At 51.7% G+C, this 118,747-nt stretch overlaps 4 protein-coding genes across 9 annotated transcripts in view; 2 read left to right on the top strand and 2 right to left on the bottom strand.

The window, feature by feature from the left end:
• Nucleotides 1-2,218: 2,218 nt before the first annotated feature.
• Nucleotides 2,219-7,554, top strand: ABHD12B (abhydrolase domain containing 12B). Its single transcript, XM_088166423.1, has 13 exons — nt 2,219-2,414; nt 3,921-4,048; nt 4,449-4,551; nt 4,639-4,758; nt 5,040-5,070; nt 5,227-5,272; nt 5,363-5,492; nt 5,674-5,714; nt 5,909-5,988; nt 6,181-6,263; nt 6,747-6,825; nt 6,944-7,068; nt 7,419-7,554. Exons 1-13 carry the CDS (start codon nt 2,299-2,301, stop codon nt 7,438-7,440), a joined length of 1,104 nt encoding a protein of 367 aa, XP_088022549.1. The 5' UTR covers nt 2,219-2,298; the 3' UTR covers nt 7,441-7,554.
• PYGL (glycogen phosphorylase L) lies at nt 7,380-21,019 on the bottom strand. Its single transcript, XM_014885896.2, has 21 exons — nt 20,845-21,019; nt 19,364-19,616; nt 17,822-17,923; nt 16,468-16,546; nt 16,130-16,233; nt 15,442-15,573; nt 14,673-14,784; nt 14,504-14,586; nt 13,454-13,597; nt 13,237-13,329; nt 12,886-13,032; nt 12,176-12,339; nt 11,966-12,080; nt 11,207-11,308; nt 10,976-11,123; nt 10,829-10,887; nt 10,053-10,194; nt 9,741-9,948; nt 9,530-9,664; nt 8,348-8,414; nt 7,380-8,229 (listed from the first exon to the last, which is right to left on the bottom strand). The coding sequence occupies exons 2-21, from the start codon at nt 19,604-19,606 to the stop codon at nt 8,041-8,043; spliced, it is 2,568 nt and encodes an 855-aa protein (XP_014741382.1). The 5' UTR covers nt 19,607-19,616; nt 20,845-21,019; the 3' UTR covers nt 7,380-8,040.
• Nucleotides 21,020-22,455: 1,436 nt separating this feature from the next.
• Nucleotides 22,456-84,009, bottom strand: TRIM9 (tripartite motif containing 9). Of its 5 annotated transcripts, none has more exons than XM_088166417.1 (13): nt 83,148-83,999; nt 52,735-52,830; nt 52,194-52,316; nt 43,999-44,109; nt 42,796-42,949; nt 40,305-40,462; nt 38,743-38,881; nt 34,303-34,491; nt 31,578-31,619; nt 30,521-30,544; nt 28,633-28,936; nt 27,098-27,260; nt 22,456-24,040 (listed from the first exon to the last, which is right to left on the bottom strand). In XM_088166417.1, the coding sequence occupies exons 1-13, from the start codon at nt 83,961-83,963 to the stop codon at nt 23,978-23,980; spliced, it is 2,382 nt and encodes a 793-aa protein (XP_088022543.1). In that variant the 5' UTR covers nt 83,964-83,999; the 3' UTR covers nt 22,456-23,977. The 5 variants fall into 5 exon arrangements, with proteins under 5 accessions (XP_088022543.1, XP_088022545.1, XP_088022546.1 ...); XM_088166419.1 differs by having other exon boundaries at nt 40,305-40,450; XM_088166420.1 differs by lacking the exon at nt 34,303-34,491 and having other exon boundaries at nt 83,148-84,007.
• Nucleotides 84,010-115,765: 31,756 nt separating this feature from the next.
• TMX1 (thioredoxin related transmembrane protein 1) overlaps nt 115,766-118,747 on the top strand; it is a 5,228-nt gene continuing 2,246 nt past the window's right edge. For both annotated transcript variants that reach the window (XR_015804292.1, XM_014885908.2), the window contains exons 1-4: nt 115,766-116,068; nt 116,172-116,287; nt 117,233-117,278; nt 117,812-117,940. Coding sequence is in view for 1 of the 2 variants with exons in the window: in XM_014885908.2 (XP_014741394.2) it covers nt 115,887-116,068; nt 116,172-116,287; nt 117,233-117,278; nt 117,812-117,940 (473 nt within the window). In the remaining variant the exon portion in view is untranslated. The remainder of the gene's footprint in view (nt 116,069-116,171; nt 116,288-117,232; nt 117,279-117,811; nt 117,941-118,747) is intronic.

Here is a 118,747-nt window from a genome sequence, read left to right as displayed (position 1 = left end):
GTCAGCGGCTGCGCAGGCAGTGGGTGACCCCTGTGCGAGGCCGTGGGTGCAGAAACACCCTCCCGGCTTGGCTCTGGCTGCTCCGTCACGCTTTCCTTCCCATTTTTCCCTGAACAATGGGGTGCTTTGTTCTGGGGCGAGGAAAAGTCCGGCTGCCGCACGGGGAGCTGGGTGGGGGGGAGCTGAGAGCTGCTCCTGCATTCCTGGGCTCTTTCCAGCTGTGCCGTGCTGGGCACAGGAACCTCTCACCCCGGCCAGGACAGGGGGAAAAGGGCCATAAAACAGCCAGAAAAAAAAAAAAAATCAGAAAAAAAAAGGCCATGAAATCATCAGCAAACCATAAAGGGAAAAAGGAAAAGACGCTGTAGGGAAAAAAAAAAACCAAAAAAAACAGCTGGAGGGAGCCTCCCCATCTCCCGGCTGGTGCCGGGAGAAGTTTGGAATGACATAAGCCCAAACTTCGCTATTTTTTGCACGGAACAAAGGCGAGCCCTGCTAACCGCAGTGGTGTCGCTGCTCCTCGGCCACGGCTCGCTGCTGCCATCCCACGTCCAGCTCCCATCCCACAATCCCGGTCCCAGCACCGCCTCCCGGGCCTGATTCCCTTGTAGGATTTTCCTTTCAGCCCCGGAAACCTTTGTGTTTGCTGCGTTTGCTGCGCTGGCTCCTTATGGCAAGAAATATTTGGGGTGGTTGCTCCATCCCGGTGAGCTCTCTGCGCTTCCCGAGCTCCGTGCCAGCCCCTTCCAGCCCTCAGGAGCTCCAGAGCCCTTTGGCACCTCGCCCATCCCTGTGGGCATCAAACTGGAGTGGCTGGGGATCGCCTCTCCCATCATCTCCGTGAGAATCCAGTGCCAAGCTGCAGCCCCAGCACTCACTGGGGATGGGGAAACGCTGGGAGTGGAAGGGGAAAAATCTCTTTCCTGTGAAACCAGCTGGGTGTGTTGGTCACTTCCCCCGTTCTCCTGCCCCTGTGGCAAGGGAAGAGCAGCTCGGGGCTGGCTTGTGCCACCTTATTGCAACAGCTGCTGGTGGGGAACACGCAGACACGGGCTCACAGCCCCGGTTTGACTGGACCTGTTTGTCTTTGCATTTGCATTTTGCTGGTGAGGTAGGGTTAGATTAGATATTGGGAAAGAGTTGTTCCCTAGGAGGGTGGGGAGGCCCTGGCACAGGGTGCCCAGAGAAGCTGTGGCTGCCCCTGGATCCCTGGAAGTGCCCAAGGCCAGGTTGGACATTGGGGCTTGGAGCAGTAATAGGGGAAGGCATCGCTGTCCATGGCAGGGATTGGAATGGGATGGGCTTCAAGGCCCTTTTAACCCAAACCATTCTGGGATTCCATGATTCCAACTCAGGAAAAGCAGCACAGGTCTTACTTTGGAGAGCAGATGGATAAAAGCAGCTCTGAATACCAGCCTGGGTGGCTGCTCCTCTGGGAAAAGGTTTGTCCCCAGCCATCCCACAGCTGATTTATGGGGGCCCTGCTGTGGGTGATGCAAGGGATGGCCCAGCTGTGGGTGCCTTCCAGCAGCACACCCTCGTGCACCTGGCAGGCTTACACAGGCAATTCCACTGAACCAGGGATATTCCTTTCCCAGTGGGAAGTTTCATCCTGAAAAGGCTGAGCTGACTCATCCTGACAGAGCTGCAGGTGGGAGGCTCAGCTGAGGGGGGAGGTTTCCACCCTTTGACTGAATCCTAGGGGCACCAGGCTTAGTGTTAAACCATTTAAAAAATTATTTTTTTAACCTGGAAGCTTTCCCTCTGTGCTCCTTGCCCGTGGCAAGGCTGTTTTCCCTATGTGTCACCTTATTGCTGGCCCTGGCCTCTTTTGGGGGACACAGCACGGCAGATTCTTTAGGGTCCCCTCTAAACCCACCCAGCCTTGGGTGACAGGGGGCTGCAGATCTGGGGTCCCTGGGGGACAGGGGGCTGCAGATTTTTTGGGGACAGAGGGTTACAGCTCCCCTGGGGGGACAGGGGACTGCCACCCTGGAGGCGTCCCTCTAGACACGGCCAGCCCTGGGGGACAAGGGGGTGCAGCCGTGCCAGAGACCCCGGGGACCCCCCAGCTCTGGGGGACAGGGGCTGCGGGTGGCCCTGTCCCTGTCCCTGTCTCCGTCCCTGTCCCCGATGCGCGGGTGGGCGTGTCAGGGGCGTGGCCCATGGGCGTGGCTTGGTGGCAAGCGACACACGGGCCATACCTGGGCGTGGCCTGGTGACATGGGCGTGTCCCCGTGACGTGGGCGTGTCCCCGTGACGTGGGCGTGGCCTGTCGGCGCTGTCGGGCGCGCAGCGATGCGGCGTCGCGGCGGGGACGACGACAGCGGCGACAGAAACGGCGACAGAAGCGGCGACAGAAGCGGCGACATTGGCCAGGGGAAGGGCAGGTCCGGCGTGGCTCGGCAGGGACGGTGAGTACTCGCCACCGTGGGGACACCGCCGTGTCCCCGACCCCGGCCGTGTCCCCTGTCGCGTCCCATGCGCTGTCCCCCGTGCCGTGGCCGTGCTGTCCTGCCGGGGTTGTCACCCCGTGCTCCCGTGTCCCCGCGCCGTGGCCTTGTCACCGTGCTGGGGCCGTGACCCCGTGTCTGTCCCCGCTGCCGTGGCCGTGTCACCCTGTCGCTGGCGCGAGCCCATCCTGTGGCCATGTCCCCGGATCATCTCGCCATAACGGTGACCCCATGGCAGTGGCCATGTCCCCATGTCACCCTGCCACTGCCGAGACCCCATGCAGTGACCATGTCCCCATGTCACCCTGCCACACGATCCTACCCTGTGGCCGTGTCCCACCCCACCGCGGTGCCGTGCTGTGGCTTGTCACCCTGCTGTCCCGTTTGGCCACCGTGCCAGCTGTCGGAGGTGCCTTGGGTGCGCCTGTCCCCCCCGGTGGGTGCTCACCTGTACCAGGTGTTGTGCAAGGCCAGGCTGAGCTGCACTTGAGCAGACCGAGAGCAGCACCTGACAATTCCCTGCAGCCTCTCCAGGGCATTCCTGGCCCGTTCCATCGCTGCTCAGACCCATGGCCTAGGGGACAACTGCGATTTGAGGAGCTGCCCGTGCCTCCAGCACAGCTCCTGCCATCCTCCACCATCCCAGGAAGGGTGTCTGTTCCCTGGGGACCGGTGCCACCATGCCCTGGCACCCTTGTGCAATGCTTCTTTAGGGTCTTGCAGCATTCCCAGGGCAGGGAATGGACCGGGTGCTTTCTGCAGGGGAGATGCTGATCCTGCTCATGTGCTGGCAGAGACTGAGCTGTCCTGACTCCCATCACAAACCTCTGCCCTAAATCCTCCATGCCCAGACTGATTTCCCCATCACCATTAGCCCACGAGGGAGGTTGATGCTGGGAAAGCTGCAGCTCTTGGCTTTCCTTTCCCACCTGGGGGCTGGGGCTGTGTCTTGGTGCTGCAGAGAGCAGCTGGATGTGGCCCCCAGCCCTTCGGAGCAGGGCACTGGGGGACATCACCCCAAAACCCCTTTCCCATCTTCCTCCTTGTCCCTGGAGCTTTGCAGAAGCTTTAATGCCAGGCTCGGGGCCACATCTGTGGCTGTGCCTCTCCAGCCGGGACTCGGGGTGTTGTCACAGAGTATCGGTTGCTCCTTATTGCAGGTTTGACTTGCAGCTCCCAGCCCTGGCACATTCCCTGCCCTTCCTGCCTCCCGGCACCCGTGGGAGGGCGTGGGAGACTGAATCAAGGCTTCTGTCACCTTGTGTCACCGCGGGGCTGCTCCCCAAAAGCCAAACACAACACCGGTGTGGGCACCCACTTCCCACTCCCAGAGGGATTGGGATCATCCTGTAGGAAAAAGCGCTGTATCCAGCCCTCATGGCTGGGGTTGGCAATGGGGAGGCTGCTGTGCTGCACCCCAAATCCCTTGGGATGGAGGGGATGTGCTATCCCGTGCCTCCCTTGCAGGGCCCAGCGCTCCTGGCTCCCGGGGCTGCGTGCCCTGCTCCTGGCCCCGCTCCTCACCTACGCCTCCGTGCCCTTCCTCGTCCGCCTCTTCCCCAGCCTGCTCACCAAATTTGTCTACCTGAACTTCCGTGAGTATCCCAACCAAGAAAACCCAGCTGGCTGCTGCAGGCCCCCCCAAAAAACACGGGTGGGACCATGCCGGGATGGCACCAGGACAGCTGTTATCCAACTCCTGCTGTGCCGTGGGCTGGCAGAGGAGGCACAAAGGGATCTTTGCCCGTGTTTTGCAAGCTCTAATAGCGTGGTGCTGCCGACCCTGTTTGCTGCCTGCAGTCACAACACGCCCGGGCAGGCTCAGCATCAGCGGGGCTGGAAATTCGGGTGGGAGGAGGTGGCAGAGGGCTGAGCTCGCCTGCCTCAGCATGGCCCTTGATAATTTAAAACAAATAACACGCTGATTTAGAAAGAATTGTATCAAATGCAACTGGGTAGGAGGATTCTCGATGACGGCTGTGATTTCTCCATCAGTGGCCTTTCCCTTCTTCGTGGATTTTCGGCGGCCGGAGCTGCTGGTGAACAACACCATCAGTCTGTACCTCACCACTGAGCCAGGAGTCACCGTTGGCATCTGGTGAGCAGGATGTCCTTCCTCAGCATTCCCTAGGGGACAGCAGTGTCCTGCTGGAGCCCCCCCAGGGTAACTCCAGTGTCCCCCCAGGCACACAGTGCCAGGCAGCAGAGGGGCCGAGGCGCAGGGCAAAGACCAGCGCTGGTACGAGGAGGCTCTTGGTGATGCTCACCCTGTGATCATCTACCTGCACGGCAATGGGGGCACCAGGTGAGTTCCTGAGCTGCTGCTGCAGGGCCACGACCAGGGCAGGATGGCTGCTCTGAGGTGAGAAGCAGGAAACTCGCAGCAAGGCTGGGGCTGCTGCCGTGGTCTCTGACCTCAGCAGTCAAGGAAAATCCCTATAAAATAAAGGGGAAAGTCAAAATGCACCCACCCCACAGCATCCAGCTCTTCCCTCCTGGGATAAGGTCACGCTGGTTCCTCACCTGGTGCTGGAGGGGAGGGTCCCTTGGGGTCTCCCTGAGTTCTAACCCTGTTTTCCCCATCAGGGCTGCAAGTCACCGTGTCCAGTTCTTGAAGGTAAGTGGTGGCCTCTGGGGACACTGGCACCTGCTGGGAGTGAGGCTCCTGCTGGCTCTGGGGACCCCAGAGAGAGCCTGTGCAGAGTGAATGGGCCATGCTGGGGGTCCTGGGGTGAATCCCCCACCAGGGCATAACTCAGTGCTGCTCTGACAGACCATGGGGGCTGCTGACTTCCACGTCCTGGCTCTCGACTACAGAGGTAAAGTTGTCCCCCTGCCTTTTGCTGGGTGATCCCCCTCTTGAGGCCTGTCCTCACCAGGGTTGTGACACTGAGCTGTGTCCCCTACAGGCTATGGGGACTCCACTGGACACCCCTCGGAGAGTGGCTTCACCACAGATGTCCTGGCACTCTATGACTGGGTGAAAGCACGGAGTGGCAACAGCAGCATCCTCTTCTGGGGACACTCCTTGGGGACAGGGTAGGTGCAGGGTGCAGGATGGGGGCACACCCTGTGCCCTGTGACACTGGTGCCACCTGGGAATGGACCAAGGGCTTGGTAGAGGCCCCTGCAAAGCCAAACACAGCCAAGAAGGGGAATCTGAGGGTGTTGAGCATTCCCTCTTTGCTGCTCCTCCTCATTGTCACCTCTCCTGTCACAGGGTTGCCACCAATGCAGCGAGGAAACTGCAGGAGGAGCGAGGTAAGGGCTCGGGTTGTCCCCATGCAGGGTCACCCTGAGGCTCTTCACTGCCCTGCCTGATTTTGGGTGATGAGGAGCCCTCTCTATCCTCCCTGCTGGGATGGGGCCTCACTGCTGCCTGGGAGGGGAGTGTGGCAGCAGCCTGGCAGGGGGGACAGCCCCTCAAAGCCATGCCCACCTCACGCTGCTCTCAGGGGTCCAGGTTGATGCCGTGGTCCTGGAGTCTCCCTACACCAACATCCGAGAGGCGGCTGCCAACATCCCCATCACCAAGGTGAGTCTGGGGGCTCTGTTTTTGGGGTCCCCCAGCAGTGACAGGAGAGGATTTGACCTCTGGAATCCCCACATGGTGACAGGCTCTGCCTCTGGGGTCCCCCAGCAGTGTCAGCCCCAGCTTCCTGGGACTCCCTCCCCTCACAGTTGAATCCAAACCGTGGCTTAGATTCCCAAACTCTCTCCTTGCCAGGTCTACAGGCAGTTCCCAGGTTTTGAGTCCCTCATCCTGGACTCCATGGCTCGGGCAGGAATGTTCTTCAGCAGCGATGAGAAGTGAGTTCCTGCTGGGAAGGGGCACAGCAGAGCTCAGGGGCTGTGGGAATGATGCCAGAACCACCTGGCTCAGGAGAGGTGTGAGTGAGTGACCCCATTGAAATTCCTGCACTCCTGTGTTTACCCAGCTTACTCATACTGCAAAAGTGACTTTATTTACATAATGTCAGGCATCAGTTTGATAATTGGGCAAAGTCCACAAGCCACTATCCCATTTTTGGTGCTCCTGTTCCTTGTAGCACACAGAGCCTGCCCAAATTCCGTTTGATTTATGGGTGCTTTTGAAACCTGCTGACCCTGTAATTAAAGTGAGTAGGGTGCTGCCATGCTGGAGCAAGCAGCACAGGCATCACCCAGGTGGGCATGAGGATGGTTCTGAGGGGGGGTCAGGGTGCTGTGGCAATTTTAACAGGGATTGGGGAGGCTCCTGGAGGGGGTCTGTTGGCTCTGGGGAGTCCTCAGGGCTGTGCTTGCTGCCTGCAGTGTGAAGGTGCTGGGCTGCCCCCTCCTCATCCTGCACGCAGAAGATGATGGAGTCCTGCCTCCAGAGCTGGGACGCAAGGTGGGCACCTGCCACCCAGCCTTTGAGGGCTGAAGTGGCCAGAGAGGGGATGGCCACACAGCAGGAGGGGTTTGGGGTCCCTTGCTCGTGCAGTAACTGCGCTCCCACCCTGTGGCAGCTCTACGAGACAGCACACAAAGCCTACAGGGACAAATCCAAGGTGAAGTTCATTACCTTTCCTGAAAAGCTGGGCTTGGGCCACGACTACATCTCCTTCAACCCAGAGCTGCCTGCCCTGGTGAAGTAAGTGCTGCTCCACAGCAATGGGGGGCATAGGATGAGCCTTGGCCTCCCTTCCACTGGTGCCTCCTCTCCTGCTGCAAGCTCAGAGCTGCCTGCCCCCTGCTCCTTCCCCTCCCCACGGTGTTTGCTGGCATCACTTTCTAAACTTCAGTCGCTCCCCACTTCCCTGAGCCTGTCCTCAGCTTGGGTGGCTTGGGGAGGTGGCTCTGGGGACACCAGCTCCTCTTTGCCCCGGGTGCAGAGATGCTCCAAGCCCAGCTCAGCCCCGCATGCAGGGATCACAAATCAGGCTCTGACGCAGCACAGGAGAGTCAGTGACACAGTGTAAGATTTATTACATCTTGTTGCAGAGACTTCTTAAACCAGAAGTGATGCCAGTTGCTGCCTGCAGTGATCCCACACTCCCTCAAATCCACTCCAGGACCCCCCCATGGCACTGAACTTACTCCTGTAAGTAATAAAAACTACTGAGAAACTTTTTAGTCACCCTCTGCCTCCAGGATGCTACAGAGATGGAGACACTGATGTGGTCAGGGCCACCAGAGCCACGACTGGCAGCATCCCACGGGACACTGGTGGGGCTACATGGACCTGGCACCCCCCCTATCCTGCTTCAGCAGCACCCATGAGGGCCCAGACAGCTGTGTCCAGCTGCATCCAGCTGTGCTGCCCACCCCACCCCTGGCCAGCCCTCTTCCTGCGTGAGCATTGGCAGAAGCAAGCCCAGCCCTAATTTTAGGCTCCAGCAAACAGCCCGCTGGGGACTCCAATGGCACTTTTTTTTATTTTTAGCACCTAATGCAAGCAGCGGGGCGACGTGGTTTCGCTTTCCACACGGACACTTAGGTTATAAAAACCCCTCCCCCTCTGCCCACCCCTAGGGAAAGCCAGCAGCAGCAGCAGCAGCAGCAGCAACACAGAGACTCAGACAGCAGAGAATTGTACAGCACACACATCCCCTGGCTCCGGCCCCTACGCTGCAGTGCCATTGGGGGTCTTGTCCTGCCCTGCATCCCGGGGCTCGTTGGGAGGGGGGATTTTTAGGTCTGAAGGCTCCACGTGCCAGATGTCCCGGGCGTACTCCTTGATGGTGCGGTCGCTGGAAAACTTCCCGGCCGCCGCGATGTTCCTGATCACCATCTTGGTCCAAGCCTTGGAGTTCTGCAAGGAGAAGGGTTGGCATTGGCTCCAAGGCAGCGCAGGACCCCAGCTCTGAGCACATCCCTTCCTCCAGGGATGGGATTTTGTGTCCCTGCCCTGTCCCCGGGCTGGCACTCACCAGGTACAGCTCGCTGACCTTCTCCTGGCACTTGACGTAATCCTCGTAGTCCGCAAAGACTTTAAACCTGCGGCAGCGAAGAAAGGAGGAGTCAAGAGCAGGAGAAATAGGAGTGCAGGCTGCCTGGTACACCTTAAATCCAGGGGTTAAACTAAAGGTTCCTTTACTCTGTTTTGGTACAAAGGAGAAATCCCCACCAGATATTCACACAGAAGTTTACTGGCAAAAATAGAGCAAATTAAGGAACTTACTAAGGAGTAAATACAACACTGAATTCAATGTAAAACTACTTATCATAGCATTACTTAGCATTAATTTAGTATTAAGCATTTACTTAGAATTTATTTAGCATTTGCTTAGCCCGTTTAACAGGGAAACCTTTAACCTTTAAAACCTTAAGATGTTATGTTACCCGTAAAGCTCCATGAAGGGATTAAGAGAAGAAGAGAGAGAGAAAGATGGAAAAGGTACAGAAAAAACACACAGCTCCCAACTCCTGGGCTCCAGCGTGAGTGAGGCAGAAACTCCGAGGAAAACGCCAAGGCAGAACAGCAGCCATAATGCCCTCAGCCCCTTTTATATCCGCAGCCCTTCATGGCCCCGCCCCTGGGCGAGACTTCTGCTCGCTCGGCCAATCGAAGGCTCGTTATACAGGCCCCCGTGTGATTGATTGGCAGATCGGCCAATCAGAGCTCGGTTAGCTATGATTGACAGCTCTGCCCAGCTAAGGGGTCTGGGCACTGCCTCAGCCAGGCCCGACCCCAACCCCACACACACAGAGGCGTGCCCCAAAACGAACCCCAAAAACGGCTCGAGACACCGATCTAATCCTGTCCCTGACAGTGTCCTCCAACACAAAGCCTTCAGTCAAATTTCCCCTGCCCAAACTTTGTTGGTAAAGAACCCTGGATGCCCTGGGAGGGCACGTAGGGAAAGTGTTTCTCAGATGCCAATGCCCATGGCTGACCAGTGCTCTGGCCAGGAAAGCCCTTGAGATGCCTCAGATCATCAGGAAGGGCTGCAGAAGGCAGCCTGAATTAATGCCTGAAGGCATTAATGTGACAATGGCCATCCATGGACAGTCCATGCCTGAGGAGCCACATCCATGTGCAACGTGGTCCCAGCCCCTCTCCCCACAGGAGAGACCCAGCCCAGGGGATGGATGGAGCCCTGGTACCTCACCTGTCATGGTGGAAGAGCATGTTGACCACGTCGTTGAAGAGGTTGGGCTCTTTTGGGGAGAAGAAGCCGCTTTTAATCTGGTCAACAGCCTGTTTCAGCTCGGGGAGCCGGTCGTAGTAGAGCTGGGCGTTGTACCTGGAGGGAAGGAGGCTGTGAAATGGCGCTGCCCCAGGTACCTGAGGCGGCACCCTGTGGCATTCCCAGCCCTCACCCTTTCTTGTCCAGCTCCGTGACATCCTCCACCCTCATGCCGAAGATGAACAGGTTTTCCTCTCCAGCCTCCTCGGCCATCTCCACGTTGGCTCCATCCATGGTGCCAATGGTCAGAGCCCCGTTCAGCATGAACTTCATGTTGCCCGTCCCCGAGGCCTCGGTGCCCGCTGTGGAGATCTGCTCCGACAGGTCGGTCGCAGGGATCACTGCCAACAAAACACACGGACACGAGGGGCTCGTGGTGACCAGCTTTGGGTTTGTTTCCTGCTGAAGGACCCTGGGATTGAGGGACACCCTCTCCCCAAGGTACCTTTCTCTGCCAGGGACACCCTGTAGTTTTCCAGGAAGATGACCTTCAGCTTGCTGCCCACCACGGGGTCGTTGTTTACCACCTGAGCCACGGCGTTAATGAGCTTGATGATCATTTTAGCCATGTGGTATCCTGGGGCAGCCTGGGAGGAAAGCCACAGGTGAGCCAGGAAGGCTGGTTCAGGGAACAACCTGTTCATCTCTGCTCCCATCACCATCACCTAATCCAACACGTTACACCACAACATTTTTGGGGGCTTCCATGACCACAGAGAGCAGATGGTTGTCCAAACCCCACCCAAACTTGCTTGGGTTGAAGCACTCCAGTGCTTCTTGGACAGCTCCATGGACATAAAACCATGGAATCATGGAATTGTTTAAGTCAGAAAAGCCCTCTAAGATCATCAAATCCAACTGTTCCCCCTACACTGCCAAGATCACCACTGACCCACGTCCCCAAGTGCCACACCCACACAGCTTCTAAGTTCCTCCAGGGATGAGGACTCCACCACTGCCCTGAGCAGCTGTTCCAATGCCTGACCACCCTTTTGATGAAGAAATTTTTCTTAATATCCCATCTAAACCCCCCCTGGCACAGCTTGAGGCCGTTTCCTCTGTCATGTCTCATTCTCTGGGAGAAGAGACCGACCCCTGCCAGCTGCACCCTCCTGTCAGGGAGTTGTAGAGATGTGGCCCCATGAGACATCTGCACCCACATCCCCCAGGACACTTCCAAGGACTTCCTCTAAAATCTCTAAAACTCCTGACCCAACTTACCTTGCCTCCAATGATCACCGTCCTCGGCACAAAGAGCTTTGAAGGATCCCTCCTGATTCCTGGAGAAAACAGCAGTGTTACTGTGGGACAGGGGGGCACAGGGTGCAGCCCTGGGGCAGCCTGTCCCCTCGGGGTGTGGTGGCTTACGGTTGTACATGGTGATGATGTGCAGGCAGTTCATCAGCTGCCGCTTGTACTCGTGGATCCTCTTCACGTGCACGTCGAACATGGAGGAAGGGTTGATCTTCACCTTGTACTCCTTCTCCAGGTACAGGGCAAACTTCACCTTGTTCTCCTGGGCCAGGGCAGGGATCACGTCAGCCCCCCAGGCAACATCAGCCCCAGCTCTCTGCTCCCCCTGCCCTCATCCCCCCTCACCTGCTTCACTTTGGCCACCTCCCGGATGAAGAGGTCGTCGTCCACAAACTGGTGCAGCTTGGTCAGCTGGCTCAGGTCCCGCACGTAGTCCTCCCCGATTTTCTGCAATAGGAGCAAGGGCACTGCTGATGGTGGGATGGTTTGGGATGGAAGAGATCTTGAATATCATCCAGGGACATCTTCCACTATCCCAGGTTGTTCCAAGCCTCGTCCAACCTGGCCTTGGACACTTCCAGGGATCCAGGGGCAGCCACAGCTTCTCTGGGCACCCTGTGCCAGAGCCTCACCACCGTCACAGGGAAGGATTTCTTCCCAATATCCCATCTAACCCTGTCCTCTGTCAGTTTACATCCATTCCTCCTTCTCCTGTCCCTCCATCCCTTGTCCCCAGTCCCTCTCCAGCTCTCCTGGAGCCCCTTTAGGCACTGGAGGGGGCTCTGAGCTCTCTCTGGAGCCTTCTCCAGGCTGGACAGTCCCAGCTTGACTCCAGAGAAGAAGGACTCCAGCCCTTGGAGCATCTCCATGGTCTCCTCTGGACTCTCTCCAGCAGCTCCACATCCTTCTGATGTTGGAGACTCCCAGGGCTGAAGGCAGCTCTGCAGGTGAGGTCTCACCTAAGCAGAGCAGAGGGGAAGATTCCCCTCCCTTGACCCTCAGCTCCTCAACCACCCAGAAGATGTAAATGGTTGAGGTTCTCCTGGCCCCCCGGGCTCAGCAGGGAGGGTCAGTGGCCATGGCAGGCTCCCCCCACGCCGGTACCTCTGCGATGAGCTCGGCCAGCCCCGGGTTGCAGAGCAGGAGCCAGCGCCGTGGGGTGATCCCGTTGGTCTTGTTCTGGAACTTCTCCGGCTCCAGCTCCGCAAAATCCTCGAATCTGTGAGGTTGAGGATGGCACAGCTCCAGCCTTGCCCAGCTGGCACCACCACCCCTTCCTTCCCAGCCCACCACCACCTCCCTGGCCTCACTCACACTTGAGTCTTGACGATCTCGGAGTGGATCTTGGCCACGCCGTTGACGGCGTGCGAGCCCACGATGCAGAGATGGGCCATGTTGATCCTCTTGGTGTCCCCCTCCTCGATCAGGGACATCCTCCGCAGCCGGTCCACGTCGTTGGGGAACAGGGATGCAATGTGCTGCCCGTGGAGCCAAAGAGCTGCTCAGAGGTGGTGGCACTGAGGGAAGTCCCCCCTCATGGCTTGTGATTCATGTCCCCAGTGCATTTGACACCAGCCAAGGTGGTGGCTTTTACTCTGTTGTGGTGGTGCAAACTCCCTCCAATGGGTGCCCTTTCCCTCTGGATAGAAGGAACCCCCCAGGCTGCCACACAGAGGGGTTTGGGGACACACACTTGGCCAGTGAGGCCATTTTGGCAAAAGCCTCGTGCTGCCAGATCAGGAGGTTAAATCTCCTCTGCACTCCCAACATCATCTTTCCCAGGATGAATTCAGCATTTAGGAAGCAAAGAAATGCCAGCTCTCAAGTCCTTGAAGCAACAGGTGAAGCCTCTCAACAGTCACTAACTGCAGGATGGCAATGTGCTGGTGAGAAAGGGCTTCCCTCCACATCAACTCCCCAAAATGGCAGCTGCAATCCCCCAGCCACACACCCAACATCATCAGTTTGTGCATCCCCTTGTCCTGACAGTACATCCCTGTCCCCTCTCCGGAGCAGGCACTCACATCCAGGTGTCTCTGGTTGATCTCATAGATGATCTGCAGGTGCCTGGGGAGCAGCTTCTCCACCAGGTCCACGGGCCAGCGCTCCAGGGCCTCGGGGAGCACCGTGTGGTTGGTGTAGGCAAAGGTTCTTCTGGTGATGTCCCAGGCCTGGCAGGGCAGAGCCAGTGCTCAGTCACACCTCAAGTGCCAGAACTCACCCTTGGTCCTCCCACCATCCCCAGCAGCACCTCCCAGTCCACACCAGTTAAACCCAGCCTGACTGCTCCGCATCATTCCCAGCAGCCACCAAATTGGGTGCTGCACCATGGGCAAGTGGTTGCAAGTGGAGGAGACCAGGTGGGGTGTCCCTACCTTATCCCAGGGCAGCTTCTCGATGTCCACGAAAATCCTCATCAGTTCAGGGATGGCCATGGCGGGGTGTGTGTCGTTCAGCTGGATGGCAACCTGGGAGAGCAGGGTGGCACGTGGGGACACAGTGGGGACACGGGGAGCCCCACAAACATCTGCATCATCTGGGAGGTGTTGAAACAAGCTGCAAGGCAGAGGTCAGAGCAGCCCTGGCTCGTACCTGGTCCGGGAAGGAATCGAACACGGTCCGGACGCTGTCCGTGCTCCCGAATTTGGATGCTTTGAAGCGACGGATGATGTCCTGGAGGGTGGCAGCCACGACAAAGTACTCCTGCTTCAGCCTCAGCTCCTTTCCTTCAAAGAACTGTGGGCAGAGGAGCAGGGAACTGCAGGATTCCCACAGGATTCACTGAACTTCCTGGGGGAAGGTTTTCCCAGGGTGTGAACCCTCTGCGCTTCCCCCAGCATCAGCTGCAGTCCCAAGCTTTTCTTGCTTCCCAGATTCCAGCACAAGGGTTTGGGATGTGCTGGTACAAACAGCTTAAATCCCAGCTGAGCGTTGTCAAAACCTGCTCTCTGTGGTTTGAATTTTTGGCTGCAAGGAAAGGTACCAGGACAATGGAAGGGAAGCTATGGGAGCTATTTCCAAGACAAAGATTTAACCACCGTTCATGCAGCACAAAACATTAACCTGCTGGTCTGCAAAGGAAAAGCTGCAGGAGACAACCCCATCACTGGAGCTGCAGTGCCCCCAGCTCTCCTCACCAGCTAGGATGGCTGGAGGAGGATTAAATGGGAAGAATACCATCAGGACCTGCCCTAAACAGGCTGCAGAGCAAGGAGAGCTTAATTTTTTTCTTTTTCCACAGCTTGGTTTGTGGTTAGGGAAGGGTTGTGCATCCCATCACACCTCTGTGCCAGCTTGGCAAGAACTCCCAAAGCAAGAGGGCTGGAGTTCAAAGAGCAATTTGAGGCACAACCTCTGATCCCAGGGTTGCAAAGGGCTACCAGGGTAACACCACCAGCGTTCAGAAGTTTGTCTTCATGTTTTATTCTGAGACTCAAGGAATGTGTCTGCAGCAGGGCCTGCTCATCCCCCCTTGCTCCAGGCAAAGCTCGGGGCAACAGACAGCAACCCTCATCCAAGCACTGCAGGCAGCTTGAAACACAACTAAAAACATCCTGGAGCGAGGGGCTGCTTCTCTTCCCCCTCCATCTGGGCCCTTTATCCACCCCTAAAACGGGGACTCCCTAAAATACCACGACTCACGTTGTCATTGGGGTAGAGCACTCGGGAGATGTTCTCTGCCAGGTTCCTGTCCAGCACGGCCTGGATGTAATCCCCAACATTGACTGAGGAGGAACAAGGACAAGGACAGAAGGATGAGGTGGGTGTGGGACCCCCTCAGCTCTCCCCAGCCCGCCCAGCTCTCACTTACAGTCGCGCAGGTTGAAGTCGTTGGGAGCGCGGGCTGACCACAGGCGCATGGTGTTGACGGTGTTGTTCATGTACCCGGGCACGGGGGTGTCGTAGGGCAGTGCCAGCACCACCTGTGACATCCCCAGGGCAGCTGGAATTGAGCTGGGATCCCCCCCATGCTCCCCCTGGTGCCCTCCCATCCCACAGAGCCTCCTGCTCAGGGCTGAGCTCAGCGTGGTGTCCCTGCACACGGGTGGGGATGTCCTGGGTACTCCTACATGGGGACACCCCTGTGGATCTTGCCTGCTGGCTGGTGCTTGCCACAAGTGCTCAGAGCATGAAGAGGGGCTTGTAAATGTCAGGTGCAGCTTAATTTAGGTTTAATTTAGAGCTGCACATAGCAAACAGACCTGCTGGAGCTGCTTTTGGTATTTAGTAGAAGCCCAGAATGGTTTGAGTTGGGAGGGACCTTAAAGTCCATCTTGTTCCAACCCTTTGCCATGGGCAGAGACACTTCCCACTAGATCAGATTCCTCCAAGCTCCATCCAGCCTTCCAGGGACACTTCCAGGGATGGAGAGCTTGGCTGCAGATGTGGAGCAGCCAAATCTGTCCTCACCCCGTGTCCATCTCCTCCCCAATTTACTCCACCACTGCCTTCTCCATCCCAGCCCAAGCTTCCCGGCAGAGATTCTGCAGGACTCATCCCTGGGGTGCAGCCAGCCAGGGAGAGCCCCCCCAAATGATGGGACAAACCATGCAAGGGACATTCCTGTCCCCAGCCCTTACCTGGGTGTCGATCCACTTGGCACCCGAGGCAGAGTGCTCCACGCGGCCGTAGAAGTGCACGGGCAGCATGTACTCAGGACGGGCCTTCTCCCAGGGATTGCCATGCCTGAGCCAGTCATCAGCTTCTTCCACCTGTCACAGGGACCCAGAGCAGTGACAGGGACACCCAGCCCTGGGGCTCTCCCCACCTGCAGGATGGCTGGGGCAGGATGGCTGGGAAAGGCTTTGCTCATGGCAAAGGGGAGGATGCTCTGAGTCTGTCCTAAATCTGGATTTTGGCACAGTAGGGTGAGCCTGGAGGCACCACCCTGAACTCTGGGGTGTCTGTGCCTTCCATGGGGATGGGGATAAACCCAAGGTTTCTCTTAGTGCACCAACCTCATCCACCCGTGCTCCAGGAGGAGCAGGGACACAACTGCTCCATCCTCACCTGCTCCAGGCAGCCATGGAGCAGCTCTTGAACAAGGCATGCTGAGGATGGGGACAAAGGATGGATGCTGTGAGCTTGCATTGGTTTAAGAAGTTAAATTTTTTCATGAAAATATCTGCTAAATTTTAAGTATCACAGCAGCAGCAGCCTCTGAGCTGAGGGGAAGTGTCTGTACACCCCAGTCTGAGGGGGAGGAGGTGAATGTGGGGTTCCAGCTGGACAGGGGGGACAGCAAAGGCCACACATGTCCATCCATACCTGCCACCCATCCCGGATTTTCTGGTTGAAGATGCCGTACTCGTAGCGGATGCCGTAGCCGTAGGCTGCCAGCCCCAGCGTGGCCATGGAGTCCAGGAAGCAGGCTGCCCAGGAGAGAGGACAGCAGTGAGCTGAGCCCTCCTTGGAGCCCTGAGAGATGGATCCTTCTCCCTGGGACAGCCACAAGCCCCACAGGGACAGGAGCCAAGGCCAGCAGCCACCCAGCACCTTGCTCCGTGCTGGGAAGGGTGGGGCAATAATCCCCCAGGATTAGGTACTCCCCATAGTGGATGTAAAGCCCTCGGGGGTGTGCCCACCACCTGGGGAGGCTCACTCACCTGCCAGCCTGCCCAGACCCCCATTGCCCAGCCCAGCATCCTCCTCGATCTCCTCCAGCTCTTCCATGTCCAGCCCGAGCTACAGATGAGAAAAAGAAGGGCTGGAGACTCTCAGGGTGCCCAGCCCCACAGAGGGGAGGCATTGTTGGCACACACTCCCTTGCAGGTGGGCTCCAGGAGAGCTGGAAAGGCACCCAATTCCACAAGACCCATCTCTGCAGGTGGGACACTGTGATTTGAACCCAAAGCAGCTGCTCTGCCCCTCAGCTGTGTCTCTGTGCCATGGCAGGGGCCACCTCCCATATTTAAAGTCACTCTACCAGGCTTTACAAAGGACATTCACATCCTTGACTTCACCATGGGCAAGATTTGGGGGTGGTGGGCACCAAACTGTAACCAGGGTGCTGCCCTTGGGGTTCCAAACACTTCCAAGGGCTCTGAGAGCTTATTCCCAGGCTCCCTCTCTCTGTGGCTGCAATCCTGCAGGGGCAGACACCAGGTTCCTGTTCCCCCAGCACTCCCTATCCCTTGAGACAGCCACCCAGCTGGAATATTCCTGCACTCCCAGCACCCCTATTCCCTGAGGGAAGGCACCTGGGTGCCATCTTCCTGCTCCTGCAGCATCCCAGTCTCTTGGGGACAGGATCCAAGTGTTGTGTTCCTGCTCCCTCAGCACCTCCATCGTCTGCAACAGGCAGCCAGGTGCAGGCAAGGTGAAAAGCATCTACACCCATTTTCCAGGGAAATTTAAATTTTCCAGCCCAGGATGCTGTAGGAGGAAGTGGCTTTGCTTATGCAAAACTCCTCAGGGAGCTCAGGTGGAGACCTTTGGACCATTGCCCTGCCCTGATGTCCCCTGGTCAAGCAAGTGGGGATAAAAAAATTAACCCCCCTAAAAATAAGTTCCTCTCCTTTGCAGTGTTTGCACAAAAGCTGTTCCTGCTCTTGTGCAACCACCCTGGCCATATCTGATGACACTGAACACAAGAGGTGACAGGGTGGGGACAAAAGGAGCACCCAAAACCCTTTGATAACCCCAGTGCCACCTGGTGCCAGCACCCAGCTGGGCTTAATTCAAAGTTTTATTCCTCCCTGCCACTGATCATGGATATGAACAGCCTCATCCACAGAACCACCAGTTTCCTTCCAGGGATCCTGCTGCATTCCCCAGAACACAGCCTGGGCAGCTCCAGGTTTTTCAAGGGCAGGCTCTGGAGCAGCCTTTATTCCCTAAATCATCCCCTGTGGCTCAGGGAGCAGTTTAGAGCCAATGTAGCAAAACATCGACATTCCCAGGAGCTGGAACACATGGATCCCTCCCAGTCCTGATCCTCACCCCTCGTGGGATGCTCACCTGGTACACAGCCTCGTCACAGGCATTCTGCAGCCCCAGGTTAATCATGGTGTTCTGCAGCGTCCTGCCCATGTAGAATTCCAGGGAGAGGTAATAAATCCTCTGGAAGAGAAAACCACCCCGTGGTTACCTTTCCCAGGGCTGGAGGACGCTCCCCTGGACTCCAGAATTTGCTATTGGGTGATATCTCAAAAACTAACAGGGAAAAAACCCAGCTCTCAACAGGGCAGGGTGGTTTGCACCAGGACTTGCAGGGTTGTGGCTCCTGGGTGTCCCTGCAGCCCCTGCTCTCCTGCTCTTTCCCAAACCGGGAAGAGGCTGTTTTATTTGGACAAGCCCCGTAGCCCTGTCGCAGGTTGGGGACAGCTCCAGGATGGTCACCCCACGCACGCCGGTGGCAGCACCAAATTAACTTTAAAGAGGAGCCGTTCCCTCTAAAGTCACTCCGGGCTGCAAAGCCACCGGAAAACCGAGCGAGCTGCCGGGGCCAGGCGCTGGCTGTGGGGACATGGAGCTTCCTCTGCTGTCCCCTTGCAGCAGGGGACACCCTCCCGCTGACACCGCGACCGGTCCGGCCTTGTGTAAGCCGAGCCCCGGCGTCAGCACCGGCAGGTTTTAAGGAAGGATTTAGGCTGGGGGAAGTCGCTGACTCGACAGCTTTCCCCAGGACCTGAGCGGGGTCGGGCGGGGAATGGAGGTGGGATAGAATCCTGGAGTCCTAAAATGGTTTGGGTTGGGAAGAGACCACAAAGATTGTCTCGTTCCAACGCTCCTGTCACAGGCAGGATGTGCTGGGCAGGATCGGCTGGGATTTACTGGTTTGACTCCAGGCAGGCAGCGCCCAGCTCGCCTGGGCTGGACGGGGGAGTCCCAACTCCAAACCCTGCAAGAGGCTCCTTTTTCTCACCCCTACACAACACGGGGGAGTGCTGAGCTATCGCGGCTGGCACGGTCCCAGCGAGGTGTTGGCAGGGAGGAAATTGATGCCGACAGGGACATCCAGGTGTCAGGAGGGGGATTAGGGCTTAATCCCCCCGCGGCAGAGCCCGGAGCAAGCCAGCGGGACGAGCAGCAACTCCTGCACAAACCGGATCTCTCACGCTTGGCATCACTTGTGTTCAACAAGACTTGTTTGCGGTTGGCTTCGGGTGCCTTTAAGCCTTTCCAATAATTCCCCCGGGAAGGCTTTGGAGTTGGTTTTGGTAGACAGCACCCACGCCGGCGCCGCGGGACAACAAACGGCGTTCCCATGCCCTGCACCCCGCTGCCGGCCAAGCCGCGCTCTGTTTGTTTTGCAGAGCAAAGGACAGTGGCCTCGCTTGGTAAAGTCCAGTCCCTCCTCTCGGAAAAGTTACCCGAACAGCCCTAAATCCATGAAAAACCGAGCCCCGCCAATCCCCCTATTCCAGCGCGGAGGGAGCGCTCACATCCACGGGGTTCCCATGGTTCCCACCCCAGCCACAACCCAGGACCCACCCTGGGGGGCTCCGAGCACCCCGCCCTGCACGGAGGGGCTCCCCCCTTTAATCCCACCGCTCCCACCTTGGGATCCTTCTCGTAGTAGTACTGCTGGGTGCGGATCCAGCGCCCCACCAGGTGATCCCGCACGGTGTGGGCCAAGGCGAAGTAGTAATCGCGTGGGGTGGCCACATTGCGGTCCTTGACCAGGGTGAAGTGCAGGTGCCGGTTGAAGCCGCGCTTGAGCTCGGCCACGCTCTCTGCGCCCACGATGCCGCGGATGCTGATCTGCTTCCTCCGCTCCTGGTCCGACAGCGGCCGCGACATCGCGGCGGAGCTGCGGGGACACGGCCAAGTGGGACACGGACACACGGGCTGGGCTCCGGAGCCGCGTTCCGCCTCCGCCCCGCGCTGGCACCGCCCCGGGAGGGGACGGGGATGGGGACGGGCCCCGCAAAGGGCCGCCCACGCGTGGGGCGGGAGCGGCGGGCACTACCGGGTGGGGGACAAAGGGGGGACCCCGAGGATGGACAGAGTGGGGACAAAGGGGGAGCCCGAGGATGGACAGAGTGGGGACAAAGGGGGAGCCCGAGGATGGACAGAGTGGGGACAAAAGGGGAGCCCGAGGATGGATGGAGTGGGTGCAAAGGGGGACCCCGAGGATGGATGGAGTGGGTGCAAAGGGGGAATCCCGGGGATGGACGGAGGGGGGGGGATCCTGGGGATGGACAGTGGGGGTGCAAAAGGGGGACTCTGAGGATGGACAGAAGGAAGTGCAAAGGGGAGACCCCGGGGATGGACAAAGGGGAGTGCAAAGCTGGAATCCCGGGGATGGACAGAGGGGGGTGCAAAGAGGGGAATCCTGGGGGTGCACGGAGGGAGGTGCAAAGAGGGAACCCCGGGGATAGATGGAGGGAAATACAAAGGGGGAATCCCGGGGATAGATGAAGTGCAAAGGGGGGCACTCCAGGAACGTGTCCGGGGGACCGCCCCTTGGCTGGGGCTCTCAGAGGGGAGTGCAAAGGGGGGACCCCGACGGTCACAGAGGAACGTGCGAAGGGAGGGGGATCCCGGGTATGGACAGAAGGGTGCGCAAAAGACAGGAAGAATCCGCAGGGACACAGAGGGGTCTGCAAAGCGGGGGGATCCTGGGTGGTCTCAGAGGGATGCGCAATATGGGGACGGTGGGGGGCACGGAGGGATGCGCAAAGGGGGTGTCCCGGGCAGGTGTAGAGGAGGGGGCGAGGGGCTGGGGCAGAGCCGAGGAGTCCGGGCGCGGTCACCGCCACCCGGCGCTGACCCCCGCAGCGACCGCCCCCGGCAGGGACCGCCCCACGCCCGGCCCCACCCGCGGGACAGCCTCTCCTGGAGCACGTACGAGGACGGTGCTTCTCTCTGGGCCCGCAGGGAAAACCGTGAAAGTGTCGTGATGTGTTTGCCCCCCGCCCCGTGTCACGATGCATCCTCGTGTCACCGTCAATCCCTGTGTCACGGTCCTCTCCCAGTGTTCCGACTGCCCCCCGCAGCATTTCCCGGCCTCCTCCCTTTTCCCCCCGTCTCCTCACTGTTCTCTTCCTGCCCGCGATCCCTCTGGAAATGGCGTGGGATCTCTTTCCCTGGGCTCCGGGCTGCTCCCGCACCGTGGCTGCCCGCAGTGCCCTGCCCTGCCCGCAGGACCTTGCCCTGCCTCCGCTTCCTCCCAAGGGCAAAAATATCCGATATGAGCTTCCAACGCAACACTTTCTCCTCCCCCGCCTCCTCCTTCTCCTCCTCCTCCTCCTCCTCCTCCTCCTCCTCCTCCTGCAGCCACGGCCCTGCAGACTTTCCAGGCTGTGTGTTTTCCCTGTCCCGGGCTCATCCCCTGCAGAGTGGACAGCAAAGCAGGGAAATGGGATTCTGCCCCTCTGTCCCGCTCAGGTGAGACCTTACCTGCAGTCCTGCATCGAGCCCAACATCAGAAGGATGTGGAGCTGCTGGAGCGAGTCCTGAGGAGGCCACAGAGATGCTCCAAGGGCTGGAGCCCCTCTGCTCTGCAGCCAAGGCTGGGAATGTTCACCTGGCAGAGAAAAGGCTCCAGAGAGAGCTTATAGCCCCTTCCAAGGTCTAAAGGTGTTCCAGGAGAGCTGAAGAGGGACAAAGATCTGGAGTGACAGGATGGGGAAATAAATGGCTTCCCAGTGCCAGAGGGCAGGGTTAGGTTAGATTAGATTAGATCCACGCACAGATCCATACCCGGAGAGTAACAGAATCACACGATCATGGCATGGCTTGGGTTGCAAAGGAGCTTAAAGATATCCAGTTTCACCCTCTGCCAAGGGCAGGGACGCCTTCCACTAGCCCAGGTTGCTCCAAGCCCTGTTCAGCCTGGCCTTAGACCCTTCCAGAAATGGGGCAGCTACAGGACACCCTGTGCCAGGGCTTCACCTCCCTCACAGGGAGGAATTTCTTCCCAACAGCTCATCTCAATCTCCCCTCTGTCAGTGTAAAACCATTCCCCTTTGTCCCATTGCCACAGATGCTCTGGCCCTGGGCTGTTCCCTGTGCTGTACATGGCTTACAGGCTGGTTTTACATGCTGCAGGGAAGATGCAGTTTCCTGTATCTCCGGTGTTCTGGGCACATTCCCACTCTGGAAGGAACAAGCATCCTTCTGAGATGCACTTCATGCATTAGCATTTTCTTCTTTAGGCCTGGACTCAAGCCCGTGATGAGCTCAGAGGCTGCACATTGAAAACCTCTCCTGAGTCACTCTGGGAAAACAGAGCAGGCACTGATATCCCAGCAGTGAGTCCTTCTCAGGGCCCTGGGAGATCTGTCCATGCTGTTCCCTTGGAAATGGCTCCCCCTCCACTGATCCCTGAGAGTTTTGCCTCTATTTCATCTCCCTGGGGAGATGGTGCTCTGTATCCAGCCTTGGTCATCCCTCCCTCCTTCCAGGGATGGAGCAGCTACATCTTCTCTGGGCAACCTGTGCCAGGGCCTCCCCACCCTTCCAGCCAAGAACTCCTTCCTCAAGTGGCTTCCACGGCCCCCCTCCCTCCCTTTGAGTGAGTTCTGTCCATTCTCTGCTGCTGTCTCTGGACAAGGGCAGTGAGGGGATGAGGGGAAGTGAACCAGGGGTACCAGAGAGGGGTGAGACGGGAAGTGAAGCACAGAGATGCTCCGGGAGCTCTGCCCTTCTCTCATAAAAGTCCTTTATTAGAACGGCAAACGTGACACTCGTGGTCAGTACAGCGGCTGTGTGCAGCTACCATCGCGCAACGGGGGAGGGGGGGACGACGTCTTACAATCACTGGGACTCTAAGAAGCACCATGAACACCCTAAAGAACGGGGGATGACAGCTGAGAGAGAGGAGCCCCGGGTGAGCCGGCCACAGGAGCTCCTCAGGAATCCACCAAGGAGCTGCCCGGCGTTGTCCCGCAACACGGCAGCTGGGAGGAACTCCTTGGTGGGAGTCAACGAGATAGCACCCATCCAATAAATTAGGAAAACTTAAATGCTAGAGCAACAAGGGGATGAAGGGGACTGTCCTAGAGGAGGGCTCGCTGGGAGGGAATGGGATATTTATATTTACACTTGTCTTTCTGCTGGGCCGGCGCTGCTGTCGCATCCCACCTGGAGCTGGGAGTGATCCCACTGCCCGTCCCAGCTCAAGTGGGGGGACATGCAGGAGCTCTGGGCTCGGCCACAGGGCTGGCACCGTTCCTCTCCTGCCTCTGAATTACCAGAAAGTCAAGCAGGGGATGGAGGCTGACGGGAACTGCTGCCGGCAGCAGGCGAGTATTCCTGAGTGCGTGGCAGGGCTGTGGCCAGCTCTCCTTCCTCCCCCATCCCATCCCCACCCCCGGGCTCTCTGTCAGACCCTCACTGCAGAATGAATTCTCCGCTGATTGGAAGGACACTATCAGTTGAATTTAAGGCTAGGCTTTATATGGCAACTATAAAAAAATAAACACTAATCTCCGAAGAGCCAGGTGAAGGCTCTCTGGTCTATGGCTGTGGCGCATGTGCTGGCACCGAGGTGTGGGGGGCACCTGGAGAGCCCCCCGTGGGCATTCAGCACCCGACCAAGGGTCTGCCAGCACCCGGAGCACCTGGGGACAGGATGGCCACCCCCTGCCCCACAGACACGCCCCAGGGGGACACGGGACAGAGTGGGGAGTTTTGGTCAGGACATGGAGACTGACTGGTAATCCAGGACCCACCTCTACACATGACCGAGGGTGCTCTGCAAGAAAGGCCACAGGGGAAAGAAATAATCCTGCAAAGTAACCAGGCTGGAAGCGTTCCCGTGGTGGGGTCCCTCCGGCTGGCCCCACGGGAGGGGAAAGCGAGACGGAACTGCCCCCCCATCCCCAAAAAACCCCAACTCAAATCAGGAAAACCAAACCTAAAAGCAGACACAGGAGAACAGCTCAGGCTACCTAGGTACTTGATCAGCCAAAGAGAGCTAAAGAGCGAAGCGCACACACACAGGACAGCGCGGAGGCCGGAGAGCGCAACGGCCGAAAGCCAGGATCTTCCTTCCCGATTTGCTTCCCCATCTCCAGCCAGAGGCTGAGCAGGGACCTGGCAGCCCAGCAGGGACCTGGCAGCTGGGCAGGGAGCCGGCAGCTGGGCAGGCTGGCCTTGTCCTGCAGGAGGGAACGGGCTGGCTCCTCTCCTCCCGAGAAGAGGCAGCCGGCTCCGGGAGCATCCTCAGGGCATGGCCGAGCGCGAAGCGTAGAACTCGGGCACCGGCAGCCCGGTGTGCAGTGTCACCTGCAAGGAGAGACACGGGGCTCAGCTGGGTCCCAGTGGGCCTGCTGGGACAGCTCGTGGCATGGCAGCTGGCACACTGTCCCCAGAGAGGGCAGGAGCAGCACTGGGGACAGGCGGGATGTGACTGGAGATGGGGGTGTCCCCAGAACTGTGGCAGTTCTGGCTCGTTCTTCACTTTTGTGCTGCTGGAGTGAACTGGGACTGCTGGTGCCAAGCCCCAGATATTCCCAGCTGGCTGTGTACAAATCCCACAGCTGGCTGCCAGAGAGGTGGGACATGGCAGGAGATGGGTCTTTGTGCAGAGGGCATGGGGGAGCCTGAAGGACAGTGAAGACATTACAGGAGATCCCCTGAGCTGAAAGGGATGGCGACAGAGAGGGGACAGGGACAGTGGTGGGAGGAAGGAGCTTTGTGGTGGGTTAGCTGAGCAGCATTGGGATGTTGGGACAGGGCCATGCTCACACAGTCACTGGTGAAATTCAGTTCCTTCCACAAATGCTTTCATTTGGGAGGAGAACACAATTCCTCCTTTTATTGCAGCAGCAGCATTTTCCCCTTCAGATACAGATTTAAAGAAAAATGTCTAAAATACAGTGATTTCCCTCCTAATTAGAGTTGTTTTCAATTAGACATATACCTCTGAAGAAGCATAATAAATGGCTTGGCTTAATTAGCAGCCTTTTATCAGCATCCCATGGGATTTCTGTGTTGTCAGGGGATTTAGGCTCTGCCTTGCCCAGGGAACTCACAAAGCCAAGGGGCTCCAGAAATGCCTTGTCCCTTATGGCTGTGTAGAGGACTGAGGTAGGAATTAAACACAGCAGGATGTTTTTACCACACCAAATTAATACAGCACTTCTAAACTCAGCATAGACGACATGGGCTTCATTAGTGTTTCTTAATTAAACATTTCCCAGCCCTTCTCCATGCCAGGCAGACTCCCCTGCCAATGAGACTCTTTGGGTGGGACACTTTGGCAAGGATGCATCCAAAGTCTGGGATGGTCCCAACACACCTTTGTCCCAGTGCTGCTGGGAAATTGTCACTGCCTTGGTGACAGCACAGTAAGCCCTGGATCCTGATGGACACAGCAAAGCATGTCCTAATTAATGCATCCCTAATTCAGAGAGGCCACTTGGTGCCTCTGCCCTTGCTCAGAGGTGATCAAAAAATCCTAGAATGGTTTGGGTTGGAAGTGACCTCAAAGCCCATCTCATTCCACCCCCTGCCATGGGCAGGGACACCTTCCACTATCCCAGGCTGCTCCAAGCCCCATCCAGCCTGGCCTGGGACACTGCCAGGGATTCAGGGGCAGCCACAGCTTCTCTGGGCACCCTGTCCTCACCCTCACAGGGAAGAATTCCTTCCCAATATCCCAGCTACCCCTGCCCTCTGGCAATGGGAAGCCATTCCCCCTTATCCTGTCACTCCAGGCTCTGTTTCAAAGTCCCTCTCCAGCTTTGACACCCACTGTAGAAGACCCTGCCAAAATGCTCAACACCCTGGGATGATCCATTATGTGCAAGGTGTCCTTGGATGTGCCTGGGCAGGCTTGGAGGTGCAGGCAGTGGCAGGGGGGATGTGCCAGGGTGTGGAGGATTCCCTGGGACAGAGGAGAGCAGGGATGTGATCAGTGAGAAGAGAAATGAAAGATGGAAATACCAGATTGGCTCAAGGTGTCACAGCCTGGGGATGTTCAGGACAGCTGAGAGCTTGGGAGAGAGGGAGAGAAGAGGGCTTTGAAATGTCCCAGAGGAAAACAGGCTTTGAAAGGTGCCCTTCTGCCTGGTGATGCTCCCACCCAGGATTTGGGAGAGCTGTAGGAGCTGGTGAGGCTCTTGTGAGGGAGCACCACAAAACAAAAATCACAAAAAGTTACCAAACCCCATCCCAAGGAGGGCTGGAGAACCCTGGTGCTTCAGCAGCCCTGAGGGGGGAAGCTGGAGCGAGGAGTGAGGCTACAGGGGAGCCTCTCCTGATTCTGGACACTCACAGCTGCTTCAAGGGGCAAGTTCAGCTCCTTCCAAGCCACCCTTGCTGCACAAGAACCCTCCTGCTCCTGAGCAGCAACTACTGCAGTGACAGAGCACGAGGGGGACAGCAAAGTCACCTCTTCCCGCTGCTGGGAATGTCACACCAAGCCCACACCTGTTGGAACCCCGGGAGTTTTGAATGTGCTTTGATGTGAGATACAAAGTATTTGTTTTTTTCTGTGTTGTGAAATTTGTTGCATACATGCAAGATAACAATAGAGATCATCATTATCACCCTTCTTTAAAAGTGACCCTTCTATTTTTTTGGCTACATTGGCTACCTAAGTTGAATCTGTAATTAAATTGAGGGGTTCCTGACACAACTGAAATGCTCTGACCACTGCTGCCAATTCCATAATTTGAGGAGAACCTTCTACTGTTTGAATGTCTGATTCCCATGTCTTTGTTTTTGGGTTCTGCCATGTTATTACTGATTTATGTGTTTTTCCTGAACTGTCAGTGAACAATGTTATTGCATCCAATGGAACTTAATTTGGGTTTTTCTTTAAAACTTAATTTTGCTTGCAACAGCCTGTGGCTTGGAAAGTGAATTGAACAGACACCTGAATAATCTAACAATACAATTTGCAATTCTTCCCATTTTTGCAATGCCTCATCAAAATATCCTTTTTCAATGGCAGATAAGTTATTTTAAAATCTTTGCCTACCACTGCTAACAATCTTGCTCTGGCCCTAGTTATGATTTGAGCTGTCATTTTTAATGTTGTAAAAATTGTTTTTGGAGATCTGTAAGATAAGAAAATTAATTTGATTATTAGCAAAGGATCTTTTATTTGAGGTGTCCCATTGAAATATGAATTGCAGTCTTTCTCCTAACACTGCAAGAAATGGCTGTGACATGGCTGTGCTTGTCTTTGCTGGAGGGCTTCAGCAACTTTATCAAGTTTTTTGAGCTTCAGGTGTGAGGGTTCTGGGAGATTTGATGTTGCAGCCTCCTCTCAATAAATCAAAAAGTGGTGCAAGGTCATGGCTGGTGATGCCCAGAATTGGTCTGACCACATACCTGCACGTTCCTGTTGAGGCTGACAGCAGGGAAGAAGAGCCCCTCCAGGTTCTCAAAGGCCACGGGCCCTTGCTGGTCCTCGTTGATGGAGAATGTCAGAGTCCTCCTGGTCAGATCCAGCAGCACTCCCACCGTGGCTCCCTTGGTGATCCCACCCTCGGTTCTGTGGGAGGAGAAAGGTGATTTACTCAAATCACATCAACTGTGATGGGTAAAAGGCTCTCTAAAAGTTCAGGGTTAGAAAGTGAATGTTTAATTCAGCTGCAGGAGGTAATCCCCAAAAATGCACTGCCAAATCCCAAGTGATTTCAGAGTCTATTTATTTACAAAAGTTTTGAATGTTTCCATATTCATAACACCAACATCTCCCATTCCCCTCTTCCTATGGTAATTAACTATTAAGCATGCATGGTTTGCTCTCTTAATTGGGTCTGTGGTCTTTTTCTGGGGAGGGATTGTGAAAAGAGGAAGTAAGGAGAGTCTTCCTCACCCTGAACTTCCAACCCCTCCCACAGATGACAACACAGATGAGCTCTGGGGGAGCTCCAGTTCCCTCCCTTCATGACTTTTGAATTGGTTTTGAGATGTAAAAGATTTACAATTGACTGTGTTCCTTTAGATCTCTTTATCACTTTCTCCTTTTCTCATTGCAAACCCAGCTGAGCAAACATAAAAATGACAAGCAATGAGTTATTTACATCTGAGATAACCACCTCAAATCTGGCTTCTTTTAACTACTAACTCTTAATTACTTCTAGCAAGGCCTATCTATCTATCTGCTTCAATTAATTCCAGCAAACCTAGCTTTTAACTATCTTTAACAATCTTTTAGCTACCTATAAAAATCTTAACTTTTCTAAAATTAGTGTCTCAAGGGCAGTGGATCAGTGTCCCCTCTGCTCCTGGCTCAGGCCATGGAGCTCAAGGGTTGATGATGGTGAACACCACAGCTCACCCAGGAGCCAGGTCATGACCTGCTCCAATCCCAGCCAAACTCATCATTCCCTGGGAATCTCCTCCTCTACCCTGCCATGGAGCTGCTGTCCTCTTGCCACCATGTCCCCAAGGGAAAAGCCACCCTGAGAGCAGCCCCAGCCACACAACCACGGGGGAAAACACCTGGAACTGTGGAGCAAAGCCACAGCACCCACACCAAAACCTGCTGGTCCATCGGGGAACAGTGCTCAGGGCTGCAGCAAGGTGACCACAGGCTCTCCCCAGGCAAAGTCCCCAGTCCCACTGGGACAGGAGCAGCAGCTGTGGCACAGGGATTATGTCACACGTTGTAGGAGTTGCAAGGATTTGGCTGTTACTGGGAAGGGGATGCCAACAGCAAGAGTCAGCATGGAAAAAACGATGGCAGGCAGGGGAGGAATAGTGGAACGAGGCAACACCTCATTCCCCACTCGGGGAAGGGCTCATCCTCCAACAGAGCTGACCAGGACTGATGTCCCCCTCCCCGTGGACAATACAGGAGCCACTGTCAAAGCCACGGGCTCTTCCCGGGAGGAAACCCCCGTGGCAATGCCACCTACCTGTTGGTGTGGGAGTTGTTGTGCATGAACCAGCTGCGGTTGTTGTCCACGTACATGGCCCAGGCTTTGTCGTCCTTGCCCAGCATGGCATCCTTGAGGACGTCGATGCGAGCCACGCCGAAGGCGGGGTCGGGGTGGTTGTCGTAGCGGTCGATGGACAGCTCCCAGTAGTGCAGCCCTTTGGAAAAGCCCGTCTTGCCCAGCACCACCCTGTCATCGTAGCTGTTGCAGGTGACAGTCAGGTTGTCGTTGGAAAAGATGATGTCAGCGTGGGCAGAGGAGGGGTCGAAAGAAAACCAAGCGACTGGAACACACAAACGGGGCGGGGTTAGCGCGGAGGGGACGCGCCGGAGCCGCCGGTGACACGGACAGGGCATGCTGCATGCAGGACACGGAACTGCCACCACCGAGGGACAACTGCCACCACCGAGGGACAACTGCCACCACCGAGGGACTACTGCCACCACCGAGGGACAACTGCCACTGTGGAGGGACAACTGCCACTGTGGAGGGACAACTGCCACCACCGAGGGGACAACTGCCACTGTGGAGGGACAACTGCCACTGTGGAGGGACAACTGCTACCACCACAGGACAACTGCCACCACTGAAGGACAACTGCCCCCACTGTGGGACAACTGCCACCACTGATGGAAACTGCCACTGTGAAGGGACAGCTTCAACCATGGAGGGACAATGCCACCACCGAGGGGACAACTGCCACTGTGGAGGGACAACTGCTACCACCACGGGACAACTGCCACCAGTGAGGGACAACTGCCACCACCGAGGGGACAACTGCCACTGTGGAGGGACAACTGCCACCACTGAGGGACAACTTCAACCACGGAGGGACAACTTCAACCATGGAGGGACAACTTCCAACACCAAGGGACAACTTCCACCGTGGAGGGACAGCTTCCACTATGAAGGGACAAATTCCTCCACTGAGGGACAACTTCAACCATGGAGAGACAGCTTCCACTATGGAGGGACAACTGCCACCATGGAGGGACAACTTTCACCACGGAGGGATGCTCTGAGCTCCTGTGGCTGCAGCTGCCATCGTGCCTGAGGTTTTATGGCCGGGATTTGGAGGAGTTTCTCTCTTGCTGCTCCATGGCTCCCAATGGATTGGCTCGTGAGCCTGCAGGATCCTCAAGGCCTCCTAAAATTTGGGCCTCGCAGGAGATGTGATCCTCACCAGGTCTGCAAGCTCTAACAGAATTATGGAATCATGGAGTGGTTTGGGTTGGAAGGGATCTTAAAGCTCATCTTGTTCCAACCCCTGCCATGGGCAGGGACACCTTCCACTATCCCAGGTTGCTCCAAGCCCAGTCCAGCCTGGCCTGGAATGTAACTTAGTCTCAGGACCAAGTGTTACATAGTTTGCAGAGTCAGGTTAGTGTGGGAATGGGACTGAGGATCAGCAGATGAACTCTGTGTGTGTATTTAAGGGCTGTTTTTGGGAACAAAAAGCACACACAAAAGTCTTCATTTACTGAGGTGCCCCATCACACCACGAAACCTCCCTGCCAGGCAACGAGCCACACCTAAGACAAGAACTCATGGGAAGGCTGGAAAATGCCCCAAAACCTCCAGGATTCCGTAGGGCTGCTGGTTTAAATGCACAGGACTTGGTTAGTGCAAATCTGACAGACACAGCGTCACGTCCTCGACAAGACAGAGGGACAGGGATTCATTCACAAGCCACCAGCCCGGTTCCCCAGGTGGTTTCCTCCAGCTGAAAAACGTGAACTGACACATCCACAAAACACTCTTGACGGCTTGAAAAATAAAAACACTCGGGTGAGACGGATTGAGTGGTTTATTGGAAGGTTTCACAGGACAGCTGCCATGCACGCGCCGCGCACGGGGGGTGCCGTACCTGCCACCATTTTTTTAATGTCAACTGTGGTCATCCCCAGGGAAAGGCATGAGGGAGAGAAAACAGCACGTCAGGTTGGGCAAGGGAAAAAAAAAAAAAAAAAAAAAAAAAAAAAAGGAGAAACCATTCCTGCTTGTCCAGCCAGAGCATGGATCTGTCGGCGTTTTGGATCACGGTGGGAAGATGGGCTGGGGCTGCGAGAGGGTGCAGGGTGAGCAGGGAATCCCACAGGGCTGCAGGGGGATTCCTTCTCCCAGGGGAATGAGCAGGATTGGCCCTGCACACAGTCTGAAGAGGACAGGCAAGCAGCAGCCACCTTGCTTTAATTAGCTGCAGAGAGGCTAATTGCATCCACGGCATCTGGCCCACGTTCAAGTGCCTTAATGAGCAGGGATATGGACTGAGAATCATGGAATGGTTTGGGTTGGAAGGGACCTTAAAGATCATCCTGTTCCACTCCCTGCCATGGGCAGGGACACCTCTCACTATCCCAGGTTGCTCCAAGCTGGCTTGGAACACTTCCAGGGATCCAGGGGCAGCCACAGCAAATCTGGGCACCCTGTGCCAGGGCTTCCCCACCCTCCCAGCCAAAATTCCTTCCTAATATCCAACCTAACCCTGCCCTCTTTCCATTTAAAAGAGGAGGAGAGCAGAAGGATCAGTTCTAAATTATAGGGCCTCCTCCAGAGCACTGACCTCAGGCTTCTCTTTAAAACCATGAGGAAGGAAACCAAAATGCCTTTACACCATCAAGCAATCACAACTTCTCCAAATTTCCCTTCTGCCCAGGAGGTGGAGTCCCCATCCCTGGAGGGATTTAAGCCTTGTGGATGTGGCACTTGGGGACATGGGGCAGTGCTGGGGAATAACTGGACCTGATGGTCTTAGAGGGCTTTTCCAACCTCAACAATTCCATGATTCTGTCACATCCAGGAGTGCTCTGCAAGCAGTCTACGAGCAAGAAACGCTGCTCAGTCGCCAAAGAAAAGATAAAAAAAGCAAAAAAGAATGAAGCAACACGCAGTAGGTGCCAGTTAACTGTAATTAAGATACTTGCCTAATTGGGAGTAAGGCGATCCTTGTGTGTCAAAATTGCATCCTATAAAGAGATACTACATTTCACACATCACAGCTAAGGAACAACAACCTCCTGACAAACACTCTGAGCATTTCATTGTTAATTAAACATCCAGCAGCCACGGGAGGCCTGATTCATTAAAAGCCAGAGGGCACAGAGAGGGGTGGCAAACACAGCCTGGGAGTTTGAGTGTGGACTGTAGAAAGTCTGACTGCTCAGGATGCCAAATTATTTTGCTTTTTTCCACAAGAGGCAGGAAACTTTAGCCTTGGTGGAGTATCTTGGCTGCTTGGTAAAGGTTCTCTAAACTGACTGAAAAACCACTTCTTGAAGGGCAGGGATTGAGGAAAAGGCAGCTCCTGATGGCTGTGAGGTCTGGGTGGGAGTGGAGCTGGGAAGGGGATGCCTCAGACCACCGCTAGCACCAAAGGGCTGTGGCTCCATCAGCTGCATGGGCAGGATGTGTCAGGGTGCCCTTCATGCTCCTGTGCCTGACTGCTGGCTGCCAGCACCTCATGGGAGCCAGGGACTGATCCAGGAACTTGTCCTGACCTAGAAGCTTGTCCTGTCCCAGGAGTTCTTCCTGACCTAGGGACTTAGGAGCTTGTCCTAATTCAGGAGCTTGTCCTGTTCCAGGAGCTTGTCCTGACCTAAAATCTTGCCCTGGTCCAGGAGCTTGTTCTGACCTAGGAGCTTGTCCTGGTCCAGGATTTTTTCCTGACCTAGGGGCTTGTCCCGTTCCAGGAGCTTGTTCTGACCTAGGAGATTGTCCTGGTCTGGGCATTTTTCCTGACCTAGAAGCCTGTCCTGATCCAGGAGTTTTTCCTGACCTAGAAGCTTGTCCTGACTCAGAGGCTTGTCCTGTTCCAGGATTTTTTCCTGACCTAGGGGCTTGTCCCGTTCCAGGAGCTTGTCCTGATCCAGGAGTTTTTCCTGACCTGGGGGCTTGTCCTGATCCAGCAGCTTGTCCTCACCAGGAGGAGACTCTGACACAAAGCCCTGTGTTGGCGCTGCATGTGACAACACTCACGATGGGTGCTGATTTTAGGGTCACCCCTGTCCAGCTCAGTGCCTGGCTCTCCCCCCTGCTGCCCTGGGTGTTGGTGGGAAAGCTCCAGGCTGTGATTGTGCTCCGTGCTGTGCCAAGAGGCTCCTCCTGAGGCTGCTTTAATGAATCCTGCCCCGTGTCCCGACTCCAACTCCTCCTCTCCAGCTCTCTGCGCCTCGCTGCGCTCCAAGCTCTCCCGAGGCACACGCACAGACCCTGCTTTGGTGCTCAGGACCCCGTTTTTCCCTGTCCCCCCCACCCCAGAGTGGGGCTGCAGAAGGTCCATGGTGCACACACGGGTATGGCTCACGGCCAGCACGGACACAAAGGAAGGAACGTCCGTAACGAAACAGCGTTGGAAGCCATCAGCTCACAGCAGCACGATGAGAAATCAAACATAAAAAAAGCACAAAGAAAAGGAAATTTGCAGGGTCCCTCCCCACCCAGGTTATTCTGGCAAGGGTCATGCTGCAGCATTCCTCATTCCGTGTTATGGGATGGAAGTCAAACAATCAGGGGCCCCCATTCTTCCAGGGCTTATACCGGAGAATTAACGCCTTCGGAGGGGTGTAAATCCAGAGTGCTGGAAGAATCAGGGCCCAGGATCTTTAGCAACAGAAGATGTGCAAAGACTGGTTAGAAAACAGCTCTGAGAGATCCCTGTGGCTCCTTGCTGGCTGCCCAATCCATCCCTCACTCTGCCTGACCTGCCTGCATCCCACCACAGCAATTCCAGGCACACGGATCTGAACCAAGCCCTCCTGTGGGGCTGCCAGGACAGTGAGGCATCACACGAGTGCTGTCCTCTGCTCTGCAGGGAACCAGGCTGTGGGATGATCATATCTGGGTTTGGAAAAAGCCCAGCCCAGTGCTCAAAGCTGAGTGGAAGAGACCCCACATCTCCAGGCCCTAAGTTGGGCTGTGAGCTGGAATCACAGAATCCCAAACTGGTTTGGGTTGGAAGGGACACAAATCACCTCATTCCACACCCCTGCTGTGGGCAGGGACACCTTCCACCATCCCAGGCTGCTCCAAGCCCTGTCCACCCTGGCCTGGGATATTTCCAGGGATGGGGAGCCCACAGCCTCTCTGGGCAACAAGCCAGACCTTGCCTGCATCCAGACTCGCTTCTTTCTTAACAGGGGTCGAGATTTAATCAACCAAACTCATTTCACAGAACAAATCTCCCAGCAGAGGCTGCGTTTCCTGGTTGTGTTAGGAAAGGAGAGCATGGGGATACCCTGACAGGTTTCACCCAGGGAATGTCTTTTCTGATTATCCCTTGACACAAGCTCAACACAAACTAGAAATGAGGAAATCTAGAGGAAAGTGTCCCTGCCCATACCAGGAGGTCGGAAGTGAATGAACTTTAAGTCTCTTCCATCCCAAACCATTCAGGGGTTTATGATCACCAAAGGGTTCAGCCTTGCCAAGAGCAGCACCCAGCTAAGGAATCACTGTGCTGCTCCATCACCCCACACCTCAAACTGGCACAGCTGGAACGCCCCAGGAGAACCCCTTGGCGCTGACAAACAGAAAGAATTCCCGCTGCCATCCGCATGTCATGGGAAAAACAAACACAACAGAACAGAACAAACAGTTTGGAGATGCCCAGAAGCACAGACCAAGAGGCAAGGCCAGAGGTGCTCAGCTCACCGGCTGAATTGAGGGACTGTAAGGAGGAATGCAAGCTCAGCTGGTGGGCCGAAGATCTTAGCTCAAAGTAGGATCTCCCCGAGAAGCTGGGTTGCAGATTAAGGGTGGAGGAGAAAGGACTCATTCTACGAAGCTGCGATCTTTCCAAAGGCACTGGAAAAGGGAGGGTCTGTTCTTCTGACTGTGTGTCTAAATGTAAGATCAATGCAAACTACAGATCAGAACTGGGGTCTCTGCTGGGCAGCATCGCTCCTGAGCCCGAGCTGGACCTCGGAGCTGAGCATGGACCCTGCTCTGCTGGCAGGGCAGGAATGTTTGGTGCTGGGCAGCCCAGAGAGACCCTTCAGGGCAGCCTGACAGCAAAGGAAAACATGTTCATCTTCCCAAGGAAAAATGTCCATCTTCCCCAGTGCCCCCGTGTCAGTGTGACAAATTTGACTGGCTTGTCTGTAAAGAGGGGGTCCTGCACCTCTTCACAGTTAGGCACCTAAAAAAATTCACAGGTTACCATGCACACGTCCCATCGTGCTTTAACACATCCCAAACCTTCTTGTGCACAATAATCAGGGGTGGAAAACCCAGCTGGTGACATTTTGCAGGGCTGTGCTGAGCTCTATCACCCTAAGAACCACCAAGCACCCACCTTACTCAAGGGTTGTTCAGGAGGTTGTGTTCTTGGTATCCCTTTGTACCTGTCAAAACACATCTGAGCCTTACAGCAAGAATTTAACTCGTGGGATTCACAGCAAAAATGTCAGAGCAGAGGGAACCTCTTGGGTCATTGGTTTCTGTTCCCTGCTACCACCAACAGTCACCTCCAGCAGTTTCTTCCCTAACCTTTTCCAGGAATATGTTAACATGGAAATGCAGAATCCACCATCCACACACTCACACCGTGTCCCCAGCCTTCCCAGCTCTGCTGTGAGGATGGATTGAGCTGGGAATTGTGTTACAACAGATAAAAAGGGAACATTTCTTTGCATGCTGGCTTGTAACTTCTGCAACTTGCTGCTGCTGCTGCTGAGGCTGTGGAAGCAAAGGGCGTCAGTGGGATCAGAGGAGATAAATTATTGCACAACACCAATAAACAGAGCTCAGAGTTAGGGAGGAACAGCTCCTAACCCTACCAAGGGTGAGAGGAACTACCACCAGGAGTAGCTGTGCTCAGGACTCTCCTTAATCACCCCCTCATGTCCCTGCAGCTCCTTGCAGGCTGTTCCCCCCTGGGTTGTTCACCTTTTCCAAAAGGCTCAGGGTCACTCCATGGATGGTCAGGAATTTAAAGTTGGGCTCCAGATGAGGAGCTTGGCTTGAAAGAAAAGGTTCTGGTGCTTGTCTTGGCTGGGGAAGGGAGGTGGAAGCTCTGTGCCTGGAGAGAAGCCTGGGAGGCACCACTGAGCTCCATTTCCCCATCTCCACCTGGAGTGAGTTGTCCTTCATCCTGACATCCAGCTTGCTGCATAGAGCGTGGAAAGAGGCCAGCAGGAGACTGGCCAGAGGCTGGGAAATCTGCTGGATGAGGGCAAACCAGGAGAGCAGGGGCTGCCCAGCTCAGGGAGGAGGAGAAGGAGGAGGCTGGGAGAGACCCCAGGTCTCCCAGGGCTGCCACCAGCCGAGCTTTGGGACACGTCTGTGCCCTGGGTCACCTTGAAACTTTCTTCCAGACTCCCCAGCCCACAGCTGAGCTTCATTTGGGTGCTGGAGAAACAGAGGTTCAGGCAGAGCCTTGAGCTGAGACGTGACAGAGCAAGAGACACTTCCAGGGATTGTGTGGAGCAGCCCAAAATCAGCTCAGGAGGGGACACAGTTCAAGGGAAGGATGTCACCTTCCACCCTTGGTGCCCCTTGGCTGTGCTGGTGACAGGATCCTCATCAGCCCCAGCAGATGGGAATGGCTCTGCAGCACAGCCAGGAACCACCTTGTCCTGCTGGTGGCACCAAGAACCAGCTCTGAAGAGTGACCTGCAGGAGTTTCCTCTGGGATGAGCAGGAGGTGCCTCTCAGCACGGGCTGGGAAGGTGTTCCTGCTGTGTGAAAATTCCCATGGGATTTTCCAGCAGTGCTGCCTGGCTCCCCGTGGCTGTTTAGGACCTGCAGAGCCCCACACAAATCTCCTTCTTATCCTTCTTCTCTTCAGGACCTTTTGCTCCCCACTACCCCCTGCTCACAGAAAGCAGAAGAAAGGTTTCAGTTCCTTTCCACAGGCTGCAGATGAAGATCTCACAGGCCTGAACTACAAACCAGCTCTTAAATACCACAACTCCTTACAGCAGGACAGCCACACTCAGAGAGATGTTCTCTTCACATCCAGCCCATCCCTTCTTTTGTCCTCTCTTCCCACGCAACCACTTTGCAGGAAGCTGCAGAGCTGGGCTGAAGGGAAAAGCTAAGCCTACTTCAGACAAAATAACTCTTAAAAAGGCTTGATGCTGCTGCAAAAGCCAGGAATAAAAGCCCAACCAAGGGCTGTGATGTGAGAGGCAGCTCTATTCAACAAGTCACTCGGATATCCGGGAGCTGCACACACAGATGTGATTTATTCCTCTTGGAATCCAAAAGAGCTCAGGCAGCCTCTAAGAGCACAAAATGCTCCAGGCTTGTTTGACTTTTTTTTTTCCCCCCTGTTTCTTTCGGTGCTGGAATACACAAATGCAAAAGCTCATTCAAGTGAAAAGGCTGAATGAATGCAGCCAAGGAGAGAGGAACTTCTCCTCGGTGGTACAGAGCAAGCACCAGCCCCAAGCACAGCCCTGCTGGGACCACAAGCTGCTATTTTCTGCCAGATTCCCTCATAATTTTGGAGCTGGGCTTGAGCTTGGCTCAAGGTGAGAACACCTCTGAGAGCTGGGAAGATCATAATGAACTCCTGGCTGGGACAACTTAAAGCCCAACTGGTTTTGATGAGGGAATTGTGTCTCAAATGTACCAAGTGAGGCATGAATGAGATGAGAAGTCAAAGCTCTGCTGTCTCCTGTTAAAGCTGGAGTGGGAGCTGTTGATCTTCATGCTTTGGGAGCAGTCCTGGCCAACCTGGATCCAGTTTGTCCCATCCCTGGATCTCCAGAGGAACTTCTGCAGCCTCTCTGCTGCTGGTGCTGTTTGCAAGCAGGCACTGATGTGTGTCTGACAGAAGTGCCAAGGCCTCTGTGCTGTGCTGTGACCTCCCTGCCTCTCCTGTGACAAGTTAGTCAAGAGTTTTGCTGTCTGCTCTTCTGAATGAATTTCACTCTTTGCTGACCTGCCCAGGCTCCCAAACTGGAATTGTGATCTGCAGGCAGCAAGAGAAACACTCTGCATAGCCTTGCTCTGCTTTCGTCCTCTGTTTTTTCAGCAAAAATCCCATTTTCCTCCTTGCCCAAAGCCCCCAGGGCTGCTCTGTGGTAGGAAAACTCTCACCTTCCTTCCACCCCCCAGCAGCCCCACGAGCTGTGTGTGTTCCCTTCTGATCCCAGCTGCCAGCCAGCTGGATGCTGCTGTGAAAAAAATCCTCACACGGCTTGGAAAACAGAGACTTTCATCTGAGAGCAAGGAAAAGGGATTCCAGCAAGCGTGGAAAGCTCCCAAAGGAGGGTTTTGTGCCTGGCTGTGGGGCAGCAGGATGTGCTGCTGGGGGCTGACCCTTCCCTCCACAGCTCCTGACTCCACCTTGGAGCCAGCCTTGCCACTCTCCACCTGCGTGTCAGGAATAAACCGATTTTCCACAATGGATTAAGTGCCTGGTGTGACAAATGTACTTAAATCCAGGCAGGGAGATTCCCCTTGCAGCCTGCAAGGGAGTGTTTGATATTCTGAGTGCCTGTGGGGTTTGCAGACAATGCCAGGGGGCTGCTGTGCATCCCTGGCTCTGCAAGGACACCCACACTGCTCCATGGTCCCTCTGCTCTCTGTCCTGCACTGCCAGCCCTCAATCCTGTGCTTATGGAACAAGCACAGCCCCCAGGAGCAATGCTGGCAGTGCTTTGCTTTAAATTAGACCAGTGAGAGCTTCCCTTTTGTGTCACCAAATTTACAAAAAACATTTGTAACCCCAAATTCAAACACCTCTCCCTTCCCTGTTCCTCTCCAAATAACATCTCCTGCAAAGGAAAAGGGTGAGAGGGAAATTCTGGGATTTTTGGGGGCTGCTGACACAATTTCCCCCTCTGCTCAGTGCTGGTTCCTGCAGTTATGGTACAAGCACAGCTCTCAGGAGCAATGCTGGCAGTGTTTTCTTTTAAGAAGGACCAGTGAAAACATCTGAGCTTCCTTTTGTGTCACCAAATTCACAAATTTTGTAACCCCAAATCCAAACACCTCTCCCTGTTCCTCCCCAAAGAGCATCCCCTGCAAAGGAAAAGGGTGAGAGGGAAATTCTGGCATTTTTGGGGGCTGCTGACACAATTTCCCCCTCTGGCCCGTGCTGGTTCCTGCAGGGGTGGAGCTGCTGCTGCAATTCCTTACCCTCGGAGGTCTGCAGGACCAGGGTCTTGCTGTAGGGGCTGACTCCTGACTTGTTGAAAGCCTTGACCCGGGCGCTGTAGGTGCTGTTGAAGTGCAGCCCATCCACCGTGCACATGGTCTCCTTGCCCACGTACACCTCCTGCAAGGCAACACCTCCAGTCACAGCCACCCCTGGGAATGCCAGGGCTGGGAAACAGCCCCAGGGGCTCGGGATGGACGGGATCCCACCCTGCTCTGCTCCCTGGGAGTGCTGGGTAGGGCTGAGGCCGAGAAAAATGGGATTTGTTGTTGCTTGGGCAGCAGCAGCAGCAGCAGGAGGTGAGGGGGGTCCTGCTCTGCTGAGATCCCACCTGGAATTCTTCCCCAGCTCCAACATCAGGAGGATGTGGAGCTGCTGGAGAGATTCCAGAGGAAACCCTGGAGCCCCTCTGCTCTGGAGCCAGGCTGGGAGAGCTGGGAATGTTCACCTGGAGAGGAGAAGGATCCAGGGAGAGCTGAGGGCACCTAAAGAGGCTCCAGGAGAGCTGGAGAGGGACTGGGGACAAGGGATGGAGGGACAGGACACAGGGAATGGCTCCCACTGCCAGAGGGCAGGGATGGATGGGATATTGGGAAGGAATTGCAGGGCTGGATGGGGTATTGGGAATTGGGAATTTCAGGCATGGATGGGATATTGGGAAGGATGGATGGGGTATTGAGAAGGAATTGCAGGCATGGATGGGATATTGGAAATTGGGAATTGCAGGGCTGGATGGGATATTGGGAATTGGGAATTGTAGGCATGGATGGGGTATTGGGAAGGATGGATGGGATATTGGAAGGAATATTATCAGCAGCAAGCACTGACCTTGCTCTCCCCACACCCAGCCTCCTCTCCAGGTCCCACCCACGTCACCTCTCCTTTGCCTGCCTGAGCTCCTTGTGGATAAATTCAGATTGCAATGGGCTGGGCCTGTGCCTGCTCTCAGTGGATGTGAACACGCCAGGATAATTATTGCCGTGTCAGATCGCAGAAAAATCATATTTTAATTGTGTAATTACAGCAATTTAAAAGCCCTCAGGCCTTAAAACACCTCTGCTTGCTGGCAGCTGGCAAACCATGAGGCTTTCATGACAATTAGGACACCCTGCATGAAATATTCAGCAACCTAAAAATATGGACCTTCATGGAATCATGGAATGGTTTGGGTTGGAAGGGACCCTAAAGATCATCTTATTCCACCCCCTGCTGTGTGCAGGAACACATTCCAGTATCCCAGGCTGCTCCAACTCCATCCAACCTGGCCTTGGACACTTCCAGGGATCCAGGGGCAGCCACAGCTTCTCTGGGTAACAAAAGCTTCAAACTTTCTTTGAGTTTTCAGGTCAATTTGGCCACTGGAAAAGCATTTACACCCTCCCAAATTACCCCAAAACCCCACAGCTTGTCTGCACCATCTGCTTCCCTGGGCAGCAGGGAAGAGGGGACTTGAAAAAGAACAGGAAGAGGGACAAATTCTCATTGGCAGGGGATCACTGGAGGCAGAACATCCCTTCCCACAGGGCTGGCTCCAAGCACCTACCCTGAACTGGCCACCATTGCCATCATCCAGCTCCAGGATGTATCCTTCCACCTGCACCGTGGACAGAGGGGGCTGCTTCCAGGACAGGGTGGCACTGTTGTTGTGGGTGCAGCACTCCTCCAGCTGCAGGATGGGTGGGGCCGGCACTGGGGAGGAGACTAATCACCAATTAGTGCAATTAGTGCAATTACTGCAACCCTGGGGGTGCAGGGTGCATGTACTGCCTCGCTGGGAGGGCAGCTCAAGGTGCAGGGGAGGAAGCAGAAAGGATTGATCTCCCACCAAGCTCCACCAAATTCCTCTCCCCCACGACCCTGGTGAAGCTTTTCTGCTTTATTCCCATTTTCTAATTAATTTTGGAGAACTTGTACCTGTTTTGAGCTGCCTGGATTTTTCATGGATGTTCTCCCACAGGTTCTGGACTTTTTTACAGCCCTGCTTTTCCATTCAATAAATTCACTGCAACAAAACTGTGGGGCTGAGCACCCCCTTTGGCTCCCATCAGGGGACAGAGGGCACTGCCAGGGTTTTTTCTGCTGTGTTTGGGCAGCTCCACAAGTGTCCCACAGGCCACTCCTGCTCTGAAGAGCAGGGCAAGAGTGACAGCCTGACAGGGACATGTCCCCTGACACATCTCTCAACGGAGCTGCTTGTCCTCCATGCTCATCCTCGCTGCCCAAAGTGAGAAAAGCCGGTGGAAATAGAGATGGAGAAGGCAGACAAGATGGGGAGGATGCCTGGGAAAAAGCTGGAGCTGCAGCCAGCATTCACCCTCTGCCACTCCTCCACCTCCTGGGCTGGATCCTCCAGGCTGGCAGTGGGGGTGGGATGCCTGGTACCTACTGCTCACTGCTTTTTATTGAGGTTTTAGGTGTTGTCCTCCCTCCCCTGGCGTTGTGACACAGATTTGGGATCCAAACCCAACCTTCTGCAGGTCTCCAAAACCAACAACTCATTTCCACAGCGAGGGTGAGCTGGGGGAGGAGGAAGAGGGATTTGATAAGAGGAGGGTGGGTGGCTAAACCAGCAGCAGATTTGCTCTTATTAATTAAAAATAACCCTCTGGGCTAAATTGCAGAAGGGAGGGCAGGAACACAGGAACATGGAACAGCAATCCAGCCCTCCCTGGGTTTGCTATCCAAAAATATTCCTGACATTTCCAATTAACAGCCTGGCTAATGAAGAGCAAGCAGCTCCTGACTGCCACCAGCACCAGCAGAGCCATCAGCTCCTTGTGGGGACAGAGGAAGAGTGTGGCCAAAATCCTTCCTGTCCCTGGCCACTGAGACACCCTGGATGCTCCTGGGCCAGCAATTCCAGCTGTGCTGGGAATGAAGGGCAGTGCCAGACCTGCAGCTGGTGGCTTTTCCCCCTGGCAGCTGAAGGTCCAGCCCATGATCAGTGTCCCCCTGAGCCCCCTTGGGTCACAGCCCCCCTGCATCTTTGTCAGCTTCCCTGGGCTTCAGAATCCCAAATTCCTCATGGCTGCAGCAGCCCTTGGTAAGAAGGAGAAGGAGCACAGAGGGAATGGGGATCAGCGAGGAAATCAAAGCCAAAATGATGATTGAAACCAGCCCTGAGGTGAGGAGAGGGAGGGCAGAGCCAAGCTAAGTGACCTGGCTCTGCCTGGAGGGACATCTGGCCTGTGACAGATGCTGTCACCACTGAATGAGCACAGGGATGTGAGGAGAGGTTTGGGAAAAATCTTGTGCTGCTCTCAAAAGAGAGGTCCCGACCTGCAGAGCACTTTTCAGTGCACTAATAACTTTATCAAAGCATTTTTCAATGCACTAATAACTTTATCAGAGCACTTTTTAATGCACTAGTAACTTTATCAAAGCATTTTTCAATGCACTGATAACTTTATCAGAGTACTTTCTAATGCACTAATAACTTTTTAATGCAGTAGGAGTGCTTTTCCAGGCAAAGCCAAACTCCTGGCACCCTGCTCTGGCATCCAGTTACCCAGGGATCCAGGACAGGGAAGCACAGGGATGCACAACCCACACAGCTCTGGGTCTGGGGTGCCAAATCTCCTTTTCTGATCTTTCCCTGGGATGAGCTGTGTGGAAACTTGTGGGACACATCTTGAGAAAGTAAGAAAATTACAGCCTGAAAAATATTCCAGGCTTGAGCTTTTCAGCTCTGTTCCCAGGCCATGGCTAGGGAGAATTTCTCCCAGGGTGATAATTTGGTCAAAATAAAAAGGAATTAATAACAAAGATAGAACAGCTGTTGTGGTGTGTGCCCAGGCCCTGGCAATGGGGTGTCTTCTCTCTGAACCAATCTCCTTTTCTCTACTCTTGGAATTAAAAGTCATGCTATAAAACCAAGTGTGTTTCTGAATAAACTTGGCCCTTTCTTCCTGTCATAAAAAATGACCACGGAGCTGTGCATCTTATTTCTGCTTCACTTAAAGGGTCAAAACCCCTTTCCAGGGCTACAGAAACTCGCAGCAGGAGTTTTGGGAAGGCACTGGAAAGATGCTTACCTTTCATCTGGACAAAGTCCAGCTGGTGGATGGACTGCAGCAGAGGGGCATTGTCCAGGTTCAGGTCGAAATCCGTGGTCATGCGAGGGGTGAGGGTCCCCTTCCCCCACTGATCCTCGGTCAGGTGCACCCTCCTGATGAGAGCATCCGAGATCTGCAGGGCAGGAGCAGCCCCAGCTGCCGTGGGATGTGTCCCAGGCCTTGTCCCCACCCTGCTGTCCCTCCCCCTCCCCAAAGGCTGGGATGTCACAAAAGCCAAAAGAAAGGATGTGGGATTTCAGGTGGCTCTTTGAGATGCTGTTTGTTGTATCCAGAGGATACAGCAATTTATTTATTATCTAAAATGCTGTTTATTGTATCCAGAGGATTCAGCAATTCACGGGTCCTGGGTGACAGAGCCCAGCCCACACCTGTCACCTCAGCTGTGGGTTTGTCTGAAGCCACTCTAGTTCTGGTGAAAATGCATTATTTACTTTTAATAAATAACAACCAATCAATACCTTTACTATTACCTATAGCCTGTCATAACTACTAACATTTCCATATCCATGTTACTATTTTTCCAATCACAAAAAGTTAGTGTGTTACAGTTTAAGCTGGAAGTTGTTTTTCAGTTTTCTTCCAGTGGAAAATTTTGAGATCTTTCTTACTACTTGCAACATTGGCTTTTTTATTTGCCTGTGAAAATCTTATTGCTTGGTAAAAATATTTTTTGTTTGAGGTGGATTTATCTTTTGCTCTGAGTTATAAAAGCCCCTTCCAATTTATTTTACCTTTTGGCTTCTTAGTTATCCAGTCAGACTGGCTCAGCAATTCTTTTCTTCTATATCAAAACTTCCTATTATTTTTTTTTTCCAGATTTTACATTCAGAGATTTTTCTGTATATTTACATATTTGTGAGACTTTCCTGTCAAATCCTTCTCTTTTCCAACAGAGTTTCCTGGAAGAGGGAACCCTGCAGTGCTGGGTGCTGTTTAATGGCAGGGTTTAGTGCCAAAGGGAGCCCAAAAATGCAGCTCCCAAGGGCTGCCTGTTGGTTTTTTTTTTGGTTTGATCCCCTGCTCCAGGGATGCACCATCCACTCCCTGCTGCAACCCTCTCCTCCAGAAACGCCCCTGCCCTGCTGTGAATGCAGGTGAGCAGGGGAGGCAGATCCTTGGTTTTTTTGGGGTCATCCTCCCCACCCCAGGCTCCACACTGACCTGCAGGAAGCCACTGGGGTCGTTCTCCTTGATGACCTCCAGGCAATATTCCATCAGCCCCGTGGTCTGGCGCAGCTTCACCGTGCAGTGTGAGATCTGGTCCCTCACCACCTGCAGGGGACAGGGACAGCAGGGTCACAGGGACTCCAGGGAACAGGCACTGTGGCTATAGGCCCAGAAAAACCTCTCCAGAATTTTTCCAGTCCAGCTTTTCAGGGTTTTTTTCCCCAAAGCTAGCTGCCTTCCTCTAATGTAAACATAAGAAAAGAATTAATAACAAAAATAAACATGAAAAAAAAGTGTCACTTTCTCTGAACCAAACAACTATATTCTGTCTTTAGAGTTACAAGAAACTCTGCTTAAACAATGTATTTTAAAATAAACTCCTCTTTTTCCTATCTTGAGAGAAACCATGGAGCTGTGTCTTATTTCCCCCTCATGCAAAGGGTTAAATCCTTAACCTGACAGCTACGAGGCACAACTGGCCAAGACTCAAAACCTGCTGAACAACAACACAGAATCCCAGAAAGTTTTTAAGGTCCCTTCCAACCCAAACGAATTTTTTTCCATTCTTATTCCACTCCTTCCACTCAGCTTGCTCCAATCCCCATCCAGCCTGGCCTTGGACACTTCCAGGGATGAGGAGTTCACAATCTCTCTGTTCTAACGAGCTTTGTTCAGCCCCAAAATCATTAGCACACGTAATTATTCAAAGCGAGAGGGCAGCTCAGTGCCCTGCCTTTAATTAGGCCAGCTCCCACATGGCAGCTGGTGAGCTCCAGATGCCAACTTGCCCAGCTCCAGAGCTGCCCTGCCCACCCCTGCAATGCAGCCAGGCTGTGGCACTGGCTCTGGGGCAGCCTGGGTGAGCAGTGACCCCGGCAGCTGCTCTTTCCAAGAGGAATGAACACATCCAGCCTCATCCCCCGGGATCTCTTTGAGATGCTCATCAGCTGAATGGACCACGCTGCAGAATTCCCTGCTTTTCTCCACTGCCTGGGGATGAGCTCTGAGGGAGGGGAAATCCAGGGAGAAGAGATAAAGGAATAAAATCCAAGCTCCACATCAAGGCACCTCCTGCACTCACAGCTCAGGTCCCCAAGGGATCACATCCCAGTATCCCAGCAGAGGAGCACAAGTGTGGAGTTTACTGAGGGCTCTGCTGACCTTCCCTGAAGCACAGCAAGGAGCAGAGGCTTCAGGCTGGATGCCACAAAGATTTATTTGAAAGCTGGCTGCTCCTTCACACTGAATCCTGCAGGTCCAGGATTTCTGCTGTGGGAAAGCAGAAATGGCAGAGCAGCTTGGGAAGAGAGATTTTATTCTTAGATGAATGTGCTCAAACACCCATGGAAAATTTTTTATTTTCTGCTCCTGGAAGAGCTTAAAAAAGCTGAGTAAAGTTCTCCAGTAGCACAGAACAAAGCTTTGCAGCTCTGTGGAGTGTTACAGTGAGGATGAGCTGTGCAGCTGCAGAGAGATGGGAAAAGCTGCAATAAACACGGATGAACTGTAGGAGTCTTTGCTTTGGGACGGTCGGGACAAACTCAGGCGCTCCTTTTATTCTGGTTTTCAAGTTTTGCAGTTTATTTCGTAGGGCGTGGGTTTATATAAGGCCCTGCTGGGAACTGCAGCCACAGCTCAGAGCAGGGTGGACAGAGAGTGAGAGTAAGAGAAAAGAACTTAAGAAAGTAAGAACGAAGAAAGTAAAAGCATAAGAAAGTAAAAATACATTAAATCTTAAATTAATTCTATGTTGAATATTCTCATTTCCACTAACCAATCTAATACAAGATACAAATTCTCTAACATTTGCATGCCACCTATAGGAATCACTATATTGCCATGTTTTACTGCTTTTCTTATCTCTAAATTTTATCTGGGACCCTTCCTGCCATGCCTAGGGAGGATGTCTGTTTGTTTTTTGGTATTTGCAGCATTTAACATTATCTAAACCAAGGGGCCTTCAGGCATTCAGTTGCTTTCAGCCACACAGTCGAAAATTGCTCTCATTTCTATTTCGCTTCTATTTTCCATATTCTCAAAGTCTTTTGCTAAGCACTCGTATTTATAAGGTTTCCCTAATTCATCCTTCCCAACAATGAACGTTCCTGGGAGCTCAGCAGTGCTGGGATGCCTCCTCAGAGCTGGAGAGCATCTCCCCCTGCCAGCATCCCTGCAGCATTCCCGTCTGAGGAATGGCCAGGGAAAAGCAAGCACTCAGGCTGCCATGGTGAAGGAACCCGGGTTCTGAGGGGGGTGACTCCTGCAGGGCAATCAATGCCATCACGTGCTGGTTAATTAAAATTTAATCACCTCTGCTTAATCACCTAGCAGGAAGAAAAGAATTAGCAGCCTTGCAGTTTAGGAGCACGGATTGATTCAGGTTGGAAAAGCTCTCTGAGACCACCCAGGCCAAATGTTCCCCCAGCACTGCCAAAGCCACCCCTGCCCCATGTCCCCAGGTGCCACATCCACATGGATTTTAAATCCCTCCAGGCATGGAGACTCCTGAGCAGCCTGAGTGCCACGGCTGGACACTCTTTCCATGCAGAAATTTTCCCTGATATCCAATCTGAGCCTTCCCTGGTGTATCCTGAAGGTTTTTCCTTTCATCTCATCCCTTGTTCCCTGGGAGACTTGGGACAACATCACTGCTCGTGTGAAATGCCATTAAACATTCTTCAAAACAGCTCCAGATTTTTAGGGAGCAGCCATTCCCTGCTGCTTTTAGCAATCCCAGCCTGGTGTTTCCAGGCTGTGGCAGAGGGAGGCTGGGGAGGGGGTGCAGGGTGGACAAGGCAGCAGAGGGAGCTCCCATATTGCTCCTCTGGACCAGGACATTGTCCAGGGGCTTGGGGAGATGCTGGGTGGCTCTGAGATGGAGCTTTGGTGCAGCAGGACCTGCACATGGTGGCTCTGGCCTCCAACACTGTTGTTAGAGAGGAGAGTTCATTGAATTCCACTTCCTAAAACTTGAGTGCACTGGAACAGCTCTGCTGGGGTCAATCACAGAATTCCAGGATGCTTTGGGTTGGAAGGAATCTTTAAAACCCATCCAGCCCCAGGACAGGGACACCTTCCACTGTCCCAGGCTGCTCCAAGCCCTGTCCAACCTGGCCTTGGACACTGCCAGGGATCCAGGGGCAGCCACAGCAAATCCAGGAATTCCCAATCCCCAATATCCCATCCATCCCTGCTCTCTGGCAGTGGGAGCCATTCCCTGTGTCCTGTCCCTCCATCCCTTGTCCCCAGTCCCTCTCCAGCTCTCCTGGAGCCCCTTCAGGTCCTGGAAGGATAAAGCAGAGCCCAGAGCTGCTCCTGGAGATCCCACTCCTACTCTGACCTTCCTGAACGAGGGCAAGCCCTGGATTTCCCTTCTCAGCAGGGATGCTCAGTCCTTCAGGGCACGACCCAGCAGGGGCAGAGGGGGCTGCAAAGCATCCAGGGATTTTGCCTGTGTGGATGTTGGCTCTCCCAGCTGCAGACCACGAGATAAAACCCATCTGTGGGGCACAACCCTGCTGGCAAAGCACATCCAGAGGCAGGTTCTGCATTCCCTGCCTGCTGGGCTGCAGATTGGCAAGTGGGGAATCCCACCTGGAATGCTGGAAAAGCCACATCCCTTCACTGATGTGAGATCCCTCCGAGGGGAAATGCCACAGGAAGGCAGCAAGGATGGGATTGCTAAAACAAATCTTCTTATCTTCTTTGCAGCTTCAATCTCTGTCTGGTTTGCCCAGGATAATGAATTTGTGAAGCTCTCCCTGCTGGAGCTGATGCTTTCCAAGTATTTCCAGCAGAATTGCCATCTGCTCCCTCCAGCCAGGGAACAGCATTTGCTGGGTGAAGACATAATAAAAGCTTTTTTTTTTTCTCTAAAGGTGGTCAAAGATCATAAAAAAGAGGCTGTGGAGTGTCCAGCATTAGAGAGACTCCAAACTCAGCCCAGGGCAGCCTGTTCCAGGTGAATCCAAAGCTGCAGCTCTGTCCCAGCCCTTCTCCAACCCTGCTTCCCCTCAGGGATCCAGCATCATCCATCTGGAGAACCAGGCCATAAAACTGCATTTTAATAACTTTTTAATTCCAGCATCTCTACAGCACAAAAGCCACCACCAGAAATCCACATTCACCAGCACCAAACTGCTTCTAAGGCAAAAATTGGGATTTTTGGGTGGGATCAAGTGGGGCTTTGTGGCTTTAAAGGAGAAATGGAGAACAGGACACAAATATTCCATCAACCACTTCGATTAGCAAAATTAAAGGCTTTAGAAATTAGACATAAACATCTCTCACAATTTGAAGGCCTGGTCTAAACCCAGTGGGGTCAATAAAGCCAAAATATTTTCCGTGTGGCTTTAAGCCACTTGAATCCTGTGATTCTTAAGCCACAGAATCCTGGGATCCTCCTCAAGCACGAGGGATTTCTGCTCCCTGTCACCCCAGTAATTCAGAGTTTGTTGATGGGGAGAGCTGGGAGGGAAATTTGGGAGCTCCTCAAGCCTTGGACTGGTGCAGGAGCCTGTGCTGGGCTCAGGGAGGCCATGAAGGATTCCCAGGAAAACCTGGCACATCCACGTGGGTTATTATCACATCCAGGGATGATGATCCCACTGCTGGCCTGGACAATCCTTTCCATGAAGAAATTTTCCTAAATATCCAATCTAAATCTCCCCTGAAGTAATTTGAGGCTGTTTCCCTTTTTCTGTCACCTCAGAGATGAGACAGAGCCCAGCCTGGCTCCTCCATGGCTCAGATTTTGAGGGGATTTGGGAAGCTCCACACATTTTATTTGTGATCATTTTTACCAAACATCATTTCCCCTCCCCTTTAAGTGCTAAATAAGGCAACAGCCAGCACCTGGCTGCTAATTCCAGCCTATAAAAAGGGGTTTTTGTGCACTCACAGCAGTTCACCACGACCTTAAAATAGGACAGCTCTTTCAAGAGCTTTTCTTCCCTGAGATGACATTAACTATAATTTACATTTTAATTTTAAAACAGCTCCTAGAAAGCAATAACATCTCCACTCGGCTCCACTTAACTGCCTTCCTCCTTTTTTTCGTGCTTGGGTGGAGAACAGATCTCAAGGCACTCAACCTCCCCAGTGCCTGGGGTGAGTCCTGCTGGGAATGTCACATGGGGGACACGGATCCTCCTCACCCTGGGTGCCCTCTGCTTCCCCACGGAGCTGCACACCCAGCTGGAAAAATCCCAGCTGGAAAAATGGCCAGGACAGACCCTGGCAAGGTTTGAATGTGCTGGGTCCCACAACCAGAGCTTTTTTTTTTTTTTTTTTTTTTTTTGGGGAGAGGAGGCTCAGGCTGGAGGCAGGAAAAGCAGAGTTTTGTGTTAGCACCACCAGGAACCTGATCCAACAGGGAACACCGAGTTCCACTGGAAAATCCTGACTGCAGCCTTGAAGAAGGAGCAGGATTTCACCTCTGGAGATGCAGTGCCCTGGATAGAAACCCTTGGTGGGTGTTTCCTGTGTGATCTCCTCTCCTGGGAAACGTGGCAAATGCTGCCTGAACAGCCTGGAGAAATCATGGAGCATCCCATGGCCTGAAGGCTGGAAAAAGACTGGAACGGTCCATAAAGCTGCTGAGAGCTCCAGGAGGTGCACCCAGAGCTCAGAATGTGTTTGTGATGGGCTGAGGAGAGATTTCTTCCTGGGACAACACTCCAGCACAAACCTGGAGGAGAGAATCCCTGGGGAAAGACCCCACTGCTCCTCTGAAAATCAATGAGGACACACAAGGAGCTCTGTCCTGCAGGTGACCTGGCCCCAGTGCTCCTCCAGGTGTTGCTTTTTTAAAGGCCAGGTTCTCAGTTTTGAATCTGGCTGCAGTGGGAGGCTGGAGCAAGGCAGGGATGTCCCTTGGTGTCCTCACAAGCTCTGCAGTAATTAGTGCTGGCCCAGAGTCAGGCCTGGATTTGTGCCTGCCCCCATGGGATGTGTGTCAGGACAAAGCAGGGCAGCCCCAAAGCCAAGCTGACCCCAAATCCAGGCCAGAGATGGGAACTTGGGCTGGGAACTTGGGCTGGGAACTTGGGCTGTGTCCTGAGGGTGCCTGTGCCCCTGTGCCAGGGCTTGGCTCTGTCCCCTGAGCCTCTCCTCCCTGCCACGGTGCCAGGGTGGCCAGCATCCCACTGGGCAGGAGCAGAGCCCATGGGCTCCAGGACAGGAGCCAGGACACTGCAGCTGCTGGAGGCACCAGCTTGGATCTGAAAGGGCTCCCTGGCACTGGGAGCACTCCTCTCCGGGGCTGAGATGCTCTCCAGGTCACGGCAGTGACAAAGTGGCCACACACAGGACAGGCTGCTGTGGGCAAGGGCGAAGTTCCCAGCACAAGTGGCAAAGCCAAACGTGTCCTGTGCTGGTGGGGACACCACCCAGGACAAAGCCCAGAGCCCTGCAGGACTCACCCTGGCCACAATTCCACAAAAAGCACGGGCCAGGAGGTGACCTCAGCTCATCTGCAGATGGAAATGGGCCCAGGGACGTCTCAGGGTGGGTGTAAATCACTGCAGCTTCACCCACTCCAGGGGGAAGTTTAGGTGACCTACAGGGAAGGAATTCCTGGCTGTGAGGATGGGGAGGCCCTGGAATAGAATTCCCAGAGGAGCTGTGGCTGCCCCTGGATCCCTGGAATTGTCCAAGGCCAGGCTGGACAGGGTTGGAGCAGCCTGGGACAGTGGGAGGTGTCCCTGCCATGGCAGGGGTGGCACTGGCTGGGATTTAATGTCCCTCCCAAGCCAAACCATTCCATGATTCCATGATTCTCACTGGAGGAGGCTCAGGTGCCACCTCTGCCAGGGCACCACAGAGCCCTTCCTGCCCTTCCCTGGGCACCTGGAGCTGCAGGAGCTTCAGGAAGGGAGGATCCAGAGTCCAGTCACAAACCCAGGGGCTCTTTGGGGTTTTTAAGGACAAAGCCCAGCTGATAACGAGGGTGGATGGGGGTGGGATGGAGACCACAGGACAGGAACAAGCAGAGGGATCCAGATCCATGGATTCCATGGATAGGATGGGAACAAGGAGAGGAATGCAGATCCATGGATAGGACAGGAGGAAGCAGAGGGATCCAGATCCATGGATTCCATAGACAGGAACAAGCAGAGGGATGCAGATCCATGGATTCCATGGACAGGACAGGAATAAGCAGTGGGATGTGGATCCATGGACAGGACAGGAACAAGCAGAGGGATGTGGATCCACTCCTCCAGCCAAAGGCCTCTGTGGGTTGTGCTGAGCAGGGAAATTGCTTTGCTTTGTGCTGCCTGGCTTTGTGAGAGTTTAATTAACCGTGCCCTGAAGGGGATGAGGGAGAGGGAGCCCACCAGGCACTGGGGGTCCCCTCTGTGCTGTGTTTGGGGCTGTGCTTTGCTGCTGGCAGTGAGCACTGAGGGTGGGCTCAGTCCCACAAAGCTCCATTGTCCCTCTCCCTGTGGAAATGTCCTGCCCATGGTCTGCATGCAGGGAGGACTGGTGGCCTTCCCCTTGTTTTAGGAATCCCTCTGGCAGCCTCCTGCGTGGCCCAAAGCAAGGCCAAGAGTGAAGTTTCCAGGCAGAACACTGCAATGACCTCGGGAGAGACACCCTGCAATCCTAAACGTGGGTGTGACAGCATCCCTCCATCACTGATGGCCCCTGCCCAACAATTCTGCTCCTGTTCCACTGCTCCCAGGTGAGATCTGGTCCTTGGCTTCCCTTCCCAGCCCCACATCAGCTGGAAAGACGTGCTGAGGTGACAGTGGGAATGACACAAACCCACAGCTCCCACGGAGCTGCACCTCTGCTCCCAACACCAAAAATCTCAGGGCCACCACCACCCTGAGGCCATGAAAGCAGAGTCAATCCTGCTCCTGGTGACAACTAATGACACCAAATGGCTCAGGAGTTCAGCAGAAGCACCCAGCATCCTGCAGGATCATTCCAGAAGCTTGGGAGCAACGTGAGACACGAACAAAGTCCTTTTCCATGCTGTACAATATAGTTCTGCTGACCTAAAGACTAGAAATGAACCCAACAATTCCTTGGGAACCACCTGGAGGATGCAGCACTTTGTCAGGGACATGCTGTGGGTGCAGCAAGATGGAATTCACGTGGAAAAGGAGTGGCCTCCCCCCCAAAAAAACAGCATCCCAGTCAGTGCCAACCCTGCAGGGAGCTCTGTGACCACCCAGGCTCACCTTCAGCTTGTGCTCATGCTCCTTGTTGACCCGGGACAGCAGCTGGGCTTTCCTTCTGTTGAGGGCATCGATGAGGGCATCACACTGAGCCACCAGGCAGGCTTCAAACTCCACACTGTTCTCCTGTGGGGCACAGAGGGAGTCACAGCCCAGGGAACAGCCCCAGTCCAGCTGGAAAACTGGATTTTCCTTTTTTAATGGATCATTTTTGCACGTGCAGCTGCACCACTGCCACCCACGAATCCACAGCATTGGGTGTGGGATCCTGAGGGCCTTGGATGGTGGAAAATGTGGTGGTGGCAGGTGAGGAACAGGTTTGGATCCACCCATGGCAGAGAAGGGAAGGGCTCAGGACTCTGCAGTTCCCTCCCTGATGCTGGGAGCAGCAGTTTTGGGGAGGGTTCAGGGGGGTGACGTGGAAATTGAGGTGGAAATTGAGGTGTGGGTTCCTTTGGGAGAGCCAAACCCACCCAACCAAGCTTGGGAAGAGGGACAGGGGATGGCCCATCCAGGTGGGGAGGGTTTCTCACTTTCTCAGTACCTGGATTTGCTGCACCATGTTACGGAGCTGGACCAGGAATTCCTTTGCCTCCTTGGCTCTGTCTGACAAACCATTCAGGGCCTGGGAAAGCTGGCTCTGCAGGGGAAGCAAAGAGAAAAAGGTCATTTCCATGCCCAGGAGTCAGGCATCCCCCTGGATTGTGGGGGATTTTGGGCTGGGGATGGGCTGCAGCTCCAGCATCCCACCAAGGTGTGCCTGAGTGCAAGGAGAGAAAAGCAGATTTAACCATCAGCTCGGGTATCCTGGCTTTGGGAGGCAGATTTTCAGTGTCCACCTCCTCCAGAGGCTTCCCTGGGTGATCAGGGACAAGCCACAATCCACCCTGGCTCTCACAGGGAGCCATTTGCTCCCTCCCCTGCATCTGTGCCCTCCAAAATCACCAAAATTTCTGTAGGATCTGACCCACGTGTGCTGGGAACACAGGTCAGGCTGAAAAATCACCCAAACCCTCTTGAAAGTGAAGGTTAAAGCAGGGACTTCCTGCAAAATCCTGACTGCTCCTTGTCCCTCTGGAGTGGGAACACTCCCACAGCCCTGGCCCTGCTGGGCTGAGCAGCAGAACAGAATAATAACAATCATTATGTTCATCAAAAGCTTTTTCATTTCCATGGCACTTGCACTCAGGGATCTTCCCAATCTCCCCCTTCTGCCCTGATTCCAGCAGCGTGTGGATTATCTCAAGAGCCAAATCACTCTCAGCAATTCTCCTCTGGGAGAGATTTTTGCCTCTTTTGTGGGCTGCAAATTGGCTGCAAACACCCCCGTGGGTTTTGAGGGTTTTTAGGGGGTTCTTTCAGACACAGAAAGGAGATGGGAAAGTGGTTGATGGCCCCCAGATCTCCAAAAATCTCCTGTGTCCATCCTTCCAGGATGTGGGCACCGGGCTGGCTGCCCTTCCCAGGGGTGCTGCTGTGCCCCCCTGGATGCCAGGGAGGGGAGCAGGGCTCTGCTGGGCAGAAATCAGAGCAAAACCCAGCAGAGAGCTGTGGCAACCCTTTAATGGCCCAGAAAAATAATTGCCCAGAAAATGACCTCGCTGCTGCTTCCCAGGGAGACTTTAATTCACCCAAGTGCTTCCTGCATTTCCTTGGTAATTTATGGTGCCCCAGTTGTTGGGATGTGGAGCTAATCAGGGAATGCATCTCTTAATAAAAATGGGATTGCTAAATCAGCTCAGCAGGTCATCCCATCCCATCCCATCCCATCCCATCCCATCCCATCCCATCCCATCCCATCCCATCCCATCCCATCCCATCCCATCCCATCCCATCCCATCCCATCCCATTGTCCCATCCCATCCCATCCCATCCCATCCCATCCCATTATCCCATCCCATCCCTCCTCCCTCCCCAGCCAAGGTCAGAGCCCAGCCCAGCCTTTTCCAAAGCCCCCATCACCCTGCTCAGCCCTCCTGGATTTGGGAAGGTGCCCCAAGCCCAGCAAGGTGTTTTGCTGAGAGCTGTGATGATGACACAGGCAATTAATGGAAAAAAAACCAGCAGGGGTTGGTTGTGTTTACAAGCTCCTCATTAAAATTGCAGCATGTTGGGTTGGTTGGTTGGTTTTTTTTTTTCCTTTAAAGTCTTTAGAAGGCTTTTTTTTTATTATTTCCCCCATTAACATGCATTTCATAAAGGGCATCTTTAGATCAACATAATTCTTTGAGGCTTTTCCTGATGGGAAAGCTTTTGAAAAGTGGGCTTAATATTTCCTGAGAGCCCTGTGGTGCCTGTGTGTGCTGTCCACTGAAATTCCTTCACCCCCAGGCACCCCAAGGCTCACAGCACAAAGGCTCCCATGGGGCAGCAACCTCGGATTCTCCACAAAAAAAATGGTCCAAGAGCTCAGAGCATCCCTGCCTGTGGCCTCACTGCATCCCTTTCTCAGCTCAGCCCTTCCCTCTGCTCCAGCTACTCTTGATGCCTCCAGGGCAAGAGAGTGAGGGGCATTATCGAGTCTGGAAAGTGTATATTTTCATTATATAAGTGTATAGTTTAGTTCTATAAATCTATATTTTAATTTTATAAGTGTGTATTTTAATTCTGTAAGTGCATATTTTAATTTTATAATTATATTCTAAATATACAACATATATAATATATAATATTATATATAATTACATTCTATATTATATAAAGTATATATTTATAATACAGTTATATTATAAATATATTTATATAATTGTATATAATGTGTACTATACATTATATATTATATATACACTATATTATATATTATATATTATATATTATATATTATATAGTATATAGTATACAGTATATAGTATCGAATATATATTACATATCATAGTAATATTATTATATATAATATACAATAATTTTATAATTATATTTGAAATTTATAATTTTAAGGCCAGTTCCCACATATGGGTGGGCACAGGTTGTTCACTGGGCACAGCAGCTCCAAGGTTTAATTTTTCACCAGCAGGAGCTTTGTTCCCATCTCCAGGATGGGTCCCTCTCATGCTGAGGCTTTCCCATGAAATTTTCCCATTCCCCATTGTCCTGTCACCCCATCCCTTGTGCAAATCCCTCTTGGAGCTCCTTTAGGCACTGGAAAACAATTATTAAAATAGAGTTAAAATATTAACAATAATTAATTGTTAAAAATATTAACAAGAGCTGTTAATATTTCTGACACACGCTGGAAGGATTTCTCCTCCCTGCAACAACCTGGGATGTGACAAAAAAAATAAAAAAAAAAATCCTTGTGGCTTTTTAGGGTCGGGAATTCTGCATGGGGACATCATCCATGGGGTCATCCATGAGCCTGGCAGCTCCCTGTGCTGAACCCTCAACCAGCACAGGCAGGGAAATTAATGAGTGTGAAATGAAGAAAATCTCATTTACCGGTGCTTTAAAATCAAGGGGATTTTTTTTTTCTCTGCGGAAATCTGGTTTTTTGTTTTTTTTTTTTTCGGTGCTCTTGCTCCAAGGCAGCAAGAAGAGACCTCTGTGATTCACATCAGCATTAATGGGAGCTGAGCATTTAAATCTCTCTGTCCCCAGAGCACTTAGGAGAGAATCTGTCCTGTCTTTGTGCTCACTAATAGCTCCATCACCCTCCTCCTTCCAAGGCTGACAAAGGCATTTCTGTCACTCTCATTCTCCCTTGTCCCAGCACAGGGATGAGAGCAGAAGGCTGGAGGCTCAGGAGAGCTGAGCAGGCTCCAAAACCAGAGAATTTAACTCAGCATCATCAGAACTGCTCTGGTTTTCCTCCTGCAGCACCCAGCTGCCAGTGATGGAGCCCCATCCTCGCTGCCTTTAGGTGAGGAGGGAGCTGGGTTTGTTATTTTTGGGGGGCACTGGGGGCTGGATGGGGGGTGTTGGGCACCAGCAGGGGTGAGGAAATTGGTCTCATTTCAAACCCCAGCTTGTTTGCAGGCTCTGGCACTGGGCAGGATCAGAAAATCACAGAATTCAAGTTGGAAAAGCCCTCTGAGATCATGGAGTCTAAATATTCCCCCAGCACTGCCAAGGCCACCACTGCCCCATGTCCCCAAGTGCCACATCCACAGGGCTTTTAAATCCCTGCAGGGATGGTGAGTCCAGCACTGCCCTGGACAGCTGTGCCAGGGCTGGACAAACCTTTCCAGGAAGGAATTTTTCCCTGATATCCAATTTAAACCTGCCCTGGCCCAGCCTGAGGCCGTTCCCTCTCCTCCTGTCCCTGTTCCCTGGGAGCAGATCCCAAATCCCCCCGGCTGTCCCCTCCTGTCAGGGAGTTGTGCAGAGCCACAAGGGCCCCCCTGAGCCTCCTTTTCTCCAGGCTGAGCCCCTTCCCAGCTCCCTCAGGAATTCTCCATTCCCTTCCCAGCTCCCTCAGGAATTCTCCATTCCCTTCCCAGCTCCATTCCCTTCCCTGGACACTCTCCAGCCCCTCAGTGTCCTTTCCACGAGGGGCTCAGGATTGTCCCCAGTGCCAGCACAGGGGACAGTCCCTGCCCTGGTACCAGCCCTTGGTGCCTTTGTCCTTCTTTGCCCACCTGGGCACACCTGGCCTCACGTTCAGCTGCTGTCAACCAACACCAAACTCACCAAAACTCACCCCAAAAGAGCTCCTGGCATCACATCAGTACCTGCTGTGACCCCCCAAACATTGCAACCATCCCCTGCCTCTTCTCTCCTGCCACCCAGGTCACCTCTTCCACCAGAGGATCCCCATGGAATAAAAGAGGAGAGGAATGGCCGGGAAAGGAGCTGCTCCCAGCTGTTCTGCTCCTGCCCTCCAAAGGAGCAGGAGCTGTCACAGATGCTGGAATTGAATTCATGCAAGTTTTCTTTTAATTAAAGTTCAGGACCTGCAGCCTTTGAATCTTGAGGCCAGCCCTCCGTACGTGATGCCTGACTAATTAAAATGGGATGTTTAATTAAAACTTGCATTCAGTCAGGAAGTTGATGAAGCTAAACTGCTGCTAATTGGCTTTTGGCTCCAGTCATGAGTGCCTGACTTTTGGATTCAAGGCTGCCTCTGGAAAGAAACCTGGAGCTGCCAGGTTCCCATTTCAAACCCTAAACCCAAAGCGCTGCCTGCACTTCAGGATTTTGTTAAAGCCACTCATTTCTTTGATAGTGTTGATAACACAACAGCAAAGAGCAGAAACCACTTCCAATCCCTCAGAGCTTGGAGGCTTCATCAGCTCAGCCCAGGTGATTTTCTGTTGGATCCCAGAATCCTGGGGATTTTTGAGCTTTCTGTGCTGTCAGGCACTGCCCCCCTGCAGAACACTGCTTTGGAGCTGAGCCCTTGGAGAAGGCTCCAAATTTGGGGGATGGAGTTAAAATCACGGGTGTGCAGTGAAATAGAAGTGTGTGATTGCACACGGGGAAGGGTTTGGGATTTGGGGTTTTATAATATAGGAATGGGTGTGGGACAAGATGGAGGATTTGGGGTGGTGTCTCTTTCTGGGCTCATCTTCCTTCTTCTCCATGGTTTCAGGCAGCAGTTTCTGGTTGGTCACTCTGTCACACTGAGGGTCATGGGAATTTAGTTATTGGGTTAAAAGGATCAATAATATCGGTGTTAATTCTCTATTGGACTGTTCAGCTTTAAGAGACCTTGCAGCAGCTGCACCTTCCTCCATTTTCCTCACTTCTAGCAGGTAGCTGGAAGTGCTGCTGAACTTTCTGTACTTTAGATATGATTTAATAAACAACCAAGCCCCAAAAGTGAGAAAATTCATTTCCTTTGTGTATTTTTTAATCCTGGCTCTGAGTGAGAGCAGAAGAGACTGAGACAAACCACTCATTAAGTGATGCAAAACTCCCACCACTATTAGAGTTTTTATTTAATCCCACCAGAGTTACTGCTTATTGGGGTGAAATCCCACACGTGGACATCACTGCAAATGTCCTGCAGTGAGGAGCTGGGGGTGCTTGGTTGGATTTGGGGACATGCCCAGAAACAGCCCCTGGGATGTCCCTGAGAAGTGGAGAGAAACTCTGGACCACAGGAGCCTGGGTGGCACCAGGATGCTCAGCCAACATGTGGCTAAACCCTTTCTGGGCTCCAGAAATGTGGGATTTTTTTCTTCTTTAGGATGCCCCACGCTCCCTGTGAGGTGCTGCTGGCAAGAGCCAGGCAGAGCTGAAGCCCCCCAGCCCCCAAGTGCTGTCCCTGGGGTGCACAGATGGCCCCAGCCTGGCTTTGTTCAGGCACACACAAGGGCACTGTATTCCCTCAGCAGGCAGAACTGATTCAAAAGCTCCAGCCTGGAAATAAAACAAGGATAGATTCTTTTCGAGCATGACCTTACTAAAAGCCTTTCAGTGCTTCCCATGTGGGATTCCCCAGCCCCTGGGCAGGCACAGGGCTCTGCCTGCTCCCAGCCTTGCTGGATTCCTGCTGGATTTAGGGTTTTGTTCAGCCTGGTCACGGTGACAATCCTGCAGCAGTGGCAGTGTCTGTCATCCATCTCCACTTGCCCAGCTGGCTGCACAGAGCCCCTCACCCAACACCCTGACCAAGCCCCAGGTTTGGGGGTCCTCCCTGAAAGGAGATTGATAATGTTTTAAAAATTATTTGGGGATGCTGCTGGAAGCAGGAGATTTAGGGTAAAACCCAGCAATTCTTCTCTTGGCATGGATTCTAAGGCACATAATAGTTATGTCAGAGCTGTGAAGGAACAAGTCTGGCTTCCAGACCTCCTGTTGGGAGCCATGTGGAAGAAAGCCTGGCTGGAATGCCTGGGATGCTGCAGGGACAGGTCACACACTGAAATGGAACAGCAAAGTGTTTTGTTCCTGCTGGGAATCCTTGTGCTCACCTGAACCTGCCATTCCCTGGCAGCCTGCATGGATTCCTCAGCAAGATTTGGGAGAACCACCCCACCCCTCCCAAAATTCCAGCATCCCATTGCTCTTTGAACCCATTTCTTCGAGGGGGCAAACCAGGCATGCAGAACTTCCCCAGCAGAAAACACAAACCCAAGTGGCCTGAGAGATCAGAGCCTTCCAAAATCATGGAGACACCAGGTGGAGTTAGCAGATGCCACCAGAGCTGCAGTGACCCTCCACACCTCAGTGGGATCACCTCAGTGGGCTGCTCCAGGATGATTCCTTGCAACCTGATGAATCCCAGAATAATTAAAGAGACTCCAGGATCATCAAACCCAACCTTCCAGGCTGGCTGAAGCTGACCAAGGCCAGTTTTACCCCATGTGGATCATTGATGTGATTTTTCTTGGCTGTCTCTGATACTTGGACTGAACAAATCCCAGAGTTATGGGATGTCCTGGGCTGCTCCTGACTGTGAGGATGCATTAAAGATTCTCTGTCCTTGCTTTGATATAGGATCTAGTCTTTGCTTTGATTTTTTAGGGAGAAGAAATGTAAGCACCTCGCAACAACCCTTTGATTTTGTCCAATTAACTCCTGGTTTGCTTCATTAAGGATGAACAGAAAATGATCTTAGCTTTTCCCTGCCAGCACCTGACATGGCTCCCTTTGAAAGCACACACAGAGCTGCAGGATCTATTACAGGGATGCTGAGAAAAACTCAGCCAGGAGCTGCTGCTCTCCCACAGCTACAGAGAGGGGCAAACGAGGTAAGGACAGAAATTAAAAACTCCAAATATCCATTTGTGGAGTGAGTTGGTGATGAAGTTCACTCTCTGTTGGTTGTGTCCCTGAGAGGAAGTGCTGCAGTCCTGCACACGGACATCAGGGTGGAAAATCAGGACAGGAGAAATCCAAATCCATGCTGAGTCCGACTTTTTTGGGGATCCGAGTCCTGGCAAGAAGAACCCCAACTTTGCTAGGGGCTGGTTCTTGGGTCCTGGGACCCTGCAGGGCTGAGAGGAATTAAATATCAGAGAGTCATGGAATGGTTGGGATTGGAAGGGACCTTAAAACTCATCCAGTGCCACCCCTGCCATGGCAGGGACACCTTCCACTGTCCCAGGCTGCTCCAAGCCCTGTCCAACCTGGCCTTGGGAACTGCCAGGGATCCAGGGGCAGCCACAGCTTCTCTGGGCACCCTGTGCCAGGGCCTCTCCACCCTCCCAAGGAACAATTCTTTCCCAATATCCCAATATCCATCCCTGCCCTCTGGCAGTGGGAGCCATTCCATGTGTCCTGTCCCTCCATCCCTTGTTCCCAGTCCCTCTCCAGCTCTCCTGAGCCCCTTTAGGCTCTGCAAGGGGCTCTGAGCTCTCCCTGGATCCTTCTCCTCTCCAGGGGAACATTCCCAGCTCTCCCAGCCTGGCTCCAGAGGGGTCCCAGCCCTGGGAGCAGCTCCAGGGGCTCCTCTGGAATCTCTGATCCTCCTGATCCAGTTTTCTTGTTCAGCCTCCTCCACTGCCCCATATTTAATTCCAAACCTCCTGCAGAGGCAGCTCCTTCTCTGCTGTGCCCTGGGATGTCCCTGGAGATGACAGACTGGGATTTTTTTGTGTGAGCCACTCCACTGGCCCAGTGGCCACCTGAGCCAGATGTGCTGCACCACTGGACTTGGACTCTCTAGAGGGAGAGATGTGAGCTCTGCACCTCAGAAACCAAGGGAAGGCTTGGAGCTGACCCCGGAGCTCAGGACACCAGCTGAAGGCTTTAATACCTATTAAATTCCATTTAATACCTACTCCCTTATGTCTGCTGCACCGTGGTGAGGGGAATCCAGAGCTCTGAGGCTTAGGAGGGAAGGGAAAATGCCACAAGGAGCAGGGATCAGCTGTGGGGGGGATTAGCTGCTAAGCAGCCTGCTCAGGAAATGCAGCTCTGGCTCCATTAATGGCCTTTCTCTCTAATTAAGGCTCTGCAATCAATTTGTTGCTTCTTAAGAACAATAGGAATGTTCTTTCCGTGGCTGCCTGAGATGGGGGAGATCTTTCTTGATGAGCCAGTTCCTTCTGAGCTCCTCCAGAAACTGAACTCTGCTTCCTGAGGCTGCTTATAACTGGATCCATTGCCTTGATTACCTGGCACTAATGAGCAATATTATTCTCGATGTTTGTTGTGCACTGACTTCCTCAGCAGCGGTGCAGCAGCCCAGTGGGGAGCTCCATGGGAATATTCCACCTCCCTGGATCTCTCCTGGATGTTTGTTCACGTTGGCAAGGGGAGCAAAAGGAACAGAAGCTCTGGTAAGGTGCATCTCACTTTCCAGAAGCCGAATTTCTGCAGGTTCCCTTCAGCACAGATTTTTTCTTCTGGGTATTTTATCCTGGATGTTTGTCTGCAATGTGTCCTGCCCTTCATCGTTCCCAGGGAAAGGAAATCTGCCAGGATGTGTCTGAATGCAGCAGCCCCAGAGATGTCAGAATCCCAGAATGGTTTGGGTTGGAAGGGACCTCAAAGCTCACCCAGGGACACCTTCCAGTGTCCCAGGCTGCTCCAAACCCAATGTCCAGCCTGGCCTTGGGCACTGCCAGGGATCCAGGGGCAGCCACAGCAAATCTGGGAATTCTATTTCAGGGCCTCACCACCCTCCCAGCCAGGAATTCCTTCCCAATATCCCATCTCACCCTGCCCTCTGTGTCAATCAATTCCTCCATCCTATCACTCCATATTAAAAAAAAAATTAAGTATATACTGCATATTATATTATGTGTAATAATATATAATAATATATAGATATATAGATATCACTCCATATTAAAAAAAATCCCCTCTCCATATTTCTTGTAGCTCCCTTCAGGAGCTGACAGCTGCTTTTCCCCTCATTCCTGACCACCAAAGACCTTTCCCAGCCAGGTTTCACCCCAACATTTTCTCACCTCCAGCAGGAAGCCTGAGTGCAGCTCTGGTGCCATTCCAGAACTCCCCATCCTCAAGGATGGGATCCAGGAGGATTCAAAGGATGGGATCCAGGAGGATTAATAATTGATAAAGACTAATTAGTAGTCGATTTTTAATATTGATACATTGTTATTCTAATGATAAAGTTTATGTGATTAATCACTGTAAGATCAAGGCCACAAGAAAATTGTTTCTTGTGGAGAAATCTCCATAGACTAAAGAAAAAAGTTTCCTCTCCCAAATGAATTAGTAAAAAACTGGTTTGAACATGGTAAATTGAAAAAACCACTGCTCCACTCGACCTCCTTCTGCTTCAGGCCTGAGGGATGCCAGAGGGTTTGAGCTCATCCAGAGGAAAATGAGCTCCTCAGGGATTGCTGTGAAATGCTCCAGTTTATACAGAACAAATGAGCTCGGGGGGAATGACTGCCAGAAAAGGTCAAGGAGCTTTAAACAACTCCCAACCTAAACCATTCCCAGCCTAAACCACTCCCAACTTAAACCATTCCCAACCTAAAACCACTCCCAACCTAAACCATTCCCAACCTAAACCATTTCCAACCTAAACCACTCCCAACCTAAACCATTTCCACTCTAAACAACTCCCAACCTAAACCATTCCCAACCTAAACCACTCCCAACCTAAACCACTCCCAACCGAAACCACTCCCAATCTAAATAATTTCCAACCTAAATCACTTTGAATCTAAACCCCTTCCAATCCAAATCACTTCCAGTCTAAACCATTTCCAACCTAAACCATTCCCAACTTAAACCATCTCCAACCTAAATCATTTCCAACCTAAACCACTTCCAGTCCAAACCCCTTCCAATCTAAACCATTTCCAACCCAAAACCCTTCCACTCAGGAAAGGGGAAATGTTTGGGTCCTGCTGCATTTGAAGAACACAAATCACTGCTGCATCTTTTTAACTAAAAAAAAAAAAAATCTGGAGGATGTTCCTGTAAGTGGTGAGGGAAGTCCCAGCAGGCAAACACTGTCTCCTTTTCACAGTTTTTCTCCATGGTGGGTGAAAAAAATCATGGAAGAAAAGACACTTAGGCTATGATCTCATGGTCAAGACCTGTGTCCTGTTCAGAATTTTGGAACGCTGGAAACTGGGAGTTTTAAACTTTAAAAAAAAAAAATCTTTGGGGGCCCTGGCACTGTTCCCCAAAAGAGCTCTGCTTTTGATCTGAGGCCGTGGAGAAGGCTTCCAAAACTGAATGACAGAATTGAGATTGTGGGTGTGCAGTTTGATTAGAAGTGTGTAATTTCACGTGGTGAAAAATTTAGAATTTAAGGTTTTAAAATACAGTAATAAGTATAAAGCAAAATGGAGGTTTTAAGGTGGAAGTTTTCTTTCTTTTTCACCTTCTTCTTCTTGGGTGTAGGTATTACTTTTTAATTAGATAGAAAATGCTGCACTGTGGGTCACAGGTGTTTGGTCGTTGGGTCAAAAGTAAAAATAATTTAGGTGTTAGTTCTTAATTGGACAATTAAGCCTTAAAAAACCTTGTAATGAGAGAAATTAATCCCCATTTCTCCATTTTTAGCTTGTTAGCTAGAAGTGCTGTAGCACTCACTGTAACATAGATAAAAATTAATAAACATCTGAGTCCAAACATGAAATTCCATCTCTCGTGCATTCAATTTGGCAGAAGAGAAAAGGAAGATAAAAAGCAACACAGAATAAAGGTGCTGTGGACAAAACAAGGCCATGAAGCTGCCAGGAGATGGGCACACCCAATTTTTGGGGTAGAATTAGCACAGGAATACACAGATGTGGCCACCACTGCATGTGAGCATCTTCTCCTGCATCTCCATCCAGGCAGGGTTTGTGGCCCAGTGTGGACACACACATTCACAGAGCTGGGGAATTCCAGCTTGGAAATTCTGGATTTCTCCTGACTCTCAGCTCCATTCCCAGGCTGACAAGCTGAATGCAGCTTCAGTTAGGGTGGAAGTGGAATTCATAATAAAGATTAACACCTGGTGTCTTTCCCGTGGGACACATCCTGAGGTGCTGTCCCAAGGATGTTTTTCCCAATTGTCCCATGAGCTCCTGTCCTGTCCTGGCTGCACTAACACACTTTAAATCCGGGCTGTCTGTACAATAAATTGGCCTTTTTTCCCCAAAGAGCTCCGTGTGTGTTGCTGTCCTTTCTCTCTCTTTTCAGCACAGTGACCACAGTCCAGGCAGTGCCCAACACCAGGAATGTGCACACTGCACACCCTGCTGCTTTCTGCCTTAAAATTTCAGCTCCATCTGCCTCCAATCCCATTAGTGCCTCCCCACTCACACTTCAGCTCTCCCATCCCATTAGTGCATTAAGTCTTTCAATCTGATTACATTGTTTGGAGTTAAATTTAAACCTGATTAACTGCATAAACAATGATTTTTTTTTTTTTTTCCCCAGTCTTGGCCTTAACCCAGGGCTGAGAGCCCTGTGGGGTAATTCCTCTTCCTGCAGGGAGTGTATTGACCATCCCTTTGTCTTGTCCTACAACCTTTAATTATCATCTGGGTGCTGGAGTCAGGCTCAGGCACAAACAGCCTTGACAGCTCGCCAGCATCTTGACTTTGCTTTGACATTTAATTGCCTAGAAATGCAAATTGTATTGGATTCTGCAGTTCTGAGCAGTCACTGAGGCAATAAGGGAGAGGAGCACATCCCATGGCTGTGAGGTGACCATGAAGGCTGGGAGAGCTGGGGCATCCACATGGAGAAGCTCCTGGGAGAGCTCAGAGCCCCTTGCAGTGCCAAAGGGGCTCCAGGAGAGCTGGAGAGGGACTGGGGACAAGGGATGGAGGGACAGGACAAAGGAGAATGGATTTAAGCTGAAAGAGGAGAGATTTAGGTTTGATATATGGAAGAAATTCTTCCCTGTGAAGGTGGTGAAACCCTGGAATAGAATTCCCAGAGAAGCTGTGGCTGCCCCTGGATCCCTGAAGTGTCCAAGGCCAGGTTGGACAGGGCTTGGAGCAGCCTGGGACAGTGGAAGGTGTCCCTGCCATGGCAGGGGGGTAGAATGGGATGAGCTTTAAGGTTCCTTCCAACCCAAACCACTCTGAGATTCCATGATCCTATGAAATCCCACCACAGAGGGCAGCTCAGTGATGCCCCTTCCTCCTGAACCTGTCCCTGATGTGGCACCCAGGAGGTCTGGAATGCCACGGGTGACCCGTGTGCCAGCTCTGGGGCAGTGGGGCAGGCACTTGGGTTCCCACAAGGACACAATTCCACCTTGCAGGCAGCAGGAGAGGGTGCCTGATGTCCTGGCTGTCACCTGGCAGGTGCCACCCCTGTGACCAGGACATCCCTGGCCACCCAAACCATGGCTCTCCACCAGCCCTGAGCAGCAGCTCCTCATTTCACAGCCCTCTGCCTCTTTGGCTGCTGCCCAAAACTGGGATTTCCCACAATTTACTCATGGATTTAGCTCCAGGGAGGTTTGCAAAGGCACAGATGGGAGATGGCATCTCATTCCCTTTGTGGACACACAGAACTCCCCCTGGACAGGAGGAAGCACAAATATCCTCCAGCATCCCCACCAAGAGGGTTTTGCACCCATCTCCTGGAATTTCCTGGTAAATCCTCAGTGCTGCAGCCTCCAGGGATGAGCTGCTGTACCCAAAAACTTGCCTGCCTTTCCCAAGGGGAGCAGCCAAACAAAAAGTCTCTCCTGTCCCACTCAAATCTTACCTTGGACTCATCCAAAATCCTACAGAAATACAAAATGTGGATTTCTGTGTGTGTTCCTTTGGGCTGTTTCTCATCAGCATGGAAGGGGTTGGGAGTTTTAAGGTCACTTCCAACCCAGACCATTCCATGATTTTATGCCTGGAGCCTGCATTTGGACATTTCCATCCTCGGCTCAAATCTAAACCAGCCTCAGGCCATCTCTGCCATTCCTGATGGGATCCTGGCTAATCCCTGCTGAAGGAAATGGTATTTGGGGTCATTAGCACTCATTCAAGCCACTTCCCAGAGCCAAAATTCCCAATCCCAAGTGGGAAAAGGGTGAATTTAACCACGTTTCCACTGCTAGGATGGAATTGCCAAACTTCTTGCTGCACCCATGGAAACACAAAGCCTCCACCAGCCTGCTTGAGGCTTGAAAACCATCCCAGACCCTCCTCACCCTCATCCCTGGGTGCCCCACACTCCACCCAGCTGAGGCTGGGCTGGCAGGAATTTTCCCAACATTCAGGACAGCTCCCAGCACCTTTTTGGAGTTGTTTCTTTGCTCTCCTTCGAGCCCTTCCATCGATTTGACCAAATAAATCCCTGCACATCAGCATCACCTCTTCAGGAAAATCCATCACAGGCACACCTGGCCAGGCACACAGCAAGCCCCTCCCTCTGCTTTTCTGACGCGTTTTTAGGAGGATTTGGGTTCTCTTAAAACATTCTCTTTGGTGTTTCACTCAGCATTTGCTCCTGGCCAGTGTTTTAAAGCTCGTGTTCCACGGTGAGTGCCTGACAAGCACAAAAGTGACACGTGAAACCCTCTGAGATGCTCCGTGTAACCAGGATGCTCAGAGCCATCAGCAAAACACATTCCAGGGACCTGAGTGCTCCCAGCAGCTTCCCTGAGCTGTCCCTCACATGTCCAGGAAACAGCAGCTCTGCCCATCTGACTGACCCACCTGCTCAGCCACTGCAATATCTCTGCATCAGCTAATTATCGTTAATTTTACGCTTTCTGCTTTTAGGAAGATTGCTGGATTCGCACAGCAGCAGGAAGGAGGAGGAAAAAAAAAATAAATTATGGATCACCTGGTCTTTCTGCTTCATTTCTTCCCCCTCCAACAGGATGGGAAATGCTCCCTGGAGAGCATCACTTTGGATTTGTGCTTTCAGCCAGGAGCCTCTGGAACATTCCAGGCAGCCTGAAAGATGTGGAGCTCTCAGCAGCAGAGCTGACAGGACACAGGGAATGGCTTCCCTCTGCCAGAGGGCAGGGATGGATGGGATATTGGGAAGGAATTCCTGTCTGGGATGGAATTCCCAGAGAAGCTGTGGCTGCCCCTGGATCCCTGGAAGTGTCCAAGACCAGGCTGGAGCAGCCTGGGACAGTGGGAGGTGTCCCTGCCCATGGCAAAGGTGGCACTGGATGGGATTTGAGTCCCTTCCAACCCAAATCACTCTGGAAAAAACTCTCCTTCAGTTACTGCTGTTGCTTCCAGAAGGCTGGACTTGATTTCTCAGAAGTCCCTCCTAATCTGAAGTTTTTTATGACCAAAGATGTGTTACTTAAAAAAAAGAAAAAAGAAAAAAAGAAAAAAAAAAAGATGTTTTGCCTGCCAGGAACATTTTTGCCTGCTCCCACCTTGTCACCCACTGTGGTTTCATCGAGGGGACAAAGCAGAGCAGGGACATTGCAGGGACACTGCCAGACCCCCTGGGCTCCCCACAGTCCTTGGGAATTCTCTGCAAGAGACAAAAGGGAAGGTCCGAGGACCAGGATTTCACATTCCCTTCAAAGCAGGAGGATTCAGAAATCTTCCCATCACCATGGATACTGGAGCACTGGGAATGCAGCACTCACCACAGCCAGACTGGGGGGATGCTGCCAGGAAAACACACCTGGGATGCTCAGATCTCACCTCAAATCACAGGAAAAACACAGGAAAAACACAGCAATTCAGGTTTCCTTCTAGGTTAACTCCTTCTTCCAGGCACTGGGCTCTGAGCTCCTACAGGCTGGAATCCAGATTTGGGATTAATCCCAAAATGTGATAGCAACCAGGTGCTGCAGATATCCAAAAAGCCAGCCTGGATTACAGAGAGCTGGATTTACAGAGGTGGGGAAGCATCTCCTCCCCAGACTGAGAATAAACAGAAATCCCACCTGAGACACAGCACAGGAGGAATTTCACAGGCTCCTCTTCCTTCTCTGGCTGGGGGCTGGAAGTGGCCACAGAAAAAACAAAAAAAACCCAAACTCTCTTTGGAAATCCCATTCCCTCAAGCTCAGATGATGTTTGGAAGTGACCTCTTGGGAACTCAAACTGAGATTCCCAAAGAAAATAAACCCCAGAGAGAGGCACTGAGTGATAAAAACATTGAAGGAAGAGGCTGGGAATGGTGTAGGGAAAGGAGGATGAGAAGAAGGGAAACCACTGGATGGATGATGAGAAGGTTGTAGTTCCATTAATAAAAAAGAAAAAAAAAAAAAGAATAAATCAATAATCCTTGGAAGAGCTGAGATAATGACTGCCTTTAAAAAAAATTAATCTTTAATAAGAAGGGATGTCAGGCTAATTAGGAAGAAGTGAAGAACTTGTCAGTGTTTCTACAGAGAAGGAGTGAGGGGGCTCTGTCCCCACAACTGGAGGGGATCTGAGCCACTGGAGCACAGCAATAAATCCATCCTGGTGTCACCAGGGATGGATTCATTGAACCATTCATGATTATTTATGGAGAAGTGAAGAATCCAGGAAATACCAGGGGATGGGAGCAGGGGGATAATTCACATTTACTTCAGTAATAGGTTTGGGGTTTTTTTTTAGGGAAAAGTGCTTCCCAAGACAAAAAAAAAAAAAAAAAAGAAAATAAAAGAAAAGAAAAACCAAACTAAGGAGGAAAGGAGCCACAGATACAGGTGTAAAACAACATAGTGCTGAGGATGCCACTGTCCCATGTCCCCAAGTGCCACATCCACACCACTTTTAAATCCCTCCAGGGATGCTGAGTCCAGCACTGCCCTGGGCAGCTGTGCTGTGACTGAACAACCCTTTTTGGGAAAAAAACTTCTCCTAATCTCCAGCCTAAACCTCTCCTGGTGTAACTTGAAGCTGTTCCCTCTTGTCCCATGGATGGGATGTCCCCCAGAGCTGGATGCAGACCTGGCCCAGTAGGATTAGCCCAGTGAGCTTGAGCTCATTAACCCTGATTTTTTAATTAGCTCCCAAGGGGTCAGCCCGAGTGTCCCTGCCACTGGATTGACAATCCAGAGGCACAGGACCAGCCTGGGTTTGTCCCATGGATGTCCTTGGTCCTGTCTGTCCCACCCAGCCCTTGGTGCCTTCCCTGGCACTGCCAGGAGCTCTGCTGGCTCCTCATGATGGAATCAAAAACAAAGATTCTGTCACAGAGAACCAGGAGTTTTAATATAACCCTAAAATGTGAAGTTTGGGCTTTCTCCAGTGGCTTTTTTTCCTTTTTTTCCTTGGCTTTTCCAAGGCTGAGTCACAGAAGAGCCAGGACCTGCTCCTTTCCCTTGAAAGCTTTGCTTCATTTAAATCTGTTTCCATTTAAACTTGAGTTTTGAATAGGGAAAGGAAAAGCAAAGCTTGCCCAGGCCTGTCCTTCCCATCTTTCTCTCAAGCCCAGGGAAGGGGATCCCAGCAAAACAACAAAAACATTCCCTGGACATGGAGCAGCACCAGGAGCCAACAGCCACTGTGGAAAAGCCACCAAGGAGGGACCTGTGTGCCCTAAAAGTGGCCTTGGACACTTCCAGGGATCCAGGGGGAGCAACAGCAAATCTGGGAATTCCATTCCAGGGCCTCCCCACCCTCCCAGCCAGGAATTCCTAATTCCCAGTATCCCATCTAAATCCATTCTTTTCCAGCTTAAAGCCATTCCCTGTGTTCTGTCCCTCCATCCCTTGTCCCCAGTCCCTCTCCAGCTCTCCTGGAGCCCCTTTAGGCCCTGCAAGGGGCTCTGAGCTCTCCCTGGATCCTTCTCCTCTCCAGGTGAACATTCCCAGAGCAGAGGGGCTCCAGCCTTGGATTATCTCCATATCCCCTCTAGAGCCAGGGACGTCTCATGTATTTAATTACAGACCATAATATGAACACAGGCAGCAAAAATAATCATCTCTACATCACCCCAGCCTCAGAATAAACACCTATTTTTTGCTGCAGAGCTGCTCAGCCACCAAGACCACCTGCCTTGAGAATATTCTCCCTCGGGAAGAGCTTGGTTGATGTATTTATGCACAGGCAAAGTGGGGAAGGCAGCAAGTTGTTACATAAAGTGTTATATAAAATTATCTCCAAACTGCACAGAAATGCTCAAACTCCACCAACCTCATGCTGAAGGAATCAATCACTTCAAGTCAGCACAGATATTCCTGACATCCAGGAGAAATGAAGGAGGCAGAATCAGGCCTTAAATCCCACACTGGACACACATTTGTGACATTTTTGTACTCGGGGATCTCCTGTAGCTGTAAATCAACCTAGAGACCCCCAAACCATGTAAGCTGTTTAAATCAAATGGCTGCAATAAAATAATTATTGATTTCATAAATGTTCTGCCAAGGTTAAAAGCTTTTCCCAGGGATGGAGATTAGGCACAAAGCTCTGCTCTGGATCCCTGTGAAGAACATTTAGGAACAGATCATGTTTTATGGTGGAGTTTGAATCAGGCTAAATCAGCACAGCCCCCCTGAACTCCACATGCAGCACCTGCTCTCACCAGGTGATGGTGTTGGCCCCATAAACTTTGTTATATTTAATTTAAATCAGTTTAAATCCGCAAGGAAAGTGGATTTTTCCTGGGTTAAGAAGCTCTGCTGGGATGTGATCTCTCCAGGAAAGGCTGCATAAATACAAACCCCACTGGTGGGTTTTGTTTTAAGTTACACTTATTTTCTTGTTTGTAACACATTCACTGGAGGGAACCGAGCCTGATGTTAAGTCTGAATAAATTCCAGAATGGTTTGGGTTGGAATGAACCTTTAAAATTCATCCTATGCCAGCCCTGCCATGGCAGGGACACCTTCCACTATCCCAGATTGCTCCAAGCCCCATCCAGCCTGGCCTGGAACATTTCCAGGGATGGGGCAGCCACAGCTCCAGTGCCTCAGCACCCTCACAATAAATAATTTCTTCCTTAAATCTAGATTGAATCAATCCTCTTGTAGTATAAAGCCATCACAATGGTTTTATGCTTTCACATAACATGTCCCTCCCTCCCTCCCAGGGTCACTGTGAGGTTTGTGAGACCCAAACCCCCGGGCCCTGATTGTGATTCACGAGTGACAATTCCCAGCTTTGCTGAAGCCAAATCCGTGGCATATGGCAGGAAGGGCTTTTATCCCACCCCACACTGCCTGCTGCAATCCTGACATAAATTATCCCTTGACTTTCCTTTGGATGCATCACAAGATGAACCAAAGTGCCAAATGCTGAGTGAACAAGGTCCCTCCAAGACAATCTGTGCTAATTGCCACTAATGACCTTGTGCAGCGTCACCCTCCTGTCACTGCCTCTGCCAAGCTGCAGACATCCCAGGAACTGCATCCCATAAAAAGCATCCTGGGCTGGGAAACATCCCACAACCACAGGAGGTGTTTCCCCAGCCCACAGCTCATGTTTGAGGCCACCTTCCACTAGACCAGGTTGCTCCAACCCGGTTTGGAACAAAGTGAACAAAATATCTTTGGTGCTGGAGCCCTGTGAGTTTGGGATGGAGAATGCTGAGAGTGGGCAGGATCCCACTTCCTTCCTTTCCCCTTTCCTTCTCCCACCTTTCCACCCTGCAGAACATTCCTTCAGGTTTCCCAACACCATGAGACATCCCTGAGGTTGGAAAAGATCTCCCAGGCCATGGAGTCCCAGCCGTGCCCAATGCCCTCCCTGTCCCCAGCCCAGTGAGTGTCACATCCAAGAATTCCTTGGGCACCTCCAGGGATGGGAAATCCAAACCTCCCTGGGCACTTCCAAGCCCTGACCATCCTTTCCATGAGGAAATTCCTGCTGGTGTCCAACCTAAACCTCCCCTAATACAACTTGAGCTCGTTCCCTCTCCTCCTGTCCCTGTTCCCTGGGAGCAGAGCCCGACCCTCTCAGTTGTCTCCCTGAGTTGTGCAGAGCCACAAGGTCCCCCCTGAGCCTCCTCTTCTCCTCTGGCACCTTCCTTCCACTCCCAGCTCATCCAGGAATCCCATCCCAGCTCATCCAGCCACAATGGAATAGCACAGCATAACCTGCTGCACCAGGCAGGGGTCAGCTGGCAACCTGGCAGTGAACCTGGGCAAGGCACCTGCCAGCCAGGAATGGAGCAAAGATCCTCCCTGGAGCTGCCTGGGGCCTGTCCTTCCCCATGTGACAGCCTGGCACCACGGCAGGAAATCAATGGAGAGCCCAGGGCACAGATGGATGAGTGCTGGCTCATCTGGCCACAGCTCCAGGAGCACAGCAAGGCTCCAGCCCCAGCAAATGACCTCCCTGCCCCTCCATCTGTCACCTGTCCTTAGCAGGGCAGGGGGAAGGTGCAGCATCCACTGCCAGAGGGCAACGTTTAAAGTGGAAAAAAAAAAATTAAATAAAAATCTTATATTCACATGTTTTAACTGCTGTGCTCCGGGGGAGGTGAGAAATCATTTCAGAGGTGAGAAACTTCGCCTAAGCTCTCGCTCTGATTCACCAAGGTGTGGGCAGCACAGATCTCAGCAAAATGCCCCCTGAGCTCCTCATTTCCTGGGGAACAAAATGTCAGGATGGAAGAGGAGCTGGTGCAGGATGGATCCAGCACAGAGCCAGCCACGCCTGGGCTGTGTGGGTTTGGTGTGACAGCCTGACATGAGCCACCACTGCTGCTCCCGGGGGGAACAAAGAGCTGCCCGGGGAGCAGGAACGGCACAAGGAACACCGAGCTCAACTACAAAAGGCTCAACTACAAAGGAGCATCAGGATAATCACAGGAGTTGTGACTGCTCCTTCAGACAGCAGGGCTTTGCCATGGAAGTTGAAGCTTGTTTTACACTTCTGCCCTGTGCCCTGCCCAAAAATGAGCGCTGAGTTGGCAGGGAATGGTGGCATCTGTCACAGAGCCAAGGGACACCGGTCCTCACCCAGCACCTCGTTCATCCAGGCTGTGTGCACATCTCTCCCCAGGTCAGCATCTCAGATGTCCCCATGTGAGAGAGCATTTGAGCCATGCCCTCGAATCTCTTCACTCTGAGTCTGAGCAAGGATGGAAGTTGCTTTCCCAGGGAAGGAGGCATCACATCCCATGGTGTCCTTGATGGGATTTCACCCAGCTCCTCCACATCGTTTTTTTGGAAATTCCCAGCTCATCTCCACGTGTTCCAATTACGAATTCCCATCCTAATTGTTACTGGGCTGGAGGAAGGGCACTGGTGCTAAACACACATTTCCTGGGAGAGGACAGACGGGGGGGGGTTTGTGCAATTATTTACCCAAGAGGACAAAGCAAATCCTTGTCGGGGAGAACTGATCTCCAGCCCACCCCTTCCCTTTGCAGCATCCTCAGGGAAACGCTGCCAAAATTTGCCAAAATTCCCTCCCCTGCTGAAGAATAAACAGGCAGGGCTGCACCTGCCAGCATCTTCCCACTGCTCCAGCCTGGATCCCTGGGTGAGACAGCCCTGCCAGGAAGGGCACACAGGCTCTGCCCCCAGAGCAGAGCGTGTCTCCAAATCAATAAATGTGCCTTGTTAGGAATAATCCATTTCAAAGCTTGACACAACCCCCCCCCCTCTCCCAGCTTTCCATCCTCTGGAGCAGAGAGACCATGGCACAGGATCAGGGAAAGCTGCTCTGAGGAGGGGAATCAAAATCAGAGCTCTGAGTTTGTCTCTGCAGACAGAAAAGTCCTTCCCAAGCTGGAATCCCACAGGCACAGCAAAGCCCCCAGGTCAGAGACCCTGGCAATCCCAGAATCTCAGGATTGTCTGGCTTGGAAGGGACCTTAAATCCCATCTTGCTGGATCCCAGAAACCTGAGAGTTTTGAGCTTTCTGTGCTGTCAGGCACTGCCCCCCTGCAGAACACTGCTTTGGAGCTGAGCCCTTGGAGGAGGCTCCAAATTTGGGTGATGGAGTTAAAATCACGGGTGTGCAGTGAAATAGAAGTGTGTGATTGCACATGGGGAAGGGTTTGGGATTTGGGGTTTTTATAATATAGGAATGGGGGTGGGACCAGATGGAGGATTTGGGGTGGTGTCTTATTTTATCTTCTTCCTTCTCCATGATTTCAGGTATTTTTGACTGGACAGTCAGTGCTGCACTGCAGGTCACAGGAGTTTGGTTATTGGGTCAAAAGTATAAATAATATAGGTGTTAGCTCTCTATTGGACTGTTTAGCTTTAAAAAACCTTGTAACCAGCTGGATCCATCTCCATTTTGCTCACTTTTAGCTGGAATCTATGAGTGTTACAGAACTCTCTGTACTTTAGATAAGATTTAATAAACAACCAAGCCCGAACACGAGAAATTTGTCTCCTTTGTGTTTTTAAATCCTGGCTCTGAGTGAGGACAGAAGGAAATGAAGACAAGGCACTGATGATGTGGTGCAGTTACCACATTTACACCCTGCCATGGGCAAGGACACCTTCCCCTGCACCAGGCTGCTCCAAACCCCATCCAACCTGGCCTGGAAAACTTCCAGGGAAAGGAAACAGGGAGAAAAAAACCAGTGAAGTTAACAGCACCAGTGAATTAATACTTCTTGACTCAAGGGTTATCTGGGAAAACAGAGGGATTTCACCAGAGCTGCAGGTGGAAAGCAGCTCCACAGCACAGGCAGTCAGGAATGAGGCTGTGGATGCTCTGTGCACCCTGGAGCTGAAGGCAAGGCCATAACCCATCATTAATTCACACACACATCCCAATCCTGCCACAGGCAACAGCAACCAGAACAGAACTGACCATGCAAACCCAGACAGCAGCAAGGGAAAAAAAAAAAGGACAGAATTTAATGCAAGGTTCTAAAGCCCAGAAAGAAAAGAATCACTGGTTGAAAGATGCTCCAGGGTTGGTGATTAAATTAAAAATAATTTAATTGATATTTCCCAGGTATTTTAGCTTTACACCAAGCAGGAAGCAGCAGCTCCAGTGTGGGGCAGCCAGGCTGGGATGTCCACAGGAGATTTCCTGGGATTTCCTGGAGGCATTGGAAGTCACAAACGTGATCTTCCACTCCAGTGGCTCCATGCTGCTGCATCTGCTCCCATGGAGCTGAGCTCCCTTCAAATCCAACAATGGCAACTGTGGCTCCAGCACTCCAGGCAACATCCAAGCAATGCCTTATTAACATCCAATTCCCAGCTTTTTTTTTTTTTTTTTTTTTTTTTTTTTTTTTTTTTTTTAACCCATCAACTCCTATAAGGTTAGTAAAGGGGAAAGGGTAATTAACACTGATGGGAAATCCCTCATCTGCCAGATCCCTCCCAGGGCAATTTCTGCTGCTACAGAATTGAGCAGGGCTCCTATTAACACCCCTCTATTTCTGTGACAAGGGGGATTTAATGGCTAATTAAATACAAAAACGTGGCCCAAACCCCAGTCCATGCTGTGCCTTGGGTGTTTGAGGTTGGCATCACCCTCACAGTCACCCCTGTGCCCTCCCCTGCTGCTCAAGAAAATTTCAAACTGAGCCTGGGTTTTGTATTTTCTACCCAGAAATTCTGCACTGATCAGAGCCTCCGCTGAGCTTTTCCAGCCACCTCCAGGTCGGGCGTCCCCAAAGCTGCATCTAATTCTGAAGGCAAAATATGAGCTGGTTCAGACTGCAAACAGAATTTTCCTTTCAGTAGGAAAGGTGAATTCTCTGACCTGCTGTTCCCAGCTCTGCTCTCCTTCCTGCATCCATCAGGGAGGTGCCACTGGGTGAGAGCTGGGCTTCATCTCTATTTATTTCTGTTTCCCTGATGAAGTTTAGTCCATTTCCTATTTATGACCACTTGATCTGGTCCTTATTTAAGATCCTGACCCACCCCTCAGTGGTGGTCCCGGACCCCAAACCATCCTCCTCTTTCCATGGATGGTCCATGGGGATTTGAGAAACTCACCCTGAGTGAGTTTTATTCCTCACAATAATTCCACACCAGGCTCTGCCTCTCCTTCCAGGACATCACCTGAGCCAGGGTCACCAGAGATTTATACCCCCAGCTCTCTCTGCCTTATGTGCTTGCTCTAAATAGAAATTTATCCAATTCATCCCAGCAGGACAAAGCTGAATGAACACAGGGAATGAGCTGGCTTATTTGTAAGCCAATTTAACAGGTAAAATGCCTCGTCCCAAGAACCAACAAAACAAGGAACAAGGCTGACAGAAGAGCAGCTTTGGGAATTGTTATGTTTCAGCCAAGTTTTTCCTTAATTATTCTTTCATACAGCTGGGAAGAGCAATGCAATTTGAAGGCACTCTGAATTAAATGAATATGTGTGAGTAACACGAGTTAATTAAAGGCTGCTGAAAGCTCCTCCCAAGTTCAGGAAAGGGAAGGGGAATATCTCCCAGTGGTTATGTGCTGGATTGCTAGACTGCACAGCAGGACTCCAAAAAGGAATTTGTGGTCATATGGGAAGGGGTTGTGGCAAGAGGAGAAAACAGGAAAGACTTCGATGGGATATTGGGAAGGAATTCCTGGCTGTGAGGGTGGGGAGGTCCTGGAATTCCCAGAGAATGGAATGGAATGGAATGGAATGGAATGGAATGGAATGGAATGGAATGGAATGGAATGGAATGGAATAGAATAGAATGGAATAGAATGGAATAGAATAGAATAGAATGGAATAGAATGGAATAGAATAGAATAGAATAGAATGGAATAGAATGGAATAGAATAGAATAGAATAGAATAGAATAGAATAGAATAGAATAGAATAGAATAGAATAGAATAGAATAGAATAGAATTCCCAGAGCAGCTGTGGCTGCCCCTGGATCCCTGGCAGTGTCCAAGGCCAGGTTGAACACTGGGGCTTGGAGCACCTGGGACAATGGGAGGTGTCCCTGCCCATGGAATGGGATGGGATGGGATGGGATGATCCTGAAGATCTCTTCCACCCCAAACCACTCTGGGATTCTGTGACACCAAACAAAGTTTTCCCTTTAAAAGCTGTCTTGGTGTAGGACAGAAGAAAACCTGGGAGAAAACCTTTGAATGTGGTTCTTTTAGGAAACAGATTTAAGCAGTTTTTTCCTTAACTGGTTTGAGGAAATTATTTTTCACCATAAAGTCACCCCAAGACAAAAGCCTAAACTTTGAGGTGCTGGATTATTTAGAAGAGCAGGAATGAGCAATGCAGAGTAGCCCCAAAACCTCCTGAGAGGTTTTCCATTTTCCCACTAAAAATCCACCCTGCAGCAATGCCAGCTCTTCGAAAGCATCCTGTGAAACCTGCTCAATAAACAGCAAAGCCTTTCCTCACTCTCAAGTAATTTATTTAACACCAGGCACAGTGTTTGCTCTGCTTCCTAATTCCCCTGTTCCTCCAGGCTAGGGATGTGGTGACAGGGGAATCTCTGGGTGTGGATGCTGCTGAAATTTCCTTGAGAGAGAAACAAGAATCAGTCCCTGGGTTAATTTCCCCCCATCTCAGCTGGGTGTCCCTGACTTGCAGGATCCAGCCAGGGGGTTCTTTCGTTCATCAAGTGGCCAAGAGAAGAAAAAAAAAAAAAAAAAAGATGTGAGAGAATGGGAAAGAAGATTGACCCCACCAGAGCTCAATCTGTTTGTGGAGGGCCTGAGCCAGATGGTGCCACACAGCACAGCTCTGTCAGATTCTGTATTTTTGTATATCCACGTGTATTTTTGTATATCCACACAAATCATGGACTGGTTTGGGCTCAAAGGAACCTCAAAGACCATCTCATCCCACTCCCTGCCATGGCAGGGACATCTTCCACTATCCCAGTTTGCTCCAACCCCATCCAGCCTGGCCTTGGACACTTCCAGCTTCTCTGGGCACCCACCCTCACAGGGAAGAATTTTTCTTTTTTCCTCCTATTTAATCTAAACTTCCCACTGCAATGAGTAAGAGCTGCAGTGATTTACACTCACTCTGAGACCACCCTGGGCCCATTTCCATCTGCAGATAACTCAGGGGTCACCTCCTGCCTCCTGGGCTCCAAGAACCCCTGGGAGAACTCGCTGTACCACATTACCTTTGATTAACAGGGGATCTGGGGTCGCTCCTTATTCCATTAAGTGCCGTGAGTGCAAAGCAAAGAGCCACCTGACAGAAAGCTTTTATCCCAATAAATTTACAGGGGAAGGCAGCATCACCTCTGGACCCTGGGCAGGCACAGGCTGGTTTGAATCTCAGGATCACTTAAGGCTGGAAAAGACTTTTAAATCATGAAGTCCCCGTGTCCCCAAGTGCCACACCCAGCTTTTAAATCCCTCCAGGGATGGGAACTCCACCACTCCCCTGGGGAAGCTTTTTCCAATGCCTAACTACCCTTTCCATGAAGAAATTCTCCTAAAATCAAATTTAAACTTCCTCTGGCACAACCTGAGGCCGTTCCCTCTCCTCCTGTCCCTGTTCCCTGGGAGCAGATCCCAAATCCCCCCGGCTGTCCCCTCCTGGCAGGGAGTTGTGCAGAGCCACAAGGGCCCCCCTGAGCCTCCTTTTCTCCAGGCTGAGCCCCTTCCCAGCTCCCTCAGGAATTCTCCAGCCCCTTCCCAGCTCCCCCAGCCTCTCCTCATCATATTTTTGCTCCAGATCCTGACATTTCTTTGCTTTTTCTGACTTCAGAGCCTCTCAGCCTGTTTGGCACCCTCTGGATTTGGCCCCAGAGGAATGGAGGAGGTGGGGAGGCTGCTGGGCATAGCTGGAGAAGGAAAGGATGGATCCTGCTGCTGAAGATGGAAAAAGGCTGGAAAATGGGATTCAGGAAGGTCATCACACCAAGGCTTGGGAAACATTAAGGATTCTCACTGCTTCTCTTTAGACAGCAAATATTTTACTTTGCAAATGCAAACAGATCTTGGTCCTACAGCAACTCCTTGGATACTTCCCCAAGTGCTGTGGGCTGCAGGAATTCCCATGGACACATTCCCAGTGTTCCAACCTCCCCTCAAAAGTTCCTCTGGCAGCCAACACAGAGCCCTGGCCAAGTGAGCCAAGGGAAAATCCTCTCTGCTCATCCCTGTCTTGGCTCTGGTGTCCCCTGGGCACAAACTGAGGGGCCCTTGCAGTTTTTCCCATCCCTGGTTCTCCCCATATGACCAAACCAGCTGGAATAAAGTCCCATTTATAGTGGGATAATAACAGTCCCATATATAGCTAGATATAAAATATATAGATATATATAGATATATATAGATATATCTATAGTTAATAAAAGTCCCATATATAGTGGAATGAAGTGTGTGATTTTTGGTTATTAATAGGAATCACCTGCATCCCTCATTCCATCTGTGCTGGGACAGATGTGATGTGATGTGGGAGCAGCAGTGATGGTCAGCAGGCTCATCCAGGTGTCACCTGGAGCTCAGCAGGAGCTGAGCTCCAGGTGACACCTGGATGAGCCTGCTGACCATCACTGCTGATCCCACAGCATGGAAATTCCCAGGGCTGGGCTGGCATCTGCAGGGATTTGCAATCTGAGGACAGTTCATGTCTTCAGCCTGGGAAATCCCATGCCAGGCAGTTAAATTAAAATGGAGAGCACTGTTTTCCTTCCACTGAAGTCAAGATTTGTTTCTGCTTCTCTCCAAGAGGATCTGGACATGCTGCCTGACCTCCTCAAGGAGAGAGTGGCTCCAACTCAGAGTCTTGCTTTAGAATCTTGGAATCATTTAGAGTTGGAAAATCCCTTTAAAATCACTGAGTCCAACCCTTCCCCCAAGGCACCTCTGATCCATGTCCCCAAGTGCCACATCCACACAGCTTTTAAACCCCTCCAGGGATGGGGACTCCCCCTCACTCCTCACTGGACTTGTGCTCCAGAGCTTTCCCCAGCTCTGCTGCCCTTCCCTGGATGCAGAAAACAAAAAGAATGTGGATGAGAGGGGAGAGAAGAGGCAAAGCCCCACAATCCCAGCCCAAAGCAGAGGGAAGCTTCTTCCTGCACAGCCCAAAACCAGCAGAAGATTTTCACCATGGCACTCCTGACCTCTCCAGCTTCTTTTTAGTGCATGGCAAATCCAGGCTCACCTTTGCTGCGGTTGGGATGTGCATGGCAAAGACAAAAGCAGCCTCCTGCAGGTGTGTCCCACCCCCAGGGAGGTGTCCAGCCACGAGGTGACAAATGCCAGGGACTCAAGAGCAGAGTCAGGAACAAAAATGATGGGTAACAACTCAGTATTTGAGAGACAGGCAGGAACAACAGCTCTGCATCACTGCCTCTCCATTTCCCAACCCAGAACACTTTCACCTGCTTAAAATCTGCTACCAGAATCCACCAACTGCTGGGAGACTTTTTTAACCTGTGCCAGCGACAGCAGAATGATTTTAAGACCGAGTTTGATTAACTGGCTGGGATTTCAGGGCTGAGGGAGACAGCAGAGCCCCTGGAGATCCCTCCCAGTGTGTATTTGTACATCCATCCATCCATCCATCCATCCATCCATCCATCCATCCATCCATCCATCCAAACACATCACCAAGCTGCTGAGCCTGCACTCTCCACACACTTCCAGCAGAAGACAAGAGGGACTTGGATGTGTGAGGAATAAATGATTCAGCTCCATCTTGTGCTCCTGCTTCTGGCATGCCAAGCAGCATTCCAGCTTGTCAGGATAAAAAAACCCAAACAGCTGCAATATCTGTGCAAAACTGGGACAATTCAGGTTAAAAACCCATTTCCCTCTACGTTTCTCTGAATATTTACCCTGCTCTCAACAACTGAAAGGAAGACAGGGAGAGTGAGGATTTGCACAATCTGTGAAATCCCAGCTCTCTGAATGACAATTGATTGTGCCTCAGCACAGATTATTTTAAATGATCAGCTGGGAGAACCTCAGAGGGGGAAAAAGGGAAAATTGGGGCAGCTCCCAAAGAGGGCTGGGAAAATCCCCTTTGGATTTGGTTCCAAGGGGAGCAGGCTGCATTTACCAGGGATTGATTGCCCTGAGCCTGGCAATCACCTACTGAGGAGTGAACGCTGCTGCTTTCAGGAACAACAGCTCAGCCAGGCTCTGGGGACAATCACAGCCTCCCTGGGTCAGGAGGGAAGAGCATCCCAAAGAATATTCACACCAGGAGGTGCTGGAATGGTGCAAGAAAATTCAGGAGCTGGCTGATGGGTGTAAATTAAAAGAGGGTCGATTTAGATGGGATATTGGGAAGGAATTCCTGGCTGGGAGGGTGGGGAAGGGCTGGCACAGGGTGCCCAGATTTGCTGTGGCTGCCCCTGGATCACTGGAAGTGTCCAAGGCCAGGCTGGACAGGTCAGTGGGATATTGGAAAGTGTCCCTGCCCATGGCAGGAATGGGACTGGATGGGATTTAAGGTCCCTTCCAACCCAAACCATTCCATAATTCCCTCCTGTGAGCTGTAGGTATCATTACACTGCTCATCACACAGAAGAAATCAGGCAAAAAAGGACAATCACCCTTTCAGCAAATCCCACTGCCAAGGGCCTGTGCTCTCAAAAAATGACACCACCAGACACTTTTGCAAGAGGATCACCACACCAATCCACAGGTGGTTTGGTTCCTAATGCCTGGTCCCAATCAGGATCAAGCCTGGAAATTGTGGGTATTGATTTTTTTAATTTAATTTTTAATTTATTTTTTTGTGTGTAAAAAATTCAAGGTAAATAACTTTGTCCCCTGATTTTGCTGGATGGCATCTCAAGGAGCAATCTGAGCTCTGGCCCTGAAATCACTTTTTCAGTTACTCCTTAACACCACATTTAACTCCACAGACTCTTCCCCTCCCTAAAAAGCAAACTAACACCAGGTAACACCAGTGAACCCCTGCAGAAATACAATCCTCTCAAGGCAGATGAGACTTCACTGTCCAATTTCCAAAACTCCCAGAGCAACTGCATGAAATTCATAATTTGAAATAATGTTACAGCTCCACATCTGTCAGCTACATCAATGAAACAGCGCCTGGCTAAAGCTCTCCCCTGGGAAAAGGGATTTGGAAGGAAAAGCTAAAGCTCATTTTATTCCAACCCCGCTTCCATCACCTCCCACTAGTCCAGGATGTTCCAAGCCCTTTCCAACCTGGCCTGAGCCAAGTTCTCCCTCACTTTCAGGTGGAATTCTCTGCGTTCCAAACTCTGCCTGTTGCTTCTCAGCACAAGAGCCTGGCTCCATCCTGTGCCTCCCTGTGCTCAGGTCCCCAGCTTTCTGTGCCATCCTGATCCCGGGCATCCCACACCAGCTGGATATTCCTGCTGGCTGCCAGCAACTCTGGGATCAGTGACTGCACCCCATGGATAGGGACAAGGGCACCAAACTGCTCTGGCACATCTCTGAAAATCCAGAGAGGAGTTCTTCCTGCTCCCAGCAAAAGGGGGTCAGGAAAAGCCCCCTCAACAGCAACAAGCATCCCCAAACCCTGCTCCCCACAGCATAACGTGGTTACCCCATTTTGGGGCATCGTGACAAGTGACAGCTTGTCCCTGCATGCACCCACTGACCCAATTCGGGGTGCAGAACTCCAGCCCAGAGCTCTGCACCCTGCACGGACCGCATGCAGCCACACAACCTGCCAGAGCATCCCGAGATATTCCTGCAAAGCAATCCAGCCCACTGGGAGCTCACATTCCCTGTCACAGGTCCCCCCCACCTGCTCCAGTTTGTTGGAGTGGGGGCCAATTATGCCGATGTTCATCCGCGGAATGACGCCCATGCCCTGTGCCCTGTCCTCCCGTGTCCCAGTCACTTCTGCCCCAGTTCCTGCGGCCGCTGGGGCGAGCAGGGAGGCGGGCAGGAGGAGGAGGAGGAGGAGGAGGAGGGATGGAGCTGGAGCTGATGATGGCCACAAGCGCTGGGACCCTCTCCTCCAGCACGGAGCGAGCTGATCAGTATTCAGGGACAGGCTCCAGGCTGCCCGCTGCCATCCATTCTCCTCATCCTCCTCCTCCTCCCGGTGTGCGGCAGGAGCCGGCACCCCACGGCTCCCGGCTCCCACGTCCCCGCGGTGCATTTCACGCCTCCCTCCTCCTCCTCCTCCTCCTCCTCCTCCTCCTCCTCCCCAAACCATCGCTCCCTGTTGCTTTCCCAGCTCAGATCCACCCCCGGGATCCTTTGCCAGCTCCTTTGGTGGGGTCAGATTTGGGGACCCACGGGGAGCATCACCGGCACGATGCCAACGCCGAGGGGACACGCTCCTCCCAAGCGATGCCACAACACGGAATGGGAGAGGACGGATAAAGATGGATGGGGACGCTCCCACCCTGCTGATGGAACGTGCGGGGCAAAGCGGCTTGGCTGGGGCTGCCGGCACAAGCCGGGGCTCACCTTGTGGAGCTTCCACATGGCTCCCAGCGCCTTGACCTCGTGGCTGGAGTGCTTGCCCTCCTCCAGGCACTGGTAGCACACGGGGCTCTTGCACTGCACGCAGTACATGCTGTGGTTCTCCAGCTCGTGGTCGGTGCAGGTGGAGATCTTGCGGGGGCTGAGCCGGCGGCTGACGCGGCCCTGGGCCGGCGGCACCAGGCGGTGCTTGGCCAGCGGTCCCCGCGGCGGGTGGCACCGCAGGCGGCACGGGTCGCAGTAGAACACGTCGCACTGCTCGCACATCACGGCCGCCTCCTTGGGCGCCTTCTCGCAGAGCTGGCACCGCAGGGCCGCCGCCCTGCCCTGCTGGTAGCGGTCGATGACGCCCTCGAGCAGGCGGTTGCGGGGGAAGCCCCGCAGCCCGCGCTCGTCCAGCACCAGGCTGCGGTGGCACTGCGGGCACGTCAGGCACGCGTTGCGCGGCGGCGGCGGCGGCGCCAGCGCGGCCGGGGGAGGCGGCGCGGCCGGCGGGAACACGCGGACCCCGTTCGGGGACTTCTGGCACGGCGTGGTGGGAGCGCTGGCGAAGCCCCCGTAGGAGCCGTAGCCGCTGTCCGCCTCGCTGTACAGGCTCATCTTGTCCAGGTCCAGGTAGTCATAGTCGGAGACGGCCGAGCCCGAGGCGCGGCGGCTCTGCGGAGACTCCGAGTCTGGCGTCTGCACCAGGATGTTGCGGGCGCACGCCTGGCACAGGTTGTGCGAGCAGGGCAGGATGATGGGCTCCCGGTAAAAGGAGCCGCACACCGGGCATTTCAGCTCCTCTTCCATCTCTTCCATAAGGGAGGGAAGGAGGGGCGGCGGCGCGGCTGCGGCGGCCGCGGCAGGAGCCGGAGGAGCGACCCGCACCGCACCGCGCCTCGGCGCCGACTGCCGCCCGCCCGCCGGCCGCCCGCCGCGCGCGCCGCCGGGCCCCGCCCCCGAGCCTTGCTATTGGCCCGTCCGCCGGCGCGGGGGTGCGCTGCGCGCTGCGATTGGCTGAGCCGCCTGTCAGTCACCCGCTGCGGGGGCTGCGCTCGGGGCTGCGGCGCCGCTGCGGGGTCGGTGCGGGGAGAGCGCCGGTCCCGGCCCGGCCCTGCCCGCGGCTCTTCCCGCGGCTCTTCCCGCGGCTCTTCCCGCGGCTTTTCCCGCTCCTCTTCCCTTCCCTGCCTCGCTTCCCGGGCTCTACATCCTCGCGCTTCCCGCCCGCCCCGCGGACAACCCGCAGCATCCCCTCCCCGGCATCCCGGCTCGCTCCTGCGGTTTCCCCTCTGACCGCACGAGGTGACTTCGGCAGTGCGAGGGATCCGCTGATGGATGCGGTGATGGAGATGCAGCTGTAATTATCAGAGCGGCCGCACACGTGCGGTAAAAGCGCCGCGCTCGGTGATGCTCCGGCTCTCGGTGGACGGCAGCGCAGGGATGCTGGTGCGGGGATTGCCCTGCGTGGGCAGCGGGACGCGGTCCCTGAGCCTGGGACGCCCCCGTGGGGACACGCTCCGCCACTGGAGAGCGAGGACAGGGGGCCCCGAGGGGTTCCCGTGGCTTTGCTTTCAACCCCGCTCGCTCGGAAGGTCGGCTGAGGTCTTAAACTCTCCTGGCAACAGAGCGGCACAGCGGGTCCCGTGCAGCCAATGGAAAAATAGGATTGCTTGGAATTGCTGGATTATCTCTTCTTTCCCTCTCTCTGGGCACGCATTTGGGGCTGCCCCTTGGTGCAGATGCTCTGTGCCACCCGTGATGGCTTTGGGCTGTGTCCAGCTCTGGGACCCAAATGTCAGAAGGACCTGGAAATGCTCCAAGGGCTGGAGCCAGGCTGGGAGAGCTGGGGGTGCTCACCTGGAGAGGAGAAGGATCCAGGGAAAGCTCAGAGCCCCTTCCGGAGCCTAAAGGGGCTCCAGGAGAGCTGGAGAAGGACTGGGGATGAATGGAGGGACAGAACAGAGGGAATGGCTTTAAGCTGGAAAAGGGTAGATTTAAATGGGATATTAGGAAGCAATTCCTGGCTGGGAGGGTGGTGAGACTCTGGCACAGGGTGCCCAGAGAAGCTGTGGCTGCCCCTGGATTCCTGGAAATGTCCCAGGCCAGGTTGGACAGGGTTTGGGTAGTGGAAGGTGTCCCTGCCTATGGCACCTATTATGGTGGGAAATGACAAAAATCCTGGGGGTATCCGGGGCTGTGAGTCCCCTGCTTGACAGGACACAAGGGGCTCCTTCCCCTCTCCAGTGGGTCCAATCCAGTGGGAATTCAGGGAGCAGCTGCAATTCCAAGTTCCCACACTGCTATTCAGGCAGGGAGGAAGCCCAAGAGCCCGGGTGCCCAAGGCAGGCACCACCATTTCTCAGCCTGACAAGTGATAAGGAGGAAAGGAATTCCTGAGTGCTTCTCTTTTCCATTCCTGTGTGCTTTGTGCTTCCCTTTCTGCTTCCTCAGGCTCCTGCTGGCTCTGTATTGACCGAGGCTTCCCCTGGACTCTGCTGAACATTCCTCATTTGCTCCCTGTTGGTGTCTCTGCTCAGAGCTGGTCATTTTTTTTCCCTGTTTTCCCTCCTCGAGCTGCCCTTTTCCCAAAATAAAACCATCATTCCTTGTTTGCCTCTTGTTTCCTGTGGCCATTTTTCACCCTGGCAGGTCTAGGATTGCCATTTCTGCTGGAGTGATCCCGCAGATCATGGAAATGGGCAGAAAGAGGGACACAAGAACACAGCCAGTGCTTTTGGAAGCAGCCCTTGGTCATAAACATTGAGTTGTTTTCTTCTTGGCACTGCAGCTCGAGCCCTCAGCGAGTGCTGCTCACGCTCTGGCTGTGTTTTATTTACAGCTGTCACACATGTCACTGCCCCCAGAGCTGCACAGCTCTGGACCTGCAATAATTACTTGACCCAGCTTCAGCATTCATTTGTCTGACGTGGCTGTGATCAGTTAAAGAGGGGAGAAATTGTTCCCAGCTGGCTCTTGCCAGGAGCCTCACCTTTATAGAGAATCATGGAATCATTGAGGTTGGAAAAGATTTTTGGGATCATCAAGTCCAACACTGATCCCCACTCTGTCCCCAGCTCAGAGCACTGAGTGTCACATCTAATCATTCCTTGGACACCTCCAGGGATGGGGACTCCAAACCACCCTTCCCATGATGAAAATTTTCCCGGATTTTCCTGCCATAGAAGCAGCTCCATCTCCTGCTGTTGGTGCATCTCCTGTTGTAACCAGCCTCTGCTCTGGAGAGGGTGGAAGCCACTGCTGGGCTGAGATAAATGGAAGTAATTTAGACTCTATAAGTGCTGTTGGATCCTCTTGGTGAATAGTAATAAATATCTGAGCCGGTCTAGAGCTCATAAATAAAAGAGAGACATGAACCAAGACAACACTCTGCAGTCTCTTTATTCATCCCACACCCAGAACACCTTGAGGAGATAAATCAGAGAGGGGACAAGGGCTCAGAGCTCCTCAGGGGAGAGGGGTGGGAGCACCAGAACCTTTCCAGAGGTGCTCCCATGCTGCTGGAGAGGCCTCAGGTGTCTGATCTTCCACTGCCACGTGGGAAACCTGCTTCAGGCTCTGGGAATGTTTCCTCTTGTGCCTGGAGGTACCACGTGTGGTGCCTTGTCCCTACACAGGATCTCTGCTGTTCCTCAGGAACCCATTGTGCTGGAACACTCTTCTGGGAACATCTCAGCAACGCAGCCAGAGTTTGGAGTTGCTTTTATGACTCCAAAACATTGGCAGCTCATAATTCACCAACCAATACACCCTGCTCCTCCTCCTCCTCCATCATTTTGAACGGGTGAGCTCATGGCTGACAGGAGAAATCCTTGTTTGTGAGTTCCCTGTGTGCACAGCCTTGGCATCATCCCTGTGGTCATCCTGCTTCCTCAGGTCACCCAGGGCTTTCAGCATGTCCTGATTTCCCTGTCCTGGGGACAGCTCCTGGCAGCAGGACAGGAGCTGAGGTCACTCTGCTCTCTGGTGCCAAGACCACGGTCAGGAATGCTGGCACTGTGCCCAGAAAGGTTCCAGGGCTCCCAGAGCTTCTTACTGGTGACATCATTTGCTCCAAGCACCATTTCAGGAGCTCAGAAAGTTGGAAACCCTTCCCATTTGTTTCTGAGGTCTCCTCTTTGCAAGGAAAATTGCCAGATTTTTGTGGATGATCGACTCCATTGAGTGCAGGTGGCATCTCGGCCCATTTTATCTCAGTGCCACAAACATGATCCAGGAAATGCTTTGTGCCTGTAGCCAGACATTCCAGTTTTTGAGCATTTGGAACATTTTGATGCCCAGTTCTCCAGAATCACTTTCCCTTCACCCAGGACAGGTTCCTCCCATCACTCTGAGCTGCTGCAGGCTGAAGCAATGCCAGCTCTGCTGCCTCACTCCTGGCAGGGAACTGCAGCTTCCTGGGAGAGTGGTGAGGTCTCCTGGGGTTAGATGGATTATGGAAGTTAAAGGAAACCTTCTCAATGGCACAACAGTCAGAATTTTTCCTGTTGTGTAGGAGGCTGAGCACAAGAAGGATGTGGAACTGCTGGAGCGAGTCCAGAGGAGCCCCTGGAGCTGCTCCAAGGGCTGGAGCCCCTCTGGAGCCAGGCTGGGAGAACTGGGGGTGCTCACCTGGAGAGGAGAAGGATCCAGGGAGAGCTCAGAGCCTAAAGGGACTCCAGGAGAGCTGGAGAGGGACTTTGGACAAAGTCTTGGAGTGACAGGACAAGGAGGAATGGATGTAAACGGACAGAGCATTAGGTGGGAGATCGGGAAGGAATTCCTGACTGTGAGGATGGGCAGGCCCTGGCACAGGGTGCCCAGAGCAGCTGTGGCTGCCCCTGCATCCCTGGAAGTGTCCAAGGCCAGGCTGGATGGGACTTGGAGCAATCTGGGATGATGGAAAGCATCCCTGCCATGGCAGGGGTGGAACTGGATGAGCTTTAAGGTCCCTTCCAACCCAAACCATTCCATATTTCAGGGATCTCTCTGCTTCCCTCTCTCTGTTCCCAAACACTCAGGGCTTGTTTGAACCACAGCAGCAAAGTTGTTCATCACCACCCACACGGAGTGGGTGTGAAACAACCCCTGGTTCATAACAGCTCCAGCCCTTCCCAAGGACCTGTGGAGGTGTCCAAGGCTGCTCCTTGCTCTGGCACAGGGAGGCTGGATCCTGAGAAACACCAATGGCAACATTAACTGTAACTGATGGAAATATTGAACGATTTTTTCCCCTCTATCAGACTTTAATTACAATTGCTGAGCACACATTTTGCATATTAAATCCAGCACTCAGTTGGTAGCACAAGGTAAGGATGACACCCCCAGGTTGTTCTTCCCTGAGGAATTCCAGCTGTGACCATGGGCATTGACAGGGGCTAATGCTTCCCAAAAACATCTCCTGGAAATCACTTCTGAAAATAAGGTGGCAAAATTGCTCCATCAAGTACGAGCCAGGCTGGCGAGCTGCCAGGATGTGGGGACGTGTGACTGCAAGAGGAGAAGTTAAAGCTCAAATGATGCCTCAGAGTGAGATGTACTGAAAAAAAAAAAATCTGTAAATCTCAATGTGCTGCTTACTTTCAAGGGTGACATCATTTACTTTTAAGTTATTATATTTTCTTACTCCCAAGAGCTGGTGGAAAATTTCTGATTTTTATCAAAAGAGAGCAGAAACCATTGCTAATACACGGGAAGAGCAGAGCTTCAAGTCTAAATTATGATGCTCCTTTGACCAGCCTGCCCACTTACTCATCCCCTCTGGGATTAATGCCCCACTTCTGCAGCTTGTGACTCATTTTGGAGAACAGCAACATTAAACTCATCCCACCAGAAAAAATCTGTCCTTCCTCCCACAGCCAGTTTGTCTCCACCTTCCTTTCCCTGCTGCCCAAAGTCTCAGCTGGAACATTTGGTGGTTCAGATGTGCTGAAGGTGGGACATTCCCCGTGTGCTCAGCACTGGAAAAGAAGATTTGTGTGACATTTATTGGTTTCACAAACAACTCAAGGCTTGTTTGACCTGCCCTGGAATTGTCCAAGGACAGGTTGGATGAGGTTTGGAACAATCTGGGATAGTGGGAGGTGTCCCTGCCTGGAATGAAATGAGTTTGAAGGTTCTTCCAACCCAAACCACTCTGGGATTCTCTGATATTCCCATTTTCAGAGAATTTCTGCTTCTTCCTTTGAGCAGAAAGTTGCTCATTCAAAAATGATCTCGTAGCCTTTGCAGTACAGACATCTCTTAAAATAAAATCTAAATTTTAAGACTAAGCTCTGAATTATATCTAAATAAAACAATAAAACTGGATCTGCTGCTGAGTTCCTGCCCAGGTGTTAGAGAGGCCCTCAGGAGCAGCTTTCCTGTTAATTGATGGACTGGGATATTTTCTTTCCAAGCCTCCTTCCACCCCTCTCAGCTCCTGGCTGAGAACTTTGGGGGAAAAGCAACTGAAAACTTTTTTGGATGTATCAAGTGGGAGGCTCAAATCTAATGTATGGCTGAGCCTGGTGCACATTTCTTCTCGCTGCCATGGCAACCAAACTAACTAAAAATAAGAAGCATTCCCATAAATGTCAAAACACTCCATGCTTCCATGACGTATGGGGGATCTGACCTGGAATCTGCAATCATTATGTAACGGTGTTTAACATTCCTGTAATTACAGGGGAAAATTGTCTCCAGGTTAGATGCTTTGCATAACTTTGGGAATCAATCTGCTTCCCTGTGTTCTTTGGGATTTCTCTTGGGAATGAGGTGCTCAGAGCAGCTGTTTAACACCTGCTGTGATTACATGTGAAGGGACACTCATGGGACCGGTGCCAGTGTCCATCTGCTCGGAACAACCACAAAATAAATCACGAAATCCAAAAACTGCACTTTTGGAAAAGCTGCCTGTGTAGGTGGCAGCTCTGTGGGAACCTGGAGAGCCAGCCTGGAGGGAGGACACCCCAGGAGTGTTTTAGGAAGGGGCAGCCCTGGTTGGTGCCTCTGTCCATCACCTCTTCCTAAATCAGAGAGCTGAAATCAGGCAGGGACTTGGGAAGGGAGCCTGGGACACTTGTCCAGGTGTGGGCGTGGTCATGGTGGATGTCTGATGGAAGCTGGGATGAGATTCCCATGGGATGAGGTTTTCTGTTGCTCCAAGTGGCCTTCAGGTGATTCCCAGGCTCCAGGACCCTCCCCTTGCTGCAGAGCCTTCACCAGAGGCTGGGAATGTCCTGCTGAGGTGCCACCATTCCTCATGGTGAGCTCCATGGAATGTTAGAATGGTTTGGGTTGGAAAGGACCTTCAAGGCCATCTCCCACTGCCCTTCCACTAGCCCAGGTTGCTCCAAGCCCCATCCAGCCTGGCCTGGGTTTCCTGCTGCTCGTGCCACTGTGATTTCTCTTCCAGGACCTCCAGCATGGGAAGAGGATTCTCACCAGAAAGAATGATACCTTGGGTTTTAGCTTTGATTTTTTTCAGAATCTCTGCTGCTTGGTGTGTAACTCTGAAACTTCATATTAGGTGTTGGTAAATTCTCTTCACAGGGTGGTTGGACAAAATAATCCCTTCCCAGCTGGAGAATCAAGGACAACTGGGACCAAAAATCAGAAACAACAGTGAGGGAAGGGAAGGGAAGGGAAGGGAAGGGAAGGGAAGGGAAGGGAAGGGAAGGGAAGGGAAGGGAAGGGAAGGGAAGGGAATTTGGATTTGCTCACGGAGCCAACAGCTCCCAAACTGAAGGCTGTGGGAAGCACAGCAGCAGGGCCACCCTTCCCAAACCCTACAGCTCCCTTTGGGGATGGGGTGGGGGATCCCCTGCTCCAGCCCCGGCTGGGATTGCTGTCCCTTGTTGGGACAGGAAGGTCTCACAGATGTGTGTGTATAACACAAAGATCTTTGAATGTAGAATGTAGAAGGAATAGAAATGAAAGCAAGTTTTGATATAGAAGAAAAGAATTGCTGAGCCAGTCTGACTGGATAACTAAGAAACCAAAAGGTAAAATGAGTTAGAAGGGGCTTTTATAACTCAGAGCAAAGGATAAATCCACCTCAAACAAAAAATGTTTTTACCAAGCAAAAAGATTTTCACAGACAAATAAAAAAGCCAATGTTGCAAGTAAAAAGACAGGTCTCAGAATTTTCCAATGGAAGAAAACTGAAAAACAACTTCCAGCTTTAACTGTAACACACTAACGTTTTGTGATTGGAAAATGGGAACATGAATATGGAAATGTTAGTAGTTATGACAGGCTACAGGTAATAGTAAAGGTATTGATTGGTTGTTATTTATTAAAAGTACAGAATGCATTGTAACAGAACTAGAGTGGCTTCAGACAAACCCACAGCTGAGGTGACAGGTGTGGGCTGGGCTCTGTCACCCAGGACCCGTGAATTGCTGAATCCTCTGGATACAATAAACAGCATTTAAAATAATAAATAAATTACTGTATCCTCTGGATACAACAAACAACATTTAAAATAATAAATAAATTATTGTATCCTCTGGATACAACAAACAGCATTTAAAGAGCCACCTGAAATCCTGTATCCCTTGGCTCTTCCAGTCCCTCAGCCCTCCCAGAGGAATCTCTGCTTCCCAGCTCATCTCCCCCATTCCCAGCCCGGATCCCTGGGTGTGGGTGTTCCCACCAGGCTGCAGTGACACGCTGGGATGAATCAGGGGGTGGAAGTGCTGAGGGGATGTGAGGGAAGCAAACCAGGCATGTTCCCATTCCTCACTGCCCACTCCTCATGCAGACTCACCTCTGGCTGGCAAAGCAGAGTTTGAAATCTCAATAAAAGGGCAAAACGGAGAGAAACTGGCACATTGAGATATTATTCCATGGTTTTGTGGTTTGATCTCATCCCAGGTGGCAGTGGAAGCATCCTGGGGGAACATCCAGTGTGTGTGTCCATGGACAGACAAGGCTGCTGCTCTCACACACCATTGCTACCTCCTGCTGTTCCAAGATTAATAAAAAAAAAAAAAAAAAAAAAAGAAAAAGTGGGAAATCCTTCTTTTGGGGGTGTTAATACCAACCACAGGCACATCCCTTGCAAATTTAGGGGATCTGGCACTCAAGTATCCAGCTTGGGGTCAGGGATGGAAGAGGTGCATCCCATCTGGTTCACACATGGTGAAAGTAAATGTTGAAATAGGTGAAGAGGAGAGAATGTGGGAAGGAAAAAATCCTCTTATTTTATTTCATCTCCTCACTGCCCCTGGACCTCTCTGCCCCCTCTCTGTGGCAGGCTGGCTCTTCCCTCCCAGGCTCCTTGCTGTGCTGGTGATAGAGATTTAGGATTTTTAGGAGATCTTTAGGAGATTTTTTTTTAGGAGATTTTTAGGAGAGAAGAGCTGTGTGACTCCTTGCCTGGGCTCACACACCTCCAGGCCTTGGGATTCTGCCAAGGCAATGGCACCTGCCAGTCCCCTGATACAGGGATCAAACTTCCTCCAAGAAAAACGGTTTTTTTGGTTTTTTTTTTTTTTTTTTTTTTTCCTGGCTGCCTTTGCTGTGCTGGAGCTGAGGCAGCTCTCCAGCCTCAAGGAGATGAGAGAAAAGCAAGGTCTGGACCTTGGAAAGAGGAAAATGTGGACACCAGGACATCAGTGCTCTGTGGGATTTGTGGGACACTTTCCTGAAGACTCTCATTCTTCCTCTCTCCTTTTGGCTTTGATTTTTTGGAAAGAAACTCCAAAGGCTCTTTCCAGCAAAGCAAAAAGGGCATAATTTGTGTGGAGACTTTACCCACAACTATTCCATTTGAAAAGGCTGCTAAAATGGCAGGAAAATGAAAGGTCTGTGGAGTTCTTTGCCCAAAGAAGCTGTGGCTGCCCCTGGATCCCTGGAAGTGTCCAAGGCCAGGCTGGACAGGGCTTGGAGCAGCCTGGGACAGTGGAAGGTGTCCCTGTCATGGCAGGGGTGGAATGGGATGAACTTTAAAGTCCCTTCCAACCCAAACCATTCTCTGGAATTCCATGATTTTGTGTCCTAGTGCAGAACTGCTGGGAGCAGAGAGGGATGTGAGGAACAGGACTGGAAAAATCAACCTAAGAAAGAAAATGGAGGGAATTAAAATGAGTCAGTCCAGTTCTTTTAGATCTTGGAAAAGTCCAGGTAAGGAAAAAATTCACTTTCAATCACTGGATGCCCAGAACCAGAGGTGAGGCACAAGCAATTGGGAAAGAACAAGGAAACACTGCAGCATTTCTGTCTGTAAAAAAGGGATTTTTTTTGAGTGTCTGCGCTGTGGCAGTGCCTCCACCTGGTACAGACATCCCATAAGGCTCTAAAGGGCGTTTTTCCTCCCTGAAGGAGAGTGACAAACTGGTGATGCTGCACCCGCCTTCCTCCTCCTCCTCCTCCTCCTCCCACGACTGCTCTGCATCCATCCATCATCCATCCCTGTGCCAGCACACCTCCCTCTGCTCCCAGGAGCTTCCACCACGTCTGTGTTGGCACTGAGATCATCTTGGCTTTTTATTTTGTTGGAGATTCCTTCTCCCATACCTAAGACTTGTTATTTTTTTTTTCCCTTTCTTGTTTTTATTTTTTTTTTTAATTTTTTTCCCCTGTTGCCATGGCAACCTGGATGGATTCTGGTCACGGCTTTGGCCTCCCTGGCTGCAGATGGCCACAGGGACATCAATCAACAAGTGACACAGCTGCCTGGGGTGTGGCAGAGCTGGGAATGTCCCTGCAGGCAGGGATTGTGCTGGATCCCCAGCAGAGAGCAGAGCTCACCCTCCCAGGATGTGCTCCCTTCTCCCTCCTCCCCGTGGGTCCTCCAGGACTGGGTGCTGGAAAGATTTGAGGGGGTTATTTTGGCCACCTGGGATGGCAGGAATTGGGTCCTTGTGCCACGATTCATAGAATCATAAAATCCTGGAGTGGTTTGGGTTGGAAGGGACCTTAAAGCTCATCCAGTTCCACCCCTGCCATGGGCAGGGACACCTTCCACTGTCCCAGGCTGCTCCAACCCCATCCAGCCTGGCCTGGGACATTTCCAGGGATCCAGGGGCAGCCACAGCTGCTCTGGGCACCCTGTGCCAGCCTTCACAGGGAAGAATTCCCAATTCCCAATATCCCATCCATCCCTGCCCTCTGGCAGTGGGAGCCATTCCCTGTGTCCTGTCCCTCCATCCCTTGTCCCCAGCCCCTCTCCTTGGTGGGGGCTGGACGCTGCTCCAGGAGCATCACTGCTGGTCCCTGGTGAGATGTGACCTCGGTCAGAGGAGCTGCTGCAGCTGGAGGGAGGAGGAAAGCTGGGAATCTGCAGACTGCTCCCCTCTGAGCTCACACGTGACTTCCTCCCTCCTTCCCTCCTCATCATCACCAGCAGCTCCCTCCAGTGTCCCTGGAAGGCAATCCATGGCCATTCCCACCCTGCTCAGCCTGCTGGGTGCCAGTTCTGGGCAGCTTTAGCTGTGGATGGGGAGGTGCCACTGCTTGAATTTAGCAATTCTCCCAAGAGTCCTCACCCATGGACGTGTCCACCCTCTCCTGCAGCTTTTATTTCTTCCTCAAATGTGGCTGACCTGGCCTGGATTTTTCCAAGAAGAAAAATAGGACACCTGGCATGGGAAATGCCAGCTCTGGCTGCCTGGAGTTTGGGGTGATGTCTTAAGCCACAGATAAAGGTCTCGTAGTGGAAGAGATGTTTTATCCCCTCCTTATTCTGCTTCTCAGTTCTTGGGACCAAATATAATAATCCCTGTTGATGTAAGTGATTTTCAGTGGAAATGGACCTTCAGCTTGAAGTTTATTTGCATTTTAATAAACCTTCTTTGACAGAGAACACCCTTCTCTATTCATCCCCCACAAAAGAGGAGTGAATTGGAAATTATGCAGGAACTTAATGCAGCTGAAAGGAAATTGCAAGCTCCGACTTGGCTGCACTGAGAAATCTGGAGATCAAATGATCCCATCTGCAATGGGCATCAAAAGGAGCAGCAGCTGCTGATGTGAGACTGAACAAGGGAAGGGATTTTGGGACGGATGCTCTGGAATGGGAGTGGTGTCCATTTAAGAACAGAAGTGGCCATGGGTGGTGGACCCTGGGCTGGGAGTGTCTCCAGGGAACGAGTGACCCTTCTCCAAGTGACCTCTGGTGGCTCAGGGATCTGAGCTGAGCTATTCTGTTGAAAACCTCGGGGAGGTTCAGGTGGGATGGAATGGGATGGAGCAGAGAGGTGGGAGCACAGGAGGATTCACATCCTGCCGTGCTTCCAGGCTCGGTGCAAACACCTTCCACCAGAGCATCCCGCTTTCCCAGAGGGATGTGCAGGCAGGAGAAGCGCATTCCCAGCTCCTTTTCTCTCCCAATCCTCCGCAGATGCCGCAGCTCCATCTGTGCCCGGGGGCGGGGGTTTGCTGGAGGAGGAGCAGGAGGTGGGCAGAGAAATTACCGAGGTGAAGGCAGGCAGAGAATGGGATCCAACGCCTGAGATTTCCTCCATTGTCTTCTCTGTCACTGAGCTCGGGAAAATTTAGCATCACCCGAGCGGAGCAGAGCTGGCTCTGCCTTGTGCGCTTGGAAACAGCGGCCAAAAATTCCCGATTTAGATTTGCTCAGCAGCTGCTTCCCTGAGCCCTCACACCACCGTGGGCTGAGGGGCTCTGGGGATGAGGATTCCAGAGCTGGGCTGAGAGGAGTTAAATATCAGAGAGTCATGGAATGGTTGGGATTGGAAGGGTTAAAACCCATCCTGTTCCACCCCCTGCCATGGCAGGGACAGCTTCCAATATCCCAGGTTGCTCCAAGCGCTGTCCAAGCTGACCTGGGACACTTCCAGAGATCCAGGGGCAGCCACAGCTTCTCTGGGAATTCCATCCCAGCTCTTCCCCACCCTCCCAGCCAGGAATTCCATCCCAACATCCCATCCATCCCTGCCCTCTGGCAGTGGGAGCCATTCCCTGTGTCCTGTCCCTCCATCCCTTGTCCCCAGTCCCTCTCCAGCTCTCCTGGAGCCCCTTTAGGTGCCCTCAGCTCTCCCTGGATCCTTCTCCTCTCCAGGGGAGCATTCCCAGCTCTCCCAGCCTGGGTCCAGAGCAGAGGAAATGCAGCTCTCAGGGCATTTCTGTGGACATCTCCAAGTGATAAGAACAGAGGAGGTTTGTGCTGGTCCTGTGCTGGTTTGGGAACATCGTGCCCGGTCACACAGAGCTGGAGGCACTGCCAGGCTGGCTGTGGCACCTCACTGGCACAGGGTGCCCACAGCAGCTGTGACTGCCCCTGGATCCCTGAAAATGTCCCAGACCAGGTTGGAGCAGCCTGGGATAATGGAAGGTGTCCCTGCCCACGGCAGGGGTGGAATGGGATGGGATTTAAGGTCTCTTCCAACCCAAACCATTCCAGGAGTCCGTTCCTCTGAGCTCTCCGGGAGAGGAGGTGGCTGTCACGATGTCCCCATGTCGTGCTCTTGGTCTCCCTCCCTTGAGGGGGACCCATCTCTCTCCTCACCAATCCCTCCTGGAGCATGGAATACCCCAAACGCTGAAGTGTGAGGAAGATTAAGAGAGAAAAATGAGTATTATTATGGCTGGGAGGAAAATACCAGCGGAGAGAGGAGGGGAAGGAATGAATCATTTTTGACAGATGTCCCCACACTGCAAATGCTGCCTGGCTGTGGAAAAAAAATTCCTGCAAGCTAAAGGAAGCCTCAGTGTTTATCTAAACAGAGCAAAAATGGAAAAGCTTTCAGAGAATCCCAAAATGGTTTGGAAGGGACCTTAAAACCCACACGGTTCTACCCCTTGCCATGGGCAGGGACACCTTCCACTGTCCCAGGCTGCTCCAAGCCCTGTCCAACCTGGCCTGGGACTCTTCCAGGGATGAGGCAGCCACAGCTTCTCTGGGCAACGTTTGGTACATCCCATGCTTCATGCAGAGGATTTATGGTTTTGAAAAGATTTCATAAGTTACCCTCATTTAATCTGTATTTTGAAAATATTTTCCAAGGTTTGGCCAGGCTCTGTGGGACACTGAGCTCTGCCTGAAATGTTTCAATCACCTTTCAAACAGGCCATTAATTCAATTTTTTAGGATGTTTCTTTAGCCCTCAGTAGTTCTGGTGAGGAATTTCTCTCCTGTGCTCATTACAGCCGTGCTTCTGCCTTTGTGCAGCAAGAAAGCTGTTTGGGGACTGAATACAATTCCTTAATTCCCAATTAATGGCTGTCATTATCTACCCCTTACATAAAAAACCAGCTGGAGCATGACACAACCTTACAAGGTGCCCTGACTCACAGGAAATAATAAATGGTAAAGAAAAACCTTTATCCAAGTAAGGAATAAATAAGACATTTGCCTTTTCAAAAGAAGATGACTCTGGAGGTAAGAAAGCTCTTCCACACAACAATTCCCAGGCATCACTGACTCATTGTTTTTATAGGAGAAATTACTTTTCATGGCAAAATTTCAAGCAGCCCCAACAAGTTTTAATCTCCAGGCAGAGGAATAAGTCAGAGGGCTCCACTGGTGATAGTTTTAATTCTTAAAAACCACTTTTTGCACTTCCACGGGCTGCCAACCTGAGCCTGCCTCTGAGGCAGCTCAGCTGATCTCTTCCCAACAATGCTTTTAAAAGTATTTGGTGATAGGAAAGAGAAGAGACCCAGCTGGAGGTGCCACCTCCAGGGATGCTCTGGAAGGGCAGCTGGGAAAGCCAGAGTCAGGATGAAGTCACAGGTGGCTCTGTCATCATTCCCAAGGATTTTATAAATGAAGAGAAACTCTCAGGGAGCAGTGGCTCCTTCTCCATGGATGTGGAGGATAATTCCTGCATCCTTGCAAGGGCAAACAGCTCAAATCCCAAATATTACAAACACCAGGAACGCTCCTGGCTCTGCCCAGGCTCTTCCCGAGTTCTCCACATCCCCTCCAGGCGTGGGGACCGGGACATGGAGCAGCCAGGGGACATCAGCGTGCCGGGGATGTTGCGTAAGGAGCCGCATTCCCGAAGATGCGCTCCCGAACTGCAACAGATAAAAATATCCAGGGAGGACGTGTTGCTCTGACTAAAGCACAGCTAAAATAGGAGAGTGCGCAAATCCCGTTTTAGCTGCTCCTCCCGAGCCTCCTGCCTCTCCTCCCGCATGGCACAGCCACGGGGAGGGTGTCTCACACCCTCTGTCATCATGGATGTGGTCCCTTGAGTGTCACCTGTGTCCAGGTGGGTGCTTTTCCTGCTGGGATGTTGCTTTGCACTCACTGGCGTGGTGGAAGGAGTGAGGTTAAGATGTGGCTTTGCTCAAGTTGAAGATTTGGTTGTAAAAGGTTTTTTAGGTGCTCCTGGGCTTGGGGAAACCTGGATGGGTCATTTCTGCACCCGCTGGTCACAGTCCCTGGCTCTGGTGAAAACTTCCCTTGTGAGATGTTCTAATAAAATCCTTTTCTTTTTTTTGGATGTCTTTCTGTTTGACTTCCCGTCCTCCAGGTCTGCTGCTGTCTATGTGGACATGAGACAAATTCTGCCATCCCTGCCTGTAGAATCATGGAGTGGTTTGGGCTGGAAGAGACCTCAAAGCCTCATCCAGTTTCAAGAACTCATCCAGTTCATGAGTTCTTGAACTCTGCCATGGGCAGGGGCACCTTCCACTGTCCCAGGTTGCTCCAAGCCCAACCTGGCCTGGAACACTTCCAGGGATCCAGGGGCAGACACAGCTTCTCTGGGCACCCTGTGCCAGCCCCTCCTCACCTTCATATCAGGAATTCCCCCCCAATATCCCATCCATCCCTGCCCTCTGGCAGTGGGAGCCATTCCCTGTGTCCTGTCCCTCCATCCCTTGTCCCCAGTCCCTCTCCAGCTCTCCTGGAGCCCCTTTAGGCTCTTCAAGGGGCTCTGAGCTCTCCCTGGATCCTTCTCCTCTCCAGGGGAACATTCCCAGCTCTCCCAGCCTGGCTCCAGAGCAGAGCTCTGGCCCTCTGATGATTTTTGTGGTCTTTCCTGGAGCCCATCAGATGGGATGAAGAACCCAAACTCCCAAAGCAGACCTTCCCACCACCCACACAAAGCTCTGCCACTCCTCATTAACCTGCTCTGCCAGCATTCCCTGCCAGCTTCCAGGACCGTGTGACCGCAGTGTCCCCCTGGGAGGACACTGGAACTGAGCCCATTTTCCTCCTAATGACAGCTCCACACAGAGCAGAGCAGGGAAGGCATCAGGAAGGACCTGGGGTTCCCTTTAATTGGAGCTGGGTTCCAGTTCACCCCCCAGAGTTGGGGGCTGCTGGGTGTCTCGGGATCTGCAGGATGTGGGAGCTCCCCATGATCCTTGATTTTGGGAGAAGACACTGAGGGAGAGGCAGCTGCTTGGGAAAGGGGGGTTCTGCTCCATCCTGAGCACAGGGATGTGCTCCTGATGCCTCTCCCTCTGCTGGGACCAGCACAAACCGAGTCCCAGCCCAGGGCTGAGCACCTGGAGCTGCATTTCTCTCTTTTTGAGCAGATAACTCCTCATGGCACTCAGCCACCACCGTAGGTGGCTCCCCATGGCCACAAACCCTCCTGCACAGAGGGGTTTGGAGCAAAGCTGAGTCCCTGAGGAGCCTCAGAGGTGCTGGAAATGCAGTTGCTGGCAGAGCCCCAGGGACACTCACGTTATGGCTTGGATGCTTCAGCTCCAAACCAGGGAATTCCAGACAGTTGATTGTGGGCAACACGAGCCAGTGCTGGAGAGGAACCTGCCAGGAGGATGGAAAATCTGGGCAGTGACCATGATCCCGTTTATTTTTAATGAGTCTCCTTGAAGAGAAGAAGCTGAGAGGTGACAGCACAGCTCCTGCCACCCTGCCAGGTCACAGAATCACAGAATATTCTGAGATATTCTGAGGGAATATCCTGAGGGACCCACAAAGATGGAGTCCCACTCCTGTCCCTGCACAGACACCCCAAAACCCCCACCCTGGGCATCCCTGGCAGTGTTGTCCAAACACTCCAGGAACTCTGGCAGCCTTGGGAATGTCACCATTCCCCTGGGAATGGCATTGCCCAGCACCCTCTGGGAGAAGAACCTTTCCATGAGATCCAACCTAAACTTCCCCTGGTACAGCCATTCCCTCAGGAATCAGGGAAGGGTTTGTGCCCTGGCCTGGGGATGACCCACCTTTCCAGGCAGCTCATCTATACAGGAAAAAAAAAAAATTATAAATCCTCTTGTACCCCTCAGGAAATGTCTGTCCCCCCATCCTTCTGCTGACAACAACAAATCCTGCACACATTGTTAATGGCTTATTAAAATTCACTGGGAGCTGCCACTGCAGGCGGCTAAAATAGAGACTGCTCAGGATGCTAAGCCAAATAATTTAAGTTATTCATGTCTGTGATCATGTAAACAAACTGTCAGACATCCAGATGCAGGGAGAAATATCCATGGACAGTCACAGAGACAGGGCTCAGCACACATTCATTTACTAATCTGATTGTGTGAATAAATTAAGTGTATGTGTTACAAATGTATTCCCCGGGCCCGTGTTCTGCTGGATTAAGATGTGATAATTTGGTATCTTGGGTCACTGAGCAAACAGAGACGTGACTTGGTGATCAATTGAACCCAAGCTGTGTGGACACAGCCCCTTCTTTTCAAATCCATGGGTCAAAGTGTGGGGTAACATGCTGGTGTCTGGTGAGGGGAGCCAGGAGAAGCGTGAGGGAAATGAGGTATGGAAATAAAATATGGAAAAATAAGGAGTTGTGTAGATTTGTCCCTCAGATGCTCCAAGGGCTGGAGCCCTTCTGCTCCAGGCTGGGAGAGCTGGGAATGTTCACCTGGAGAGGAGAAGGATCCAGGGAGAGCTCAGAGCCCCTTGCAGAGCCTAAAGGGGCTCCAGGAGAGCTGGAGAGGGACTGGGGACAAGGGATGGAGGGACAGGACACAGGGAATGGCTCCCACTGCCAGAGGGCAGGGATGGATATTGGGATATTGGGAATTGGGAATTCCTCCCTGTGAGGGTGGGGAGGCTCTGGCACAGGGTGCCCAGAGCAGCTGTGGCTGCCCCTGGATCCCTGGAAGTGCCCAAGGCCAGGTTAAATGGGGATTGGAGAATCCTGGAATAGTGAAAGGTGTCCCTGCCATGGCAGGGGCTGGAATGGGATGGGCTGTGAGGTCCCTTCCAACCCAAACCATTCCATGACCCTATGTAGGATTGTTTTAGAGGGAAAACACACATCCCAGATTTCAGGGCAGCAGTTTTGATGTGGCTGAGCAGGGCTGGTGGTTCCACACAGACTGTCCCTCTGAGATCCAGGTGTGGCTGCAGGGCTCCACGTGCTTGAGTGTTTATCCCATCCCTGGGCCAGCTGCTCCAGTGATTCATTGCCTTCCCTTCAAAATGTGAATCTCATTTCCAGGCGGAATTTTTCTCTGACTCGAGCTCCTTGCCGTCAGGTATCATTATACACTGTTTTTATTAGATCAAAAAGGTCTCCAGCACTTACCTCTCCCTCCCTGGGAACGGCACAGTGGGGCTGAATTGCCTCTGCATTGTTGGATAATGTGGATATTAAACTTTCTCTTTTCCCCTGGATTTTCAGGCAGATCTCAACTAAGCCATATTTGGATAAGATCAGAGAAATGGCCACGCTGGTGCACGTGGTTCATGTCTCCAGATGTTTCCTTAACATCACAGAATCCCAGAGTGGTTTGGAAGGGACCTTAAAGCCTCATTTCACCCCCTGCCATGGCAAGGACACCTTCCACTATCCCAGGCTGCTCCAAGCCCTGTCCAACCTGGCCTTGGACACTTCCAGGGATCCAGGGACAGCCTCAGCTTCTCTGGGCACCCTGGGCCCACCCTCAAGGAAAGAATTCCCCCCCAATATCCCAATATCCATCCCTGCCCTCTGGCAGTGGGAGCCATTCCCTGTGTCCTGTCCCTCCATCCCTTGTCCCCAGTCCCTCTCCAGCTCTCCTGGAGCCCCTTTAGGCTCTGCAAGGGGCTCTGAGCTCTCCCTGGATCCTTCCCTTCTCCAGGTGAACATTCCCAGCTCTCCCAGCCTGGATCCAGAGCAGAGGAAATCCAGCCCTTGGAGCATCTGAGGGACAAATCTACACAACCCCTTATTTTTTCATATTTTATTTCCATACCTCATTTCCCTAACACTTCTCCTGACTCCAAGCCCTTATAAAAAGTCTCTCTCCATCTTCCTTGTAGGCTCATTTCAGGAACCTGAAGACCATGATTAGGTCACTCTTAAGCCATCTCTTTTCCAGGCTGAACAATCCCAAATCTCCCAGCCTTATAGCAGAGCTGCTCCTTCCCTCTGATCAGGATGATGCTGTCACAGCAGGAAAATATCTTTGATTATTCCCTGGGTGTTCTCCCAGCACCTGTGTGTTTCCTCAGCTGTATGTGGTTTATCTGTTGGGACAGTCTCCAGAATTCTCCCTTCCATGCCCTGTCTCCCTAACATTTGGCTTTCCCAAAGATCTTTGGAGGGAATTTCCCCAGTCTGCTCCTCCACTGAGGCTCTGGAATTCTCAGTGCACCAGTGAGGTGCTGTCTCAGCCACAGCCTCTCCTCACACAGGGACTCCACACATCACACTGTGGCCTGGGCTCAGCATTCCAGCCGTGCCTGGGATCCCAGATTTCCTCAAAGCCTCTTCCTCTCATTGCTCCATTGCCTCTTGGCAGCTTGAACCCAGCCCTGCTTCCCAATCCCATCTGGCTGCTGGTGGGGAGAGTGGATGGGACATGGATGAGCCCATCTGCCCACGCTGGTGTGTGGAGAGGTGGAGGGGATGGAGATGGACACTGGGATCTGTCACAGCACTGGACAGGTGTCCTGGAGTGACAGTGGCTGTACCTGCTGTGCCAGGGCACCCACAGGCTCCTGCAGCACCAGAGTAAGGACACAGCATCTCCAGCTCGCTCCTGCTCATTCTCAAAACTGGGTTTGGACAGCTCCACATCCCATTTAAAGCACTAAAATCTCCCAGGCCACACTTTTCCAGGGCTGGTCCTGCTTCCCACTGGTGCTGCTGCCACAGGAGTGAGCCTGGCTCTGCCCCAGCTCCAGAGGGACACGGTCCCTCACAGCACTGGGCTGGACATGGAATAAATTGTCTGTGTGCTCTGGTGCCACCAGGTTTGGGAAAGTTCCTGCCAGCTGCCAATCAGCCATGTCCAGGTTTCTGCTCTTCCTGCTGGCCTCTGGAGGACACAAGGGAAGAGGGAAAGTGATCCCAGAGCTGGGATGGGAACCAGCACTGAGCTCCCTGCTGCCTCCCTGGGAACTGGGATCAGCTCTGGATTGGAAAAATGCTCTGAGGCCATCGAGTCCAGCTCTGCCAAGGCCACCAATAAACCATGTCCCCAAGTGCCACATCCACACAGCTTTAAAATCCCTCCAGGGGTGAGGACTCCACCACCACCTTGGGCTGGACAACCCTTTCCATGAAGAAATTTCCCCTAATAGCCAACATAAAATCTCCCCTGGTGCAACTTGAGGCCATTTCCTCTTGTGCTATGAATTTCTCTTCACCAATCCCAAATCCAACCAGGCACCTTCATTTCCAATGGCATTTTATCTTTGTGTGGCCTACTGGCACTGCTGGAAGGATTTTAGTCACAATCAACCACAAAAGCAACCTCGGGATTGCAGCTGCATTTTCATTTTCACTTGGGCTTTGGATTTTGTTCTGTGAGTTTTTTTAAAGCCTGACATTTCCCTATGTGACTAAAGAACCTGAAAAACAAAAAGGGGGAGGAGGTGGCACAGGCAGAGATGTGCTGTTGATCAAACCACGATGACAAATCCCTTCTGAAGCCCCAGCTGGAATTGTTGTTTTCTTGATTGTTCCAAGTGTCCTAAAATTGCCTTCACCTGTTTTCCACCAGTCAGGAGCAGATTTTTGGCACCAGCTCAGCCGAGATCTCCAAAATCAAGAAGTTCAGAGGAGCTCAGCTCTGATCCCACCTCTGCTGCTGACACACATCTTTGGTACCCATCCTTGCCCTGCTCCTCCCACCATTCATTCCTGTGGGCTGGAGATCTCTGCATTCCCAGCACTGGACACAGCCAGCTCTTCCCTGAGCATCTCTCCAGTCACTCAGCCAGGACAGGGAGTGCACACTGTGCCTGGGAATGCTGTCATTCCTGGAAGTCCCCTGTCCCCTTCAGAGCCTCTCCTCCACCCCCTTTTTGGAGCAGAAGCAGAACATTTGGAGCCAGTGGCCTCCTGAACCTCGCACACACCAACTCTTCCTCTCCTGACTTGACTTTCCGTGAGCCAGAGCTGCCACTCACTGCCACTTATCTCCAAAAGCACAAGGACAATCAGCATAATGACTTCGTTTGCAGTGGAAATCCAATTACTGTGGGAAGCGTTTCATTAGGGGGGATTTTCTCCACAGGGAGCCTGTGTGGAACAAAGGGATCAGGGCAGCAGCCCCGTGTGCCTAGGAATATGAAGGTGACAAGGTGACAAAGGGATCAGGGCAGCAGCCCCCTGTGCCTGGGAATGTGAGGGTGACAAGATGACAAAGGGATCAGGGCAGCAGCCCCTTGTGGCTGGGAATGTGAGGGTGACAAGGTGACAAAGCAGGATGTCACACCTCTGGCTGTGCTCTCAGCTCTCCTGTGACCTGTGTTGTTCCCACAGCTGTCCCAGCTGTCTCCTCTCCCCTTCTCATTCTGGAATTCTCCAGCTTTAATCCAATTAACCCTGAACTCTGGCAGTGGGAATCCATTCCCTCTTGTCCTGGCACCCCAGACTCTTGTCCCAAGTCCCTCTCCAGCTCTCTTGGAGTCCATTTAGGCACTGAAGGGGCTCTGAGGTTATAGAACCATAGAATCACGGAATGGTTTGGTTTGGAAGGGACCTTAAAGCCCATTTCATTTCACCCCCTGCCATGGGCAGGGACACCTTCCACTATCCCAGGCTGCTCCAAGCCCTGCCCAGTCTGACCTTGCACTTCGAGCAATGGGGCAGCCACAGCTTCTCTGGGCACCCTGTGCCAGGGCCTCTCCACCCTCACAGGGAAGAATTCATTTCCAATATCCAACTTAAATCTACCCTTTTCCACCTTCAAACCATCCCTCTGCCATCTCATACCTGTTTAAGGCCAGGCTGGATGGAGTTTGGAGTAACCTGGTCCAGTGGAAGGTGTCCCTGCCCATGGCAGATGGTTTTTAAAGTCCCTTCCAACCCAAACCACTCCATGATTTTATGATTCTCTAATTCTATTATGACCATGGTGAAATCAACACTTTTAAAGTGTTCAGGACTTAGTGATCTGCACGAAATTGCTGCTACAACCCCACGAACACAGGATGAATAAGACTTGGGAGTGATGAAAGCTGACTTGTCTCACTGCAGCTGGCAGGCAGGCGAGGAGGAGATGCTGCTGCAGAAGAGGCAGCGTGAGACACGTCTGTGCAGGAGGTGCTGGATTGCCGGGACTGCTCAGGCACACAGAGGGAAGGGGAGTGATGGATTTTGCTAAAGAGCAGAGTTCAGCTGCATGGCAGTGCCACTTCCTCTCCCTGCCATCGTTGCATTGTGTTATGTACCCAGAAAATGAATCCCTTTCTCCTGGGGAGGATTTTATTGCCTGTTTGTTTGCTTGTCTGGAGGTTTAGCTTGCTTCCAGCAGCACATGGGATTGTTGCTGATGTGAGGAAAAGCAGAAATAAATGGAAATGAGAGGCAAGCTTGAGTGCTAGGAAAAGCTGCTCCTTTATGGATCCATTCTATCAAAATTCCTCCTGGCTCCAGCTTCCAATTTAGATGTTTGATAGAAACTGGATCCCACTTTTCCTGTGTTTGATGTTTGACCTTCAGAGTCTCTCCCATCATTTGCATCTTCTGTTCCTGTGGGGTTGGAGCCCTGAGCTCACCATGCTGGAATATCGTGCCCAGCTCTGGGCTCCTCAGCACAGGGAAGACAAGGATCTGTTGGAGTGAGCCCAGAGGAGGTCATGGAGATGCTTTGAGGGCTGGAACTCCTCTGTCAGGCTGGGAGAGCTGGGAATGTTCACCTGGAGAGGAGAAGGATCCAGGGAGAGCTCAGAGCCCCTTGCAGAGCCTAAAGAGGCTCCAGGAGAGCTGGAGAGGGACTGGGGACAAGGGATGGAGGGACAGGACACAGGGAATGGCTCCCACTGCCAGAGGGCAGGGATGGATATTGGGATATTGGGAATTGGGAATTCCTGATATGAAGGTGAGGAGGGGCTGACACAGGGTGCCCAGAGAAGCTGTGGCTGCCCCTGGATCCATGGAAATGTCTCAGGCCAGGCTGGACAGGGCTTGGAGCACCTTGGGACAGTGGAAGATGTCCCCTGACATAGGACAAGGAAACCTTTAAGGTCCCTTCCAACCCAAACCAATCAGTGACTTTATGATTTAACCAGATGTCCCCCAACCTCTTCCTTTGAATGCCAAACAAAGCCCACATCACTCCTCAAACTCTGCAGCAGATTTGGGGTTGCCACCTCCAGGTCAGCAGGTCCAGGCTAGAGCAGATTCCTGGCAGAGATTTCTCCACTCAGCCTGGGTTCTGGGCTGGTTTCTCAATGACATTTTAAGGCAGAGGCAGGTAGGGATGCTGGGTGAAAGAACATTTTGCATAAGCCCACACAGCAGTGCCAGCGTGGGCAGCTCCTTCAGGGCTCTTCCCAGCAGGAATGTGGATAAATGTGCCAGAGAGAACCCCCTGTGAGGAACAGGGGACAGAGCTCTTATTACAGAGTCACTGACTCAATTATGCCCTGAAAGCAGATTAAAGTGCCTCTGTTTTTATTGCAAAGAGGTGAATAAATCCATATTTTGCTAGTGAAAATAGGTTTCCATTTGAATTTACAAGAGGACATAAAGCTCAGCCAGCTCCTCTCTGCAGGTAGCTCAGTGTAACCCCTCGGGCCCTCAGTGACAGCAGCAGAGGAAGGGACAGTGTGACAAAAACAGCCCCCCTGTGAGAGAGCCAGCACATCCATCCTTATCACAGCTGGTGCCTTGCAGCTCCCTGGGGCCTGGGAACTGCAATCCCCATGGAGCCAAAGGAAATATTAGTTATAAAAATAGCAGGAGAAGATTTAGCAAACATTACAAGTTGTCTGGTAGAACAAGTGTGGCAAAATCACACCCACTTAAAAAAGGCAAAATCACGTGGCCAGGGAAAAAACAAATGTAAATAATAAAGGCCAGAGTGAGATCTAAATTCTTCCAGTCTCAGGGAGTTTGGATGTCAAGATTTTTTTGGGGTCCAAGAAAGTTACTGCCATCCTAATTCCAGCCCAGGAGAGTGAATATCCATCAGCACCAGCCAGAAATGGGGATACTCACAGAAGGCCTTTCCTGGGAGAAAAGTGAGGCAGAATTTTCCATGGGAAACGATGGAAAATCATCCTGTTCATCCTCTTGTGAGCCTGACTCAGAGCCCACCAGTGTCAATGAGGGGATATTTGGCTGGACATGCTGGTTCCTTCTGGAAGAACAGTTTTGTTCTCTTGCCATGCTACCACTGTGCTTCTCTTTTTGCTGGAAAATAGAGAAGAGTCACAAGGAGAAACGTTCCCTTGTGCTCAAAGCTGACGGCTTTGGAAGCTCTGTGTGCCTTGCTGGCCTCACCAGGGTCGGGAGTGTCATTCTGTGCCTCCTCAGATGCTCTGGAGCTGTTTCTGTGCTGCTCTGTTTGATTCTTTGAAGCTGAGCTCTTCATTTGAGTTGTCTTGTTTAAAGAAAAAAAAAAAAAAAAACAAACAAAAAAAACCAACAAAACCACAACAATTTGATTTAAAATCCCCTTTTTAAAATGAGGCAGCAGCAGGCTTTCTGCCAGCAGCCAGCCAGCCTGGCTCTTTCTGAGGGCACAAATGCTTCCAGGGTTTTATTTGTGGCACTGTCTGGCACTGTGGGTTTGATCCCAGCACTGAGGACATGGCTAGAAAGAGGTTGGCATCAATTCCCTGACAGAAGTAAATTGAATAGGGATGTAAAGAAAAGGAGGAGTGAGGTGATTCCCCATGAAGAGCATCTGGGGATATGTGAAAAATCAGCCTATCCCTCTCTCTCTTTGTGACCTCAATATCCAGGAAGATAATCTAATTTAATCTGATCTAATAATCCAACAGAATCTTCCAGAAGGTCATGACCTGCCTCTCATCAGCATTATCCGAGACAGTGAAGTAAAGGACTGCTACAGATTATGTCATCTGAAAGAATTTTTCTTTTTGCTTCAAAAGCAACATCACTTCCTTCCCAGCTTCCCAGAAAAATCCCTCCAGCCTCAGGGACTGCAGTGAAGACACAGGTTTGATCTTTACTGCTTGCACAAAGGTACCCAGGGATGCATCCACACGGAGCACTGGCCACAATAAACACTTTGTGGTTCTTTTTCCAGCTTCTCGGGTTGGACAGGCTTCCTTTTCCACGGTGACAGGGAAATGCAAGGTGTGCTGACGTCCCCCCTGCCTCGTGGATTTTTGGAGGATAGAAATTGGACCTAACTGGAATGTTTTTGTGGACTGTGGAGTTCCATATGGCCTGGTTTTGGTCTTGTCTGAATAAGGCCTGTGCTTGTATGGTTCTGCTGGAGCTCCTAAATCAGCACAAAAATACCTTCCCAGACCTTGCTCCTGCAAAAGTGACATTTTACAAGGAAACAGATTTAATACCATTTCCTCCTCCATGTCTTTGGCCACCCTCAGGCAGATTCCTGTGCTGGCCTCAGGGCAACAGGCTTCTTGTCACTAAAATACAGCAAAATGGGTTTCAATCAGCACAACATCTGCTGTTTCCCAGAACCAAGAGCAGCTCTCAGATTGGTGCAAAGGGTTGGAAAACCAGCAGGTCAGAAGGGATTTACACCTGGACAAAGAAAGATTTGGAGGGCAGGAAATGGTCATTTTGATCTGGCTCTGCAGGAGATGGTCCTTGGCCAATGTTCTTTGCTCTGAACTCTCTGGTTTGTTCATATTTTGCAGCAAAATCTGCAGAGGAAATGCCAACACCTCAATTTCTGGCTGCCCAACATTTCCCAGTGCAAGCCCCTGCTTCCATTCTCTTCTCATCTCTTCTCCCCGAGCTGAAATCTCGCCTGCTGACGTATTCCAGAACAAATATTCTGGAAGGTTTCTGCCAAAATCAGTTGGAGACTGGAGCTGGGGGAAGGAGGAGGTTTGCCTCATGCAATGCTAATTCTCCCCCAGGTTTCTCTGAGGTTGTCCCACTCTTCCTTGATTTTGATTAGAAACTGGGAATTTGGTGGTTTGGCTCTTGCCTTTTCCAAGGTGATGAACTGTGGCTGCAGGTGGGATGGTGATAAAAGTGGGATTAAGGCCCTATGATCTGAACTGCAGCTAGAAAATGAAATAGGTTTATGCTGAACTCAGCTTTTGCCTCTGGTGGGACACAAATATTGTTCATGAAGAGCTGAAACAACAAAGTGATGGCTCAGCCCCTGGGAAAATGAGTAATTCTGTATCCAGCACAGGGAAGGAGGTCAGCAGCACACAGGGGAGGGGGTTGAGGAGGAGTTTGCTTTTTAAATACATGAATATTGAATTCCCCTGGGAGGGGAATTCCTCCTGTTCACAGAGTCAGGCAGAGGTCTGAAGGAAAATAAGGCCATTCCTTTGCTATTATTTTTAAGGTGTGATTCACGTGAAGGGAGAGCCAGAGGATGGCAGGATGCTGGGAGAGAAGTCAGGAGATGGGATGGGGATGAGGGCTGGAAAAAGAGGGTTTGGAAAGAGAGGAGAGCAGAGGGACAGCTACTGGCACTGGGTCAGTTCCCAGCTGCTCCTCCCTAAAGTGCCAAACATGGGATTAGAAGAAAAGAAGATTTGAGGAGTCCAAGGTGTTGGGAAAGAGAGCAGAGGGGTTCAGGCAGCAGAAGCAGTGAGAGCTGCTCAGCTCAGCCACCAGTCCTGGTTACAATGACAGGATGGGAGCTTTGACACAATCCCAAAACAAACCCTACCTGGATGTCCCCAGAGATGTCCCCAGCCCCAAAAGGCAAGGCAGAAGGGGAAGCTGAAGCTCACCAGGGCTGCAAGGTGATGCAGGACAACGAGGGATGAATCCTCAGGGGAGCAGAACCTCTTTGGCACAACATTTAATACAATAAAAGAGATATAAAGTACTTTGGAACAGAGCACAGAAGAGTTAAAGCTAATGAATGAGGCAATATTAATTGGCTGAAACACAATCTGCTTGACTTCTGGTTTACAAAGATCTCTCCCTACTTTGGTTCCCATGGTAACTCCTGTACAGAACCACACTTTTCCTAATAATCTCCACAGAGTTTAAAGCAATTTTGTAATCTGATCAAATGGGAGAGAGAGAATTTGTTTGGGCATTGAGGAAACTGCTGCACACAGCGATGGGGAGAGGCCACACTCACAATTATGACCCCAGAGAGACAATTAATTACTGAATAATTAAATAATTATCAGTTTTTGGGGTTTCTTAGCTCAGAGAGTGTTGGAACCCAGAAGCCTGAGAGTTTTGAGCTTTCTGTGCTGTCAGGCACTGACCCCCTGCAGAACACTGCTTTGGAGCTGAGCCCTTGGAGAAGGCTCCAAATTTGGGTGATGGAGTTAAAATCACGGGTGTGCAGTGAAATAGAAGTGTGTGATTGCACATGGGGAAGGGTTTGGAATTTGGGGTTTTTATAATATAGTAATAGGTATGTATGGGACAAGATGGAGAATTTGGGTGTTGTCTTTTTCTGTCTTCTTTTTCCATTTTCTTCATGGTTTCAGGCAGTAGTTTTTGGTTGGACAATCAGTGCTGCACTGCAGATCACAGGAGTTTGGTTATTGGGTCAAAAGTATAAATAATATAGGTGTTAGCTCTTTATTGGACTGTTTAGCTTTAGAATACCTTGTAATTAGCTAAATTCACCTCCATTTTGCTCCCTTTTAGCTGGTAGCTAGAAGTGTTACAGAACTCTCTGTACTTTAAATAAGATTTAATAAACAACCAAGTCCAAACATGAGAAAATTCGTGTCCTTCATGTTTTTAATCCTGACTCTGAGTGAAGACAGAAGAAAATGAAGACCAGCCACTAATTAAGTGGTGCAGTTACCCCATTTACAAGAGAGGACTGTTAGAATAATTCCAAGGTCTTCCAAGTGTTTTTTTGTTTTTTTTTCCAAAGTGGGAAGCAGCAAACTGATTGTGTAAAGGCAGAGCTGAGGATGGGAAACTCTGTGCTCCCAAAAACCTGAACCCTTGAACACTGTGAGCCCTGTGAAGCTTGGCTGAGGAGCCCAGGTGCTGTGCAGCAGAAGAAATGGATCTGTTGGATGGGAAATGTTCTTTCCAGGTTTTTTTTTTTTTCCAACCAAGAGGAAGGGATTCTGTTAATCCTTCCCAGACATGGACACTGGGGAATGTTCACATGCACCAAACCCAACGTGGCTCCTGAGAAATCACTGACACCTCTGGGGGTTTCAATTCAGGATGAATTATTTCCTGTGAAATACAGGATTGTTCTGCAGGGAAAAAAGCATTCATGTATGGATAGAGTTCCTGGAATTAAATTCTGAGCCACAGAGAAATAATTACATCTTGACTTTTATTTTTTTTAATGCTGATGCCCAGAAAACTGCTCAGAGTAGAATTCTAGATGCCAGTTTACCCAAAAGGATGAAGCCAGGAAACAGCTCACTCTCATTGGACAACTCATGAAATTCAGACATTTGGTATTTTTGTAAGCCCAACCTTGCTCAAATTGTGGTTGTGTGTTGTGACCACAAAATCCCCTTCACCTTAGCAAAACCACCAAGAAAAAAATGAGCCAGGATCAATTTTTTTCTTCCTGCAGCACCACAAAATGCAGCTCCAGGCCTGGCTGGGACTTTTTGGGACAGCCTGGTTTCACCTTGGGCTTTAGGACGATGAGTTCATGTCTCCTGCCTCACATGATCACACTCAGGAAAGCTCTCTGCATAATCTCTTGGCATTTCAGAAAAGCAGGAGCTGTAAATGAGGTCAGGGCTCTGATGCTGTACCTGATCCAGGGACTGCAGAGCTTGGATTCATCACCTGGCCAAGGCTCTGCTCTCTTCAAGTGGTCCTTCCAAAGGTCAGCCCCAGGTGGGCAAGTGCTGGGTTCCTGCAGCTTGTTCATCTGGTTTAGTGTTCAGCTCATCCTCAGGACATGTAAAGGTGATTAAAAAATAGAGGAATAAAAGGATAAAATAAGGGGAAATAGAAATGCTTTGATTTGTTCGAATTTAAAATATAAATGAATCAACATTCTGCAAAAAAAGGAGCCCACTGAGTCAATTTGTGTGCAATTTTTTAAAGTAGATTTGAGCACTTACAGAATTTAGGGAGTTTGTAGAATTTGTTCATCTCTGTGGCTTTAGCTTTGGCAACAACACTGAGTGTTTTTTTATTTTGATTTTCAGCTCAAAAGAAAGCAAAGCCCAAAGGGAGCTGAGTCTTTGCATTTCCACTCCTACCTGCAGCATCTGATTTTATGAGGCACAGACATCACCAAGAAAAGATGATTTCTTGATGACACAGATATTTCATCATCCTTCGTCTTGTCTCAAAACCCAACAGCTCTAAGGACAGGAAAATATATCCCAGAATGGTTTGGGTTGGAAACACCTCAAAATCCACCTTGTTCCAATCCCCTGCCATGGGCAGGGACAACTTCCACTAGACCAGGTTAAGATTTTCATAATTTTCCCTCTGTCAAACAATTATCTGGGCTTGTGATTCTTCCTGTGCATCACTACTGCTCACAGTTCTTTTCATGAAACTTAAAGACTCTTTGGTGGTGGTATTTTTGTAACCTCAACCTTGATCAATTTGTGGCTGTGTGTTGGTGGGAAGGTTTAAACTGACCAGAAAAATCCCCTTTACCTCAGGAAAACAACCTAAAACCACAAGTTCTTGGATAAGGAAAAAGCCTTGAAAGGTGATGGGGTGTCCCCAGCAGGAAATCCAGGTAATTTCTAACCAAAAAGGATTTTCCTCCTTCACTCTTTCCCTTTAGAAGTAGCCTCAACTCTGCCTCTGTGTGGCAGCACTGAAAAAGAACATGGCAAAAAGAATGAAAGATGTGTTTCTTTCTTAAGGTCACTTGGTTATTAACTCTCTTTATCCTGCCATGAACCTTGAAAGATGAGGCAGATATTTCTCCTGTCAGCTTGGGAGGGCTGAGGGGAACAGGCTGGAGGAAGATGCCTCAAAGATAAGGTTAAGGCTTTCTTGTTCTCAAAACTTTACAAAGAAACAAGACAATGTCAATGTGATATTAATAATGGAGATAAAAGTAATTTAGAGCAGTCATTACACTTAAAATAATTCCTGGAACCAAGCAGGGGAGGTGTGAAGTCATAATTTTCAGCATCTTTCAAGCTGTTCCCATAGGGAGCTGGGTGTGCCTTTGAAAAAAAAAATTATTCACAGTGGTAAATTTATTTACACAACATGTTTTTATGCACTTATTCCTCAACATATCTCAAATTATCAGGGATAATCACAGAACTGTTCAGGTTGGAAAAGACCTTCAGGATCATTGAGTCCAGTTGTTACCCAGAGACAGCTCTTTGTATTTCACCTGATTGCTGATGCAGAACGGAATATTCATGGATTATCAATAACAAATTTCAAAAATTCAATTATGCCTAAAACAGCAGTCAGCAGAGTGCTGCAAGCAGTGATTTATTCCTGAGTGCTGAATCAATAAATAACAAGTCCTTAATAATACCTGATCTCCTACAGACAGGAACATACACGTTGTACTATAGAAAAGTTGCCAATATAAGATAAAATTAAAAAAAAACCCAAATGCTGATTTATTCTTTTTTTTCCCCCTGTACTGTTCAATGTCTGCCAAGGCTCTGAACTGTGGGATATGAAATTATGGCAAAGGGGCAGGCAAAGAAATTATATTTTATCTTATTATTCCCTTTCCAGGCAGAAAATGTGACATTACCACAGAAGCTGGGGAAAAATTTGTGTTAAAGAAAGTATGTGCATATGGAAAAAGAGAATCCTTCCCTGGAAATGTTTCAGGTGGTGATGTCAGCAGTGAATGGATGTGGGATTGATCTGCTTATTAACATTGACCTTCTCCCTGACTTCTGCTTGAGTATTAATCACTCAGGTGCTGTTACTTTCTGCCATAAGTAAAGATCACAGAATCATTAAATGGCTTGGGTTGGAAGGGACCTTAAAACCAACCCAGTTCCACTCCCTGCCATGGGCAGGGACATCTTCCACCATCCCAGGTGGCTCCAAGCCTCATCCAAACTGGCCTTGGACTCTTCTAGGGATCCACAGCTTCTCTGGGCAGCACAGGAGGAAGATGTGGCTGCCCTTTGTTCCAAACACACAGGTTGGATGGAGAAGGGACTGAGAGCAGCCCTGTGGAGAAAGATTGGAGGTGATGGTTAATGACAAACTCAACATGAACCAGCAGTGTGTGATCCCAGCCCAGAAACCAACACCTGAAATTTGGGAAGGACATTGAAGGGCTGGAGAGTGAGCAGAGAATGGAGCTGGGAAGGGGCTGGAGAATTCCTGAGGGAGCTGGGAAGGGAATGGAGAATTCCTGAGGGAGCTGGGCAGGGGCTCAGCCTGGAGAAAAGGAGGCTCAGGGGGGCCCTTGTGGCTCTGCACAACTCCCTGCCAGGAGGGGACAGCCGGGGGGATTTGGGATCTGCTCCCAGGGAACAGGGACAGGAGGGGAGGGAACGGCCTCAGGCTGGGCCAGGGCAGGTTTAGGTTGGATATGAGGAAGAATTTCTTCACAGCAAGGGTTGTCAAGAATTAGAAGGGGTTGATCAGGGACTGGTGGAGTCCTCATCCCTGGAGGTGTCCAAGGAATTCCTGGACATGGCACCCAGTGCTCTGGCTGGGGACAAGGCGGGCAGAGCTTGGACTCATTGACCTCGGAGATCTTTTCCAACCTCAATGATCCGGTGATAAGGAGTAATGGGAGCAAATTGAAAAAAAATGGGAGCAAATAGAATGGAAAGAAGGGAATTTTAGGATATATGGAGTAAATCCTCCCCTGTGAGGGTGGCGAGGCCCGGCCCAACCCGCACCTGCCTCATCCCTGGGATCATCCAAGGCCGGGCTGGAGGAGGCTCAGATCAGCCTAGGTGTGCCTGTGAGACAGGCAATTGAAGAGTAAGGAATAGCTCATCCAAAACCAAGACAATGAAGAACGCCTGACATTTACCGTGCTTGCAAAAATCGGGAGGAGAGGCAGACAGCATACTTTATGTGATAAACGGAGCCACAACTTGTGAACACGGTGAGGGGTGCAAGGCTACCAGTGAGAAGTGCTAAATCCAAAACCTTAAACCAGCAAGAACTAATCTCAAGGTGTGGAATGTGCCCCAAGGGATAAGACGCATGCTTTGGAGACAAAGTTGAAAAGTTCAGGTGCGATGAAGAGTTTGGAAGCCTTCATCAGAGAACCCCGACGAGCCCTGAACTGGAGAGGCGCAAGTGCAAAAGGAATTTTGGTTTATTTGAATACGAAACGAGGGTAGGCGGGGCTATACATGAATATGTATTAGGCTTATTGTGTAATCCTAAAATTTTAGGGAATAAATAGTTTGAAGTTTCGGTGTGCATGCTTTGAGAGGAATTATCCCCATGCGCCTCAGCGCTGAATAAACGTATACCTACTCTATAACTTTTATTTCTCACGAGCTACAGAGTTTTATTTCCTGCGGAACGAGCCGGCATTGCAGCTCCCTTCCAATGGCGAGCATTGCGGGACTCGCCGCTGCCGCCTCCCCGCGCTGCCCTCAGGGCGGGCCCGGCCATGACGCGAGGGGAAGGCGGAAGGGAAGGGGGGGGAACCAAGATGGCGGCGCTGAGGGCTCCGCTCTGCGCTCTGCTGTGCCTGGCACTGGCGGCCGCCGCCCGCGCCAAGCCGAGCCCCGTGAAGGTGCTGTCGGACGGGATGTGGCGAGAGCTGCTGCAGGACGAGTGGATGGTGGAGTTGTGAGTGGGGAGCGGCGCGTTGGGGTTGCCCGGGGGGGGGACAGCGTGTGGGGTGGGGTGTGCGGTGCCCGTGTGGGGTGACAGCGCTGTGCCGCTCCCACAGCTACGCGCCCTGGTGTCCCGCCTGCGAGAACCTGCAGCCCGAGTGGGAGAAATTCGCCGAGTGGGGAGAGGACCTGGGGGTGAACGTGGCCAAGGTGGATGTGACAGAGCAGCCAGGTGAGAGGGGCTGGGAAGGGTTCCTGAATCCCCCGGGATTTTTGGGTGTTGAGGGATTTGGGGGCGCTCATCTCCAATGTGTGCTTGTGGGAGGCAAGCTAATAGGGGTAATAAAAGTGTTTTGCTCATCTCTACCAAATTCTGTGTGACTAAAACGCCTTGATCTTGCTTAATAGAATCCCAGAATATTTTGGTTGGGAGGGACTTTAAAACCCATCCCATTCCACCCCACTGCCCCACCTTCCACTGTCCCAGGCTGCTCCAAGCCCCGTCCACCCTGCCCTTGGACACTTCCATGGATCCAGGAGCAGCCACAGCTTCTCTGGGCACCCTGTGCCAGGTTTCACACAGGAACCTCCAGCCCTCCTCACAAGAAGGAGACTGTCAGATAGTAAATAAAATAAGGAAAATGGATACACTATAATGGATAAAGAGAATTAGGGGTTTTCTTCAGAATATGATTTCAAGGAGATTTTTTGGCCATACTTTTGAAGCAAAAAATAAGGTTTCAGCTCTCCCTCTCCTGAAACTCTCCTGTCTCTGTGGGATTTGTAAGCCTGGCCTTCCCTGTGTTGATCTTTCTCCAGAGTCACTTTGCTTTTGAAGCTTGCCTCTCTTGGATTATTTTCTTCAGGGTTTCTGCAGGCTGCAGATCATGTGTGCAAAGGAGAGTGTGTCCCTCTGAAAAGCTACAGCCAAAACACTCCAATGGAGCACTTATCCCTGGATATCTTATTTTCCCCATGGATAAACTTCTTTGCTCTTTATCCAGGGACATTTTTTTAGTGTTTTTTGTGCTGCTTTGACATGCACAAGGTCGTGTTGGATTGCATTGAAAGATTGATACTTAGACCTACCTTTGTATTTTGGGGTGTTACAACATTTCTTGCCTCTTTTTTTTCCATAAAAATACTCAAAGTACTTTTAAAATCACTTTTCTTACAGGGTTAAGTGGACGATTTATCATCACAGCCCTCCCTACCATCTATCAGTAAGTGCACAACACAGCAGGATTTTTTGGGGGGTGAGAGTGAGCATTTTTTCCCTCTGTTTTTTGGCACAAATAAATGAGATTTATTATGCTCTTTAAGAATAGGAGCTGTTTTTTCATTGACACAACCACTGTCTCACCTGTGACCTTGTGCTGCCAAATGATTTCTTTTCCTTTCCCTTCAGGCCTTATTTATTCTGCCTTTTCATGGGTGTTTCTGTTTTGCAATTGTTTTTCTGTAGGTTGATCTTCAGTGCAGGTGTGTAGCAAGGGCTTTAGGAAGATCATTATCTTTTTTTTTTTTTTAATAGAATCACAGCCTGAAGCAGTGTTCTGGAAATAAGAGTTAGTCCAGGTGTTTGGGAAATATTTTTTAGAGGCAATATCAACTAAAAAAATTAACGCTGAAAAAGTGAATGTGAAAAAATAGACAAGGTGATGGGAGGGGATTTGTTGGATTGAAACAAATGCTGCACTTGGTGCTTGGATCATATAAAAGAAAGGATTTTATTGTTTTTGTTGTTGTTTTACAGCTGCAAAGATGGAGAGTTCAGGAGGTACCAGGGAGCAAGGACTAAAGCTGCCTTCATCAATTTCATCAGTGATGAGGAATGGAAATCCATTGAACCAGTGTCCTCCTGGTTTGGTCCTTCCTCTTTCCTGTAAGTTTGGGGTCGGTTACTAAGAAATAATAAATTCTAATAATTAATAATAAATCCTTTTTTTTGTAAGAATTAATTATCAGATGTCCTGAGGTGTGTCCTGCTCCCTGTTCCCAGCTCTGTGTGAACGTGGTGGGTGTGTGACTGTCCTAATTCTTCCTCAGCTGTGGGAGGGTTGTCACCATAGCAGAGGTGACCTGAGCATTGTCACCATAGCAGAGATGTCCCCAAGGTTTTCTTTAAGGCTTGAAAAGGTTGTGGTGGCTGCATTGTTTCCTAAACTCTTGTAGGAACCTTGCTGACCCTTGGTTTCTGTGACACTGAGATGGTTTTGCCCAGTTAAATCCTAGGAAACTTCTTCCATTATCACAGGGGGATTCTCCATCAGGAGCTGACAGGAAAAAGGGGAATGGGTTCAAACTGCCAGAAGGGAAATTTATTTTTGATATGTGGAAGGAATTCCTGGCTGTGAGGGTGGTTCTTTTACAAAGTATTATTCCACACCAAGGAGTGTGTGAAACTGGGTATTAACTTATCTAAGTTCTCCATTTTCGGTATTCAGACACCAAACTTAAGTGTCTGAAGGTGTCTCAGCTCTTATAACCTGATTTTCTTTTAATAGCTTAATTTTTTGTTTTAATAAAACCTCCTGATGGTTTTTTCTTAATATCTTGGCTGGAGTTCCAGCTGGCTTCTCACAGCCCATTGGTGCAGACAGAACAGAAAAGTAACTTGAAATTCACATGTCAGCAGATAAAAGTTAAAGAAATTTGGGAATTTATAGCTGTGTAAGCTGATTTCAAAATG

Source organism: Sturnus vulgaris, chromosome 6 (assembly GCF_052056855.1).
Source record: "Sturnus vulgaris isolate bStuVul1 chromosome 6, bStuVul1.hap1, whole genome shotgun sequence".
NCBI classification, from domain to species: Eukaryota; Metazoa; Chordata; class Aves; order Passeriformes; family Sturnidae; genus Sturnus; species Sturnus vulgaris.
Note: the sequence above shows the minus strand (reverse complement) of the source record. Positions and strands in the feature narration are given on the sequence as shown.

Bases quoted from the DNA above. Each gene is read 5' to 3' on its own strand.
- ABHD12B (XM_088166423.1), top strand. From the start codon at position 2,299: ATGCGGCGTCGCGGCGGGGACGACGACAGCGGCGACAGAAACGGCGAC. The intron at 5,273-5,362 runs GTAAAGTTGTCC...TGTCCCCTACAG, and splicing joins CCTGGCTCTCGACTACAGAG to GCTATGGGGACTCCACTGGA. The intron at 5,989-6,180 runs GTGAGTCTGGGG...TCTCCTTGCCAG, and splicing joins CCAACATCCCCATCACCAAG to GTCTACAGGCAGTTCCCAGG.
- PYGL (XM_014885896.2), bottom strand. From the start codon at position 19,606: ATGTCGCGGCCGCTGTCGGACCAGGAGCGGAGGAAGCAGATCAGCATC. The intron at 16,547-17,821 runs GTGAGCATCCCA...TCTCATCTGTAG, and splicing joins GTGACGAGGCTGTGTACCAG to CTCGGGCTGGACATGGAAGA. The intron at 14,587-14,672 runs GTAAGTGAGAGC...GTTCCTCCTCAG, and splicing joins CGACTTCAACCTGCGCGACT to TCAATGTTGGGGATTACATC.
- TRIM9 (XM_088166417.1), bottom strand. From the start codon at position 83,963: ATGGAAGAGATGGAAGAGGAGCTGAAATGCCCGGTGTGCGGCTCCTTT. The intron at 42,950-43,998 runs GTCAGTGTGGAG...CCTGCCCTGCAG, and splicing joins ACCCCAGTGGCTTCCTGCAG to ATCTCGGATGCTCTCATCAG. The intron at 24,041-27,097 runs GTATGTGGTCAG...CTCTCCTTGCAG, and splicing joins GCCTCAACAGGAACGTGCAG to GTGACACTGCACACCGGGCT.